The following is a 115349-nucleotide window of genomic DNA, read 5'->3' as shown; positions in this document are numbered from 1 at the left end:
AGTGTTGGAGAGCACTCCTTCCGGGGACTCCCTCGTTCTGCTGGGGGACTTCAATGCCCACATGGGCAATGACAGCGAGACCTGGAGACATGTGATTGGGAGGAATGGCCCCCCTGATCTGAATCCGAGGGGTGTTTTGTTGTTGGACTTCTGTGCTCGTCATGGACTGTCCATAACGAACACCATGTTCAGGCATAAAAGTGTCCACATGTGCACTTGGCACCAGGACACTCTAGGCCACAGTTTGATGATCGTTTTTGTAGTCATATCATCGGATTTGCGGCCGCATGTTTTGGACACACGGGTGAAGAGAGGGGCGGGGCTGTCAACTGATCACCACCTGGTGGTGAGTTGGCTCAGATGGTGGGGGAGGATGCCGGTCAGGCCTGGCAGACCCAAGTGTGTTGTGAGGGTCTGCTGGGAACGTCAGGCAGAGTCCCCTGTCCGAAAGAGTTTCAACTCCCATCTCCGGCAGAGCTTCAACCATGTCCTGGGTGAGGCGGGGGACATTGAGTACGCGTGGGCTGTGTTCCATGCCTCTATTGTTGAGGCGGCCAGCCGCAGCTATGGCCGCAAGGTTATCGGTGCCTGTCGTGGCGGTAACCCCCGAACTCATTGGTGGACACCGGCAGTAAGGGATGCCGTCAAGCTGAAGGAGGAGCCCTCTCGGGCCTTTTTGGCCTGAGGGACTCCAGAGGCAGCTAATGGGTATCGGCAAGCGGAATACTGCTTCAGTGGTCGCTAAGGCAAAAACTTGTGCATGGGAGGAGTTTGGCGAGGCCATGGAGAATGACATCCGGACTGTTTAGAGGAGATTCTGATCTATCATCAGCGGCTCAGGAAAAAGCAGTGCTTCGTCAACACTGTGTACAGTGGGAATGGGGGGCTGCTGACCTTGACTCGGGACGTTGTAATGCGGTGGAGGGAGTACTTCGAAGACCTTCTCAATCCCACCAACCAACTTGAGTCTATGATGAAGCAGAGTTTGGGGACCCTGGTGTTGGATCTCCCATCTCCAGGGCTGAGGTCGCTGAGGTGGTTAAAAAGCTCCTCAGTGGCACGGCCCCAGGGGTGGCTGAGGTCCAAAGTTCCTTAAGGCTCTGGATGCTGTAGGGCTGTCTTGGCAGACACGCCTCTGCAGCATCGAGTGGACATCGGGGACAGTTCCCCTGGACTGGCAGACTGGGGTGGTAGTTCCCCTCTTCGAAAAAGGGGGACCGGACGGTGTTTTCCAACTACAGGGGGATCACACTCCTCAGCCTCCCTGGTGAGGTCTATTCAGGGGTGCTGGAGAGGAGGGTCCATCGGATAGTCGAACCTTGGATTGAGGAGGAGCAGGGTGGTTTTCATCCCGGTCACGGAACAGTGGACCAGCTCTACACTCTCTTCGGGGTCTTTGAGGGGGCGTGGGAGTTCGCTGAACCCGTCTACATGTGCTTTGTGGACTTGGAGAAGGCACTCGACCGTGTCCCCTTGGGACTCCTCTGGGGGGTACTCCGGGAGTATGGCGTGCCGGACCCGCTTGTACGAGCTGTCCAGTCCCTGTACGACCGGTGTCAGAGCTTGGTCCACATTGCCGGCAGTAAATCAGAATCATTTCCAGTGCGGGTTGGACTCCGCCAAGGCTGCCCTTTGTCACCAATTCTTTTCTTAACTTTTATGGACAGAATTTCTAGGCGCAGTCGAGGTGTTGAGGGGATCCGGTTTGGTGGCCTCAGGATTGGGTCTCTGCTCTTTGAGGATGATGTGGTTCTGTTGGCTTCATCGGGCTGTGATCTTCAGCTCTCACTGGAGCGATTTGCAGCAGTGTGAACTAGCTGGGATGAGAATCAGCACCTCCAAATCCGAAACCATGGTCCTTAGTCAGAAAAGGGTGGAGTGCTCCCGCCGGGTGTCAATAGGGTCCTGCCCCAAGTGGAGGAGTTCTCGTATCTGAGGTGTTCCGGGCACGTCCCAAAAGGAAGAGGCCCCGGGGAAGACCCAGGACAGGCTGGATGGACTACATCTCGCGGCTGGCCTGGGAACGCCTCGGAATCCCCCCAGATGAGCTGGTGAATATGGCCGGGGAGAGGGAAGTCTGGGTTTCACCTGCTTAGGCGGCTACCCCCCAACCCGACTCCAGATAAGCAGCAGAAGATGAATGGATGGCTGAACATCACCGTGGAACTACTTTTTACACCGTGCTGAACATCACCCTGGAACTACTTTTTCCAGACGTGTTGCTGCATCAGATTCACTATCAGCTTATATTTTCCATCACATGGTGAAATGTCTCAGTTTCTTCATCTAAGATGTTGCTGAAATTCTACTGGGAAGAAAATATGAGTTGATGAGATTCTCCTTTTATTTACATTTTACACTGATATCTGACTTTATTTTTACTGGGTTTGTACGGTACATGTATTACAACACAGACCTCTGAGTAAAAACAACTTCACAACACTTTAATCACACACAGAAAAACACTGCAGGTTTTAAAGTTCTATTAACATGGTGACATTCAGGAAAATTCATTTTTCACCATTTTTACTGCAGACACGTTGTAGATGTAGAAACATTCAGGAAAGGATGGTAGGTATAGAAAAAGTTCAGTCGTAAAACTTAAATATTAAAAACAACACAGTCAGTTCACTGTGGAAAATGTAAGTAAAGACAAGGCAGGAATAATAAACCATCTAACATCTTTCTCATTTCACTGAAAACTTCTAATTAACCATGTTTTAATACAGAAATGTGATTTAGAAATTCAAAACTTTAACAGAATTATTTAAAGATTGTTTGGAGTCTAAGCACTTCTTGGATGACTTGAAATGACTTTTTTTTGGCAGCGTCGTATAATCGTGTAAAACAGGATTCAGCTGATTTACCTTCTGACATCACAGCTGTTAACCCAGTAAAACCTAAACTCCTTTTTCACATCTGAATATTTAGTCACCTGTAAGTTAAAAATGGAGTTTGTAGTTTTTCTGACTTTCCAATTGGTGGGGTACTTCAGAAGGAAAATCCCATTATAGTTGGAGACTGGTCTGTGTATCGTTCATTTAATATTCAATTAAAAATAAAAGTATAAACATAAATAATCAGCTTGTTTTTACTGTGAACATCCAGGGAACGGACACAGAGTGGACTCCTATAAGTACCTGGGTGTTCACCTGAACAATAAACTGGACTGGACTCAACATGGACTTGTTACGATCCGACTCTGCGATGTGAGGCGTAACAAGGAATCGTGGTCAAGTGTTAAAATGGAAGCTATTGGAATTTATTATTACAATGGTGGTACGGTACAAGTGTTGGGGTTAGCGAAGCTGCTTAAAGCATTGAAAGCAATAAAACAGCTGTATATACACTAAAAACCAGTCTGTACAAAAAGGAAAACCAAGAATAAGTAAAGAGAAACTAAAGACTGGCCTACTAAGCTATACTACAAACAAAGTGTTGCAGCTCCAATAGTCATACTTATACAACACAAAACACTACGTACAATTACAAACACAAAACTCTCCTAGTCCAACACATTTGAACTCGAACTCTAAGCTAACTATAAATACAACAGAAAGAGAAGCCAAAAGGGCTTTACATGTTACCAAACCAAAATAAGAAACGAAGACTATTTACCAGATAGCAAAAAAGAATAGTACACAAAGCCAGTTTTAACACTTTGGAAAAACACTAATCTTACTAATCAAATTACGACCAGCCAAGCACACGGTCACAGTCACCAAAGCTCAGCAAGCCAGGGGGCAGACTGTGCAAACAGTTGAGTCCACAGCTGCAGCTAGTTTCTATCTCCCATGGTGTGGCTGGAACATCAACAATAGGCCAGGCAATTTTCCTATCAGCTGACAGGAGGCGAAGGTGTGGTGAGCAGAGCCAAATACCCGTGGGTGATGGAACACAGGGATTTGCATACAAAATAAGGCAGCAGGGCAGGCAGCGGTAACAGACTGTCTTCTAAGCAGGTCTATCTTCTGAAACGACAGCGGTGTTTTGGAGTGAAGGGGACTCCTGAAGACCTTCTCTGACTCTGTGGTGGATCAGCCATCCTGTATGGTGTGGTCTGCTGGAGCAGCAGCATCACAGAGAGGGAGAAGCTGGACTAAGTCATCAGGAAGTCCAGCTCTGTCCTGGGCAGGTCTCTAGTGCTCTAGACTCAGTGCAGGAAGTAGGTGACAACAGGGTCCTGGTAAACCTGCCATCCATGCTGGACCATGAGTCCCACCCCTGCAGGACTGGACCATGTAGAGAAGAGAATTTCCGGGACCCGGATGTTGCTGCAGATTCTGATCCGACACCTCTGTTGAGATTTTGTTTTGGCACCACCAAAGAATCAACTTTAATCACCGCAGATTCCGCCGTCCAGAACGTGATTTTGAAGTAAAAAATGCATTTAATGCCTGTGCAACATGACTAGCCTAATAAATCATTCCTCTGTTACGACGGCGGGACGTGGAATTAGAACAAGATCAGCTGGCCGGGTCTGTGGATGGATTTGAGTATAAAAAGAACATCGAAGGAACAACCCATGGGTGTCAGATTTTTAAAAGAAGAATGAAAAACAAGCCATTTACTTTAGATTTTAGATTGAATTTTAAATAAATGATACAGGACTGAGAATTCCTTTTTGTGGAATCCCTCTGAGATCAGGCATGTTAGATCTGACTCCCTAAAGAAGAAGAATCAGCTGAAATATGTTTTAGAATAATTAAAATATTATATATAAAGTATTTGTCATTTAAGTTAACATAGTTAACACCTTGAAAAAAAGGTTCTTTTTTTTTTTTTTTTTCCATTTATATTTTTTATTGTTTTTTGTATAAAGATTACAAACATTACGAGAGTTAACGTGAACTTGCAACAGTAGGGGGAGGGGGCAAATACAGAAAAAAAAAAAAAAAAAAAAAAAACCCCATTCACAATTATACAAAATCAGGCCTCACTTTTTGTACATATCTTATCCATTTCGACCAGAATTTCTCAAAAACATCCTCCTGTGACTTCAGCCTAAACGTTAATCTTTCCATCACGAAGATATTATATATCTGGTCGATCCATTCATCCACGTTAGGAGTTTCTGTCTTAAGCCACTTACGAGTTATGGCCTTTTTGGAGGCCACCAGTAATACTCCAAAGAGGTATTTGTCAGGCTTTTGTAGGTTAAGACCTTCCAGGTTTCCTAAATATAATAATACAAAGTGGAATTGTATTTTCCTTTTGAATACAGCCTCCAGGACCTTATGTATTTCCTTCCAAAATGGAACTACAAAGGGGCAACCCCAAAATATGTGAAAATGGTTCGCTAAATTATGTCCACATAACCTCCAACAGCTGGTCCGGTGAGAGTATTTAGTCTTTTGTGCTGGAGTACAAAAATAGCGAATCACATTCTTCCAACTGAATTCCTTCCAGGAAGGGGCACTTGTTGTGGACCACTGTTGGATACTAATTCTAACCCATTCTTCTGTTGTTAGAGTTAGATTGCCCTCTGCTTCCCATCTTGCCTTTATATGCAGTGTATTATCACCCTGTAAATTGGATAATGTCTGATAGATTATAGAAATAATTTTTTGGTGGGGTGCATCTTTATATGCATTTTTAATTATGTCTATAATTTCTTCATTCTTATTAAATAGTTCTAGTTGTTTCAGTTTCTTGTGTTACGACCACTTCTTCTTTTGTGGCTTTGTTAATTATGTTTGTGTGCAGGTGCAGCTGGAGTATTCGGCGGGGCGTATATAAGACCCGCCTACAATCGGCCTGGAGTCTTCTTTCTTGGCTCCGCTCCCAGGCCGGACCTGCGCCGCTGCACCGCGTTGTTGTTTTTGGTTTAGTTCTACATCATACAACAATGCATTCATTATATTTATACACACAACCAAGCACGCCCTGACATTACTGATATTGCAGATAATCACACTTCATGATTATGTTATTTTGTCTTAATTATTTTTGGTTTAATAAATAATTATAATTGGTTTTCTTGGTTGTTCGGCGTTGTTTTGTTATAACCTTAAGGCTGGTTGTAACACTTGTTTAAAAAATCCCTGATTTGTAAATATCTAAAGAGGTCTTGATTATTCAGTTCAAATTTATCCTTAAGGTCCTGGAAGCTCATCACTTTCCCATCTGTTAACAGAGTATAGTATGTTGTAAGACCTTTATTAGACCATGTTTTAAATACTGAATCAGTTTTACTGGGTAGGAACTCTGGGTCATAAACAAACCATTTTAAGTTTTCGGCCCTTTCTTTTAATTGATACTTTTTAAGTATGTTGCCCCATATCTTCATTGAGCTTTTTATCCAAGGGTTGTCTGAATCTGTTAAAAATTTTGTCATTGTGGGATCTCCTAACAGAGTTGTGACCGGGAAGTTTCCACCCAAGGAGCTCTCAATCTCCTTCCATCTCGAGTTATAACTAGGTTTACACCATCCTATCAGTGGTCCTATTTGAGTTGCTCTGTAATAATCATACAGACATGGAAGGCCCAGTCCTCCTTTCCCCTTGGGTAGCTGAAGTGTTTTATACTTAACTCTTGGCCTTTTACCCACCCATACAAATCTAGAAATAACTTTATCCCATTCTGCGAAGAACCGATCTGGCTTCTCAATAGGAACTGAATGAAATAAATATAGCATTCTTGGGAGAATATTCATTTTTATTGAATCTACCCTAGAAGACATGCTTAAGTATGGGATTAAGTTCCATCTATTAATGTCTGACAGAATGTCTTTTTTGAGTGGGGAGTAATTAATTTCCTCTAATCTAGTTAGATCCATGGGTAGGTAGATGCCTAAGTACTTTATAGATTCTTTATCCCAGTCCATTTTATATTGACTACGCAGGCATGTAGGGGGGTTATAGTTACTTCTGAGAACTTGTGTTTTTTGTTCATTCAATTTATATCCTGAGTACGATTCGTATTCCCTTAGTACTGACATGAGCTCTGGGAAGGATTCAGTTGGGTCTGATAGATAAACTAGAACATCATCCGCGAACAAAGCCAATTTCTGTTCATCTGCTGCCATGTTAATTCCTTTTTTTTTTTTATTTTCCCTAATCCACTGGGCCAGCGGTTCTATAAAAATAGCGAATAGAAGTGGACTTAATGGACAACCCTGTCGTGTGGATCTTTCAAGGCCGAAGCAGTCCGAAAGTTCACCATTAATCTTCAATCTAGCTGTTGGTCTATTATATAGAGCTTTCAGTGTAGTAATAATTGATTCACTAAACCCAAATTTTAGCATTACTTTAAATAGAAATTCCCATCTCACAGAGTCGAAGGCTTTTTCAGCGTCCAGGCTCAGTAACACAGCTTGTATTTTATTCAAATTTAAATGCCTAATAATTTGCAATGATCTTCTAACATTGTCATGTGTTTGACGTGATTTAACAAATCCAGTTTGGTCTAAATGTATTATTTTTGGCATAATTCTCTCAAGTCTCTTCACTATAATTGATGCGAATAGTTTATAATCTAAGTTTAATATGCTTATAGGTCTATAATTTGAACATTTCCTTCTTTAGGAATGACAGAGATTATAGCCTGTTTCCATGAAGGGGGAGCTTCTCCCTTTGTCAGGACCCAATTAAATGTTTTTAATAACACTGGTGTCAGCGCCTCCCTCAGTTTCTTGTACCACTCGGCAGTAAAACCATCTGTACCTGGTGTTTTATTAATTTTAAGCCTACCAATTGCAGATTGAATTTCTTCTTTTGTAATTTGTGCCGTTAGTATTTTATTTTCATTGTCCGAGAGAGTTGGTAAACTTAACCTCTTAAGTAAGCTCTCCATTTTTTGATCGTTATCTGTGTGTGGTTGTGAGTACAATTTTTCATAGTATCTCTTAAAGCAATCCTTAATTTTATCTATCTCATGCACTTCTACTTTAGTTTCAGGATCCTTTATCTTGTACACTGTGTTGTCTGCTTGTTGCCTTTTCAGTCTGTATGCCAATTGTTTCAAATGTTTAGTCCCCCCTTCATAATAACTTTGTTTGGTGAACATTAGTTTCTTTTGGATTTCTTGGTTATATATTTCCTCAATCTGATTTCTCTTTTTTGTCATTTCTAATTTTGTATTGGAGTCAATAGTATTCTTGTGCTTGGTCTCTAAGGTTAGTAATTCTGTCTGTAGTATTTTAAGTCTTGCATCTTTAGTTTTTTTTAAATTAGAAGTTATGGCAATAATTCTTCCTCTCATCACTGCCTTGCAGGCGTCCCAGAGAATAGGTGGAGATGTCTCGTCCTTATCATTAAATTCCAAGTATTCAGCAATATCTTTAGATAGCTGTTCACATGTCTGTTCATTTAATATACTAGAGTTTAGTTTCCAGTGAGTCTGCGGTCTCCTCTGATTCAATAATAAAGACAAATACAGGGGGCAGTGGTCCGAAATATCTCCAGTCCCAATATGACACTCCTGTACTCTGTTAATATCATTACAGAGTGAGAAAAAATAGTCAATTCTTGAATAAGAAGCATGTGGAGCGCAGTAAAAGGTGTAGTTCCTTGTAGTTGGATTCAAATGCCTCCAAATATCCACTAACCCTATCTCCGCTATCATAAGATTTATTTTCTTTGTTAATTTTTGTGATTGGGATGTCCTTTTTCCTGATGAGTCTAAGTGTGGTTTTAAAGTAATGTTGAAATCACCCCCACTTATGAGTATACCTTCAGTCTCTGTCACCACCCTATCTAATATTTGTGTGTAAAATTCAACTGTGGCTCCAGGAGGGATATATACATTATAAAAGGTAACCATCTCACCATTTACTTTACCCTGTACCAGTACAAAAAAGGTTCTTTAAAAAGACTTTTACGACAGTACAAAATGTTTTATAAGATTTAATGTATTATCATCATTATTATTATTATTACTAGTAATAATAATCATTTTTTTCACCAGTGGGTAAAACAGGATTTTCAAAAGTATGTGAGATTGTCAGGTGGTGATAATTAATAGAAATGATCCTGATCAAAAATGTGAAGTTTATTTTTGGTTTGTTTTCTTTGCTAAATTTAGGATCAAAATTTAAAAGTTGAAATAAAGTAAAATTTCTATTTTGTTTAATATTTATTATTTTGAGTGTCTTTTTCAGTTTGAATAACTTTTAAGAATAATACAGAAAACAGAAAGAGTTAAGCTTTCTGCTGATAAGACCTGAAACTCTGAATGTTTCAGAAACTGGATCAAACAGGTTTTATGGCAAAAAGAAAGCACTTTTCAGACGAAAGTTAAAGAATTGAGGATTCTGGTTCCAGTAAAGGCAGGTTGGTGAAAACCAGAGTTCGGGGACCAGAAGCTGATCCAGTCCAGCAGCTACCTGTGGAGACAGGTATTGGAAAGATCAATAGAAGCTCAATTCATGAATAAATAAAAGAATGAAAGAAGGAATGAAGGAACGAACAAAACATGGATAAATGAATTAAGAAATTAAAGAATGTAATGAACATATGAAGGAAATAATTAACATATGAATAAAGAATTTAAGGAATGAACAAATGAAATTACAAATAAACGAAAAACAAATTCATGATTTGTACCATCAAACCAAGCAAAAAAAAGATTAAGAAAGAAAAGAAATATTTAAATCCTCGAAAAGGAGGAAGAAGAAAACATTTTCCCGTTTCTAAAGTTTATTGTTAGATTAAATGTAAATCAAATGAGGATTCACCTGGAGCTACTTCACCACCGAGGATCGTCTTAACGAATGTTCTGATCTCTATAGATAAGAAACTTAGTGGTTTAGATGCATGTTTGAGTCTGGTGGAGATTCTTCACAAGGACTTACAGGCGTTATGTGAATCATTCATTCATTTATTCTCTGAACCGCTTAAGGGTTGCGGGTAAACTGGAGCCTATCCCAGCATTAACAGGTGAGAGGCAGGTTCGCGTCTGCTTCCTGGTCTAATTCCCACAGCCATTTCCACAGTGTATCGTATCCCAAAACCTAACAGAGTTTTTAAATGACTTTGCTACACTTCTAACATATCTCTCCACACCTTCTCCAGGCATTATAGTCCTGGGGGACTTTAATATCCACATGGGCAGCAACACCCTCACCACAGATATTTCATCCTGTCGTGACAGTTTTGGACTCCAGCAATACACTGGTTTTCCACCTCATTCAAAGAGCCTTATTTTTAACTTAATTTGTTGTTCTGGTTATGTTCCTGTTGACTGTAAGGCAGATATCATCCCTTTTCTGATCACAAGCAACTATCCTTCAGTGTCAACCTAGCTATCTCTATTACCAGTCTCCCATCCGTGTTTTTTCCTAATTTTAAGGACATTCATTTGGACAGCCTTTCTGCAGGTATTAACTGTTTCTCCAGTATGGACAGCTTTTCCACCCCAGATGACCTGGTCTTCAACTACAACAGCAGCCTTCATACAGCCCAGTCAAGTAGATCTGTCACATTTACCTGTTCACCTTGGTTCACCCCTGCTCTCAGACTGCTGAATAATAAAGGATGGCAATTCAAATGACTCTAAAAAAAAAAACGACTAGAGACAGGGTACCTGGTAGGATTGGACCTGGACAGGTGAGGTTGGATGGCCTTCTGATGCCCAGTTGTTGGGACTCACCTGGAGCCTACGTGCTGTGACTCTGTTGTTGTCGGGAGTGATGGCGTGGACTCGATGCCACCCCCCCACCTCTGATGGTGGTTCTGATGGCTGCAGAGGAAGGTGGACAGTGATGGTGCTGATGTCCAGCTCTGATAGGTTTGGCTGGAAAGAAACATGTTACAGGTGATTCAGTCTGAAACGCCAAAGATCATGATTGGTCAAGTTCAAGTTCAAGTTTATTTATATAGCACATTTTCTGCAACAGCAGTTGCCCAAAGTGCTGAACAACAGAACAAAAAACATTGCTCTCACCGATCTGAGCAAAGTGTCCTCTCCTGGAGATGTTCTTGGATCGAACTGCCTCTTTGATCCGGTCTACTTCCTGTTGGTAGTGTTTACGATCCCTCACAGCCGACTCCTTGGCGTTCCTCAGGGCAGTTTCCAGAGCTTTCACCCGTTCTGCTGTGGCCCGCAGACGTCGATCCAGTTTGGGCAACTCACACCGGAGGTCAGCATTGTCTCGAACCAGCTGAAGAGCATGGATGGTTAAACTTCCTGAAGGTTTTCTGTTGGCTTGTTGGCCCTGACTTGTTTAACAGATGTGTCTTTATCATCAGGTGGAGACATTTTTAGTGGTGGCTCCTAAGAAATTTTCAGGTGGGGATTGTTACGACAAAGGTTACCTGTTCAACTTGCACTAGGATTTTCCCTTTACCTCCGTAAACTAAACACCACATGCTAGAGCCAGGCTATGGAGTCTTAGTAATTAAAATAATTTTGGCTCTTCAGTGAATGTTAAATCAGTGGGTTATCAACAGGAGAAACATGATCAATTTCCTTCAAACCATGAGAGATAAATGCTTTACCATAAATAAAGAAGGGAACGCTATATAATTCTAAAACACTTAATTTACAGTATTTACAGTTTGTGATTTAAGACATTTATAAAGTGCAAGATCAGCTGTGTACATGAATGCAGTAATGGAGGATATATATTAAATTCCTCAAGACTGTACAAAAAATATGTATTTGAAGGTTATTTGTACAGATTGGCTAATCAGTAGTTGAAAGTGCAAATTAAAAATGAAAGGGCACTCATTTAACAATAAGCTATAAAGAACCAAGAGACTAACAACAAAAAGACAGATAGCAGATAAATAAGTTCAACTTTCGCATTTTCCAAAAAGGTATTGGTCAAGAGGAAACTTTTACTGTAACAGAAGCAGAATTATGGCATCCCAGAAGTGGTTTGTCACATAGAGACGAAACAGAAAGACGATGTCCGGTTAAACCTGATTTAAAGGCAGCTGAAACGCAAAATACATGAAAAGCCAGATTTACAACAGATGGGTTTTAGAAGTTGTTTTCTTTCATGTTAAACTTTTTTGGAGACTAATGTAGGAAGTGAACATAATTTCTTTGAATTACTACATATAAAGTCTATTAAATGCTCCTGAACAAACATGAACGCTAATAAATTCACATAAAACATATCAATGACAAGATTATCATGAAAAAAATAACATCCACAGTGAATGGATTGTTTGCGTCATCTCAGACAGAAACAACTCCGTATGTGGCCTTCGTCCTGTAACCCAAGGATCTCCAACTCTAGTCCTCCTGAACTACATTTAAACGTTTAAAACCTGCCGGACAAGAGCTCATTTGGAGTTGGAGATCTCTGCTGTAATCCATTAGACCTCTAACCTTCCTAACCCTAAACAATTTCCTAAACAACTCAGAATCAGCCAGTAAAAAGTAATAAACACTAAGAGCTGAGGGGTATTGCACGAAACCAAGATAAGGGATTAAGCCGGGATATGTTGGTTATCCTGGCTGAATTTAGCCCTAAGTCGGTTGCATGAAAGCAGCTCAAACTAAACCCGGCCAAGTTACTGTGGTGATTTATCCGCTGCAGTTAGCCTGCTCCAGACCAGGCTAACTGCCGGAAGATTAATCCTAGCGAGTCACCTGCATGTCCAACGTCAATTCTTTGAGGAATTAATGTGTGTGGCACGTCATTTTAATCATCCAGTATTAAAACATTACATATACAGTCACTGTACATTTAATCCAAATCTGTTCGTAATCGCAACAGCCTTTTTATATGGATTCGAGTTGCAGTATTATTACTCAGGCCAAGTGTTATATTGCTATGCTAATGAAGACTGCTCGTCGAATTGCTGTCAGAGGTTTTATAAATATGTGTTTTATTGCATTAATTGAGATTACAAAACACAGCGGATGAGGTTACAAAGGTGTATTCAAAGAAATCCGTGACGAGGGCAATGTAGAATATTCAGGTCCAACTCCCCTTCACCTGTTCCCTCTTCATAATGGCTTGCCCTTTTTCGGAGGATGTGCTGGACGAGGAAGCCCGCATCCTCAGAAGAGCATTCAGACATGAACAAGTCTTCAGGGACAGGTCACATCCCCTGGCCTTTGGAGATGACTATGTCATTGAGAGATACAGATTTTCGGTTACTGGATTTCCAGGTCCAGTTTTCTGGAGTGTCTGGCGTTTAATCTCAAGATCCAGCTCCATTCCTTGGAGCTTGCTCTTTTTGAGTCAGCTTTTAACATCTGCCAGCTCTCTCTCTCTCTCCAGGTGCCCTGAATAAAGCGTTCTGACAGTTTGTGAAGTCTGTAAAGGAAATGTCAGTTAGCACAGCAGGATTTGTGCATAACGTAGATGTACTTTAGCCAATACTCACAATGTTACCAGGCCGCTTAGGAGACTGTGCAGCATCCGGGTCCTGCTACACATTTTCTATTAGCATCACATCACTGACTTCATATCCTTCATGGAATAAATAAGCAGGCCAATCCCATAAAACTGACATGCCTCAAGCCTTCTGGACTCCACTGACACAGTCTCCTCATCTGCAGACGTGCATTCTGCAGCTGCAGATGTGCCTTCCCCCTGCCGTATACATGCAGCGAGAGGACTCGGATTAAGATTTCACAGAACATACCGAGCCTGTGATTTCGAGACACTGTACTAACTGGATCATCTTCTGGTGGCTCCAAAAGTGTAATTGTGTTCCCAGACACTGCAAGGTTATCCAAAGTCAGACACTATATTATATTTGATTGTGTTCCATGTGCAGTAGAATTGCAGTACGTGATGTACCTTGTATGAAGCGGACAGTTTCTGTGGCTGGGACAGAGTCAGTTATTGTCCCTCCCTGGATCCCCTCCATCACTGGCCTCCCTTTATTTAAATGGAGGCCAGTTCCTCTGCTGGAGTCACATCCTGGCTTGGTGGACCGCCCCCTGTGCCAGTTCTATAGGCCTTTTTTTAACTGCTACAATCATACAGACATTGAACATGTCAGCAGACACCTCATCTATTCACCTCATTTGTTCACCGTTATCTACGTTGGAGTCACTTACCAGCCTGCAAAATGTTCTTATATTTAATTTTTTTCTTGCTGCCAGGTCCTTTTATGGCCAGACAGGTTTGTCCTTTATGAAGGACAGAAAGATAAAATAGATAAAAACGTAACATGAGGAAAACAGATTAAATGACACATTGTGGATTATTGTTTGCACCTAATCATACTCTACATTTCCTGAGTAACATGCACCTGCTTGTCACTCTTAAAGTTAGTTAGTGGATTTGAAAAGTAACTCCTTTAATTGTAGCCTAATTATGACAGTTCCAGTGGAGCACTGTTTATTAATTGTACAGTTTTTGACTACTTACGCATTGAGCCGGTCGGCTATTGTCTGCCAGGCTCTCTCGCGTTCTTTACTTATGGCATTGGTATTGCCTTTTTTCCTTATAATATCCTTAACTTCGTCAGAGAACTCCGTCAGGAGCTGTTGTTCAGTGGCCGTGACGTAGGACGCGCGACTTTTATCCATTTCCCTATCGGTGATTCTGTGAGCGATCGCGAGGTCTGCTTCAGTATGCCGTGCACACGCACTTATCCCAACTATCTTCACCTGGCTTAACCTAGCCGCACCTTCTCATCCTGGCTCAGCAAATGTGCAATCAATTAAGCCAGGATAGGCCGAGCAAGCTAGGTCAAGCTGGGCTTGCTTAATTATCCTGGATTTCTTTATTCTGGTTTCGTGCAATACCCCTCTGGCCTTTAGAGTCTATATACAAATATACAAAGCAAACAGAAGCAGCACCAATAAATAAGAATCTTAACACTGTACAAGTTAATACCCAAAAACACTATATACACAATAATATTTAACCTTAGCTATCCCAGCTCCACACAAACTCTAACTAGACTAATAAACTAACTAAAGGAGGAGCCAAAAGGGCTTTACAAAAACTACACAAATCAAGACTTCTAACAGTCTGAAATAAACACAAAACGAAGCAGTTTTTTACACTCCTCAAACATAAACCTCCAATGTAAACAAAAGAACAAAGCTTTCAACCTATGCAAGCTAACAAATATTACCAAACAATCGCAAGTCTAAGCAAGCTCTGGGGGAGACTGCTACTGAGCCAACAGTTGCACCTTGACTGAGCAATTGCAGAAGGTTCTTATTTCCTGGTGGTTTCCAGCAGCCGTTATTGGTCCACCAATTATCCAATGAGGAAGGTAAATGCGAAGGTGCGACAGCTCCAGCCAAGCAGGCATTTGCATACAGAATGGGGCACAGGTGGCAACAATGAGTAGACAATTATAACCGACATGCTCCTGAATGTTTCCCTTTCCATGGAAAACATGGCCGGTGCATTTAGATGCTACTGGAAAGTTGGAGAAACACCTCTCTGCTTCAGCCGCTGTCATGGGAACGGTTATCAGGATGTTCAACAGAACCACAGTCTCAGAAAATGTGTCCTGGAGGAAAATGTGCAGCAATGCTGCTCAAACATCTGTGCTTCCAGCGGCGCTCACATGGTGGTCGGTGAAGGAGAAGCTCTCTCTCTGGGACAGGATTGTGTCCCAGACTTCTTTATAGAGTCTCTGCTTCTCCTCGATCTCCTTGATAACTTTCTTGCAACAATCTGGTCAAGAGTGCTCGTGAGAAGTGGCTTGCAGCATAATCAAACTCAGCTGATGTGCATAACAGCTGCACACCAACCTGCTCTCCTCTCATCACACTGGCTCCATCATATGCTTGAGCTGTGAGTTTGTCCTTGTCACCACAGAAAAACAATCCATTCAGTCTGTCAAACAGTCCACTGGTAATTGTATTGCATCTGCAACAGGAAGAAACTCAAAAAACGTTCTTGCACCATCTGCTGCACATCACCGTTCCTCACTACAAACACCAGCTTCTTCTGTGTCAAAACACTGGTGCTCTCATCAGCTTGGATAGCTACAAACGAAGCAGACTTCACAACTGGTGCCAGCTAGCATGCTCTCCAGAAGCTCCTTCTGCATTCTTTGATGTTGCCTTGAAAACCGTAACAGTTTTCAAGGCAACCCTAACCCTAACCCTTCTGAATTAATGAGAATTCAAACCTCATTCTGCGACGCCACTAAGTCGACTAATCCACGAAAGATGCCAGGGTTGTTTGAGCCCTCACTTTCATCTTTACCCCACATGGCCTAATCAAACACTCCCCAAAACTTCAGTCGATGAGCCAGGATGCGTCAGTTTCTGTTCACCTCATCGTTGTGATGCAAATTTCTACCCAGTAGCGCTCATCCAATTCAGCAGCGATGTTCACATGACCAAAGCTTAAAAAATGTAAACAACTGTCCACATGAAACTTGTACTACTCATGTTTCTCCACCTTTTCAGACAGATGGTGCATGTCTGAAAAACTGACTGCTGTAGTTGTCTACAAGATGGAGGCCGTCGTACCACCTTCAGGGTGGAACAGAATACACGGGTAGCTGAACAACACACCAATTACCTCACAGCCTGCTAGCCAATTTTTCTGTTCATACCACTGCCACAAAAATCCTCACTTATAAGATTTCCCACCTTTATGGAAACTTGTTGATTTTCAGATTTGGTCTTGGTGCCAATTTATCTTCTTTAGTCCGACGACTAAATGGAAATTCTTTCAAAGACACAATGGAATTGCTCCGATAATTAGCCATCTTTGATCTTGGATGCAGCTAGCTCCGCCCACACAACTGGCCAGGATGCAAGTCATCCTGCAATCCATGGAGACTGCATTATAGTGCCTATTATTGAAAAAAAAAGAACTTTTACATGACAGAACGCAGCTGGGCCAGTTAGGTCCTGAGGTGTAAAGACTCACCTGTTTGTGGACCTTGCTGAGCTGATCCAAGTTATTTTCTAAGAAGATGATCCTCTGCCTCTGTGCCAGACTTCCACCAGCCTCGTCACAGTCATTCTCTGAACTCTGTGAAAAAAAAAAAATAAAAAAAAATGCTGATTCGTTTGATGCATTCGTTTATCACAGTGATGATGGGAACCCTCCACTTCCTTTAAGCCTCCAACAACCTGCAGGAAACATTCAGGAACACCAAATGAGAGCCAGAACCTTCAGTTATCAGACCTCTTTTTCTGACACATCTTGGTCTGGCTTGGTGACCCTGATCCATCCTTTAGTCCTGCTGCTAGAGGCCGAGGCTGCTGGGGGACGTCCCATGATGCACTGGGCTCCTCTCTGCTCTCTTTACTCTCAATGTGTTTCTCTTCTTCTTTCTCAGCTGGAATCCATGGATTCGAGTTCTGCTGCTGTTTCTTGTCCTCTCCACCCCCCAACAGGTCCAGGAAGATGGCCGTCCTTCCTGGTTCTGGTTCTGATGGGGGGGTTGGCTGGTCCTCCTGGGTGTGGTGCGAACCCTCTGCCTTGAGGGAGACCACTTCTAGGCTCTTTCTTCCCTGGGCTCTTCACTCTGGCGGCTGCCGATCTTGGCCCGCTGGGGTCTGTACCCCGTAACCATGGAGGCTCAGGCTGGGGCCTTCCTCTGCCACCCTCTGGGTGGGTCCTGGGTGGTCTACATGGTGGGGTGGCTTGGGTTAATGCTCCAGGATTGCTACTGATCGCCCGGGTCTCTGGGCCGCCCTAGTCTGCCTCTAGCCTCCGTGGAGGCGTGGCCTCATCTCTGATCCTCCTCATTCCTCATCCTCTGCATGCTGACTCAGCACTGAGGTGTCCAGTGGGTTTATACACTAAGAGATGCTTTGGTTCAGGTGTGTGTGTTTCTGGTTCTTTGGTTGTTGTTGTGATACATGTTGTTGTTGTCTTGGTTAATTTTTAGGAACTCCTGATGATTGTCTGCTTAGTTTACCTGTAAAAGCTGTAGGAAATTCTCTGCTGTGTTTCTGTACAGGTGTAGCAGCTGCTTGTCTGCTGTTAGGTTGGACTGAAGCTCATTGCTTCTATCTGCTGGATCTTTGTCTCTACTTACTTTTTTCTACTTTCCCTTTTGCTTCTCTCCATTACTGTCCTTTTTTTCTGACCTCTCTGGTCAGGTCCAGCAAGATCACATAATTTAAAATAAATAAGATTTACATAAATAAATAAATAATCAGACCATCAAGAGCAGCCTTATACCCATAAAGCTCCTCTTGGCAAAGCAAACTTGTTCGACACAACACAGCAGCCAGACCATCATTCTGCCGCCACCATGACAAACAGGACAAGGTAGAAAAAAATAACTAAATAAAAAAACTGGTTCTTGAATTTCTATCTTTTATCCAACTGGGGATAACCATGACCGGGTTGACTAAGAATCACAAAAACACATTGTGTAAATTCAATTCTACTGTTGAATTAAATGACATTCAATTGAATTTTAAGAACTTCACCTTCACATCACAATCACAAGATTCTTAGGCGTAATTGTTGATGAGAACCTGAGTTGGAGGGAACATATTGATTGGGTTACTAGTAAACTCAATAAATCAATAGGAATCATATGGAAAGTTAGTCGTTTGGTTGATACAAAATGCTTACTTACTCTATATTACAGTTTGATTTATCCTTATTTATCATATTGCAATATTGTTTGGGCAAGCACCGATCCATCTCCTTTCAATAAAATCTTGATCCTTCAAAAGCGTTTTGTCAGAATTGCAACTCATTCTAAGCCTTTGACTCCATCCCATGGTTTATTTTACAAACTTAATATTGTTAATATTTATGATCTCAATATTATGCAAATTTGTATCTTCATGTATAAAATGCATTTCCATCCAAGTACTATTCCTGAACATTTTATACTTTATTTTAAAACTAATGCAGAGGTTCACAGGTACAATACTCGTCAATTACAACACTTTCATGTACCTAAATATGTCACAACCAGAGCTCAGTTTTCTTTAAGATACAGAGGCTGCATATTATGGAAACAATTTTCACATCTGGAGGAAAGTAATAGATTATTTAAATCTTATAAGAAATGTTTGAAAAAAGTTCTAATTAAATCCCATTGATCTGTGGAACTGTAACTTATATTGTATAAATTGTAAATTAACAAAAATGTAATACTTCTGTAACGTAACTTTGAGGTGGAGGCTTCAATATAAGCCCGTATGGGTTTTCTGCCTCTACCTGCACTTGTACTGTTTTTTATATAAATAATCTTTGCATTATGTCTTTTAACATGTGCTAAATAAATAAGTAAAAAAAATAAAACTTGAATTTGAACTTGAACTTGCATGTTAACTTTTGAACCTCTAAAATGTGATCTGCATGTCTGTGTTTCAGATCATGTGTGGAAGAGTTTGTAAATCACTCATCTCATAACTTCTTTCCTGAACAGCCTGACTGATTTCTTTCTTACATTCTTGACTCGAGACGTGATGTCCTGGATGAACAGTTCACGAAGGTGGGTCAGTGTCTGCAGTTCTTTGGTCTGTGGGATAAAACGGCATAACTGAGCTGATTTCAGATTTGAGAGCTGCTTGTTCAAATGTGATGAATTTAAAATGATAAAATCCTAAAATGAAAGAAATATACCACTGTCTCTTCCAAACCCTTCAAGTCCTCTTTGGCTTGTTCTCTCTTCTCGTACAGGAACCTGAAAACAGAGCAGAAAATATTCTGCTAATAAAGCAAAAATATATACATTTCTACCATCAAACGTTGTGTTTCTGACTTGTTTTGATGCCACCCTGACTTTTATTCTCTACATTCCTGGTAATGTTGCCCTGCAGCATCCTGAGGCTGTCAAACTACACTTCACAACTTTATTTCCAGCCTGGAGAGTTGCACAATGCACATGCGCAAAGAAAAAGAAAAAAACTACAGAGTGCGACATCGTCTTCTATCTCTGCTGAGAATTGCACATGCTCAATAAAGTCCGCCAGGGGAAAAATATGGCGACCAACCACGGAACAAAACGGCGGCAGAGGACATCAAAATTCTGAAATAACTTCATGTTAAACTTATAAAATAAATGAAATACATTTGAGATTTGTAAAGCGGACCTTGTGTACCACAGAAGTATGTCTGCAATGCTCGAACATTTAAAGAGGAGGAACGTTGGACTTAATTACAACCTCATGCAAGATTTCAAAGCTGAAAAGTGAAATAAGATCCATAATAATGAATTAATAATTATGAGATACATAATCCCATTGGTCGACTAGTCATTTTAACAGTCAGTGACTAGATGGGACTGTTACCAACATTCTGAAATATAAACGGCATGGTCTGGAGTTGCAGCATTTTCTTGTTTTGGTAACAAAGGATAGCGGTTTTACAGGAATCCTTTAAACAGACCTCAGTTTTCTGAACATCACAGCAACAACTTAACATCTGAACTTGACAACTCACTTCCTGTCGCCGCCGGGTGGGGCTACGGGCATGATAAAATATGAATGTTTTCAGGATGTTTTGCTCATCAAAAATTTTAAACTTCTTCCAGTTTCTCAGTTTTTTGGGTGATTTTTTTTTTGCATAATTGTTTATTATTAACACAAACTCATGATCAATCCACAGATATCTGAGTTATGTTAAAGAAAACCATGACAGAACCATCAGAACAGTTTTTCATGCATGTAAAAGTGGTGAGGAGAAGCTGGAGGATCTGCAGCCACTTTTCATCCCAAACTCCAGATTTCAGAAGATTTAAAGGGAAATGAAGAAAAAGCAAATGTGAAGGAACATTTGTTTCCAGTAAATCTTAGTTTAATGGTCAGATGGCCCGTGACCAATGAAGAAGAAGCTTACTGCAGTTTCTGGAGTTTCTGGGCTTTGTCCTGGTCCTCAGATCTCAGTTTGTCAAAGTCTGACTGAAGCTTCTTTGTTTCCAGCTGCAGAGCCTGATTCACACTGAGAGGAAAAGAAGTCAGAACCACTTATCACTAATCAGCATTAAGAACTATTAATTATTAATAATCACATATAATAATCAGTTATTATCAATAACAATCATTATTCAGTAAAAATAAATAATGAGTAATAATCAGTAGGAACATCCTACAGAACATTGTGTATATAACATTTGTTACAGAACATACTGTACTAAACATACACTATGCAGCAAACGCCATGAAACATTCAGTACGGAACCTTCGCTATGAAACATTAGGTACAGAACCTACGCTATGAAACATTAGGTACAGAACCTACGCTATGAAACATTAGGTACAGAACCTACGCTATGAAACATTAGGTACAGAACCTACGCTATGAAACATTAGGTACAGAACCTATGTTATGAAACATTAGGTACAGAACCTTCGCTATGAAACATTAGGTACAGAACCTTCTCTATGAAACATTAGGTACAGAACCTTCTCTATGAAACATTAGGTACAGAACCTATGCCATGAAACATTAGATACAGAACATTCGCCATGAAACATTAGGTACAGAACCTTCGCTATGAAACATTAGGTACAGAACCTTCGCTATGAAACATTAGGTACAGAACCTACGCTATGAAACATTAGGTACAGAACCTACGCTATGAAACATTAGGTACAGAACCTTCGCTATGAAACATTAGGTACAGAACCTACGCTATGAAACATTAGGTACAGAACCTACGCTATGAAACATTAGGTACAGAACTTTCGCTATGAAACATTAGGTACAGAACCTTCGATATGAAACATTAGGTACAGAACCTACGCTATGAAACATTAGGTACAGAACCTACGCTATGAAACATTAGGTACAGAACCTACGCTATGAAACATTAGGTACAGAACCTACGCTATGAAACATTAGGTACAGAACCTACGCTACAGAACCGAGGCGTACTGAGTTCCCACATAGAAGAGTAGCTGCCTCGAAATAAACCAGACATGCTTATTCCGTAAAACACTGAGTACAGCCCCGCCTCTGGCCAGCAGACATTATGGCTAGTGTAGAAGAAATTTGACTTATTATGCTCTATATATTATATTATAATCACACCTATAATTACTTCCTTTATTATATACATTTATTCTTTCATTTATTAATTGTATTCACACTGATTGTTCCTATATTACACTTGTTCACTGTGCATTATGTTCTGTTCTGACTGTTTAAAGTTCACTGAAGGGACAAAGTGACCTCCAATCTCCTCAGAACTTTGATATTGGGTGCTGGCTGGTGCTGGTACAGTCGAAGATCTGGGACATAGCTTAACTCTTTAAAGACAACATATGTTGGTTACGATACCAATCTACAGATTTACGCACCCAACTCCAGATTCTGAGGATGGAAGGTTCCACTCTGTCCTGGTCTTATCTGTTCAGGATGAGCTTCAAAGATAAACAGAAAGGTATAAAACTTTTGACTGACTTTGGTCCAGCAGAGTCTCTCCTGACTTCACACGAGTCAGGACGACTGCTCTTATTACTTGCAAGTATTTGTCTGTGTTCATTTTCCTTACTTTTACTCATTCCAGACTCTTGGTAACCTTTCTACGACACTAGCGGAGTCAGAGATTGACTTCTCCTTTTCATTGTTTTCCATTGTTATAATCTCCTGTTTAGAAGCACTTCAGCTTCTCAGTGAAGGATGTAAATGGACAAAGACAAGTGGATAAGACAAACAGCGCCATCGTATGGGGGGAAAGGTGATGATAATTCTAAGGACCCATACCCCATTAGGGCCCACACACACCCCAGGCCAAGGTAACTGACTCTGACTCAGAACCTGCAGCTCAGTCAGTGGCAGTTACGTTACGTTATACAAGGAATCATTTCAGAGGGCGGGTGCAGCTCTTACAGCTGGTGTGTGTCCAGAGGATGATGCCACATTTTGTTTCAAACAGTCAAAGTCCACAGATCGTTTCCTACATCGTTCAATAAGCCTGCAGGCTGCTTTCACAGTGACGCGCTGTCACAGACATGATCTGATGTGTCTCCAGCCCTGCGTCTGAGTTTCTGTTGCCACAGTTACCAACTAGCGTTTAGCCAGTGTAATAATTTACAACAATAAAGCTATTTGACCAGAACTTTTTTTACAGGTGTCTTATAAATAAGGTACTGAACTAACCTGCCTAACAGCACGAAGTCAGAGCTCCAGCAGCATAAGCTCAGTTACGTGACTACACTGAATTTTATTATGATGCATTCAAGTTCTGCTCAGTAATTATGAGCATTAGGTGAAGGTCAATTCTGTTATTATGATGTGTTCAATGGCATGGCAAAGTGAAAGTGTCTGCCTACAGCCTTGGTACTGGGAAGCCCATTTAGATTTTCTGTATTCCAAGACTGGGTTAGTTCTTCATAAGTTTCCACGAAACACAACATTTAATGTTTACAAAAGCAATATTTAATGGAACAATAAGCCTTTATGCTCTGCTGCTTCAGAATTGTCTGAGTCCGACCCAGCAGTGGACCTTCATCTCCAGCAGTCCAATGATGCCTTTGAGGGTGGGTGAGACAGACAGACACTGGTCGGCTGTTTGGTTTATTAGTGAACTGCTGTACCATTGGCAATTACTAAGATATTAATCAACCCATTAGCGAAATCAATTATAGAATCAGTAGCAAATTTAAGGCTAAATTTATTTATAATGCAGCTTAAGTCGCTGTCCTTGTTGTTGACGGAGCCAGGCCCATGTCCCCAAAGCAAGACTCCTTCAGATAGCGAAGGGAATTGTTTAAGGGACAAAAACTGGGACACTTTAAGCTATTGTTTTTTGCACATCAGTGCTTGATTGTTCACAATAAAATACGCACTACCTATTTGTTGAGTGGTTTACTGAAAATGTATTTGCAGTCAGATGTGTAATAACAATTTTTTTAAGTAGTTATGGGTACTATAGCATAAAAACCAGAGAAATGAGAGAACTAATAATACATCATTTACGCAATACTATTACTACTACATTGTAAAGAAGAAAACAAATTGGGTGCATTGCATCAGGCACCGTTAAGAACACTGAAAAACATCATAATTCACAGAAATACAAAAAATGTGGCAACATTCCTGGCAGCTGCAACACAGAGTCCGGTACCGATCCACACAGCCATGTCTCCGTGAAACACAAAACAGAAGAAGAAGAGATGTCTCTGCTTTTTCCCACCAGTAGCTGCAGTTCATCCAGTTTATTGCACAGTGAAAGCACATTGGAGAGAAATATTGCCGGAAGCGGTGTTCGAAGTTCACGCCAGTGAAGACGCACTAGTGCACCGGCACGTTTTCCTCTCCTCCGGCGTTTCACTGCATAGTCAAAGGTGAGGGCACCTTTGATCAGAATATCCAGTAATTCTGCTGTCGGGGAGAGGAAAGCTGGAACCAAGTGTGCAGAAGTAGTTTCCCTAATGTTCATGAGCTCTTCACTGGTGAAAGGGTTCTGGGTACTGTAGCTGAAACACTTGTTTAAAGCACAGAATAACAAAAACAATGCGCACCAACACACCGAAGCAGCCATCTGCGGAGCAATCTTGAACAAAAAGAAGAAAAAAAAGGCTTCTCCTACCACTGCTATGCAGATGACACTCAGCTTTTCTTTTCTTTCCCACCTGACGACACAACGTCTCAATGTGAATATCAGCATGTTGCTGATATCTCCACATGGATGAAGGATCGCCACCTTCAGCTAATTCTGTCCAAGACTGAGCTTATTGTCTTTCCAGCCAATCCTTCCTTACCGCCACAGATAAGTGTGCAGCTTGACTCCATCACGCTTGTGTCTACGTCTTCTACCAGGAATCTTGGTGTCATGGTAGACAACCAGCTGACCTTTAAGGACCACGTTGCCTCGGTTGCTGGATCTTGCGGATTTGCTCTCTACAACATCAGGAGGATCAGACCCTACCTGATTGAACACACGGCCCAGCTCCTGGTCCAGGCTCTGGTCATTTCACGCATTGACTACTGCAACTCCTTACTGACTGGCCTGCCTGCATGCTCAGTTAAACCTCTGCAGATGATCCAGAATGCAGCAGCATGTCTGGTCTTCAACCAGCCCAAAAGAGCTCATGTCACTCCGCTGCTAATCGCTCTCCACTGGCTTCCAGTTGCAGCACATCAGATTCAAAGCTCTGCTTCTGGCTTACAAAACAATAACCCAAACGGCTCCGGTCTACCTCCACTCCTTAATCCAGAGCTACACTCCCTCTCCACAGTTACACTCTGCCAGTGAAAGACGCCTAGTGCTCCCACCACAAGGTGGCACCACATCAGTAGCTAGACTCTTCTCCTCTGTTGTTCCCCGGTGGTGGAACGATCTACCAAACTCCGTCCGATCCGCAGAGTCCTTATCCACTTTTAAAAGCAAGCTAAAGACTCAGTTGTTTAAGGAGCATTTCAAGACAACAGATCTAGCCACCTGTTGGATGGCCACATACTGTACAAAGCTATTCAGGCAGGAGGAGAGAGATGGAATTGAAACCCCCCGTGATCACGATGAAAGCATACAGTTGTTGGCTCTGTATCCTAGCAACATGCATCATGCATGACATCACATGCATGATCAGGTGTCGCTCTAGGTGGAATGTAAACAATAAAAACTAGGTATGGAATCTCCCGTGGCATGTAGAATGCTCAGAAACCAACTGAAAACAGTTCAATGTCTAGACAGCATACTCTGTCCTTAACGTTCCGGGGGTTAACCCATCTCTGATTAAAAGAATAGGATAACCCCCCCACCTTTCCACCTCCCGCTCCTCTTCATATCTCTATTTGCCTGTACAGCTGTGAAGCGAGTATATCGCATGAGTCTGGTGTGTTGTCGTTCAGCCTGGACTCCAATGGACAAATCAAACTGCCCTTCCTGTTCAGATGTTTGCTCCTCACAAGCACCTCCAGTTCATCACATTTGTTTGGCAGAGAGTTGACATTTCCCATGAGAACACAGGGCAGAAAAGGCTTGTACCTCCACTTCATATTGTTCATCTTAGCCTTTATTTTAGCCTCAGCTCTGCAGCCACAGTACGGCGCCTTCAGTTCAGTTGGAATCAGATGTTTTAGACTGTATCCTGTCCTTAACTGTTTCTACAGTTTCTCCCTAGTGTGCACTGCTCTATCAGAGGCAGTATGCATTGCTCAGATGGGAAAAACACAAAAAAGAGCACAGAAAAATGCACAAAAACCTACAAACAAAAAAAAAACTTTTTTTTTGGTTTTGTAAACTACATAAAAACAATAAAACAGGACAGGCGCTACTCGGACTTGCTGCCACTAGACCAATGCATAGCAACTAATAGATAAACTGCTTGTCAAGACTACCTCCACATATGTACAGTCCTTCACTCCAGATTTAAGGCCCTTCCTCATGTGAATGATGCCTGCCTTATCACAGAGATTAGGACTGTGGAAGAAGAGATATTTACATTTTTTTTGTACCTAAAATATCTTTCATTGATTAATTTGAAATAAGTAGTTGCTTGCTGCTGCTATTTTAATCATTTTCTTGTGTATAAAATATCTTTTTTATTCTATAGAGTGAGGAGGCCAGAGGGACAACAGCAGAAACAGAAGAAGGCCCAGAGGCATCCGAATCATCACTTCCTGTCAAAAACTCTGCAAACACAGCTGGTGTGAGGGCGCCTGTCTTCAGTTAAATTCATCTAAGACTAAAGAGGTGATTATGACATCCCCAAGTAAGCAGCGACCACTAGCAGGTGGCTACAGATGGCACTGGTGTACGTGGCTGCTCGTCTGCTCCCTTTCCCTGTGGTCCATATTTTTGTTGATTATATGCCTTGGCTTCCTGCTTTTGGAGTCTCTGCTGATTCCATCAGCATTTTACTATAGCCAACATACAACTCTCTCCCTGTTGGTATCGAGCATTCCGGCTTACCTGTTCAGGGCTTCAGCCCTCCTCCAGAAATGCCACCGCAAACACGGCAAACGTGGTGGTTATCTGGTGAGGCTGAAGGCATCCCTGTCTTGCTTCTTGTCGTTTTCCCAATTGGGATCTGGATCCTACGCGGTGTCCTGGCATTCCCTGGATCACCCTGAGGTCTGCCTTGTTCCTGTTGCTGGCTTTGTCGGCCAACCCCGCCGCTCCTGTTCTCCTTGACTCTGTTGGCATGGGGTGAATCCCGGGAATCTGTCCATTTGCCATGCCACTGATCATGCTGTGTTAGCTTGCCTAGCTAGGTCGGCTAACCCCGTCACCACACTCAACTTCGGTCTGTTAAAGATCCGTTTTCTTACGAACAAGGGGGATCTCATCCAGGATCTCATTGGATTTTCTCTGTTTAACTGAAACATGGCAACAGCCCAATGACTTTATTCATCTCAACTCATCCACTCCACCTGAGTTTGTTTACATGTATAAACCTCGCGGCTCCATTAGGGGGAGTGGTCTCGCGAATGGAAGTGGAAATTAAAGCCACTTGATGCTCTGGCACTGAATTCATTTGAATATATGGCCTCACAACTCTCTGGTTCAACTCCCATTGATCTATGTATTGTGTACCGACCACCTAAACCCAATAAGGACTTTTTGAATGACTTTGCGGCTCTTCTGGCCCATCTATCCTCACTCTCTCCAAACCTGATAATACTTGGTGACTTCAACATTCATATGAACAAGGACAACAATCCTCTTTCCAGAGACTTTGGATCCTATCTAAACAGTTTTGGACTACAAAAATACATAAATTTCTCTACTCACTCCAAAAATCACATTCTGGACTTGGTTTGCTGCTCTGGTGTAATTCCTACTGATTCTATAGCCCATCACATTCCCTTCTCTGATCATAAATTAATCTCCTTCAAATTAAATGTGTCTCTTTATAAAACCCACCCTCCCCGTTTCATTTCCTTCAGGAAAATCAAGGATATCAATCGCGACAATTTTCATCTGCCATAAATAACCTCCCCACTCCTTGCAATTTTTCCAGTCCTGATAATTTAGTTTCTAACTACAATGAAAACCTCAACAACCTTCTTAACATCTTTGCTCCTGTAAAGAAATTTATAGAGATACTCATCAAGGGATGGCTTGGGTGTGTTACTTATTTTCATTTATATTCTTACTCTGTTAATCATATCTTATCTTTAAGCTCATATACTGACTAACAGGGTGTTGCTAGTAAAACAACATGTGGAATGTTACCCTTAAGGGACATTTCTGGGTCAACCGGAGTTCAGAGGAGATACCTTGTTTGTTTGTGTGTGGTTTCTTTGTCCCTGTTTTCCAGAGCACACGAAGCCACCAAATGGATGGATGTCACACGGAGGGGGGTCGACATCTGCATGAGATCAATCTGTGACTACACCCAACCAGACTTCTGCAACTCCAGCATGAGTCAGCAAAACTGTGTATATTCAGACCCCTATACAAGGATTCCAGGATCAGTTAGAGGGAGTTCTGACTGTAACAGCAGCAGACTCCGTATTGTATTAGTCCAGGGGACAGACAATACGAATCCAGAATTCTGTATTTGCACATTTCTCATATCAATTGTAATTAATAAATTAGTTAACTGAGAGAAGTAGTCTGTCATATTTTGATCCATCAAAGAACACGCAGGAGAAGACCCTAAAGAGAAAGGTAGAAAGAAAATGTGTGGAACAGTACCGTATTAATTAGGAAAGTGGGAAATTAGTACCTGTCTACTTTAATACTATGGGAAGAAGTACCTGTTCTTTATTACTTGTGCATTTTTAAGGTTTTCTCCAACACTCCACTGAAACACAGTGTGTGTGTTATGTGTTTCCTTCTCCCGCTCTGCTCCATGGTTCACTCCCGCCCTGCACCAACTTAAAGCCAAAGGACGCCGGCTTGAACACCTTGCCAAGAAAACTGGACTCACCGTTCATAAGCATTCAATAGCCACATTCTTCTATATAAGGACTGTATTGCTTCAGCAAAATCCACAAACTATTCAGGTTTAATCTGTTCTAATGAAGGAAATGCTAAATCTCTCTTTTCACTGTTCAATAAATCACAAAACCTCCGGACACGTTCCCTCCTCAACTTTATTCAGCTGACTTCTGCAATTCCCTTTTGTCCTTCTTTGCATCAAAAATCTCTAACATCCATCAACAGCTTGCCACTGGAGGAGCTGCTGTCTCCATCGCAGACCCTCTACCTCCATTTCTTTCTATCCCACACCCGTTCTCAGATTTCACTCTTTCATCCCCATCTGATATTTCTGAACTGATTCAGAAATCCAAACCTTCCACCTGCCTGCTCAACCCTCTCCCTACAGTCCTAGTCAAAGCGTGTCTCCCTTCACTGGTTCCTCACATCACTGCCGTCATTCATTCCTCCCTCAACACCAGATATGTTCCACTAGCCTTCAAAAAACCTGGTGCTGATCCGTCTGACTTCAATAACCTTTGTCCCATTTCTAATCTTCCCTTCATCTCCACAATTCTGGAAAAGGTTGTCGCCTCTCAGCTCCACAAACACCTCACTAATAATAACCTTTACGAACAATTCCAGTCTGGCTTCCATCCTTTCCACAGTACAGAATCTGCTCTGTTAAAAACCACCAACGACCTGCTGATGGCAGCTGACTCCAGTCTTCTCACAATCCACATCCTCTTAGATCTCAGAGCAGCATTCGACACCATCTCACACAGCATCCTCCTAAACAGACTGGCAACCATTGGTGTTTCTCATACTCCTACTCCATACACAGTTCATTCAACCCAAGGTCCTCACTTCAGAGTCACTCCCCGTCTTGGCCGGTGTACCCCAGGGATCAGTCTTGGGCCCCTTCTGTTCATCACTTATCTTCTCCCCCTTGGCTACATTTTCCATAAATATAATATCAACTTCCATTCCTATGCAGACGACACCCAGCTCTACATCTCCTCCAAATCGTACTCCTCCCTTCCACCTTCCTCTCTCTCTGTCTCTAGGAAATCTAAGTATGGTTCTCCTCCAATTTTCTCAAACTCAACAGCAGTAAAACTGAGGTTCTACTTGTCTGTACGCCCTCCACTCTAACCAAGTCTAACAGTTTCTCCATCAACATTGACAGTTCTACCATTTTCCCCTCCCTTCAGGTCAAGAGTCTCGGCGTCATTCTCGACGCCCACATCAATAGCATTACTTGGCTCTCCTTGATTTTATTCTGGACCTGTGGTGTCGCAGTTTCCCATTTTCCCAGATTCTGTGTGTATGCCTGGGTCAGAGTTTCAGTGGAGGTAGGAACATTCTCCCACCAAGTTTGGTTTTTATAAATCACAAACGTTGACTATATTTGGCATATGCCGGTTTTGTTCCTATGTCAGCTTTAAAAATGAGTCCCCAGATCTGGCATTGTGCTTGGTGTTTGATGCTTTGTAGTGCCAGCCTAAGGGGCTGATCCTTCAGCCTGGCTAGCAGGCCCGCTCTGCAGCCTCACTTCTGCCGCCGGTCCCTACGCCTTCTGTGCCGCCTCCCAGACACGATAACAATCCAGGGGGAGCCTGAGGGTCTTGCTATGTCTAGCAGTATGTTGCTAGACCAGAAATCCTTCGTAATGTCGGTTCAACACGCAAATCCAATGTTCTGCTACTCCGCGCTTTTTGTACCTACACCAGCTTTATAAATAATGCCCCAGGTCTCTGCTCCTGCTGACTCACCTGCTGCAGGTGTCAGAGTTTTTCCAGCTTTGTGCTGCAGCTACTTCAAGACTTCATAGAGCAAAACCAGACGGTTTAGAAGTTGTTGGAGTTTTTACTGAAACTTTTATTTGACTTTATAGATCAGTGGAATGTAATTGATGTCTGTCAGCTGATCACCGGGACCGATCAGCTGCTGTGCGAAGTTATTTTGCTGTCAGAGATCTGAAAAAGCTGATGATGTACAAGATTATTTCATAACAAATATCATTTCCCTCAGTGCACTCAGTAAAGTTAACTAAGTCTAAAACTCAGCATTGTTTTGAAGCTGATGTAGCAGGATTTCCACCAGCCCTCTGCTGGTGGGGAAGGAGTACTGCATCTCCAATAACACAGAGCTCTCTGTGGAGCCGTCTGGAAATCACATCAATACACACCCATGTATCAGCCGACATCAGTACCAGTAAATCACAAAAATACTGACTCGATACATCAGCTGACCAATGTATCGGTTGAACCTTAGTTTGCTCTACAGTCATTAGACACCCTAACATTGCTCTGGTTGCCTTCTGTAGCCGACGAACATCGCCCACAGCCCTCAGGATGGTAGAGGACCCATCACACATTCCACACTCTTCCTTCCTTCAGGCCACAGGCTATGATGTCCATGCTGCAGAACATAGAGAAGAAGGTCCACCTTTGTCCGCACTGCAGATGCTGGAATGGTTGTATTCTGATTTTAGAACTCCATATGTTGTCTGATGTCCTGGCTGTCCTTTCAACGCTGCTCCTTATGCATTTTAATTGCCCCTCGACAATAAATGAAACTGTAGAATTGAACTGAATTGAATTGAACTCAATTAAACTGAATAGAATTTAATAGAATTAAACTGAATTGAAGTTAACTGAACTGAATTCAACTGAACTGAATTTAAGTGAACTGGATTGAACTGAATTGAATTGAACTGAACTGAATTGAATTGACCTGAATTGGATTGAGCTGAACTGGACTGAACTGAATTGAATTGAATTGAATTTAACTGAATTGAACTGTATTGAATTGAACAGAACTGAACTGGAATGAATTGAAATGAACTGAACTGTATTGAACAGAACTGGAATGAACTGAACTGGATTGAATTGAATTGTATTGAACTGAATCGAATTAAACTGAATTAAACTGAATCGAGTTGAATTGAGCTGAACTGAACTGAACTGAATTGGATTGAACTGAACTGAACTGAATTGGACTGAACTGAACTGGACTAGATTGGACTGGACTGAACTGAATCGAACTGAAATTATTTTAACTGAAATGAACTGAAATGAATTCAAGTGAATGTGGTTGAAGTTAAAAGAACTGAACTGAACTGAATTGAAGTTAACTGAATTGAACTAAATTGAATTAAACTGAAATTAATTGAACTGAACTGAATTTAACTGAAGTGAATTTAACTGAACTGAATTGAACTGAACTGAATTAAACTGAACTGAACTGAAATTAATTGAACTGAACTCAACTGAATTTAAGTGAACTGAACTGAACTGAATTGAATTGAATTGAATTGAACTGAATTGAATTGGATTAATTGGATTAATTCAATTGAATTGGATTGAATTGAAATGAATTGAATTGAACTCAATTAAACTGAATAGAATTTAAAAGAATTAAATAGAATTGGAGTTAACTGAACTGAATTCAATTGAACTGAATTTAAGTGAACTGGATGGAACTGAATTGAATTGAACTGAACAGAACTGAATTGGAATGAATTGAATTGAACTGAACTGAACTGAATTGGATTGAACTGAACTGGACTAGATTGGACTGGACTGAACTGAATTGAACTGAAATTAATTTAACTGAAATGAACTGATATGAATTCAAGTGAATGCGGTTGAAGTTAAAAGAACTGAACTGAACTGAATTGAAGTTAACTGAATTGAACTAAATTGAATTAAACTGAAATTAATTGAACTGAAGTGAATTTAACTGAAGTGAATTTAACTGAACTGAATTGAACTGAACTGAATTAAACTGAACTGAACTGAACTGAACTGAAATTAATTGAACTGAACTCAACTGAATTTAAGTGAACTGAACTGAACTGAATTGAATTGAGCTGAACTGAACTGAATTGAGCTGAAATGAATTTAACTTAACTGAAATGAATTCAAGTGAATGCGGTTGAAGTTAACTGAATTGAACTAAATTGAATTAAACTGAAATTAATTGAACTGAACTGAATTAAATTGGACTGAATTGGATGGAACTGAATTGAACTGAACTGAATAGAACTGAACTGAATTTAACTGAACTGAACTGAACTGAATTAAACTGAACTGAACTGAATTAAACTGAAATTAATTGAACTGAACTCAATTGAATTTAAGTGAAATGAACTGAATTGAACTGAATTTAATTGAATTGAGCTGAACTGAACTGAACTGAATTGAACTGAAATTAATTTAACTGAACTGAAATGAATTCAAGTGAATGCGGTTGAAGTTAACTGAATTGAACTGAACTGGACTGAATTTAACTGAATTGAACTGAACTGAAGTTAACTGAATTGAACTAAATTGAATTGAACTGAATTAGATTAAGCTGAATTGAACTGAATCGGATTGATCCATCCATCCATTTTCTGCCGCTTATCCGGAGTGGGGTCGCGGGGCAGCAGCCTAAGCAGGGAAACCCAGACTTCCCTCTCCCTGGCCACATTCACCAGCTCATCCAGAGGGATCCCAAGGTGTTCCCAGGCCAGCTGAGAGATGTAGTCCGTCCAGCGTGTCCTGGGTCTTCCCCGGGGCCTCTTTCTGGTGGGACGTGCCCGGGACACCTTACCAGGGAGGCGTCCAGGAGGCATCCTGACCAGATGCCCGACCCACCTCATCTGGCTTCTCTCGATGTGGAGGAGCAGCTGCTCTACTCTGAGCCCCTCCTGGATCACCGAGCTTCTCACCCTATCTCTAAGGGAGAGCCCGGCCACCCTGCGGAGGAAACTCATTTCGGCCGGTGTATTTGCGATCTTGTTCTTTCCGTAACTACCCACAGTTCGTGGCCATTGGTGAGGGTAGGAACGTAGATCGACCTGTAACTCGAGAGCTTTGCCTTTTGGCTCAGCTCCTTCTTCACCACGACAGACCGATGCAGAGTCCGCATCATTGCGGACGTCTCACCGATCCGCCTGTCCATCTCCCGCTCCATCCTTCCCTCACTCCTGAACATGACCCTCATGATTCTCATCCCAGCCGCTTCACACTCGGCTGCGAATCGCTCCAGTGAGAGCTGACGATCACGGCCCGATGAAGCCATCAGAACCACGTCATCCGCAAAGAGCATAGACCCAATCCTGAGGCCACCGAACCGGATCCCCTCGACACCTCGGCTGTGCCTAGAAATTCTGTCCATAAAAGTTATGAACAGAATCGGTGACAAAGGGCAGCCTTGGCGGCGTCCAACCCGTACTGGAAACGATTCTGATTTACTGCCGGCAATGTGGACCAAGCTCTGACACCGGTCGTACAGGGACTGGACAGCTCGTACAAGGGAGTCCGGCACTCCATACTCCCGGAGTGCCCCCCACAGGAGTCCCCGGGGAACACGGTCGAATGCCTTCTCCAAGTCCACAAAGCACATGTAGATTGGTTGGGCAAACTCCCATGTCCCCTCAAAGACCCCAAAGAGGGTGTAGAGCTGGTCCACTGTTCCACAACCGGGACGAAAACCACACTGCTGCTCCTCAAAGGAGGAATTTCAATTGGATTGAACTGAATTGAATTGAACTGAACTGAAATTAATTGAATTGAACTGGATTTAATTTAACTGAACTGGATTGATTGGCTGAAATCCTTGATGAGCTCTCTAAGCTTGGTGAGAAGCTTGTTTTGGTGGGATAGTAGCTGCTGTAAGAGATGCTGCCTGACGAAATTTGGTTGTATTCTTGTACAACAACGATAAAGCTTCTATTCTATTTCATGCTGCACTAAAGGAAATAAAGAACATTCATTTCTTAAAAATTTAAAATAATTAAGACTTTGGACTTTTTGATTACATCATTGATTTCCTAAAAGATATTGATGATCTGAATGTAGCATTTTCCTACAAGGACAATATTGAAACTGTTGCATAATATTTTTTTATTTATTTACTATACATACATATATACATTTTTGTTTTATTTGACAATCTTTTATTGTAGAATTTACTGAGAGCAGTTTTTATTATTATTTTAAATGTTGTTAAACATGTTCCTGTTTAAACCAAAGTTAAGCAGCATTTTATTTTTCATTTTGTTCCCTTATTGTACCGAAAAAGAACCAAACTGTGACCATAACACCGAGGTACATACCGAACCAGGATTTTGGCGTACCATCACCCCCTAATAATCACTAATCACTAATAATCAGGACTTACTCTTTCAGGTGATCAGTGTCTCTTTGTTTCTGCTGGATTTCATCTCTGAGTCGACTCAGTTGCTTCTGGTGAACATCTCGGTGGTTCTCCATCTGTTCCTCCAACGTTCTCTGCAGAACATGAGGCATAAACTTCAGGAACATTGAACATTAAATTTAATCAGAAGGAGATCCTTGTCCATTTGAAAACCACCACTTGCTGTCTTGACATCCTGCCAACCGAGTTTTTAAGAATGTTTCAGGATGCATGGCCTTAGAAATCTTCCAGGTTGTAAACACGTCTCTGCTTTCAGGCGTCTTCCCTCAGACCCTAAAAACAGCCGTCATCAAGCCGTTACTGAAAAAGAAAAACCTGGACTCGTCCCTCATGAGGACTGATGACCCAGCAGGATTTAGAAAAACTGGTCCACATTTATCTTTAGTAGACTGGACTACTGTAATGCTGTCCTCACAGGTCTCCCTAAAAAGTCAGACACCTGCAGTTAGTCCAGAACGCTGCTGCTCCAGTCCTCATTAAGACCAGGAAAGTAGATCCTAGACCTCCAGTACTCACTAAGACCAGGAAAGTAGATCCTAGAACTCCATTCTTCACTATGACCAGGAAAGTAGGTCCTAGAGCTTCATTCCTCACTAAGACCAGGAAAGTAGATCCTAGAACTCCAGTCCTCACTAAGACCAGGAAAGTAGATCCTAGAACTCCAGTCCTCACTAAGACCAGGAAAGTAGATCCTAGAACTCCAGTCCTCACTAAGACCAGGAAAGTAGATCCTAGAACTCCAGTCCTCACTAAGACCAGGAAAGTAGATCCTAGAGCTCCAGTCCTCACTAAGACCAGGAAAGTAGATCCTAGAGCTCCAGTCCTCACTAAGTCCAGGAAAGTATATCCTAGAACTCCAGTCCTCACTAAGACCAGAGAAGTAGATCCTAGAACTCCAGTCCTCACTAAGACCAGGAAAGTAGATTCTAGAACTCCAGTCCTCACTAAGACCAGGAAAGTAGATCCTAGAACTCCAGTCCTCACTAAGACCAGGAAAGTAGATTCTAGAACTCCAGTCCTCACTAAGACCAGGAAAGTAGATCCCAGAACTCCAGTCCTCACTAAGACCAGGGAAGTAGATCCTAGAACTCCAGTCCTCACTAAGACCAGGAAAGTAGATTCTAGAACTCCAGTCCTCACTAAGACCAGGAAAGTAGATCCTAGAACTCCAGTCCTCACTAAGACCAGGAAAGTAGATCCTAGACTTTTAGTCCTCTGCTTTTAAGCTAAAACTCTCAGCAGTTTTGCATCAGGGTTAAAGCTTTTCTATTTGCTGCCTTTTATAAGAATAGCTGTTGATCCCCACACTGGAACTTCATTTCTATTTGATCTATTTTTTTTAGCCTTATTCTTTCTTCCTTTTTTTTATTAATTTCTTTTAAAGTTTGTTTTTAATGCTCTTGTTATTGCTTCTTGCACCACTGTGACGCTTTTAATGTTTTATGTAAAGAACTTTGAATTGTCTTCTACATGAAATGTGTTATACAAATAAACTTGCCTTTGAAGTCGCTGCTGGACCAGTCCAAGTGGATCTGGTCCAAAGATTGCAGGTTCCTTTGATTGGTACAGTGTTCATTATGAAACATTAATGAGGTCAAGTGAATATTCAGAGTGACCAAGTTTGTCCATAAACAACCTGAACGCCGGGACACCCGGGACAACCTGAAATCCCTGAATGCCAGAACAACCGACCAAGGGTCTGGTTCTCCTTCCTAGACAAGTATGGATCTGGTTGACCCAGAAAACAGTCTAATATGATTCACTCTGAAACATGAATAAACCGAGGACCTAATCAATAGATTTCTTAGTTTGGTCTCCAATGTGGACCAACCGAACAGAACCAGAACTTTAATGGAGATTAAGGACCGATGGGACAATTCCCAGAACTGTGTTGGATCGCTAAAGTACATCTGAAAGTCCAGTTCTGTTACATAAATGTGCATATTGATCTCCTTTAAAGTCCTCATGAGATCAATAAACTTATCTGCAGTTAAAATTCAGATCATGCTCCAACTCTGAGGAACTTACCTTCATCTCCACAGCATCCTTCAGTCGGCTCATGTGCTCTTTCTCCTTATCCATCACCGTCAGCTCGTGCATCTGACCTGAACACACACATTTGTAGATGAGTTAACCCTTTAGGTGCCGGAGTTTTTGAAGTTTTAAAGTCATACTGTGAATGATAAAAAAAAAATGTTGAAGGGTTTCTGGACCACATCCAGAAACTCTCAGAAATATTGGCCCGACCTCAGGTAAAGCCTCAGAATTGTTGCTGCTTCAGGCATGTTTTTATGAACAGATGCACCATGATTTTTAACAGAAGCATGACTTTCACTGTCACTAGACAACCAATCATCATCCTCAGGAGGAAAATATTCCCTCCAGAATCAGAGATGCTAATAGCTGAGAAAGTTCTTCACCAACATGTTGCGGCTTTCTCTGTGATCCACTCTGTATCACCGACTATGAGCTCTCTCTCATCGGCTTCACATGGTGTCTTTCTACAAATTGTGTTAAACTGAAGATTCAAATGTGTGCCATCTAGTGGTGGAAACTGGTAACAGGTTTAGGCTTTCTTTCTGGCCTGGTCCTTGTGGCAATTTTGTGACTTTAGCGCTTAGAGTGTTAACATGCCTGTAAACTGATAGGTCTGTGATTGTCTGATCAGCTAATCAGGGAGCAGTATTTCCTGTAAACATGCTGAGGTCTCAGACCTTGAGCCTGGAGTTTGGCGACCTCCTCCATCAGAGCATCCTGACTCTCCTCCAGCTGCCTCTTCTTCTGCTCCATCTTCTGCAGGTCATCAGTCACAGAAGACAACTTTGCCTGGAGCTGCAAAAACAACCACACAAACAACATGAACAAAACAAATTCTTGTATAGGCAAGACAGGTTTATTTCTTTTTTTTTTTTTTTTACATGTCCTGTCCAGCATCATAGCAGCAAAATGATAATCTGGTTGCTGTATCGTGCTGAACAAATTTGCTCTGCCAAGGGGTGGGTAAGGCTCCTCTTGAAAATCTGATTCATTTATTTATTCAAGAGTTCAAGAGTCTTTATTTGTCATTATACACAGTGCAGGACACAGCTACAACAAAATAACTTCCAGTACAACCCGTCCAAGAGTAGACAGCAACAACATGTAAGCACAAAAAGGATCAGGCAGACTGAGGCAGCAGCCACTGTGCGGAGCGCCTGTATTAGTATTAGATATAGATGGAAAAGATAACATGAGGGGAATAAGATGAGGCTAGAGGGAAAAAAGGCATCTCCACCCTGGGCCTCAGGGCCCAGAGTTGAGATACAAAAAAAGCACACCTCAGTACATAAAAGCACAAATTCAGACATTCACAACATAAGAAACACATGGTGGTGGTGGGGGTCTCCCATCGCGGCCAAGTGTGGACGCAGCTGAACATGAGCGCATCCAGTCGACCCCCCGCCCGGGACTGGAGGGAGGGGGGAAGGATCGACCAAGGCAGTGAATCATCGGGGGAGGTGTGTCGGTAGTGTGTATGTGTGTGTGTGCAGTAAGTGAGCCTGTTGAACTTTCTCCCAGTTTCTTTCTCCAGTCTCTGCCACCTGATGATAGTGGGGCGTCCTTGGGAGCTGATCCAGGAAAAGTCCACCGCCCAAGAGGAGGGCGGGGGGACTGAGCATCCATCAACATAACCTTCCAGGAGAACTTCATAGCCAGCCATCCAAGGCCAGTACAGGGAGCAGAATCAGATAACAGCATTTGTTTTAGTTTTAGGCCAGAGCTGTTTTGTCTGCCTTGAGTCTCTCAGTGGTTTCCATCCAGCCGAGCCGACAACTTCTCAAAGTTGGTGTCGAGCTCCGGAATCGCAACCAGCTTGCCATTCTGAGCTAGAATAGCCTCCAGTTTACGATTAAGCTCCTGCAACGCCAAAGTCTGATTGTTCATAGCTCGACACACACCGGCACAGAAATCCGGCAGCTTGCTAGTGGCCACCGACAGTGTCCGAATTTTGCGATATGCCAGGAAACTGCCCGCTCCAAACAGCAGAAACCCAGTTATCATGAATCCGAATGTATAGATGTCTTCAGCATCCTCGACAGACAAAATCGACAGGCACATGACTTTCCACACTCCCCAGGAATCCATCACATATCCAGCCAAAAACGTTCCGCCAGGACAAGCAGGCTCCCCCACGCCTGTTTTCAGTTTAAATAAATTTGGTCGATTTCATTTAGGGACCAGCTGATCAAATCCATGGTTCTAGATTCTAGATTCAGGACAGAAATGCAGAGAGAGTCTCAGAGATGACAGGACAAGCAGCAGGGCAGAGTGGAGAGGAGGGAGAGAGAAGAAAAGCGTCTGCCTTCGTCGATTCTTTACTTTATTTACTTTGAATCACGGAATCTATGTAATCTTGCTGGACCTCACCGGAGGGGACAGAAAAAGATGGAAAATAGCAAAAAGAAGCAAAAGGGAAAGAAGAAAGGAGACAAAAAGATCACAGACAGAAGGAAAAGACCCTTCAATCCACACCATCACCAGACAATAAACAGCAAACTGTTACACCTGTACATGAACACACCAGAAAACCTCCTAAAACTTTTACAAAAAAAACAAAAAAAAAAGAGCTGCTAGTCATTAAGAGTTTTAAATAATAACCAAATCAAAAAGATATATGAAAGTAGCATAACAGCGACCAGATACTAACTCAGGAAAAATAAAAAGAAGAATTATCTCTTAGTAAATAAACCCACTGGACAACTCAGTGACTGTGTCAGCATGCAGAGGATGAGGAAGAGGAGTGATCAGTGATGAAGAGTGGTGAGAGAGATCGAGCAAATGCGACCATGCCTCTACGGAGGTCAGAGGTAGACCAGGGCCAGAAACCCGGGCCCTCAGCAGCAGTGCCGGAGCACCAACCCAAGCTACCCCACCATGAAGACGACTCCAGCCCCACCTGAAGGGCGGCAGAGGAGAGCCCCAGCAAGATCCCCCCACGGTCTTGGGGCACAGGTCCCAGTGGGCCAAGATCGGCAGCGGCCGGCCCTTCCAGGGACCGGCCACCCAGGGCAGCCCAAGTGAAGGGCCCAGGGCCCCAGGAGCCCAGAGGCGGCCGCCCCACCCCCCAAAGGCAGAGGGCCCGCAACATGCCTAACCCCCGGATAGCCACCCGGCGTAGGCCAGCACACACCCCAATGTTCCAGCCGCACACCCCGGGAACCAGGGCGCCATCGACCCCCTCCCCCCACCCCCCCACCTACTTCAATCTGATGGTTTATTTCTACATTAACAGCATTACAGGGGTACAAAGAAAGCATTCAGAAGCAGTAAAGGCAGCAACAAAGAGCATGAAGACTGTTAAAGACCAGTACAGTAATCCAGCCTACTGGAGATGGATCATGGAGGACTTTCTCCTGGTCTTACTGGGAGACTAAACTTTTAATCCTGTTGCTGGTAAAAAGCTTCTTAGTGAAGCTTTGATGTGGCTGCTGAAAGTCAGGTCTGAGTCTATCAACAGTCCAAGGTTACCAACTTGGTCGGTGGTTTTAAGAGTCCGAGTCTCCAGGTGTTTACCAATGCTGACCCTCTTCTCTTTCTACCAAACAGAATAATCTCAGTTTTGTCTTCATGTAATTGTAGAAAATTCTCCCTCATCCAGGTGTTTATTTGCTCTATAATTGTGATAACTAAAGCTAAAGTTCTGTAATATTTGACCCAAAGGGAGCAGATACAAGTTGAACAGAAGAGGTCCAAAGACTGACCCCTGGGGGACTCCACAAGTCATGGCTACTCGCTCAGATTCATAGCTGCTGATCGTAACTAAATAACTCCGGCCTTCTAAATAGGACCTGAACCAGTTAAGGACCGCTCCAGAAAGGCCAACCCAGTTTTCCAACCTGTGTAACAGGATTCTGTGATCTACAGTATCCAACGCAGCACTGAGATCCAACAGACCAAGCAATAACACTAGACCAGAACCAGGACTGATACTAGACCAGAACCAGGATTGGTGCTAGACCAGAACCAGGACTGATACTTGACCAGAACCAGGATGGATAATTGACCAGAACCAGGACTGATACTAGACCAGAACCAGGACTGATAATTGACCAGAACCAGGACTGATACTAGACTAGAACCAGGATTGGTACTAGACCAGAACTGGGACTGATAACTGACCAGAACCAGGACTGATATTAGACCAGAACCAGGACTGATACTTGACTAGAACCAGGACTGGTAGTAGACCAGTATCAGGACTTGTACTTGACCAGAACCAGGATTGATACTAGACCAGAACCAGGACTGATACTTGACAAGAATCAGTATTCAACCTAATGCCATTTACCACTGTGACCAGAGCTGTTTCAGGACTGTGATGAGGTCGGAAGCCGGACTAAAATTTATCCAGATTTCCACTTTAATTTAAAAAGTCATGAAGCTGGTGAAATACAACTTTCTTAATAATCTGGATATAAAAGGTTAGAGACGGTCTATAGTTGTTCAATATAGAGGCGTCTAGGGGAGGGGCTGAATGGCAGCCATCTTTAGAGCCTGATGCCAGTGAGCTGTTAACTATCAATAGGAGACCATTTTCTACTGAGGTAAAAACTGTGAAAAAAAGTGGGATGGTATCATGTCCAGAGTGCATGTTGTTGATTTCAAATGCCAAACTGTTTCTTTTAGGATTTTTAAATTGACCATTTTAAATTGTGACATAACATCAGAATTATTTCTAGGGTTTAGACACAGACGAGTTTTCTTGTGTGACTATGTGGCATTAGTATTTTGCCTAATTGCTTTCATTATTTGGCTAAAAAAAGTTGGTAAACTGGTTTTATTTGTCAGTGGAGAGGAGCTCTGGGCTGAACTGGAAGTTTTTTCCATCACAGCAAACAAAGAGAATTGTTGACATTCTTGTGGATCATTCCAGATAAATGCAGCTCTCTGGCCTTGCACAGCTCAGTGTTATAGTTATGCAGGCTTTGTTTCTACAGCTCAGAGTCTTTTATAGAACAGACCTGTGGCGTGGTGAGTAAACCCAGATATCCAGATTTAGGGATGGGAATTAAAAGTTCCTTGCGTGGAGGAGTATGCAGCCTAATCACTACTTGCTCCATGTTTCTTATGTGGGTGGAGTATCTCTGGATGAGCAGCTTCTTTAAATTCAGTCCAGTCGTCACAATAATGGAACAACTTCCTGATTCCTGTGGATGTCGGCATGTATATGTGTCTATGTGCTCCATGGCTGTAGGCGGGCACGTTGTTAATTAGATCCATTCTGAGTCAAGTGGTAAACAGTTTTGGGGGGGTGAATTGACATGCTTTCTGTGTGCACATCGGACCATGTGCAACACAGAGGGGGGAAATTGAGTTTTATTCTATGAAGTCTAAAAGGGGCTACTGCACAAAGAAGAAAAAACTGTGTCTAGATTGGCATTACAGTATAAATATTAATGCCTTCTTTCTACGTGCACGTCTTGCTTCATGCACTATGGCAGCGTGCACGTAGTTGACAGGTGTGGAGAGACAATTTCCTTCATGAACTCTTTTGGACGTTCCTACAGAAACCCTCTGAGCTGTGTGGGTTTTAATGCACTTCTTGATGATGTGGACATTTATTCCTTCAAGGTCCAGTATGATGTAAAATCCAGCATGGAGCTGTCTCTTTTCTGTAACAGCTAGGATAGCTGTTACAGAAACCTTTCACATGATCTGGTCCAGAACCCCAGGAATCTAAAAGCAGGACAGCGCGGCCAGAAGGACCACCTGTAGCCGCAATAGGTAAAAATGATTTTTCCTCTGTTCACACTAAATATTAAAACTTGTTTTATTATTTATTCACATATTCAGGAAAAGTCAAGTACCACTGACCTTCATAATTTTATTTGACAGTTAGTGAATATGCAAATTTCAGAATGAGTGTCTTGGCCTTTCTGGTAATAAATGCATCTAATGTTTACACAGTAAAGTAAAGTATACAACAATATATTCATCAACTGCAGGTAAAGTTAAATGTGAGCATTTCTGAGAGGTGCAGTCTAAAGCCTTGGCTGAGAGTCTGATCTGCTACCAACAGGTTGTTTAATGATTAATGAATAAATGTAGAGGAGGGGCTGAAAATCCTAGAAATTCTAATAAAAAAAAAATCCATTGGTGTTCATTTTACTGCATTCTTGGTAGACTTTATGTAAACATCTACGGAGTGATGCATTATTTACCCTTTTCAGACCAGATCTGTAGTTTTGTTGAAGATGGTCTGTCCCCTGCTGACGCTTGCTGCATCGCTCTCCCCTCTGCCTACATTTTTTTGCCAATAGTCCTTTTTTTCTACTCAAGAAACATATGAGCAAAGACTCCTGGATACTCATTAATCACTGGGACTGTATTTTGTGGTAGATTTGGTTGGATACTACCATTTTTTAAGACTCTTACAATCTTTTCAGTGTCATGTCAGCGTGGCCTACAAATAGACGCCTTATTTACAGCTACTCAGGAGCTAAAGCTAACTAGCCACTAGATGCCTCCCTTCTCTACAGATGACTATTACAAGCTTCTACAGAAGATCACCATGCTGGAAACACAGATCCAACGGCTCCAGGTGAATGTGGAAGTGAATGGATTGGGTGGAAACGATACAACTTTGGACGGTGTAGAGGGTAATAACTCTTTCACTGATAGTCCTCCTTGGAATGCTCTTGGTGAATAGCCAAAGAGTAAATCATCTCACAGGGAAATAGAAGACGAGTAACAGACAGAGCCCAGTTTGCTGAGATTAGTGATGTGACCGGCTGGCCTGCTCTGCCATCCAGACCAAGCACCTCCTCAACCCCTCTCCCTAGCAAGACACAGTCATGGCCAGCTATCAGAAGGAAAACTAACAACCAGTCTCCTCCTCAACAAGCAGACATGCAGCTACAGAACATGTTTGCAGAATTCTGGATCTACATCTGATGGCTGAGATGAAATCTCCCTACACACCAGGGTCAGACCAAAGAAAAACTCAGAAAGTAAAAGCAGACGGCTGGGCCTCAGACTTTGGTTGTTGGTGACTTTGGTGTGAAAGACGTGAGATACATGTGGGAAAACCTACTAAAGTCATGAGCTTTCCCAAGGAGATGGGATCAGATGTGGCTGCGCCCCCGACGGTGGAAAAGCTCATCCTGCATGTGGAAAGGAACGATGCTGTGAAGCAACAATCTGAGGAGCTGAAATGGGATTTTATTGAACTACTGGATACAATCAGCTGTCTGGATGCCCAGATATTCATCAGTGGCCTCTCCCTCCGATCAGAGGAGGAGTGGAGTGATCCAGAAGGCTGGTTAGTCTGAATACGTGGCTGTTGGCTTCATGTACCACACATCCAGTTCATTCACAGACAATTTCAGCTTCTTCTGGGACCGCAGGAACATTTTTTAAGCCAGATGGATTCTGGCTGAACAGGTCAGGAGTGAAGCTGTTCGCCTCCAGCCTGGTTTGTTTTCTGAACAGACTCTGTTCCCTCAGACAACAACAACAGACAGGAGAGACCAGAACAACGTGATGAGACAGAGTCTAGAGGAAACCTTAAGAAAACCACCTCAGCAGCTCCTGAAGAAACCCCCAAAGCTGCCAGCGAGGACCCACCCCCTTCATCTCATCATCCTCCATCCAGGTCACCCTCCCTCTCCTCATCCCTCCTGGACTTCACCTCCTAGATGAAGGAGCTGGTCACTATGGCAACCAAACTGACCATATGCCCTAGTCCCGTCTTTTCACCCTGAAACATCCCACTTCATCCTCCCCCACCAGAGTGGCTGAAGGGAGGGCACCCAGCCCCTCCTGTACCACCATGTTTGGGATAAATGAAGTGTGGAGGGTCCAGGCTGTGTAGATAATGGCAACCATGGTTTCCAGGACCAGCTGGATCCTTGTTTATTCACACATGTCAGCTGACGTCACAGACGTGTTCTACTGCATTCGAACGCTAGTCGCTGCCATACTGAGTACCTGCACTTTGAACCTGAACCACATAGGTCATCAGAGATGCCGTCAAAATGCAGTTGGGCGTGATAAACAGAAAGGAGACCGTGGTATATTTATTTATCGATTACCAAAGGAAGAAAAACGCAGTCAGAGATAGCTTTCAGCAATCAGGAGGGCTAACTGGATGCCGACTGCAAGTAGCCGTGTACATTTTGTATCAGGTGAGTTTCACTGCTCGTTCACCCACCGTTTGTAATTATAAAATAGTTTATTTAGGACCTTAACATCACTCTTACATCGCTCATCAGTCTTGCTCTATAATTCGGTAGATTTATATTGTGGCTACATAGCATTAGCCATTGTTTACATAAAGTCGATCACTAGAACACGACTTAGCTTTCCTTTCAGCAAAAAGATATTCTTGCCTTTGAGATGCCATATTTACGGGTCGCAGCCTTCCATGAAATATCGATAAGCATCCATGCTTTTGAAAGCTTTCAGACTTTCACCTGTGTACGAAGATAGGTTGTGTATGAGGTAGATATAAATGTTGTGAAAGGAAAAACCTGGTAACTTGTCAGTTGATGGTAACAGTTGGAAAACTTCCCTCCTTTCATCCCTATGGACATATCATAATTCCAAGGGTACCTGCCCGGCATCGGATCAGCCCGACCCCGATAGAATGCCCAGCGGCACCAAGCCCCCCCCGAGGCCCAGGCAGGGTCTCCCAGGCCAGAAGGAGGCAGCCCCCAGACCCCAGGGTAGACCCATATGACCACTTCAACAGGAAATGCTTTTTTTCAGATGCCGAGGTCCTTCTCCTCAGGCATGAACTCCAGACACTTGAAAGTGCTTCACAACAGGTTAAACCCTTTCATGACACCACAATAAAAATCTCAAGTTCCTTCGCCAAACATAACCATGGCTGGTCCGACACCATCAAACAGGAAGTACTTGTTACTCACCTACTGTCCCATTGATCTCCACCAAACTCAGCAGGAAGGATCATAGTCAGATGTGGAACTGAGCCAAATTGACATATGCTGGAAAAGTTGTAATATGGCCACTACATGAACCAATATGCATGAAATTCACCATATTGATTTACCATGCCAGGATGTACAAAATTGCCTATTGGACCTATAGGCTAATTTCAACAGGAAGTTGGCCATTTTGGAAAAACATGTCATTTTTGCCCGTTTCTTTGCATTGCATTCGAACAAAATCCTCCGAAAGCTTTTATCGTATTTACCTCAGAATTACTCTGAAGCTTCCAGAAACATATGTGATCAAAAGTTATCAAAAAATTTCTCAAAGGAGAAAGGCCAAGGCGGGGGCGTGGCCCCAAAGTTTGATATCTTACTGAGAGACAAAATTGAGATAACTTACACATTAAACAACATATCTGAACCAAAATGATCATGTATGATGCAATTTCCAAGGAATGAGTATGAGTATATGAGGTTTATTACAGGAGAAGTATAACAAAAATACAGACCATACTTGGAAATTTGCAAGAGCTGTCTTGTTAACTCCAGGGGCAGACAAGAGGACTCTGATTTGTTACATTTTAGGAATCAGTTTTATTCAACCTGATCAAAGCTGAAGGACAGTCTCTGAACTGATAAAAGGAAGGAAAGACTGTGAGGCGCCGTTCCCTTATTGTCTCGCCCAAACAGGCTGATATTTTCTAAACAACTGTTCATATCTAGCCGCTGCCCCGTCAGTCTCAACCTTTCCCCATATCACGAGTCTGGAAGGAAAGTGGTCAGCCTGATCTCACACAAGAACACAACAGGAAAATAATAACTTCAATGTTCTTTAAAAAGGAAAATACACATAAAATGTAATTGAGGATAATAAAGGAATAAATGTATCATATGAATACAAGAATGATTCCACTTATGATTGTTATATGAGTAAATATGATTGATTATCATATGCATTAAAATTACTTCCACATGGTCATGAAACCTTCTGATATCATTATTGGGCCCCTTGATGTACCAGGTGATCCTCAGAGGGAGACAATGACGACCCAAGGCAGAAAACCTGAGGAGGAGTAAGCATACGGCTGAGAGCAAGAGCGAGCATGCTGGGGGAGGGAGGTTGCTGGCTGATGGGGCGGTGCAATAGGCCGGAGCGGTGCCAGAGGTGCGAGGGCCTTCATCCCTGCTTGCAGCTTTAATTAATATTTAGATTGTTTTTAGACTTCCAGTTCACTAAAATAGTTTTCTTTGCGATACATAAGGCCACGAGGACCATATGTGCTTTGTTAGTGTCTATATTGATGTCACTTAGGTCACCCAGTAAACAAAGTTTAGGACATGCAGGAATGTTACATCTAACCCATGTTGATAAATCCTCACAAACCTTGTTCCACAACTTTTGGACAGGTGCACAGAGCCATAAAGCATGTAGGTAATCATCTGCTGTGTTACCTGTGCACCATGTACAGATATCTGGGTGATTAAGACCCATCTTGAACATCTTTTGTCCTGTGTAATGTGTTCTATGAAGAACTTGTATTCTATGAGCTGTAAATTTGGGCTGTCTGTCATATTAAAGGCATTAAGACATATTTGTAGCCAAAATGGTTGAATAGGATTGATGGATAAATCTTTCTCCCATTTTGAAGTAGGTAGGGAATTTGAATGATCTTTTTTTTTAACATCAATCTGTATATTTTTTTAAGTAACTTTGGGGTACAGAGGTCCATAAAATCTGCTACCATTGGAGGAAGTTCTAGATCTGCTTGGTGAAGGGGGAAATTTGTGTGTATTATGGTTTTGATAGAACAATTTGTTGCTGTTAATCCCATATTGTGATGAGAGTGTATTAAAAGATCAAATGCTTCTGTTATGGATAGTATGTTCGAAGTATTTAATTCCTTTGCTAATCCATTCTTTAAAATTTAACATATTTTTGTTTAGAAGAATATCAGGATTTTTCCAGATGGGATGTGAGTTTACATGGTATTATTGAGGAGTTCTTTTTTTTAAGTAATTCCCACCAGGCTGTCAGAAAAGTGCTGATGTTGACACTTTTCAAGCAATTTGTATACTTAAGCTGAAAAAAGGAAATGTAGAAATTTCCAAATTGTTAATAATCTCTATAGTCTTAAGAAGGTGAATGTGATTAAATTTGGTTAGTTCTGAGAGCCTGGAGGGAATATTTACATCCAGGTATCTACTGTTACCTGATTTTAAGGTGATGCTGGGTAGATTGTGAAAGCTACAGTTGATGGGTAGAACTGTGCTCTTAGACCAGTTAATGGAGTAATCTGAGAGTGATGAGAATTTATTTATTAGTGAGATTGTTTCAGATAAAGAGGTTTGTGAGTTCTGGAGGAATAGTAAAACATCATCAGCATAAAGACTTATTTTATGAAATATATTTTTGGACTGAATGCCTTTAATAGCTTGATTTTCTCTAATTGCAGTGGCTAGTGGTTCAATAAATATAGCAAAAAGTGAGGGAGATAGTGGACAACTTTGTCTGGTACCCCTTTGTGAATGAAAACTTGGAGAGGTTTGATCATTTGTTCTGACACTCGCATTAGGAGAACTGTATAAGATCTTAATCCAGTTAATGAAAGATGGTCCAAAGCCGAATCTGTTTAAGGTAGCTAGTAAATATTTCCAGTTACCACGATCAAAAGCTTTCTCTGCATCTAAAGAAACTATTATTGTTTCCAGGTTATTGATGATAGAATAATCTATTATATTAATTAGTCTCCGCATGTTAACAGAGGAATATCTAACCTTTATAAAGCCTGTTTGATCAGGGTGTATAATGAGAGGAGTTACTTTCTCTAACCTTCCAGCTAATGCTTTGCAGATTATTTTAAGGTCCGCGTTTATCAGTGATATGGGTCTGTAGCTAGATGGTATTGTGGGGTCTTTACCTGGTTTTAATAGTACAGTAATGGTGGCAGAGTTTATGTTTGGGGGTAAGTAACCATTTTCCTTTATTTGTGTCACCATTTTGAAGAATGTCGGGGCCAGTGTTGACCAGAATTCTTTATAGAACTCTGCTGGGAAGCCATCAGGACCTGGGGCTTTTTTTTTTTTTTACAGGGCATATGTTTAAAGGCTTCATGTAGCTCCTCCACTGTGAGGGGGGAGTCTAAGACTGTGACTTGTTCCTGCTGTAAACCTGGAAGATCTATATTGTTAAGAAAATGATGGATATCATTGTCTGATGGATCTAAGTGTAATGTATACAGAGTTTTATAGAAATCTCTAAAGATGTTGTTTACTGTGTCTGGCTCATGCGTAATATTACCTATTGAATCTTTAACAGCTGATATGGTAGATTTTTCTTTATTTATTTTTAACTGATTAGCTAGAAATCTTCCAGATTTATTACTATGTTCAAATGTCTCCAAGCGTAATCTTTGCACCAGAAATTCTGTTCTCTTGTTAATTATTTAATTCAAATCTAGCCTTCCTTATCTGGTTAATTGTTGGTTCAATTGATATAGACCAGAGTCCACTAATGATTTATTTCTTAGTTCTAATTCTAATATTTTTGAGTTTTCTTTCTTTCTTGTGAGGTGGCAGCTAGAAAAAAGTAAAACAAAAAAGAGTGGAAAGAGAGAGAAAAAGAAGAATAAAGTGGGAGGAAAATGACAAAAAAGGGGGGGAGGGGGTTGAAAAAAAGACAATGAACCCATAAAAAATAAGTCCATTTTTGTGAACATAAGAGACTGGCAGTATTGTTGTCTAATGTGAACAAACAAACTCTGTGACTAAAGTCCAGTGAGTCTGATCAGCATTTCTATCACCTGTAAAAGTGCAGAGTGTGAATACATATGTGAGGTCAGTAGAGCAGGGAGTGGTGTTATGGTCATGATGTAGCTGTCCATTGACGTAAAGTTTGAGCACCGAGATGACAGCGCGGGCTCCTCCGTCCAGGAATTTCCTCCTGATGGGGAACAAGATGTTGCGACGCTCCAGGATTTCTCTGGGAAACTGATCGCTTCTGCTAAGGTCAGTCCCACGAAGATGTCTGCCGCAACGCTTCACCTCCTCTTTTTCTGTGTGGAGAACTAATTTAGCAACTATCGGCCTGGGTCTATCCGGTTTTTTTCCTATGCGATGAACTCGATGAAAGGAGATGGCTTTCACCTTTTCCTCTGGAAGTTTCAGGCTGGTTCTGATAAATGTTTTAACAGCTGCCTCTGTACCTTCCTCCACCTGCTCAGCAATCCCTGAAATAATTAAGTTATCTCTCATGCGACGAACCTGTAGATCTAAGAATAACTAATTTTTTTTATTTTCCTCTGATAGTCGGCTTACTCCTTCGGTAAGGCTTTCCACCAAATCTCTGAGGGCTTTGTTCTCCATAGCAAGAGCTTCCACCTGCTTTTGGCTATATCCCAAACTTTCCTTTGAAGATTGAAACTCACAGTGAAGAACTTCCAGCAGGGAGAGTCAGGCATCGAGACCGGATAGTTTCCCATTGATGCAGATAAAGATATCCGTCGTGTCGCTGCCGGTTGGAGAAACTGGATTGGTCACTTCAGGGAATTCAGTCGAGCGAACTCTTTTGGAACTGGAACCGGTTTTGGAGGCCATTGCCGCAGTGTTGTTGGACTCGCCCATTACGATCTGCTGGAAGCTTTCTTCGATGAAATCCATCAGGCTGGTGAGATCTTCAATGTGATACAGAGTGACCAGGATGGTGTGGTTTGGAATATCAATTTTTTTCCCTCTCTGTTAGCTTAGTGCATTTGTTTGTTTTCAGTAGCGTACCATGTTGATCATGCCAAGTCTTGAGTTACAGCATTCTGGCTGGTGGCTTTTAGGTGTATAGACTAAAGCCCTGTCATGACCTTTAATTGTTTCTCTTTGGCCCCAAAGACAATCATCTTAGTTTAGTTTTTGTTCAACTGGAGAAAGTTCAGGTACATCCAGTCATTAATCTCCTCAATGCATGTACCAAGAGCCTGTACCGGCCCTCGGTCTCCTGGTGAGACTGTAATTAGTGCTGGACATGTTAATACGTTAATCACTTGTTGACGCAACACTTAATTAACAACGTTAAATTCTTTATCCATCCATCCATCCATTTTCTGCCGCTTATCCAGAGTCGGGTTGCGGGTGTAGCTGCCTAAGCAGGTAAACCTAGATTTCGCTCTCCACCAGCTCATCCGGCGGGATCCCGAGGCGTTCGCAGGCCAGCTGAGTGATGTGGTCCATCCAGCGTGTCCTGGGTGTTCCTCGGGGCCTCTTTCCTGTGGGACGTGCCTGGAACACTTCACCAGGGAGGCATCCAGGAGGCATCCTAACCAGATGCCGGAGACTCCTCATCTGGCTCCTCTCGATGTGGAGGAGCAGCGACTCTACTCTGTGCCCCTCCCAGATCACTGAGCTTCTCACCCTATCTCTAAGGCAGAACCCGGCCACCCTGTGGAGAAAACTCATTTCGGCCGCTTGTATTTGTGATCTTGTTCTTTTGGTAACTACCCACAGCTCGTGACCATAGGTGAGGGTGGGAACGTAGATCGACCAGTAACTCAAGAGCTTTGTATTTTGGCTCAGTTCCTTCTTTGCCACGACAGACCGATGCAGAGTCCGCATCACTGCAGATGCCTCACCGATCCGCCTGTCAATCACCCGCTCCATCCTTCCCTCACTCATGAACAAGACCCCGAGATACGTGAACGCCTCCACTTGGGGCAGGACCCCATTCCCAACCTGGAGAAGCACTCCACCCTTTTCCGGTTGAGGACCATGGTCTCGGACTTGGAGGTGAAGATATTCATCTCAGCCGCTTCACACTCAGCTGGTAATCGCTCCAGTGAGAGCTGAAGATCACGGCCCGATGAAGCCAACAGAACCAGTTGGGCAAACTCCCATGCCCCCTCAAAGACCCTGAAGAGGGTGTCGAGCTGGTCCACTGTTCCAAGACCGGGACGAAAACCACACTGCTCCTCCTCAATCCAAGGTTGGACTATTCAACGGACCCTCCTCTCAAGCACCCCTGAATAGATCTTGCTGGGGAGGCTGAGGTGTGTGATCCCCCTGTAGTAGGAGCACACCCTCCGGTCCCCCTCCTGAGCCGCCAGATGGTGGATCAGAATCTCCTCAAAGCCGTCCGGAAGTCATTCTCCATGGCCTCCCCAAACTCCTCCCATGCCAGAGTTTTTGCCTTAGCAACTGCCGAAGCTGCGCTCTGCTTAGCCCACCGATACACATCAGCTTCCTCTGGAGTATCACAGGCCAAAAAGGCCCGATAGGACTCCTTCAGCTTGACGGCATCCCTTACTGCTGGTGTCCACCAACGAGTTCGGGGGTTACCGCCACGACAGGCACCGACAACCTTACAGCCACAGCTGCGGCTGGCCGCCTCGACAATAGAGGCACGGAACACAGCCCATTCGGACTCAATGTCCTCCGGTTCACCCAGGACATGGTTGAAGCTCTGCCAGAAGTTGAAACTCTTTCTGACAGAGGACTCTGCCAGACGTTCCCAGCACACCCTCACAACACACTTGGGTCTGCAAGGCCTGACCGGCGTCCTCCCCCACCATCTAAGCCAACTCACCACCAGGTGGTGATCAGTTAACAGCTCCGCCCCTCTCTTCACCCTAGTGTCCAGAACATGCGAACGTAAGTCCGACAACACGATTACAAAGTCGATCAATCTAACTGCGGCCTAGAGCGTCCTGGTGCCAAGTGCACATGTGGGCACTCTTATGTCTGAACAAGGTGTTCATTATGGACAGTCCATGAAGAGAACAGAAGTACAGCAACAACACACCACTCGGATTTAGATTAGGGGGGCGTTCCTCCCAATCACGCCCCTGCAGGTCTCACTGTCATTGCCCACGTGAGCATTGAAGTCCCCTAGCAGAAAGAGGGAGTCCCCGTAAGGAGTGCTCTCCAACACTCCCTCCAAGGACTCCAAAAAGGGTGGGTACCCAGAACTGCTGCTTGGTGCATAAGCACAAACAACAGTCAGGACCCGTCTGCCCACACGACGGCAGAAGGAGGCTACACTTTCGTCCACCGGGTAAAACCCCAACCTACAGGCACCAAGTCGAGGGGCAATGAGCATGCCCACACCTGCTCGGCGCCTCTCACCGGGAGCAACTCCAGAATGGAAGAGGGTCCAGCTCCTCTCAAGAACAGTGGTTACAGAGCCCACACCATGCGTTGAGGTGAGTCCAACTATATCTAGCCCGAACCGTTCAACCACGCGCACCAGCTCAGGCTCCTTCCCCGCCAGAGGGGTGACATTCCACGTCCCTAGAGCTAGCTTCTGCAGCCAAGGATCAGACCGCCAGGGTCCCCGCCTCTGGCAGCTGCCCAACTCACACTGCACCCGACCCCTGTGGCCCCTCATGCAGGTGGTGAGCCTATGGGAGGGGAGGCCCATGTCACCTTTTCGGGCTGAGCCTGACCGGGCCCCATGGGCAAAGGCCCGGCCACCAAGCGCTAGTCTCCGTGCCCCACCTCCAGGCCTGGCTCCAGAGGGGGCCCCAGTGACCCACGTCCAGACAAGGGAAACCTTGGTCCTTGCTTTCTCCTCATCATAAGAGTGATTTGAGCCGCACTTCATTCTTTAATCGCGCATTAGTTTTTTTTTATTTTTTTCTCTTTGGCTGCTGGCTTTGATGACAGAAACATGGCATCCCTGTCTCATTTCCCTGCTGCAGCGGTGCATCTGATGTAATCAGGGGAGAGCGGGTTTATTAAAATAAAGAGACTTTTTCTGTCTGGAACTTAAGAAAGAAGAAGAACCGACGTTTCTCTTTGTCTGTTAAAACTCATACAGATGGACAGAACATCGTGATTTTTGGACGGGAAACTGCTCCCAAAAGACAATGAGAAACTTTTTATTATTTTTTTAATAAATTATGTTTTAATTTAGGCAAGATAGCAAAGGTAAGACATTTGTTCTGACTTTTACAAACATAAAGCATAAATCGGGTCTTCTTCTGCCTCTGGTTCGGGGAATCTTGGTCATAGCGAGATGAAACTTCCAGCTGTGGAATCTGTGAGATGTGAGCTTTCAGTAGAGGAGCCGTATGTTCGTGTTCATGGGGAGACGTCATCTGTGTTTACATATTTTTCGGACTTTGTATACCAGAGGGGTATTGCACGAAACCAGAATAAAGAAATCCAGGATAATTAAGCAAGCCCAGCTTGACCTAGCTTGCGCGGCCTATCCTGGCTTAATTGGTTGCACGTTTGCTGAGCCAGGATGAGAAGGTGCGGCTAGGTTAAGCCAGGTGAAGATAGTTGGGATAAGTGCGTGTGCACGGCATACTGAAGCAGACCTCGCGATCGCTCACAGAATCACCGATGGGGAAATGGATAAAAGTCGCGCGTCCTACGTCACGGCCGCTGAACAACAGCTCCTGACGGAGTTCTCTGACGAAGTTAAGGATATTATAAGGAAAAAAGGCAAAACCAATGCCATAAGTAAAGAACGCGAGAGAGCCTGGCAGACAATAGCCGACCGGCTCAATGCGTAAGTGGTCAAAAACTGTACAATTAATAAACAGTGCTCCACTGGAACTGTCATAATTAGGCTACAATTAAAGGAGTTACTTTTCAAATCCACTAACTGTTGTATACTTTAAGAGTGACAAGCAGGTGCATGTTACTCAGGAAATGTAGAGTATGATTAGGTGCAAACAATTATCCACAATGTGTCATTTAATCTATTTTCCTCATGTAACGTTTTTATCTATTTTATCTTTCTGTCCTTCATAAAGGACAAACCTGTCTGGCCATAAAAGGACCTGGCAGCAAGAAAAAATTAAATATAAGAACATTTTACAGGCTGGTAAGTGACTCCAAAGTAGATAACCGTGAACAAATGAGGTGAATAGATGAGGTGTCTGCTGACATGTTCAATGTCTGTATGATTGTAGCAGTTAAAAAAAGGCCTATAGAACTGGCACAGGGGGCGGCCCACCAAGCCAGGATGTGACTCCAGCAGAGGAACTGGCCTCCATTTAAATAAAGGGAGGCCAGTGATGGAGGGGATCCAGGGAGGGACAATAACTGACTCTGTCCCAGCCACAGAAACTGTCCACTTCATACAAGGTACACAAAGTACTGCAATTCTACTGCACATGGAACACAATCAAATATAATATAGTGTCTGACTTTGGATAACCTTGCAGTGTCTGGGAACACAATTACACTTTTGGAGCCACCAGAAGATGATCCAGTTAGTACAGTGTCTCGAAATCACAGGCTTGGTATGTTCTGTGAAATCTTAATCCGAGTCCTCTCGCTGCATGTATACGGCAGGGGGAAGGCACATCTGCAGCTGCAGAATGCACGTCTGCAGATGAGGAGACTGTGTCAGTGGAGTCCAGAAGGCTTGAGGCATGTCAGTTTTATGGGATTGGCCTGCTTATTTATTCCATGAAGGATATGAAGTCAGTGATGTGGTGCTAATAGAAAATGTGTAGCAGGACCCGGATGCTGCACAGTCTCCTAAGTGGCCTGGTAACATTGTGAGTATTGGCTAAAGTAAATCTACGTTATGCACAAATCCTGCTGTGCTAATTGACATTTCCTTTACAGACTTCACAAACTGTCAGAACGCTTTATTCAGGGCACCTGGAGAGAGAGATAGAGCTGGCAGATGTTAAAAGCTGACTCAAAATGAGCAAGCTCCAAGGACTGGAGCTGGATCTTGAGATTAAACACCGGACACTCAGAAAACTGGACCTGGAAATCCAGTAACCGAAAATCTGTATCTCTCAATGACATAGTCATCTCCAAAGGCCAGGGGATGTGAGCTGTCCCTGAAGACTCGTTCACGTCTGAATGCTCTTCTGAGGATGTGGGCTTCCTCGTCCAGCACATCCTCCGAAAAAGGGCAAGCCATTATGAAGAGGGACCAGGTGGAGGGGAGTTGGACCTATATATTCTACATTGTCCTCGTCACAGATTAAATTGAAAACACCTTTGAAACCTCATCAGCTGTGTTTTGTAATCTCAATTACTGCAATAAAACACATATTTATAAAACCTCTGACAGCAATTTGACGAGCAGTCTTCATTAGCATAGCAATATAACACTTGGCCTGATGAAATCATGCACTTATGACCAAGTTGATATTGTGTGATGAAATCATGATCCTGTATTTAAATAAAATGACAAAAAAAAAAAACTAAAAAAAAAAAAAAAAAAAATTATATGCACTGCACTAGCACTACACATCAGCACCTGGGTCCAACTGGACTCAAAAGCGGTCTGACTAACACTTAATTATGACGTCCCATCTTGTTTGAATTCATGCTTGTGTTGTTCTTACTCTCAAATGTAAGTCGCTTTGGATAAAAGCGTCTGCTAAATGACTGTAGAATAGAATAGAATAATAATACTACAACTCGAATCCATATAAAAAGGCTGTTGCGATTACGAACAGATTTCGATTAAATGTACAGTGACTGTATATGTAATATTTTAATACTGGATGATTAAAATGACGCGCCATACTTAGGAAGACCATGGACATGCTGTAAAACACATTAATTCCTCACAGAATTGACGTTGGACATGCAGGTGACTCGCTAGGATTAATCTTAGCCTGAGCAGTTAGCCTGGTCTGGAGCAGGCTAACTGCAGCGGATAAATCACCACAGTAACTTGGCCGGGATTAGTTTGAGCTGCTTTCATGCAACCGACTTAGGGCTAAATTCAGCCAGGATAACCAACATATCCCGGCTTAATCCCTTATCTTGGTTTCGTGCAATACCCCTCTGGTCTTTGAATTGTTTGTTGTCTTAACTGTGTTTGGTGGTCATAGAATCAATCCACCAACTTTTTGGTTGGTAGATGACTGCTGTTCCTCCTGAGCTATGGGCACCAGGTGAATCTTACCTGTGAGACAAGCAGCTGACAGGTGCTGAGCTCCTTCTCGTTGGCCTCCACCCTACTGCTGTTCTCTATCAGGTTGGCTTCCAGCTGTTTGCTGCGGTTCACCAGAGATTTGACTTCAGGCTTCATCTTACTGATGTAGAGGCGAGCTGTTGTGAACTCCTCCTCCATCACTCCGCTCAGCTCTGCCATCTGTGGACAGATAGGGAGGAAACATGGAGGACAGAATTCTGACAGCAAACAGCAACAATAAACCCAAGGACAGTTGCAGCCTCACAGCTTTGAGCTCACTGGTCCCAAGAACGCCGCCGATTTCACCAAGGTCTTTGAGCAACAGACTGAGGATCTCTGCAGACCTCTTCTTATGATGGGAGCTGAGCTCCTGCAGAGTGGACATCTCCCTCTGAAATGCTTCCAGAACCACCTAGAACCAGAACCAAAATCTACCAACATACAAACATAATTTTATTGTATTTCTGGATGTAAACTCACTGTTTTGTGCGCAAGCTCCTCATTCAGCTGTTCATTGCAGCGATTTTGGTTTTCCACCTCCTGACTCTTGTGGTCGTAGTTGACGGCAAGTTCCTCCAACGCCTGCAGCACCTCCTTAACCTCCTCTTTGGCAGAATCATTGTCCCTCTGCAACCTGGACAGCTCCTCCTGCAGCCGTTCATTGTCCTGTTGACCAGATGCCAGTAGCTGCAGAGCCAAAGGTCGGCAAGTGTTAGGATGACAGGTGGCAGACAAGTTGGAGGACATGTGGTGAACAGGTGGCAGAATTGGCAGAGAGGTGGTGGACAAATTGGCAGACAGGTAGTGTACAGGTGGCAGACATGTGGCAGACATGTGGTGGAGAAGTAACAGACGTGGCAGACAGGTAACAGACAGGTGGCGTACAGGTGGCAGACATGGCGAACAAGTTGGCGGACACGTGGCAGACAGATAGTGGAAACATGGCAGACGGGTGGCAGAGAGGCAGTGGACAGGTAGCGGACAAGTTCGAGGAGATGGGCGGACAGGTGAGACTCACCTCATCCTGGTCCATCAACTGCTGTTTGAGCGTCTCTGATGTCTGACTATGGTGGTTGATCTCATCGTCCTGAACAAAGTTTCACATTTAAACATGTCGTCATGCAAGTTGGACTCTTATTATCTTGTGTTGTACACACAGATGCAGCAGCCTCGGCGGCTCCAATTGACAGTGCTTTTGTGTATGTTGGAAACTACCACAGCCTATCAGACTACCTGTCCAGCAAACTTCAGCTACAGCTGGTAAGTGCTTTTAACCCTGGTCTCAAAGAACAAATACAAACCCATAACCCCACAACACTATCAGAAAAGTGCAGGTCTACTTGTGGTTCCCAGAGTCTCTAAGAGTCTAATGGGAGACAGGGTCTTTGGCTATCAGGTCCCTCTCTTATGGTTCCAGCTCCCAGTTTGGGTTTGGGAGGCAGACACCCTCTGTACCTTTAAGATCAGGCTGAAAACCTTCTTTCTGATAAATCTAGTTATTTAGGGTCTAGCCATCCCTTAGTTATGCTGCCATAGGCTTATACTGCTGAGGCACGTCCCATGATGCATTGGGCTCTTCCTTTTCATCTCCCTGCTTCCCATCTTCCATGTACAAACATATGACAGTATCGGCATGATTAATGTATTTCTCCTCTCAGCATAAAAGTTGAAGTGTCTGTTGGTCTCTCTTTCCTGGCCTCTCCACCCCAACCGGTGCAGGAAGATGGCCGCCCTCCCTGAGCTGGGTTCTGGTTCTAGCTCTGCCAGGAGTTTTTTCTTCAAAGAAGATTTTCCTTTCCACTGTTGCCCCCTGCATGCTCAGGATAGGGGATTGGATCAAAGTCAAGATTGGATGCAATCTGTTGGTTTTGCTTAACAAGACTATTATTGATTATGAATTCAAGCTCAAGTTCGTATGTATTTGCATAGCCCATGTCCTGCAACCAGTTGTCCAACATGCTGAACAATAAAATAACTACAACATAAAACACTACAGATTAAAATAATAAACATTAAAAATCAGTAAAAAAAACAAATAAAATTAAAGCTTCGTCACCCCTGGATTTGAGCCTTGAAGACAGGACCTGCAGAAGGGCCAACAGCAGTAACACTCACCTTATGGACAGGCTGAATGACTTTTATGCATGCTTTGAGGCCTGTGAACCCCAAGAAAACCACATATCTGTGCCAAAGAAGTCATCATTGACGTTTCAACTATCACCCAGTAGTGCTGACTCCCATCATGATAAAGTGCTTTGAGCTATTTGTCAAGACCCACATCCAGTCCTTACTGGACCCCTTGTAGTTTGCATACCATCCAAACCACTCTACAGCTGACGCCATCTCCCACACATTGCATGCTACCCTGACACACCTGAACAATAAGGACACCTGCTGTTCATCTACTTCAATGACAAGGTGAGTCCAACCTGCACTTGGACTCACCTTGCCGTCAACCTGCTGGTGCAGGTTGGACTCACCTTCTCGTCCAGCTGCTGATACAGGTCCGTGATGAGCGTCTCATACTGCATCTTCTCCTCTTCGGACAGAGGGACGGTGGGTGGGGCCAAGCTGTCAATTACTGTGGGCAAGTCACTGCTGCTCTTCTTGTTTCTGCTGCTCAACTGCTCCTCCACAGGTACAGACTCACCTGGACAGGTTCATCCAGAGACACAGGGTTAGCTGACTTATCTTCTCTGACCCAATCCTCCACATTTAAGATATTCAGAGTGACATCTTGCTATTAAGCAAGGCCATCCCACCAACGTGCAGGCCATTGAGAGAAACTCATTTTAAAGAGCCACATTCTGAAGGTCCAACAAAGAGGACAGAAACAGTGTGACATCATCAAGTGGCATGATTCACTGACCAATCAGAATGCTGTTCGCTACATTCTCAGTGTTCCTCACCTTTCCTCCAGCGCTTCAGCTCATTCTCCAGTTTCTGGATGATGATGCTCAGACTTCTGCTCTTCTCTTTCTCCTTCTCATACTTCTTCTTCCACTCCTCAGCCGTCAGCTCAAGGTTGACTGACACTGTGTTCTTTATGGTTTTAGCCCTGAGACCACATCACAGTTAATTCTGATTTCTATTAATATTGGGGGTTACTTTATTGCCCATCATCATGGATCTACTGGATGACATAATAATTATTTGCTTATCATCAACTATAATTCACTAAAACTTAACTTTTTATATATATTTTCTGAAATTCATTTATTTTTAACATTTCTGTTAAGATGGGTTCTACAGGTTCTACTGAGCAAACAAAGATCTTTTATCTTGAAGAGCTCAGGTGTGTTCCTGTACCTCTGTCCAAACATGAGAGTGGACTTAGTTTCAGACTCGTTGTAAACAGATGGTGAACAACAGATAATGATGGTGGTCCGACAGTTTCCTCCCAGAGAGTCCTGCAGGATCCGGGTCATCTTACTGTCTCGGTATGGAACGTGGGTTTTCTTAAAACAGAACAGAGGTAAGTGAAGCTGATGCTGTGACATATTTCCGGTGAAACAGCATATTCAAACTCAAACAATTATTCATTCCTTCAATTATATTCTCTACAGTCTAATAAATTAATCTTGAAACTAGGAAATAGTGTCTTTAAGGTACACTCTGGAGCACCGCATGGGGGATTTGGCCAGCCTGACAGATTTTATAGCTCAGTGCTACGACAGAATCGTCATGATAAAACATCAACCCCCTCCACCTCATCCAAGGCCAAGACACAGCGAAACGAGGATTCACCTGAAGCTCATTCTAAAACCGGTTAGACTACTAAAACCCATGAAACGTCTACAACCAGTGAAATACAACAGCTAATGATAACATTACAACCGATGAGATGGCTACAATCAGTGAGATGACTACAACTACTGATAGGACTACAACTGAGATGACTACAACCAGTAAAACAACTACACACAGTGAGATGGCTACAAGCAGTTAGACGACTAGTAGTAGTAATAGGAGTACAACCAGAGAGACGACTAAAACCAGTGAAAGGACTACAGCCAGTGAGGCGGTTAAAACCAGTGAGATAACTACAACCGCTGAGATGACTACAACTGAGAAAATCATGACTACAATCGATTAAATGTCTACAACTGTGGAGATGTCTATTGTAGCGGGGTTCTTCGCCAACCAATAAACAGGCTAAGTTGCTCTTCAATTTGTGGTGGTTTTATAGTGCCCATGGCTCCCAATTTGTACTCAACAGTGCAAAAAATGTCCAAAACTCCAGTGCAAGAATTATATTTACATATTTACAAAATTAAAAGAAGTAAAAAAAAACAAACTTTAGTATCTCGGCACAGACAGGTGGAGGACAGTAAGTAAGCAACAAACAACACATACCCAGTAAACCTAGCAGAATTATAAGTGTGCACCCTTAATAAATTGCTAGATGAGGCAGATTGAATTCCTCTTGTGTTTTACTGCGGTAATGGACCTTGATGTGAGTGACTTTGTCCCCATGAGACTAGCCAGACGAGTGTGTGTGTGTACATAAAGACTCAGTGTTAGTAGGGACAACCGTCAGAGATGAGACGGCTTTGTCACATCATCCCTCTCCTCCCCAAGGTTGGCAGTGTTTGGCAACCATTGCAGATGGTCTGCTACAACATTGGACTTTCCAGATCGATGGTGGATGTGGAACTAGAAAGGTTGTAGTGAGAAGTACCAACGTGTAAGCCAGCTGTTATTGTCCTTCATTGAACTAATCCAGGCGAGAGCATGATGATCAGTCTCTAGATCAAATTCTCTTCCCAAGAGATAATAGCGCAGAATTTCTAGAGCCCATTTTATAACCAGTCCTTCTTTTTAATGACAAAGTACCTGGTATCATGAGGAAGTAGCTTCCTGCTCAGGTACAGGATGGGTCACTCAGCTCCTTCGTCATCCTGGGCCAGAACTGCTCCAGTTCCCACGGCTGATGTGTCCACTTCCACCAGGGACTTCTTGTTAAAGTCTGGACTGCGCAGGACCAGAGATGAACACAGCTGTTTTTTAAGGGTTCTGAAGGCTTTCTCACAATCCTCATTCCAGGCCACAGGGTTTTTCTGGTCTTTGGTGGTAAGTGCTGTAAGTTCTGGCAGCAACAGAACTTAACCAATTTAGAGTCTTAACTCATTAGGGAAACAAATCCTGCTAATTCTGCATAAAGAACAAATAAAGTAATACAAAAAACAATAGAAAACCTAAACCCCTCTCCCATTCTGTTGTGCAATGATGAGTCCAGTTAGGCTGCAGCCTCATCAAGGGAGATCCACTTCAGCTGGGACTCTTGTCCTTAACAGGCCTGGGCCTCCCACACACAGCAACTTTCCCATGAACTGGCAACTCAAAGAAAATAAACTTACCAAATTAATAAGGTGACAAGAATGAGTCAACTAAAAGTATGCACCCAATTAGTTAACCACCCCAGCCAAACCGGCTAATAAAAAGGTGAAATATCAAAGAAATGGTAAGTATTACAAATAAAGTGTAAATGAAATAAGGAAAAGGTTACAGACCAAGCTCACTGTGTGTGGCTGTCTAGGCGACCATCACACTTCGGTACAAAATTGTGATACCAGCCAGCCAAACCCAGGAAGGAACAAACTCCTTTTTGGTCCATAGTTGCAGGCAGTTAAGAATGGCCTCCACTTTGTCAACCTGTGGCCGTACCTCTCCTTGTCCCAGCTGTTATCCCAAGTTTCGAACCTCTTGTTTTGCCCACTTACACTTGGCAATATTTAAAGTCAGACCGGCCTGTTGAATGGCTCCCAGGACTCTCCTCAGATGGTTGATGTGCTCTTCCCAGGTGCTAAAGATGACCACTTTATCAAAATAGGCAACACCGAGGTCTTCATATCCCTGGAGGACCCTGTCCATCACTCTTTGAAAGGTTGCTGGGGCTCCATGGAGGCCAAACGGCATGACAGTGAACTGAAATAGTCCAGCAGGTGCAAAAAGCTGTTTAGGGTGGGCAGGAGGGCTCCAAAGGTACTTGCCAGTATCCTTTGCAAAGATCTAGTGTGGTGATGTACGTGGCAGATCCAACTCTCTCCAGCAAGTTGTCAGTTCTTGGCATGGGATAGGCATCAAACTCTGAAATGGTGTTCAGCTTTGCAGGGCCGTACTGAGTCATCCTTTTTGGTTAGGAGGACCATTGGGCTGCACCACCCTGATTGTGATGGCTTCCATCTCCAGCATGGTTGTGATCTCCTTCAGTTTCCCAACCAGCTGCTGAGGAACACGGTATGGTCGTTTTCTGATGGGTCGGTTGTCTGCTAACTGGATGACATGTTGAGTGACTGAGGCTCTGCCTGACTTCACTCCAAACAGGGATGGCGTGTCCTGAAACACCTGTAAAAGGTCTGATGTCAGGTGTGAGATGGGAAAGCACTGGCGTTGCAGTCTGGATTAAGGTGTCCCAACTTGGGTTTTCCTTTTCAAAAACTTCTCCTCTTACCACCGGGCCCACTGTCACCACCTGACTCTGTGGTTCCTTCCATCTTTTTAGTAGGTTGACATGGTAAGTATGTTTGGGCTTCTTTTATCAGGATGAAGGACTTCATACATCACCGGGCCCATTTTCCAGGTAACGGTGTAGGGTCAATGCCACTTTGATAACAGTTTCCTGTCGGAGGAAGGAAGGAGTAGGAGCACCTTCTGACCTTGTTCAAAGTCCCGCTGTCGTGCCTGCTGGTCGTACCATTGCTTTTGTTTGCATTGTGCCTCTTGTAAGTTCATTTCTGCCTCTTCTTTGTATTTTGCCAAACGTTCTCTCAGCTCCAGGATACACTGCACCACACCTCTCTCTTCTGTGTTGCTAGCAGGACCTTTCCAGCTTTTGTGGAGTAGATCCAGGGGTCCCTGGACGTCCCAGCGATACAGCAGTTCAAATGGTGAGTAACCAGTGGATGCTTGAGGAACCTCAAGATAGGCAAAGAGGAGAAAAGGTAGCCAGCGATGCCAGTCCTTACCCGTATCAGACACAAATTTCTGCAGCATCCGTTTCAGAGTCTGGCTGAACCTCTCGACCAGTCCATCAGTCTGTGGATGGTATGGTGTGGTTTTAATAGCGTGGATGCCTAGCTGTTTGTGGAATTGCTGCATGAGTCTAGAGCAGAAGTTAGCACCCTGGTCTGTCAGTATGTCATCAGGGATGGCCATTCTGGAAAATACTGCACTCAAAGCATGGACAATTGCTGAAGAAGTGATGGTGCTCAGGGAAAATGCTTCAGGATACCGGGTGGCGTAGTCACAGATTACCAAGATATACTGATTTCCCTGGCTGCTTTTTACCAGCAGTCCAAAAATGTCCATGGCAATCCTTCAGAACGGTGTGGAGATAACTGGAAGTGGTTGAAGGCAAGCACAAGCTGACCTGCGAAGAACACATGTTTACTGACAGGTTGGGCATGTCATGCAGTATGATTGAATGTCTTTGTACATACCAAGCCAATAAAAACGTGAGCTATGCAAGTTTTATGCCTTCCAAGGTGCCCAGCCCATGGAACAGTATGAGCTTAATGGATTATCAGGGGTCTGCAGCAAACTGGGATTACAAGACATTTGTGGTTGTCACTGCTTATATACAATATACCATTTTCAACAATAAAGAAAACATTCCCCACAGGATTAACATTCCCAACATCCATCATCTTGGCAAACAGGGTCTTCAGTGTGTTATTTTGTTTTTGTAACTCAACAATATTTTCAGGTATCTCCCACACTTTGTCTGTGTTTAAACCTTGTACATTGTATTCAGTTATACCAAGCTGTTTTTCACGACGTTGCCGTCTGGACTTTTTTGGCCCTTTGGTGCCACCCTCACAAAGACCACCATTCAATTTTGGGAGAGGCATGACACCAGCCTTCAATTGCGCTTGAGTGATCACTGGACAAGAAACACCCTCCTGGTCATTAGCATTAGCAGTGTTATTGGTGTTAGCATCAACATTAGCAGTCCCAGAAATGTCATCAGGCTCCCCTTCTTGTAGCAAACACATCACCAAAGGAGCATCAGTCCCTAAAGGGGCGGCAGTGGCTCAGGCGGTAGAGCAGGTCGTCCAATGATCGGAAGGTCGGCGGTTCGATTCCCGCTCCCGCAGTCATCTGTCGTTGTGTCCTTGGGCAAGACACTTAACCCTCCTTGCCTCCAGTGTTGGCATCGCTGGTGTATGAATGTGTGGATGAATGTTCGGTGATGGTCGGAGAGGCCGTAGGCGCAGAATGGCAGCCACGTTTCCGTCAGCTTGCCCCAGGGCAGCTGTGGCTACACACGTAGCTTACCATCACCAGGTATGAGTGAGGAGTGGATGAATAATGGATTCACACAATGTAAAGCGCTTTGGGTGCCTTGAAAAGCGCTATATAAATCTAATCCATTATTATTATTATTAAAGCTGTTTATTGCCAGGAACTACATGGACCAGTTATACCATGCCCTATGGGGGATGATTTATATGGTCTCTTCCTTATTTTGTCATTTTCAGTTGGTTCCAGCTCATTTCTAGGTACGTAAGGAGCACCAGTGACTTTTTTTTTCCAGTGGACAAACTGAAGCTTTGTGTCCAGGTTGCTGACAATAATAGCAAATCAGTGTCTTACCCGTTGCTGGTGGTACCTGGAGGATGCCCGTTGTGTCCAGACCTGCCCGCTGTGTCCAGACCTGCAATGTCAGAAGAGCTGAAGGCCGTACGTCTGTGGTGGGTTGAACCAAGGTGGTGGTACATGTCGCTGGCCCTCCTCTGCGTGTGTTGAGGTACTGTAAAGCCAGTTTTGCTGCTGTTAATCCATCTGATGGTTCATGCTCCTTAACCCAGGTTCTCACATCTGGCGACAAGACGTGAAGAAGTTGCTCCAGGATGATGGCCTCTCCAATCTGCTCTTTGGTCCATTGCTCCAGCTGAATCCAACGGCAGTAGAGTCCTTTTAAGCGGTGATATGTCTCTGTGGGTGTTTCTCCAGGTGGCACAAATGCACAGCAAAACATCTGTCTGTATGTCTCAGGTGATATGCCAAACTTGCTTAATAATGCTGCTTTCAGGTCTCAGTATGAGTGAGCTCTGTCCTCATCCATGGAGGTATAAGCATCCAGAGCTTTTCTTGAGAGAAGCGGAACCAGTCTCTAGCCATTTCCAGGTCTTAGCAATTCTTTCAAAACATAAGTAGCTGTCAATGTCCTCTCCCACCTGGTATGGAGGAATCTTTGGCTGTGTGTGACATATGGAGTCTGGTCTCTGCTGGTCTGATCCAGTTACTGCGTCATCTGTATTACTTGGTGGCGTGAAAGAGACAACATCATACCAGCTTCCTGGTCCAAGTCATCCTTTGCCTGTGAGCGCAATCGAGTTCATCTTGGAGGGTGAGCTGTCTATTTTCCACGACTTGCCATTCCACTTCTGACACCACTTGTAGCAGGGTTCTTTGCCAATCAATAAACAGGCTAAGTAACTTTTTTAGTTTGTGGTGGTTTTATTGTGCTCGTGGCTCCCAAACTGTGCTCAACAGTGCAAAAAAAATCTCCAAAACTCCAGTACTAAGAATAATATTTACATATTTACAAAAGTGGAAAAAGTAAATAAAAAAAAAACTGTTTGTCTTTCTTTAGACCAGCCAAAAAATATTCCAGTACTCAAACCTCTGAACCTCCTTCCAGCTCTCAGCAATGCAACTCAATGACCCTCTGCACTTCTCACTCTTCTCTTTACATACTCTAAATATACTCTAAGCCCCACCCCGTATACTCAATAATGCTTAAATTCTATAAATAAATCATTTTTGTTAAGTTTCCTCAGGAATAAAATAAAGACAAAAATAACAAATTCTACACATTCATTTAGGAAAATTAAATTCATTACAGTAGCATAAATACAAAAGTAATAAATGTTTTTTTTTTTTAAATGAAAATGTTTGGAGTGAACCAGTGATCACATGATTGTCATGTGCATGTCGGCTTCTTAACAGCTGATTGGACATTGTCTCAGTTTTGACCCAAGCCACGGCACAGACAGGTGGAGGACGGTACGTAAGCAACAAACGACACATACCAGTAACCCTAGGTGTGCACCCTTAATAAACTGCTAGATGAGGCAGATTGAATTCCTGTGTGTTTCACTGCGGTAATGTGACTGTTGGACCTTGGCGTGAGTGAACTGGTCCCCACAAGACTAGCCAGGCAAGTGTGTGTGTGTGTGTGTGTGTGCGTGTGTGTGTGTGTGTGTACGGACTCAGTGTTAGTAGGGACGGCTGTCAGAAACGAGACAGCTTTGTCACATCTATAACTAGTGAGACAACTACAACCAGTGATAAGACTACAACCATTGAGACGTCTATAACCAGTGAGATGATTACAATCGGTGAGAAACTACAACTCGTGAAACAGTTTCAATGCAGATGGTTACAACTGGTAAGACAACTAGTGATAAGACTACAACCAGTGAAAAGACTACAACAAGTGATAGGACTTCACACACACTCAAACACAGACATGTGTTCGTGTGTGTGAAAGAGACACAAGGAGGCATATAGCTCATCATCCACCCCCGGGAAGAGCTGATCACAACGTGGTGCATCTCTGGCCCATATACAACCCTCTGGTACACATGCGGCCAGCTGTCTCTCGCACAGTGAGAGGATGGTCCGACAAGGCTGAGGAGGCCCTGAAGGACTGTTTTGAGTCAACTGTGTGGGTAGTTTTCTGTGATGCTCAGACATGTGCAGACCAGCTGTGTGGGATAGTACGTCACATGTTCAACCAGAGTCTGAAACTGGGGAGAGTTCCACAGCTGTGGAAAACATCCTGCGTAGCACCAGTTCCAAAGACCCCAAACCCAAAGTACCCCAACAGCTACAGGCCGGTGGCACTGACATCCTATCTGATGAAGACCTTGGAGAGGCTGGATCTTGCCCATCTCCGGCCTCTAGTGACCCCATCAATGGACCCACTACAGTTGGCCTATCAGCCTGGTATTGGGGTGGATGACGCGGTCATCTACCTCCTACAGAGATCCCTCCTCACCTGGAAAAGGCTGGGAGCACTGTAAGAATCATGTTTTTTTATTTCCCCAGTGCTTCAGCACCATACAGCCCACGCTTCTGAGAGACAAGTTGGAAGTCACAGGGGGAGACCTAAATCTCACAACATGGATCTGGACTACTTCACCAACTGACCACAGTATGTGAGGACACGAGACTGTGAGTCCAACAGGGTGATCTGCAGTACGGGGGCCCACAGGGAACAGTTCTGGCTCCCTTCCTCTTCACCATCTACACTGCAGACTTCACATACAGCAAACTGACATCTACAGAAGTTCTCAGATGACTCTGCAGTCGTCGGCCTCATCACAGATGGAGACAACAGAGAACTGATCCAGGTTTCATGTGCTGGTGCCAGCAGAACCGCCTCCAGATCAATGCAGGGAAAACCAAAGTGCTGGTGGTGGATTTCCACAGGTCTGAACACTCCTCCGGCACCAGAGAACATCCAGCAAATGGACATGGAGAGGGTGACATCTTACGTAAGTAAATGGGTGTTCACCTGAACAACAAGCCGGACTGGACAGACAACACTAAGGACACTCAGGTCTTTTGGAGAGCAGGAGGCTCTATTGAGGTCTATACCCTCTCTTGACTCTGTGGTGGCATCAGCCATCTATGATGGTGTGGTCTTCTGGGGCAGCAGCATCTCGACTGCTGACAGGAAGAACTGAACAAGTTGGTTAAGAAGGCCAACTGTCCTGGGACGCCCCCTCCATCCGGTGGAGGTGGTGGCGGAGAGAAGAATGATGGCTAAGCTTTCGTCCCTGATGGAGGAAACGTCCCACCCCAAGCAGCTCCTTCAGAGACAGGCTGCTTCACCGCAGTGTGAAGGAGAGAAACCGCAGGTCCTTCCTTCCTGTCAGACTCTACAATCTGCACAGCTGCCAGTTGCCACAACAGGAACTAATAACACACACAGATGTGTGATATCATTACTGTAACATTGTAAACTCAATGTCTTATATAGACTTCTATATAGATTATCCTTCTTATACAGACTCTTTTATATAGTTTTTGTTCTGTACAGTTTGTCATTCATATCTCTATCTGCTCTTTTTTTGCACCTATCACCTTTGCTGTGGTAGCACCAAAATTTTCTCACTGAGGGACAAATAAAAGATTATGTTATCGTATCTTATTCTTAATTTTTATTTATTTATATATTTGACCAGGAAAAACCTCACTGAGATTAAAAATCTCATTTACAAGACTGTCCTGGCCAAGACAGCAGCAAGTTACAAATCAATTAAAACCACCAATAAAATTACATATAAAATCACAAACATACATCAACATTTCAAGTTACAAAATAATATTAGTAAAAAGATTTACAACCTAAAGACTCGTCATTTAAAAAGGTGTAAGGAGACTGGTTCCCCAGACATAGCTTATCCTGCAACAAACAGCATATCTAAAACTTCATTTTCCCATTTCAAGTCTGACTTTGGGTATAGAGCAAAAATACATCCTGAGTCACAGAACGAAGATTGAAGCTACTGTTTCTTTTAGATTGGATAGCATTACATAAGTATGAGGGAAGCAGATTTAATATTGCCTTATAAATAAAGATGTGACAATGGTTTTGTCTCTGAATACACAGCGAGGGCCAGCCAACTCTTTCATACAGAATACAATGATGAGTTAAAGCTTTGAGATTATTCATAAACCTCAACGCTCCATGATAAACAACATCCAGTGACTTAAGACATTGTGGGGATGCATGCATATTTAAAACATCACCGTAGTCAATCAGAGGCATAAACGTGTTTATACAAACAAAGTGCATGTCCTCTAACCCCCACACACCCAGACCCCGTTCTGTAGCAGCATGACCTCCATCCCTGGCTACCGTCCCTGAACTGGATGACGTATAAAACACCAGCAGAATGAAAACATCGGAAACCAGCCCACCATGACCACAGAGGGCGCCACTACAGGACCCACCCAGGCCAGGGCAGGCCGGGGTCCACACCACAGCCCCCAGACAAGGGCAGTTACTATGGCAACAATCCTGCAGACACAGCAGGCAGACCTACCGGTGTGAAGGATCTCCAGGAGGAAACACTGGAGTTAAACAGTAGAAACAAGATTAAATAAACTTAGAAACAGTAAGAACCGATAAGAGCCACAAGAATAAATATAGATATAAAGGACTTCAGGATAAAATAAAATAAAATAAATAGAATAAAATGAAATAAATAAAATAAAATAAAGGAGTTGATAAAAACAAGTATGGAGCCACATAAACAAGTGGAAATTTAATAGAAATAAATGATTAAATAAGTAAAAATCTAAACAAAATCAGATTAAATTCAGTTATAAGCCAAAAGGTTTTCAGCCTGTTTTTAAACCAGCAACAGTCTCTGCAGCCTGAGGTTCTCTGGCAGGCTGGTCCAGTCCAGGCCCGTAGTGGTGGATTGAGGCCTCACCAGTCCTGGTTCTGACTTTAGGGAACAACCAAGAGGCCGGTACCAGAGGACCTCAGGGTCCGCGAGGGCTCATAATTTAAAAGGTCAGATAAATGAGAAGGTCCAAGACCATGAAGACATTTATAAACCAGTAAAAGAAGCTTAAAATCATCCTGAAACGCACAGGGAGCCGATGCAGTGATTTTAGACCTGGTGGTCCTTGTCAGGACTCTGCTGCTGAGTTGTGGAGTAGCTGCAGGTTAGAGACCAGAGAGTAGGCGTTACAGTCATCTGTTCTACTAGAAGTAAAAGCATCAGCACCTCACTGCTGGCAGAGAGAGGAATGGACGACTGTTTTTAAGATGATAAAATCCAGTTTTTGTTATATTTCTGTGTGAATAAAATCCAGCTCAGAGTAGAAAAGAAACCAGGTTTCTCCCACACCGGGAAGGGTTAAAATGTTGGAATTCTGATGTAAAGCTGCGTATCATCAGCATAGCTGTGGAATCAATGCCGTGTCTCCTGATGACATCCCCAAGAGGCAACATGATTAAAGAGGAGTGGGCCTAGAGCTGGTCCTTGGGGAACCCCGTATTTTATTTCATGGATTCCTGAGGAGCAGGTATCCATACTTACATAAAACTGTAGGTCTGTGAGATAGGAGGAACACCATTTAAGAACAGTACCTGAGAGGCCCACCAGACTTCTGACTGTCTAGTAAAATCTGGAGATCGACTGCATCAAAGGCAGCGCTAAGATCCAGTAGAACCAGTGCAAAGTTTCTAAGAGTCGGAGTTAAATCTGAGGTCATTAACTATCTTTATCTCAGTACTGGGGTTTCTCCTAAAACCAGACTGATATTTTTCCAAGATATTGTTTTTATCCAAAAACTCATTTAACTGAATAAAAACAACCTTTTCTATGATTTTACTTAAAAATGGTAGGTTGGATACAGGTCGGTAGTTAATAAAAACAGTGGGATCTAAATTCCTCTTCTTCAGAAGGGGCCTCACCACCGCTGTTTTACAGACAGATGGGAAGACGCCCGTCTGGAGAGAGTAATTTACAATATCTAAAAGTTCCTACTTAAGGAAACCATAAAATGTTTAAAAGTGATGTGGGAATGGGGTCTATAAGGCAGGTTGTTGGTGTGGTTGGGAGAAAACTGGACCAGCATCTTTGTATCAACCAGGACAAACTCTCCAGTGTTTCCTCGGGTAAAAACAAAGCTTCAGGTCTGTTAAGATCAACATTAAGTCTGTCTGGGGGGGCCCCAATACCTCAAAATTGGTCAACAGGGCCTCCTCTATGTAACCGAGGCCCCGACGGGGTCCGGGGGCGGGGCCATTGTATCTAAAAGTGCTCCGATCTGACTGCAGTTCGCAGGGGACCATCTGTGGGCCTCAGAGAGGGGCCGCTAGCGACGACAGCTCGATCCGAACAACTTTTCCCCAAAAGTGGTCCGGGGCCCTGTTTGACGTTTGATCCTTGTTCAGGACCTTGTTCAGTGAAGGATTTCCTGGAGTGGCAGACCACCGTGGACCAAGATGGCGGATGTTTAGGCAAGGAGCTGGAAGAAGGCCGTGGCGAGGTAGCAGGATCCCAAGGCACGGTGTCCTGGAGAACTGCTTTCATTGATGCTATGTAGATCGACTCTGGTGCACCACGTCCATCAGGGAATTCAGCTGCTTATTCCTGGACCTCAGTTTCTTGGAAAACTTCCAGATGTCTTCTTTAAGGTTGGTGATCTGTTTGTTAGTTCTAGGCTTTCAACCAAAATGCAGAAGCAGTCATTTCAAGCCTTCTCTGGTTTTTAGACCAAAACATTTCTTTATTAAAACCAAAGCATTTAAAACCAGGGTAAAAATAGTGTGGATGTACAGTTCAGCTTTGAAGAAAGGCTTATAACAGGTAAACCAATAAAAACCAGTAAAACTGGTCAAAATTTTGGCAGAGCGTCTGGTATAGCATCTGTCGCACTTGAATTATTGATCAGTGCGAAAAAAAAAAAAAAACATCTCTGTATTACAGTTTACAGTCACAATTAAAATAACAAGGGTTTTTAAGAAAAGCCTAAAAACTAGTAAAAAGCTAGTAAGAACCAGTAAAAAACCATAAGAACTGTTAAACTCAGTGTTTCACCAGCATAAAGGAACACCAGTTTGAATTATTCTCTTACTATTCTCTGACAGACTCTGATAGAGTGAACCTTAGCAGAGGAAAGGAACAGGAGAGGAAGAGCTAGAAAAAAAAGAGAAATCCGGGCCTCGAGATAGGACAGGCATCTAAAATGATCTCATCCCAAGCATATCATCTTTATAATCATCTTTATATAGCTCAGACTCACCTGAGAAACATTAAGTTCTTAGCACCATCACCTGGTGGAGACTCACCGTTCCTTCGCTCAAAGCAGCGATGACGTTCCCGAGAGCTGACAGAGACTTGTTTATGTTCTTGGCTTCATCCAAAACAGAACCTTCTGCTCCGGTTTTACTCACCTGGCCAATGGAAAAAACATCACTGACTCACAGGTATGAAGGTACAGGTATGAGACAGATGAGAAACAGGTGAGGGACAAGTAAGAGAACGGTGAAAGACAGGTAAGAAACAAGAGATAGACAAGCAATACACAGGTAAGAGAAAGGTCATATACGGGAGATGGACAAGCAAGAGGCAGTTCTGAAACAGGAAAGACACCTGCGATACAATTGAGGGCCAAAAAAGATAGAGGTGAGTAACGTGTAGGAGAAACAACAGAAAGGTAAAACACAGATGAGGGACAGGTGAGAGGCAAGTAAATGACAGGTGAATGATAGGTGGGAGACAGTAAAGGGACAAGAAAGAAACAAATGAGGAACAGGTGGAGTCAAGTACAGGATGGGTGAGGGACAGGTGAGAGACAGGTGAGGGAAAGTTAAGGGACAGGTGATAGATGGTGTGGGACAGTAGTGAGAGACAAGTGAGCAAGAGTAGAGGGACATGTGAGAGACAGGTGAGGGACAGAAGAAAGACAGGTGAGAGCTGATTATGTTTCCTGTTAAAGTCCAAGGACATCAGATCTCTGTGGTAAAAACTTGTGACTTCTCAATCAGTGATGAATCTCTAGTTTATTGTGAAGTCAAACAGCTGTGATGAAGACGCAAAGACAAGAAGAAGCGAGAAAGATGAAGGACACCTTCTCGCTGCCAGCAAGGTCCACCAGGTAAAGTTTCCCCGACAGTTTCATCTCCGTTTCCACATTTTCCTGCTTGATATTGATGAGAAAAATACTATGACTGCGAGAACTGTGCTCGTTCATGTCTGGAACCAGAGAGACAGGCAGGACAGGAGAGACAAGAAAGACAAGAGGCAGGTCATACTGGTGTGACATAGTAATACACCACAATGCAGAGTGCCCCGTAGGAGTTATTTATATCATTACAGTCATTTACATGTACATATATATATATATATATATATATACACACACGTGGACAAAATTGATATTGAGCATCTTTGGAAGGAGCTGAAACATGCCGTCTGGAAAAGGCTCCCTTCAAACCTGAGACAACTGGAGCAGTTTGCTTATGAGGAGTGGATCAAAATACCTGCTGAGAGGTGCAGAAGTCTCACTGACAGTTACAGGAATGGTTGGATTGCAGTGGTTGCCTCAAAAGGTTGTTCAACTAAATATTAAGTTAAGGGTACCATCATTTTTGTCCAGGCCTGTTTCATGAGTTTATTTTTTTAATAATTCTGTTGAAGCATGGTTGAAAAGCAACGTCAGACTTTCATCAGTTAAATTTAATAGAATTTTTATTTATTATTACTTTAGTCAGATTCAAGTTATTTCTGTGAACATTGTGAGTTTTTCTTTCATTAACCAAAGGGTACCAACAACTTTGTCCGTGTGTGTGTGTATATATGTATATATAAGGGTTGAAAAAATCAATTCATCAATTTATAATCGGTTCAAATGAAATAAACCCAATATCTATTCATAAAACTGGAGATTTATTTTTTTATACATCTTCATTTCCGGTAATGTGACCATACTCTCACGTGACTTACCGAGGTTCAGCGAGATCTTAGCATATACAAACGCACTACTGATTTCCTGTGTCGCCTCCGTCTAAAATGAGCTTCTCATACCGAGACAACGTCAAGTTTAGATGTTTTCATTCACTAGTGTGGATTACATTCACCCGTAAAGTCTTTTGCAGCATATTACCGCTCACGTTAGCAGCTAACGCTAAGATCGTAGCACTCATATTAGCTGCTAACGCTAGTGGTCACTATCAAGTTCAACAGGAAGTGATGTCACCACACACGTAGTTTATAATAAATCATATATGCTCATTTAAAGTCACATTTAATCTACAGCAGGTTTACACTTCGTCCTTTTATCAAACAGTAAGTCTGATGCTGTTTATCTGGTTTCCATGACGACATGTTATAGCTGCTCTCTGTGCCCATGGCAGTCAGCACACACAAACACACACACACACACACACACACACACCCACACACACACACACACACACACACACACCCACACACACACACACAAGTTTCCATCAGAGGACAGAGTGCACGGAAAACACGTCAACCAGCTGGAAATCAGACAGAAAGATGAGTTTTTCTCTAGATTCTCTCAGCAGGTGGAGATGGTAGCATCTTGCTCCAGTGAGGAGCAGATGGAGGATTTCTCCTTCTTTCTGATAGTGTCATGGTCGTCCCGGCAACGCACACAGCTGATCAAGCTGAATCTACCATCATTGCAGGAATTTCTAAGTCGTATTACCAGTTTAAATGGATCCAATATTCTTTGTAAGTTGTGTTAACATCAACACAATATCTGAAGTTAAAGAATATTTAGAGTGGCTCAAACCAGTTTAATCAGGATATTTAAAAAGTTTAACAACTTTTTCTGTCCTCTAGGTTTTTTTTCTTTCCCAATAACATCATTTCTGGCTCTGAATCTGGGAAACACTGTATTGTCATGGTACGTCAGAAATTAAGAATGTAGATGTGTCAGAATAGATCGTTACATATTTTGATTGTCAAGTAAATGTACTCAGTGTTTTATATATTTAAAAAAAATATCTGAAAACGTTTTTGCTATTCAACAAAAATATGTGGTGTTACATAATTAGCTGTAAATGAATCGATATTGAATCAATTCGGGAAATTAGTGATGATACCCAGCCCTATGTTGAAATAAAATTGCATTTGTATTCAACAGCAACAGCTTTAGGGTGTATTCTTAATATCATATTTTTAATAATGCACCTGGTTAGTGTCCCAGTAGCAGTCTACTGCTGCAGGTAGAGACATCTCTGGCGCCCTCTGGTGGCAGCTCTGGAACTGTTCAGTAATTCTGCCCCACAGCATGTTTGTGAAAGCAATTGCTTCAACAGTCTAGGAGGGGGGTTGGTCCTTATAGCCATCTTTAACTACAAATACTTCATTAAATTGTGGCTGAATATCAAAATAATACTAGTATTAATATGTTGCATATACACAAAGTAATTAATTCAGGTTTTAGCTAAAAAAAAAACTTTTGTGGTAACACTGACCCAAATCGATATTGGATCAGAACAGAAAAGAAGGCCTACGGCTATATAAAGAAAATGTAGTAAATTTTGGTTTACAAACACGACATCAGGGGTCTCCAAGCTGCAACTCTCTCTGGACCCTCCACAATGCCTCTAAATACGTGGCTAAAATATTTTTTTAAATCTATCTTTCTTGTCATTAGGTTGGAAATCAGGGACTTTTTTTTTTATTTTACATCATTTTCCACAAATGTCTACATCCCATAGAAGAAAGTCTGTTTATTCTTATGTTTTTCTTTATTTTAAAACCTAAAAATGGAAATAAAAATGTGGTTCTTCAAAAATAACAAATATCCTTTGGTGGCTCTGCATTAAACGAATCTTCGTTAAGATGATCTCATCAGTAAAAACAAGCATCAGTCAGGGGTTGAAGTTCAGGAAACTAAAGTTGAAATTAATTCAAGCACTAGGGCTGTCAAAAAATAAGGCGTTAATGGCGGTAACTAATTTATGTCATTAACTGCGTTACTCCTCCCTGAGCCACCACCTTATCGTGGTGGAGAAGTTTGTCCGTCCTGACGATCCTAGCGGCTATGTTGTCCGGGGCTTTATGCCCCTGGTAGGGTCACCCATGGCAAACAGGTGTCTAGGGGAGGGAGCAGACGAAGTGCGGCTCAAGTCACCGCAATGATGATGAAAAAGCAAAGACCAAGGTTTCCCTTGCCCGGACGTGAATCACCGGGGTCCCCCTCTGGAGCCAGGCCTGGAGGTGGGGCACGGAGGCGAGCACCTGCAGGAGGGGCCATAAGGGTGCAGTGTGAGCTGCAGAGACGGGAACCCTGGCGGTCTGATCCTCGGCTGCAAAATCTAGCTCTAGGTACGTGGAATGTCACCTCTCTGGCGGGGAAGGAGCCTGAGCTGGTGCGTGAGGTTGAATGGTTCCGGCTAGATATAGTTGGACTCACCTAAAACAAGGCTTGGGTTCTGGAACCACTGTCCTTGAGAGGGGCTGGACCCTCTTCGATTCTGGAGTTGCTCCTGGTGAGAGGCGCCGAGCAGGTGTGGGCATGCTCATTGCCCCCCGACTTGGCGCCTGTACGTTGGGGTTTACCCCGGTGAAGGGTAGCCTCCCTCCTCATGTGGGGAATGACAGCGAGACCTGGAGGGGCGTGATTGGGAGGAATGGCCCCCCTGATCTAAATCCCAATGGTGTTTTGTTGTTGGACTTCTGTGCTCGTCATGGACTGTCCATAACGAACACCTTGTTCAGACATAAGAGTGTCCACATGTGCAATTGGCACCAGGACACTCTAGGCTGCAGTTCGATGATCGACTTTGTAGTCGTATCGTCTGACTTATGGCAGCATGTTCTGGACACTCGGGTGAAGAGAAGGGCACGCAACAGCTTCCGGTTGAGTGAACGCTGGCGTGTCTGCCGCAGCTGCTCTTTGGTAAAATTTTAAATTTTATTTTTCGACAGATTCCTACCGGGGCCCGCTTCTCTCCTCACAAGAAGCGATGTTCATTCTACAGACCATTCGCTGGTTTGCTGTTGGCTGGCTCCTCGTGTTTCTTGTCCACCTGCAAGCAGGTGAACTCCTCCAGTATTCTGCTGCTGAACTTTTAAAACTTCGGCGCCACACCTGCACTCCACAGCCACCACCTGGTCTTGACATCCACCCGGACATCACCTTTCAGCCCCGTCGGAGATACATTCACCGCGGATCGGGCGGTAAGCTCCAGTACCATGACTCTTACTCCATAAAATCAACTTGGTCCACTACTCGCAGTCATCCCGATACTGCAGGCCGCGGTGTTAATCACAGTGTCCTGGCCAGCCTGCCGAGGTCTGATAACCCTGTGGCCTGACTCATTACTTTCAATGTCAACCTCCTTCTGTCCAGAATCATTCTCCCCTGGACCATCTCATTCCGTAGAGTTAAGAACATCAACATTGAGACTTTTTCTTCTGATATTATCAGTTTTCCCAGTCCACCCGCCAACTGATGACCTGGTTTCCCACTATAACAACAATCTCTATACTCTTCTGAATACTCATGCTCCACTGAAAACCAGATCTGTCTCCTCCACCCGCTCTGCACCCTGGTTCACTCCTGCCCTCCGTCGGCTCAAATCCCAAAGACGACAACTGGAATGACTCTATAACAAAACTGGACTCACTATACACAAAGAAATGTACAATAAACATATAATGCTATACACGGACAGTCTTTCCTTAGCAAAATCTGCTTACTACTCTGGTGTCATTCAGTCCAATCAACACAACTCCAGAACTCTCTTCTCTCTCCTCAGCAATATTACAAATATTTTATTCTCCCCTCCGTCCAAGCCATCTCTGAATCTATCCTCAACTCCAAACCCTCTACCTGTCAGCTCGATCCAATCCCTACAGCTCTTGTTAAAACCTGCCTCTCCCCACTTGCTCCCCTCATCACCAACATTATTCACTCCTCCCTAATCTCTGGAACCATCCCTCTTGCACTTAAAGCCGCTACAGTTACACCTATCTTGAAAAAATCTGGCTTGGACCCCACAAATTTCAATAACCTTCGTCCAATTTCCAATTTACCCTTCATTTCCACAATCCTCGAAAAGTCTGTTGCTTCTCAACTTCATAACCATCTTATCACCAACAATATTTATGAGCAGTTTCAATCCGGTTTCCGTCCCCTTCACAGTACTGAAACAGCACTCCTCAAAATCTCCAACGACCTTCTCATAGCTTCAGATTCAGGTTTACTATCCATTCTCATCCTTCTTGACCTCACCGCAGCATTCGGCACCATCTCTCACAGCAATCTCCTTGACAGACTATCATCCATCGGCATCACTCACACCCCCCTCGCCTGGTTCACTTCTTACCTTTCTGGCTGCACACAATTCATTCGACTAAAATCCCATGAACCAAACTCTTTCCCTGTCTCTGCTGGTGTGCCCCAGGGCTCAGTCCTGGGGCCCCTCCTTTTCATTATCTACATTCTTCCACTTGGTTACATCTTTCGCAGACACAATATTAATTTTCATGGCTACGAGGACGACACCCAGCTCTACCTCTCTACCAAACCATCCTCTTCACTTCCACCAACCTCCCTCACCACCTGTCTACAAGAAATTCATTCTTGGTTTTCATCCAACTTCCTCAAACTCAACAGTTCTAAAACAGAAGTCCTCCTGGTAGCACGCCCCCCCACTCTCTCCAAATCTAACAGTTATCCAATTTCCATAAACAACTCACCTGTCCTTCCCTCCCTCAGGTAAAGAGTCTGGGTGTCGTCCTCGACAGCACTCTTTCTTTTCACTCCCACATTAACAGTTTCACCCGGTCTGCATATTTTCATTTGAGAAACATTTCTCGTCTCCGTCCCTCTCTCACCCCCTACACCACTGCCATCCTCGTACACAGTCTTGTTACCTCCAGGATTGACTACTGCAACTCACTTTTCTTTGGTCTCCCCAATAAATCCCTCCAGAAACTGCAGCTCCTCCAAAACTCTGCAGCACGCATCATTACACGGACCCCTACCACTCACCACATCACCCCCATCTTACAACAACTTCACTGGCTCCCCGTAAAACAAAGAATTAACTTTAAAATTCTCCTCATTACATTCAAAGCACTCCACGCTCTGGCCCCTCCATATATATCTGATCTCCTGCATATTGCCACTCCGGTCCGTTCACTTCGCTCCTCCTCTTCTCTCCAGCTTCTTGTCCCCCCGTCTTGTCACTATGGGGAGCCGAGCATTCAGCCGCTCTGCTCCCCATCTCTGGAACTCTCTTCCCCCTGACATTCGTACCATAGACTCTCTTCTTCTCTTCAAATCACAACTCAAAACACATTTGTTCATGCCATCTAGTCATTCTCCATCTTTCTGTTGTCCTCCATTCCGTTTAGTTTTGTACTTATTGTTTTAATGTTTGTTTTGTACATAGTGATTTTTAAACTATTTTAATGTTCCTTTGTACAGTGTCCTTGGGTGTTTTGAAAGGCGCTTGTAAATAAAATGTATTATTATTATTATTATTATTATTATTATTATTAACTGATCACCACCTGGTGGTGAGTTGGCCCAGATGGTGGGGGAGGATGCTGGTCAGGCCTGGCAGACCCATGAGGGTCTGCTGGGAACATCTGGTGGAGTCCCCTGTCAGAAAGAGTTTCGACTCCCATCTCCAGCAGAGCTTCAACCATGTCACGGGTGAGGTGGGGGACATTGAGTCCGAATGGGCTGTGTTCTGTGCCTCTATTGTCGAGGCGGCCAGCAGCAGCTGTGGCTGTAAGGTCGTGGCCTGGGAACGCCTCAGGATCCCTCCGGATGAACTGGTGAATGTGGCCGGGGAGAGGGAAGTCTGGGTTTCTCTGCTTAGGCAGCTGCCCCCGTGACCTGACTCCAGATAAGCGGCAGAAAATAGATGGATGAACTGTTTAATATTTTTAACACAATCAACACATGCGCAGCTGGACGAGCCCCACACATCTCTGTTTGTTCTCTGTTATGACGGTGGGACGTGGAGAGGTAGATGAGATCAACAGGTGGCTCTGTGGATGGACTTGAGAATAAACTCAGAATTAATGGAGCAACATGGATGTTGTCTCCGTGGAAAATAAGGGTTTTTGAAGACACAATCTTTCCCACACCTCCACTTTTCCTGTATTTTTTTTAACTCATCCTGCTTTCTGTACCAACATGGCTGCTCTAGAGGATCTCTGGTCTCTCTGTTTGTGCAGCAGCTGCTTCCTCCTCCTCTCATGTTGCTCCGTGAATCATGGCGGCTGTCTGTGATCAGCTGATCGGCTTTTCTCTCTTGCTGCGTGTGTTTATGGATCAGCTGAGAAGGAGGAAACTAGCGGTTCATGTTCACACCGTCACATATTTACCCCAAAGTGTTGTTGTTGGCAGGACCTTCTCTAACACAGTAGCTGCTGGTGATAGGCAGGGTTTATACTTCAGCTATGCAGGGGCGGGTCTAGAAAAGTTCTAATGGGGGGCCAGGAGCCCTGACCAGGAAAAGGGGGGCACAGATGAGACCTTTATTTAGGTCTAGATTTTATGAAATATTGAACTAAACTAAAATGATCGTCTGATGTAAAAAAGAAAATCTAGTAAAACAAGCAGCCAGTGATGTATTTTACCAGCAGGTGTTACTTTGGATGATGCTGCTGTAGGACTTTTATCACTGCTGCACAAACACTCACACTTCAATGATAAAAGAAAAAAGCTGTTTTTATCCAGATCATTAATTTTATCAGAGTTTCTTCATCAATGTTGGTTGTTTAACTTCAGTCGTCACATCTGCTGCTTTTAGGACAGAAATTGTCACCATGGAGACGCTTGGTGAGATGATGATGTATGAATTCTGAATTATGATCAAGAACACGGTAGAGATTATGTAGAACAACATATAGAAGTACATTACAAGCTGCATTCACTGACCCTTGGACATCTGATGTTTACCTAAGAGAAGGTCAGTTAACTGTAAATATTTGTAGCATCGGCTTGTTCTGGTGATACGATGCAGTAAAACGGGCAGATTTCAGGCTAGAATGGTGATTAATCATGATTCATTTGGAAGCTGTGATTAATCCACAAGGTACATTAAATTGGTAGATGCAGGGGCCCCCAGATGGCCAAGTTCGCCACTGACTATAACAAATAAATGCTGGAAATATCTGACTTTGCATGTAATGAGTTTATATCAGTTTCCCCTTTTTAAGTTGAATTACTGAAATAAAGTTTACTCAATGTTCTGTTTCCCTTGTATACTGGTGTTTCCTCCAGGATTTTTGGCTTTTGGGTTGGTGCAACAGTGTTCGGTGTTTTCAGGACTTACTGGTGACGGCAACATGTCTGTTTGCTTTTCCCTCGTCAATGACGTCCATCACCTCCTCAGGGCTGGACACAAAACGCTCCGTACAACCCTGAAAGTAAACAAGCAGCAGTAAAACACTCCTCCTGCTGACCAGGTTCAACACAACCTCCACCAAACACAGATGAATGTTTCTGTACCACCTTCACAAAGGGAACCCTGTTTTTGTCCTCATGAACAGCCAGGTTGGTCTTTGACACTGAAACACAAGAACATTGATCAGCAGATGAATCAGAGATGAAACTTTTACTTAGAAACATGAAACACGAGAAACGTCTTACCGTCCAACAAGTCCCGGATTTTATCCAGATAGATCTCAAAATATGAAACCTGCAGTCAGAAAGATTCACAGAGATGTGACAGTGTCCTGGTGTCCTACAGTAAATGAAGTATTCTGTCTTCTACAGACATTCTAACAGAAAATTGGACCAACACTCAGATCAATGTGTAAAAGAACTAAATCAATTTGTGAACTTCCACATTCACAGATAATCAATAAATACCAAATATTTTCTCTACGTTAACATATTTTTCATTGTCGCCTTCATCTGAGTTTTTGTCTGAAAACATTTAGAAAGCTGCAGAAATACAGTTATGGAAACAGCAGGTGAACAGGGAACATATGGAGAACAGGTGGGTCAGTGAACGCATCATTGGATTCGAATATTTGCAGCTCAGCAGAGTCCCTGATGGACTGATCCATGTCAAGATGATGTCACAAACACCAAGGTTATCCTATTCTTGATGAGGCTTATTTAGGTTGCCTTGTGTCTGAAATGTCCAAAAATAAATTAAGTACATCTTGACAGCTAGAAGGGCTATATGTATAATCGTGGTCTGTACAGAAAGCTGACATATGTGGGATTACTACAGATGTGTTAGAAAAGATATGTGTTACTGTGTCAGAGTAATTCACCTGAAACACAGCAGAAAATTTACATGGTTATTTCCACCTAAAAGAAAACCATGCTACTTTGAGTGGAAACCAGAGGATAGCAGCCCAATTAATCTAGAAATTAGTAAAATAATCCTATGAACGAGTAAAGTATTCCTAGGAATGAGAACAGTAATCCTAGAAATGGCTAAAGCGGGGTACACATAAAGGTTACTGTTTCCCTTCCCAACCAGGACAGCAAACGCCCGATTATCCAGAGTCTTACGATTTTCCTATAAATCATCCTGTGGTCTGAGGTGCGTTACGAACGAATTCGTCCCGGCAATCGGCTCAGAAACGGGTCGTCAAGCGGAAGTATTGAACATGTTGAATATTTACAACCAAAAATCTTCACGTGAGGAAGACACTGCGTGAGTGGTGACGTAGAAAAAAACGTAGACGAGTCAGAGAAAACGTCAGAGAGTGAGCTGGCTGGGAAACAGGAAGGATATAAAGTCCAGTCGGTTATTTCTTTCAGTTCTGGATTTATCTGTTAACAATAATCCAAAGACCACCATCATTCCCTCTGCCATGCTGGGTGTTTTTCCCGTTGCTGCCATGGCTCTTCTTCATTTTTGTTCAGTCACCTTCGAACATGCAAGATTTCCAGCTTGGAGGACTAGATTGTGGATCGGCTGCAGAACAGAATTATGTGTGAGTTGTTCTGTGCTGAGATTAGTGGAGGTCACAAGACACAAAACTGTTAAATTCGTGATGTTTGTCTTCATGTGTGGGTCTAACAGATGAAAAATCCTCATGTGTGTATGAGCCTAAAAGTAACGAGTAAGAACAGGTAAACTAGTCCTTGGAATGAGTCAAGGAGTTCTAGGAATGAGTACAGTCATGCTGGGAATGAGCAAAGTACTAAAAATGAGTGAAGTAATCTTTAAAATGCGTTAAGTAATCCAAGGAATGAGTAATTTAATCATAAGAAAAGGGACACTAATCCTAGAAATGAGTAAATAAATCAAAAGAATGAGAAAAGCAGTCCAAAGAATGAGCAAATTATTCCTAAAAATAAAGTGAAATAGTTCTAAATAGGAATGAGCAAAGAATCATAAAATCATAAAAATGACTGAATTAATGATACGAATCGGTGCAGTTGGTGGAGAATGAGTAAATTAATCCTAGCAATGAGTAGTTTTCCTAGAAATGACTAAAGAAATCATAAGAAAAGGTAAAGTAGGCCTACAAAGGAGAAAAGTAATCCTAAGAATGAATACCATCTTTATTTATAAAGCACCTTAATGAAAAATGTGGCTGACCAAATAAAGTACAATAAAGTAAAGTAAATTAAAATAAAGTAAAATAAAATAAAAACATAAAAACCCTATACCGAATTTAAAAACAAATTTATAAAAAGGAAACAGACACAGGGACACAATAAAAACAGCTAAAACCAACCAAAGAGAACACCATGTGCAGGAAGCCGGTGAAGGGTTGAAAGAACTGGAGTCATGTGCTCTCGTTTCTTTGTACCTGGTAAAAACCAGGCCTGGCTAACTCCTGCCAAAAGGGAGTTGCAGTAATCCAAACGGGATGTGATAAAAACATGAATTACAGTTTCCAGATTACACTTAGATAAAACAGGTTTTATTTTAGACAGATACCCAAGACGGAAAAAGCAGGATTTAATCACTGCATTTACATGTTTGACCAGTTTTAGATCAGCATCTATTTTCACACCTAAATCTGTAATAACAGGCTTTTCATAAGCAGCAAAGAAACATCAGCACTGGGTGTCCTGCAAGTTCTGCTGGGCCTAAAGAAAATGACTTCAGTCTTCTTTACAATGAAATTCAAAATGTTCACAGCCCTCCAGATCCTAACCTCTGAGAGGCAGCCGAGTAAAGGCTGAACAGAGCGAGCACTTGTACGCCTGAGGGGAAAATAAACCTGACAATCGTCAGCATACAAATGAAAACAGATGTTTTGCTTCCTGAAAACTGTACCCAGGAGGAACTAAACTCCCCAAATCTTACAGAAACTTCGCTCCGAGAGGTGTGACCTAAACCACTAGAGGGCGGATCCTGTGATGCCCACCCATTGTTCCAACCTCGAGATGAGGATCTGGTGGTCCACAGTGTCCAAAGCAGCGGTCAGGTCTAAGAGTACGGGCAGAACACTTTCACCAGCATCCGTTGGAAAGAACACATCATTAAATCTCTTAAGAAGGCAGATTCAGTGCTGTGACTGGTTTTAAAGCCAGACTGGGTTAGCAAGACTAAAACTAAAAAGCAGTGGCATATGCTCAGAGAATACAACATCAACAATTTGGGGCGGCATGGCTCAGTGGGTAGAGCGGTCGTCCTGCAGCCCAAGGGTTGCCGGTTTGATCCCAGCCGGGAGAACTCATGTCGAGGTGTCCCTGAGCAAGACACCGAACCCTTAATTGCTCCTGATGGGTCGTGGTTGAGTGCCTTGCATGGCAGCTTCCGCCATCAGTGTGTGAATGTGTGTGTGAATGGGTGAATGTGACGTGCATGTAAAGCGCTTTGGATAAAGCGCTATATAAATACAGGCCATTTACTATTTACAATTTCCACTTTGAAAACAGATAAATCACATGATAAAACCAGGTCTAATGCATGATGTATTCCTGCGTAGCTGCATTGACTGAAAAAGGTTAAAAGAGTCCGCCAAGTCAAAAAATACTTTACCAGAGGCTTCCCTGGACAGCAAATGTGTGTACTAAAATCCCCAACAGTTCAATTTTTTTTACATAAAAGCACATAATTCAGACATTCACAACATAAGAAAATACATGACAGGGGGGGAGAGGGGTCTCCCAACTTACCTAAGTGTGGACAATGTTGAACTCGAACACATCCAATCAACCTGCTGCCCCGGAGTGGAATGCTAGCATTGCTACTTCCTCTGAGTCATGTTGCTGTGCTACATGTTAGCATTGCTGCTTCCTGCTAGTCATGTTGCTATGCTACATGCTAGCATTGCTACTTCCTCCTAGTCATGTTGCTATGCTACATGCTAGCATTGCTACTTTCTCCGAGTCATGTTGCTGTGCTACATGCTAGCATTGCTACTTCCTCCTAGTCATGTTGCTATGCTGCATGTTAGCATTGCTACTTCCTCCTAATCATGTTGCTATGCTACATGCTAGAATTGCTACTTCCTCCTAGTCATGTTGCTATGCTACATGCTAGAATTGCTACTTCCTCCGAGTCATGTTGCTATGCTACATGTTAGCATTGCTACTTCCTCCTAGTCATGGTGCTATGCTACATGTTAGCATTACTAGTTCCTCCGAGTCATGTTGCTATGGTGCATGTTAGCATTGCTGCTTCCTCCGAGTCATGTTGCTATGCTACATGTTAGCATTGCTACTTCCTCCTAGTCATGGTGCTATGCTACATGTTAGCATTGCTACTTCCTCCGAGTCATGTTGCTATGGTGCATGTTAGCATTGCTGCTTCCTGCTGGTCATGGTGCTATGCTACATGTTAGCATTGCTACTTCCTCCGAGTCATGTTGCTATGGTGCATGTTAGCATTGCTGCTTCCTGCTAGTCATGTTGCTATGCTACATGTTAGCAGTGCTACTTCTTCTGAGTCATGTTGCTATGCTATATGTTAGCATTGCTGCTTCCTGCTAGTCATGTTGCTATCTGCCAGACTGAAGGATGTCATGCCGCCTCCTGTACAGTTAAACTTTTTATGTCGTCAAAACAGTCAAACAAATCTGAGATCTGAAAATCAGTCATCAAATATTCATGAAAATATTCCATATATATCTAAACAATCATAAAAAAGATGTGGCATCATCCGTGACATGACCACCTCATCACCTTGATGTGAAATTCCAGGTTCTCGTCCATGGAGTAGATGTGGTCGAAAATGTCTCGGGAAATTCGTGGGATGATTCCCATCAGATGAGGGTCATGGAGGTTTCCCTGGAAACAACAAACAAAACATTAAAAAACACACAAACATGATCACACACACAACAACAAACACATACCTCCATGGTGTGAGTCTTTCCTGATGACGTCTGACCATAGGCGAAGATGGTGCCGTTGTATCCTCCCAACACATCTGAAACACAACAAACAACTGATGTTAACAGTTAAACCTTCTGAATTTACTTTTAAAGAAAACTGGATGATAGATGAAATCATCCATGATGACATCATTAGACAATCAGTCTGCCCTGACCTTTAACAATCTGTTTGGCGCAGGTGTCGTAGACCTGAACTTGTTCGGTGTTTGGAGGAAGAACTCGGTCAAAGACATATGGCTTCCCCTGAAACATAGATCAAAGGCTGAGTTTCCACCCACTCCTGCTGTGAGAGATCTCAAAACAAGCACACCCTAAAGACCAGGGGCCTCATGTCTGCATACACGTAAAAACGTCCTATATGCCATGACCCATGCACGTGTTGGGATGTACAAAAACAACAATGTTGTGTGGATCTGTGCACATTCCACACTAACTTTTCTGGTTTGAGAGTGACAGATCATAAAGGCAAGGCAGTTTATTTGTACAACACATTTCATGTACAGCACAGTTCAAATTGCTTTTCATAAAACAAAAGCATTAAAGATAATAAGAAATACTAAAAGGCAGCAACAAATAGCAAGAATCACAATAAAATATTAAATTACATTAAAATGATTAAAAGCAAGGTGAGTTAAAAAGTTAACGTGTAGATTTCATGTATAGACATGAGAAAAGAAAAGTTTTAACCTGGATTTAAAAATGTCTACATTTGGTTAAAGTTTAATCTGCACTGGCAGTTTGTTACACTTGTTAAATGCTGCTTCTTCATGTTTAGTCTGGACTCTGGTCCTGGTCTCTGGTCTGGACTCTGGTCTGGACTCTGGTATGGACCCTGGTCTGGACTCTGGTCTGGACCCTGGTATGGACTCTGTTCTGGTCTCTGGTCTGGACTCTGGTATGGACCCTGGTATGGACTCTGGTATAGACCCTGGTCTGGAACTGGGTTGGACCCTGGTCTGGTCTCTGTTCTGGTCTCTGGTATGGACCCTGGTCTGGACTCTGGTCTGGACCCTGGTCTGGTCTCTGGTCTAGACTCTGGCTGGACTCTGGTATGTACTCTGGTCTAGACCCTTGTCTGGACCCTGGTCTGGTCTCTGGTCTGGAGTCTGGTCTGGACTCTGGTCTGAACCCTGGTCTGGTCTCTGGACTGGACTCTGGAATGGACCCTGGTCTGGACTCTGGTCTGGACCCTGGTCTGGTCTCTGGTCTAGACCCTGGTCTGGAACTGGGTTGGACTCTGGTCAAGACCCTTGTCTGGACTCTGGTATGCACCCTGGGCTGGACTCTGGTCTGGACCCTGGTCTGGTCTCTGGTCTAGACTCTGGTCTGGACTCTGGTATGGACTCTGGTCATCAGAAAGGTTTTAAAATATTTCCTGTGACTGACTGGAAACCAGTATAAACTAGAAACCAGTATAAACTGGAAACCAGTATAAACTAGAAACCAGTCTAAACTGGAAAACAGTATAAACTAGAAACCAGTATAAACTGGAACCCAGTATAAACTAGAAACCAGTATAAACTAGAAACCGGTATAAACTAGAAACCGGTGTAAACTGGAAACCGGTATGAACTAGAAACCAGTGTAAACTGAAAACCAGGATAAACTGGAAACCAGTATAAATTAAAAGCCAGTGTAAACTGAAAACCAGTATAAACTAGAAACCAGTGTAAACTGGAAACCAGTATAAACTGGAAACCAGTGTAAACTAGAAACCAGTATAAACTGGAAACCAGTATAAACTAGAAACCAGTGTAAACTGGAAACCTGGATAAACTAGAAACCAGTATTGACTGGAAACCAGTATAAACTAGAAACCAGTGTAAACTAGAAACCAGTGTAAACTGGAAACCAGTATAAACTAGAAACCAGTATAAACTGGAAACAAGTATAAACTAGAAACCAGTATAAATTAGAAACCAGTATAAAGTGAAAACCAGTATAAACTAGAAACCAGTATACACTAGAAACCAATGTAAACTGGAAACCAGTATAAACTAGAAACCAGTGTAAACTAGAAACCAGTTTAAACTAGAAACCAGTATAAACTAGAAACCAGTGTAAACTAGAAACCAGTATAAACTGGAAACCAGTATAAACTAGAAACCAGTATAAACTAGAAACCACTAAAAATTGGAAACCAGTATAAACTGGAAACCAGTATAAATTAGAAACCAGTGTAAACTGGAAACCAGTATGAACTAGAAACCACTAAAAATTGGAAACCAGTATAAACTAGAAACCAGTGTAAACTGGAAACCAGTAAAAATTGGAAACCAGTGTAAACTGGAAAACAGTATAAACTAGAAACCAGTGAAAATTGGAAACCAGTGTAAACTGGAAACCAGTATAAACTAGACACCAGTATAAACTGGTAACCAGTATATACTGGAAACCAGTGTAAACTGGAAACCAGTATAAACTAGAAACCAGTATAAACTGGAAACAAGTATAAACTAGAAACCAGTATAAATTAGAAACCAGTATAAAGTGGAAACCAGTATAAACTAGAAACCAGTATACACTAGAAACCAATGTAAACTGGAAACCAGTATAAACTAGAAACCAGTATAAACTAGAAACCAATGTAAACTGGAAACCAGTATAAACTAGAAACCAGTGTAAACTAGAAACCAGTATAAACTGGAAACCAGTTTAAACTAGAAACCAGTCTAAACTAGAAACCAGTATAAACTGGAAACCAGTATAAACTAGAAACCAGTATAAACTAGAAACCACTAAAAATTGGAAACCAGTATAAACTGGAAACCAATATAAATTAGAAACCAGTGTTAACTGGAAACCAGTATGAACTAGAAACCACTAAAAATTGGAAACCAGTATAAACTAGAAACCAGTGTAAACTGGAAACCAGTATAAAATAGAAACCAGTGTAAACTGGAAAACAGTATGAACTAGAAACCAGTAAAAATTGGAAACCAGTATAAACTGGAAACCAGTATAGACTAGACACCAGTATAAACTGGTAACCAGTATATACTGGAAACCAGTATAAACTGGAAGCCAGTATAAACTAGAAACCAGTGTAAACAAGAAACCACTAAAAACTGGAAACCAGTATAAATTAAAAGCCAGTGTAAACTGAAAACCAGTATAAACTAGAAACCAGTATAAACTGGACACCAGTATAAACTAGAAACCAGTATAAACTAGAAACCAGTATTAACTGGAAACCAGTATAAACTAGAAACCAGTGTAAACTAGAAACCGGTATAAACTGGAAACCAGTATAAACTGAAAACCAGTATGAACTGGAAACCAGTATAAACTAGAAACCAGTGTAAACTGGAAACCAGTATAAACTAGAAACCAGTGTAAACTAGAAACCGGTGTAAACTAGAAACCGGTATAAACTGGAAACCAGTATAAACTAGAAACCAGTATAAATTAGAAACCAGTATAAACTGGAAACCAGTGTAAACTAGAAACCAGTATAGACTAGAAACCAGTATGAACTAGAAACCACTAAAAACTGGAAACTAGTATAAATTAAAAGCCAGTGTAAACTGAAAACCGGTAGAAACCAGTATAAACTGGACACCAGTATGAACTAGAAACCAGTATAAACTAGAAACCAGTATTGACTAGAAACCAGTGTAAGCTAGAAACCAGTATAAACTGGAAACCAGTGTAAACTAGAAACCAGTGTAAACTGGAAACCAGTATAAACTACAAACCAGTGTAAACTAGAAAGCGGTATAAACTGGAAACCAGTATAAACTGAAAACCAGTGTGAACTGAAAACCAGTATAAACTAGAAACCAGTAAAAATTTTAAACCAGTATAAACTAGAAACAAGTGAAAACTGGAAACCAGTAAAAACTAGACACCAGTATAAACTGGTAACCAGTATATACTGGAAACCAGCGTGAACTGGAAACCAGTATAAACTAGAAACCAGTCTACACAAGAAACCAGTATAAATTAGAAACCAGTATAAACTGGAAACCGGTATAAACTGGAAACCGGTGTAAACTAGAAACCGGTATAAACTGGAAACCAGTATAAACTGGAAACCAGTATAAACTAGAAACCAGTATTGACTGGAAACCAGTATAAACTAGAAACCAGTATAAACTAGAAACCAGTGTAAATTAGAAACCAGTGTAAACTCGAAACCAGTATAAACTAGAAACCAGTAAAAACTGGAAACAAGCATAAACTAGAAACCAGTATAAACTACAAACCAGTATAAAGTGGAAACCAGTATAAACTAGAAACCAGTATAAACTAGAAGCCAATGTAAACTGGAAACCAGTATAAACTAGAAACCAGTAAAAACTGGAAACAAGTATAAACTAGAAACCAGTATAAAGTGGAAACCAGTATAAACTAGAAACCAGTATAAACTAGAAGCCAATGTAAACTGGACACCAGTATAAACTAGAAACCAGTGTAAACTAGAAACCAGTATAAACTGGAAAGCAGTATAAACTAGAAACCAGTATAAACTAGAAACCACTAAAAATTGGAAACCAGTATAAACTGGAAACCAGTATAAATTAGAAACCAGTGTAAACTGGAAACCAGTATGAACTAGAAACCACTAAAAATTGGAAACCAGTATAAACTAGAAACCAGTGTAAACTGGAAGCAGTATAAACTAGAAACCAGTATAAACTAGAAACCAGTATAAACTAGAAACCAATGTAAACTGGAGACCAGTATAAACTAGAAACCAGTGTAAACTAGAAACCAGTATAAACTGGAAACTAGTTTAAACTAGAAACCAGTATAAACTAGAAACCAGTCTAAACTAGAAACCAGTATAAACTGGAAACCAGTATGAACTAGAAACCACTAAAAATTGGAAACCAGTATAAACTAGAAACCAGTGTAAACTGGAAACCAGTATAAACTAGAAACCAGTGTAAACTGGAAAACAGTATAAACTAGAAACCAGTATAAATTGGAAAACAGTATAAACTAGAAACCGGTATAAACTAGAAACCGGTGTAAACTGGAAAACAGTATAAACTAGAAACCAGTATAAACTGGAACCCAGTATAAACTAGAAACCAGTATAAATTGGAAACCAGTATAAACTAGAAACCGGTATAAACTAGAAACCGGTGTAAACTGGAAACCGGTATGAACTAGAAACCAGTGTAAACTGAAAACCAGGATAAACTGGAAACCAGTATAAATTAAAAGCCAGTGTAAACTGAAAACCAGTATAAACTAGAAACCAGTGTAAACTGGAAACCAGTATAAACTGGAAACCAGTGTAAACTAGAAACCACTAAAAACTGGAAACCAGTATAAATTAAAAGCCAGTGTAAACTGAAAACCAGTATAAACTAGAAACCAGTATAAACTGGACACCAGTATAAACTAGAAACCAGTATAAACTAGAAACCAGTATTAACTGGAAACCAGTATAAACTAGAAACCAGTGTAAACTAGAAACCGGTATAAACTGGAAACCAGTATAAACTGAAAACCAGTATGAACTGGAAACCAGTATAAACTAGAAACCAGTGTAAACTGGAAACCAGTATAAACTAGAAACCAGTGTAAACTAGAAACCGGTGTAAACTAGAAACCGGTATAAACTGGAAACCAGTATAAACTAGAAACCAGTATAAATTAGAAACCAGTATAAACTGGAAACCAGTGTAAACTAGAAACCAGTATAGACTAGAAACCAGTATGAACTAGAAACCACTAAAAACTGGAAACTAGTATAAATTAAAAGCCAGTGTAAACTGAAAACCGGTAGAAACCAGTATAAACTGGACACCAGTATGAACTAGAAACCAGTATAAACTAGAAACCAGTATTGACTGGAAACCAGTATAAACTAGAAACCAGTATAAACTAGAAACCAGTGTAAACTAGAAACCAGTGTAAACTGGAAACCAGTATAAACTACAAACCAGTGTAAACTAGAAAGCGGTATAAACTGGAAACCAGTATAAACTGAAAACCAGTGTGAACTGAAAACCAGTATAAACTAGAAACCAGTAAAAATTTTAAACCAGTATAAACTAGAAACAAGTGAAAACTGGAAACCAGTAAAAACTAGACACCAGTATAAACTGGTAACCAGTATATACTGGAAACCAGCGTGAACTGGAAACCAGTATAAACTAGAAACCAGTCTACACAAGAAACCAGTATAAATTAGAAACCAGTATAAACTGGAAACCGGTATAAACTGGAAACCGGTGTAAACTAGAAACCGGTATAAACTGGAAACCAGTATAAACTGGAAACCAGTATAAACTAGAAACCAGTATTGACTGGAAACCAGTATAAACTAGAAACCAGTATAAACTAGAAACCAGTGTAAATTAGAAACCAGTGTAAACTCGAAACCAGTATAAACTAGAAACCAGTAAAAACTGGAAACAAGCATAAACTAGAAACCAGTATAAACTACAAACCAGTATAAAGTGGAAACCAGTATAAACTAGAAACCAGTATAAACTAGAAGCCAATGTAAACTGGAAACCAGTATAAACTAGAAACCAGTAAAAACTGGAAACAAGTATAAACTAGAAACCAGTATAAAGTGGAAACCAGTATAAACTAGAAACCAGTATAAACTAGAAGCCAATGTAAACTGGACACCAGTATAAACTAGAAACCAGTGTAAACTAGAAACCAGTATAAACTGGAAAGCAGTATAAACTAGAAACCAGTATAAACTAGAAACCACTAAAAATTGGAAACCAGTATAAACTGGAAACCAGTATAAATTAGAAACCAGTGTAAACTGGAAACCAGTATGAACTAGAAACCACTAAAAATTGGAAACCAGTATAAACTAGAAACCAGTGTAAACTGGAAGCAGTATAAACTAGAAACCAGTATAAACTAGAAACCAGTATAAACTAGAAACCAATGTAAACTGGAGACCAGTATAAACTAGAAACCAGTGTAAACTAGAAACCAGTATAAACTGGAAACTAGTTTAAACTAGAAACCAGTATAAACTAGAAACCAGTCTAAACTAGAAACCAGTATAAACTGGAAACCAGTATGAACTAGAAACCACTAAAAATTGGAAACCAGTATAAACTAGAAACCAGTGTAAACTGGAAACCAGTATAAACTAGAAACCAGTGTAAACTGGAAAACAGTATAAACTAGAAACCAGTATAAATTGGAAAACAGTATAAACTAGAAACCGGTATAAACTAGAAACCGGTGTAAACTGGAAAACAGTATAAACTAGAAACCAGTATAAACTGGAACCCAGTATAAACTAGAAACCAGTATAAATTGGAAACCAGTATAAACTAGAAACCGGTATAAACTAGAAACCGGTGTAAACTGGAAACCGGTATGAACTAGAAACCAGTGTAAACTGAAAACCAGGATAAACTGGAAACCAGTATAAATTAAAAGCCAGTGTAAACTGAAAACCAGTATAAACTAGAAACCAGTGTAAACTGGAAACCAGTATAAACTGGAAACCAGTGTAAACTAGAAACCAGTATAAACTGGAAACCAGTATAAACTAGAAACCAGTATAAACTAGAAACCAGTGTAAACTGGAAACCTGGATAAACTAGAAACCAATTGACTGCAAATCAGTATAAACTAGAAACCAGTATAAACTAGAAACCAGTGTAAACTAGAAACCAGTGTAAACTGGAAACCAGTATAAACTAGAAACCAGTATAAACTGGAAACAAGTATAAACTAGAAACCAGTATAAAACAGAAACCAGTATAAAGTGGAAACCACTATAAACTAGAAACCAGTATAAACTGGAAACCAGTTTAAACTAGAAACCAGTGTAAACTAGAAACCAGTGTAAACTAGAAACCAGTATAAACTGGAAACCAGTTTAAACTAGAAACCAGTATAAACTAGAAATCAGTGTAAACTGGAAACCAGTATAAACTGGAAACCAGTATAAACTAGAAACCAGTATAAACTAGAAACCACTAAAAATTGGAAACCAGTATAACCTAGAAACCAGTGTAAACTGGAAAACAGTATAAACTAGAAACCAGTAAAAATTGGAAACCAGTGTAAACTGGAAACCAGTATAAACTGGAAACCAGTGTAAACTGGAAACCAGTATAAACTAGAAACCATTGTAAACAAGAAACCAGAATAAACTGGAAATCAGTGTTCACTGGAAACCAGTATAAACTGAAAACCAGTATAAAATAGAAACCAGTGTAAACTGGAAACCAGTATGAACTAGAAACCACCAAAAAGTGGAAACCAGTACAAAATGAAAACCAGTGTGAACTGAAAACCAGTATAAACTAGAAACCAGTAAAAATTGTAAACCAGTATAAACTAGAAACCAGTGTAAACTGGAAACCAGTATAAACTAGAAACCAGTAAAAATTGGAAACCAGTATAAACTAGAAACCAGTGAAAACTGGAAACCAGTGAAAACTAGACACCAGTATAAACTGGTAACCAGTATATACTGGAAACCAGTGTAAACTGGAAACCAGTATAAACTAGAAACCAGTGTAAACAAGAAACCAGTATAAACTAGAAACCAGTATAAACTGGAAACCGGTATAAACTAGAAACCGGTATAAACTGGACACCAGTATAAACTAGAAACCAGTATAAACTAGAAACCAGTATGAACTAGAAACCACTAAAAACTGGAAACCAGTATAAATTAAAAGCCAGTGTAAACTGAAAACCAGTGTAAACTGGAAACCAGTATAAACTAGAAACCAGTATAAACTGGACACCAGTATAAACTAGAAACCAGTATAAACTAGAAACCAGTGTAAACTGGAAACCTGGATAAACTAGAAACCAGTATTGACTGGAAACCAGTATAAACTAGAAACCAGTATAAACTAGAAACCAGTGTAAACTAGAAACCAGTGTAAACTGGAAACCAGTATAAACTAGAAACCAGTATAAACTGGAAACAAGTATAAACTAGAAAACAGTATAAACAAGAAACCAGTAAAAATTGGAAACCAGTATAAACTAGAAACCACTATACACTAGAAACCAATGTAAACTGGAAACCAGTATAAACTAGAAACCAGTGTAAACTAGAAACCAGTATAAACTGGAAAGCAGTATAAACTAGAAACCAGTATAAACTAGAAACCACTAAAAATTGGAAACCAGTATAAACTGGAAACCAGTATAAATTAGAAACCAGTGTAAACTGGAAACCAGTATGAACTAGAAACCACTAAAAATTGGAAACCAGTATAAACTAGAAACCAGTGTAAAGTGGAAACCAGTATAAACTAGAAACCACTATAAAGTGGAAACCAGTATAAACTGGAAACCAGTATAAACTAGAAACCAATGTAAACTGGAAACCAGTATAAACTAGAAACCAGTGTAAACTAGAAACCAGTATAAACTGGAAACCAGTTTAAACTAGAAACCAGTATAAACTAGAAACCAGTCTAAACTAGAAACCAGTATAAACTGGAAACCAGTATAAATTAGAAACCAGTATAAACTAGAAACCACTAAAAATTGGAAACCAGTATGAACTGGAAACCAATATAAATTAGAAACCAGTGTTAACTGGAAACCAGTATGAACTAGAAACCATTAAAAATTGGAAACCAGTATAAACTAGAAACCAGTGTAAACTGGAAACCAGTATAAAATAGAAACCAGTGTAAACTGGAAAACAGTATAAACTAGAAACCAGTAAAAATTGGAAACCAGTGTAAACTGGAAACCAGTATAAACTAGACACCAGTATAAACTGGTAACCAGTATATACTGGAAACCAGTGTAAACTGGAAACCAGTATAAACTAGAAACTAGTGTAAACAAGAAACCACTAAAAACTGGAAACCAGTATGAATTAAAAGCCAGTGTAAACTGAAAACCAGTATGAACTAGAAAACAGTATAAACTGGACACCAGTATAAACTAGAAACCAGTATAAACTAGAAACCAGTATTGACTGGAAACCAGTATAAACTACAAACCAGTGTAAACTAGAAACCGGTATAAACTGGAAACCAGTATAAACTGAAAACCAGTGTGAACTGAAAACCAGTATAAACTAGAAACCAGTAAAATTTGTAAACCAGTATAAACTAGAAACCAGTGAAAACTGGAAACCAGTAAAAACTAGAAACCAGTATAAACTGGTAACCAGTATATACTGGAAACCAGTGTAAACTGGAAACCAGTATAAACTAGAAACCAGTGTAAACAAGAAGCCAGTATAAACTAGAAACCAGTATAAACTGGAAACCGGTATAAACTGGAAACCGGTGTAAACTAGAAACCGGTATAAACTGGAAACCAGTATAAACTAGAAACCAGTATAAACTAGAAACCAGTATTGACTGGAAACCAGTATAAACTAGAAACCAGTGTAAAGTAGAAACCAGTGTAAACTGGAAACCAGTATAAACTAGAAACCAGTAAAAACTGGAAACAAGTATAAACTAGAAACCAGTATAAACTAGAAACCAGTATAAAGTGGAAACCAGTATAAACTAGAAACCAGTATAAACTAGAAGCCAATGTAAACTGGAAACCAGTATAAACTAGAAACCAGTAAAAAGTGGAAACAAGTATAAACTAGAAACCAGTATAAACTAGAAACCAGTATAAACTAGAAACCAGTGTAAACTAGAAACCAGTATAAACTAGAAGCCAATGTAAACTGGAAACCAGTATAAACTAGAAACCAGTGTAAACTAGAAACCAGTATAAACTGGAAAGCAGTATAAACTAGAAACCAGTATAAAATAGAAACCACTAAAAATTGGAAACCAGTATAAACTGGAAACCAGTATAAATTAGAAACCAGTGTAAACTGGAAACCAGTATGAACTAGAAACCACTAAAAATTGGAAACCAATATAAACTAGAAACCAGTGTAAACTGGAAACCAGTATAAACTAGAAACCAGTATAAAGTGGAAACCAGTATAAACTAGAAACCAGTATAAACTAGAAACCAATGTAAACTGGAAACCAGTATAAACTAGAAACCAGTGTAAACAAGAAACCACTAAAAACTGGAAACCAGTATAAATTAAAAGCCAGTGTAAACTGAAAACCAGTATAAACTAGAAAACAGTATAAACTGGACACCAGTATAAACTAGAAACCAGTATAAACTAGAAACCAGTATTGACTGGAAACCAGTATAAACTACAAACCAGTGTAAACTAGAAACCGGTATAAACTGGAAACCAGTATAAACTGAAAACCAGTGTGAACTGAAAACCAGTATAAACTAGAAACCAGTAAAAATTGTAAACCAGTATAAACTAGAAACCAGTGAAAACTAGAAACCAGTAAAAACTAGACACCAGTATAAACTGGTAACCAGTATATACTGGAAACCAGTGTAAACTGGAAACCAGTATAAACTAGAAACCAGTGTAAACAAGAAACCAGTATAAACTAGAAACCAGTATAAACTGGAAACCGGTATAAACTGGAAACCGGTGTAAACTAGAAACCGGTATAAACTGGAAACCAGTATAAACTGGAAACCAGTATAAACTAGAAACCAGTATAAACTAGAAACCAGTGTAAACTGGAAACCAGTATAAACTAGAAACCAGTGTAAACTAGAAACCGGTGTAAACTAGAAACCGGTGTAAACTGGAAACCAGTATAAACTAGAAACCAGTATAAACTAGAAACCAGTATAAACTGGAAACCAGTGTAAACTAGAAACCAGTATAAACTAGAAACCAGTATGAACTAGAAACCACTAAAAACTGGAAACCAGTATAAATTAAAAGCCAGTGTAAACTGAAAACCAGTATAAACTGGACACCAGTATAAACTAGAAACCAGTATAAACTAGAAACCAGTGTAAACTGGAAACCTGGATGAACTAGAAACCAGTATTGGCTGGAAACCAGTATAAACTAGAAACCAGTATAAACTAGAAACCAGTGTAAACTAGAAACCAGTGTAAACTGGAAACCAGTATAAACTAGAAACCAGTATAAACTGGAAACAAGTATAAACTAGAAACCAGTATAAATTGGAAACCAGTATAAACTAGAAACCAGTATACACTAGAAACCAATGTAAACTGGAAACCAGTATAAACTAGAAACCAGTGTAAACTAGAAACCAGTATAAACTGGAAAGCAGTATAAACTAGAAACCAGTATAAACTAGAAACCACTAAAAATTGGAAACCAGTATAAACTGGAAACCAGTATAAATTAGAAACCAGTGTAAACTGGAAACCAGTATGAACTAGAAACCACTAAAAATTGGAAACCAGTATAAACTAGAAACCAGTGTAAACTGGAAACCAGTATAAACTAGAAACCAGTATAAAGTGGAAACCAGTATAAACTAGAAACCAGTATAAACTAGAAACTAATGTAAACTGGAAACCAGTATAAACTAGAAACCAGTGTAAACTAGAAAACAGTATAAACTGGAAACCAGTTTAAACTAGAAACCAGTATAAACTAGAAACCAGTCTAAACTAGAAACCAGTATAAACTGGAAACCAGTATAAACTAGAAACCAGTATAAACTAGAAACTAATGTAAACTTGAAACCAGTATAAACTAGAAACCAGTGTAAACTAGAAACCAGTATAAACTGGAAACCAGTTTAAACTAGAAACCAGTATAAACTAGAAACCAGTCTAAACTAGAAACCAGTATAAACTGGAAACCAGTGTTAACTGGATACCAGTATGAACTAGAAACCACTAAAAATTGGAAACCAGTATAAACTAGAAACCAGTGTAAACTGGAAACCAGTATAAAATAGAAACCAGTGTAAACTGGAAAACAGTATAAACTAGAAACCAGTAAAAATTGGAAACCAGTGTAAACTGGAAACCAGTATAAACTAGACACCAGTATAAACTGGTAACCAGTATATACTGGAAACCAGTGTAAACTGGAAACCAGTATAAACTAGAAACCAGTGTAAACAAGAAACCAGTATAAACTGGAAATCAGTGTTCACTGGAAACCAGTATAAACTGGAAACCAGTATAAATTAGAAACCAGTGTAAACTGGAAACCAGTATGAACTAGAAACCACTAAAAATTGGAAACCAGTACAAAATGGAAACCAGTGTAAACTGGAAACCAGTATAAACTAGAAACCAGTAAAAATTGGAAACCAGTATAAACTAGAAATCAGCAAAAATTGGAAACCAGTATAAACTAGAAACCAGTATAAACTGGTAACCAGTAAAAACTAGACACCAGTATAAACTGGTAACCAGTATATACTGGAAACCAGGGTAAACTGGAAACCAGTATAAACTAGAAACCAGTGTAAACAAGAAACCAGTATAAACTAGAAACCAGTATAAACTGGAAACCAGTATAAACTGGAAACCGGTGTAAACTAGAAAGAGGTATAAACTGGAAACCAGTGTCAACTGGAAACCAGTATGAACTGGAAACCAGTATAAACTAGAAACCAGTATAAATTAGAAACCAGTGTAAACTGGAAACCAGTATAAACTAGAAACCAGTGTAAACTACAAACCGGTATAAACTAGAAACCGGTATAAACTGGAAACCAGTATAAACTAGAAACCAGTATAAACTAGAAACCAGTATAAACTAGAATCCGGTATAAACTGGAAACCAGTGTAAAGATATTAAACTGGTGTGATGTGTTCAGATCTCTTAGTCCAGGTTAAAACTCCAGCAGCAGCGTTTTAGATGAGCTGCAGATGTTCACTGGTCTTACTGGGAAGTTCTGTTAAAGACCATTACAGTAATCCAGTCCAGTGGAGATGGATCATGGATGAGTTTCTACTGGTCTTAGTGGGAGACTAAACTTTTAATCCTGTTGCTGGTAAAAAGCTTCGTAGTGAAGCTTTGATGTGGCTGCTGAAAGTCAGGTCTGAGTCTATCAACACTCCCAGGTTACGAACTTGGTTGGTGATTTTAAGAGCCCGAGTCTCCAGGTGTTTACCAATGCTGACCCTCTTCTCTTTCTACCAAACAGAATAATCTCAGTTGTGTCTTCATTTAATTGTAGTGCCGAAACTCAACGTCGTCCCCTACAATATGTTCCTGTGAACTGTCTGAAGTCAGGACAAACGTAAAAAAAAGATCTCACACATGACCTCTGAAGATTTAGATGTCAACACAAGTACATGGGTACTGGCTGCAAGCCGCACACACACCCTTCACACGTGTGACATGAAATCAGGGGCGTAGCCATCATTTTAGAAGTGAGGGGGACAAATTATTTAGAGGTCAATTGAGTAATTTTGAATAATTTATCATTCTCTCGCATAGCAGCTAAAGAACCACATAACCACGAACAGCACAGCACCAGGGAACATACTTTAGTTCTTTAGATTTTGATAGTATATCACTTTAAAGTCAAAATCTAAAATCTAAAGCTGCCAAACTCTGGTTGAGCTAACATAGAATGACCCTGGAGCATCTACAGGGTAAGTAGCCAGGTTATTAAGTGCCAAATGACAACACTGAAAACAAAAAGTTCTGTAAAACACTGTTCCTATTTAAAAAAAAAATCTGCACCAAAATTAAATGGAAGTGACAAGGTAACAAGGTAATAAGCCACTTAATTTAATAGCAACAAGCAACAAGTGACACAAAAATAAATATATCAGCATTAAGATGTAGTTATTTTATCATTTATTTTATCATCAACAATGACAGCACAGATGTGCAAAATTTAAGTTAAGAATAATGGTATGACCAGTGCCTGCTGCCTAATACAGTAGCCAAACAATGTCTGTAAATAAATGAATAATAAACAAATAGTCTCTTTGAAATTACATATAAACTACATCTTTAAACTTCAGTGTCAATATTTTCCTTTTGAACTAAGGGAATCAAAGGCTGCAGGCTCTGCTAATTAACACCACTGTTAGTTCTGGAATAGCAGTGGAAATGCTAATCTTAGAGTCACTCTTATCCTAAATGCATTTCCTTAGCTAGTTATAATTTCTCCTACAATTTCTCCTACAATAATATAAACATTCCTTCATTCTCTGTACTTTCCACTAAGCTGGAGCCTATCCCAGCATTTAACAGGCATTTAAGAGGCAGGTACACTCTGGACAGGTCACCAGTCCAATATAAACATGCAAAGCAAATTTATAAATAGACTTAAGAATAGTTGTAGGAGCCATATGTCGGGTTATTTATTTTCCTGTATAATGTATGTGAGCACAGTGTGGTGACATCACCGTGATTGTGGGTGGCACTGTGGTAGATTAGGTAGATTAGCCAAAAATTCAAGTAAGGGTATTGTTTCTTTAGAGCAACATTATTTGAGTAGAAGTAAAGAGTACTCATCCAATTAATTACTTGAGTAAGAGTAAAAATATATTTAGTGAAAAAAACTGAAGTATTAGCCTAACATCTGATTTATTCATCAAATAACACTAATCAATCAATCAATCAAAATAATAATCAGTAATCAGCAAATTCATGTACTTTAAACTTTAACTACCACAAAATAAATTAAATCTTTACAAATATAATAATAAAAGGAACACAAATACATTTTCTACCCAAAAGTGAGTAATCTTAGAGTAGCCTAAACAGTAACCTAATGATACTTGAGTAAGAGCAGCCTGTTGTTACTTTAGAAAAATATTACTCAAGTAAAAGTAAAAATTATTTTGCAACAAAACAACTCTCAAGAGTACAATTTATCCAAAAAGTTAATAAAGTAAAAGTCAGGGAGTAGATACTACCACCTCTACCTTAACTAGCTAGCTTAGCTAACTAAACTGACATCTATCCATCATCCTTTAAAGTGCTCATAGGTAATATAATATATAATATACAATATAGAACATCTCTGTGTTAGCTAAACAGTATCTACATTCAACAGCATTACTCATCTTTCACGATTTGTTTGGAAGAAACTTTCTAAAGTTTTATGCCTCTTGACTGGTTTGCTTAACATGTATGAAGATGTGAATCACACCAAAGATAGCCTGTCTCTGTTCACACACGGTGTTTGTTTGCCACCTTAGCTTCGCTTGCTCATGATGTGGCTCGGAAAAATGTGTTTGTACATGTTAAAATTTAATTAAGATGTTGTAATGGCTGTAAAAAGTGCGGGGGACAGAGGGCAGAGATGCGGGAAGTGCGGGGGACCAATCACAGGTCGGATTAGTGGACCGATCACGGGTCGGATCGGTGGACCAATCACGGGTCGGATCGGTGGACCAATCAATAAAACTAAAATGACAACATGAAAAAACCTAAAAACAAACCCCATTCAGGTAAAACAAAAAAAACTAAATAATTATTAGAACATCTCGTCTGTCTCAGCAGCTCAGTCTGTTTCTACAAGATGCCTGTTGCTATGGTGACTGCATCCCACTGGAAGATGACTGAACCAATGAGACAGAAGGAAGATGATTGCTGCTGAACTGCACACATGCACACACACACCGTTGTCTCTGAACCGTTTCTGACATTTTAAATGTTTATCATGTCTGAACGTCTAGTGGCCTCCGCTGGGCCAGGAGCCGCATATTGACTCACTGCTGCCAATCACATGACCTCTGTTGGCCTTTGATGCAGCTGTCATGGAAACAACCTTTTTCCCAAGAGAGGCTCCATCCCCCATCCTGTCAGTGATGAAGGACAGAAAGTCGTCGCCTTCATTTCAGTTCCTTTTGTTTACGTTTAGATAAAAAAAATTTTTACAAACAAGCGTGAGTTAACGAACTCTCGTTAGAGTAACGAGGGCTGTCGAACCCTAACCCTTCCTTTTTTATTTTAGTTCTCATTATTTTCAGGTTTTCATCTGAAACCTGAAAAAACAAAAGAAAACATGAAAGAGGAAAACAAAGAAACCGACTTTTATTTCTTTAAACTTCCTGTTCAATCAGAAATAAACATTGTTTGTTTATTCTTGTTTAAATTTAAACATTGTTGAACACATGACCGTTTAGATTATTTTATTAAATTTATCAATCTATGACGTCAGTTAACTCAAAATCCCGAGACAATCAGATAATCAATAATGTGATTGTAAACCATGACGTCAGAGTTTGAAAACAACTTGATATGATGACCAATATTAATGATCAATAAACCCGCTGCAGTTACACCCTGACGTCACGTTAAGATGAGTGTTTTCTGATCGATCTATTAATTCAACTGCTGACATCATTGTTTCTATTGTTACCACACACGCGCGCACACGCGTGCACCAGAGGGCGCGTCCACCGCCTGTAACGACCAGTTCCGGCCTGGTTCCGGTTCTGCACTCACCGCCAGGACCACCGTGTCCTCTCCGCTGAACTTCGGGATGAATTTGTCCCCGCGGCTCCGCTCCGCGTCGTTCAGCGGCCGAAAGCGACACATCACCTTCACCCCGCACACCCCGCACTCCGCCGCGTCCATTGCGCACCGGTCCGCTGCACGGTAATAAAACGGGACCGGTTCGGGTCCAACAATGCTTCACTCAGTCCAGATCCGAACAGAAGCTCGCGCTGCGGGCAGCAGAGGATCCGGTGCTGCCAGTTGGTCTTCTCTGGATGCTGAGTCTGAACACTCCCACCTCACACAGGTCTAACCCTGGAGGACCGAGCCGCGAGGAACTCTGGGAGTCCTGTTTGACATGGGCACTGACTGCAGGGGCGGGGCTAGAGGGTGGGCTAGGGTGGCACGGCCACATGTGAAAATTGGGCACAACAGATCCATTAAAGTTGATTGAGAAGTCACATGAGGGGGACAGAAACGACTTTCCAGATCCGCACACAATGTACATAATACATAATGTACCCCAGTATGTGTCTACACCAGTAAGTATGTGTATCCAGTAGGTGAATACACCAATATATATATATATATATATATATATATATATTAAGTTTCCTTTTTTGAAAAGTCTGGTAACATCTGCGTCTCTAAAGGAGTTTTATTTAGCTGGCTGAGGGAAAAATGGCTCTTTGGATTGGAAAGGCTGCAGACCCCTGCACTAAACACATTAACAGGTTTAGCAGCAGTTTTCTCTTTAAACAGCAACAGTTAAAATATTTCTTTATATATATTTATAAAATCAAATATTTATGAGAAAGAAGGATGAAATGTTCAGGATTTACTAACTAAAAGGTAAAAAGTCAGCAGGATGGATTTAAAGCTGTGAAGCTGCTTCCTTCTAAACACAGAAGGAACAATATGTGATGAATATCAGCATCAGGTGAACAGACAGAAAGCAGGATGAGAATCTCACAGCTTCTAGATGGTGAGGAGAGAGAAATATTCACAATATGCACAATAACTTCCATCCATGCACTTTCACTGCTTTATTATCCAGATTTCTGGCCTATAATTTCTCTAAACTTTCATTCTTAGCTTGACTGTTTAGCTTCACCTCTGCACCTGCAGCCTCCGCTACCGGGAGTTAAGGGTTAACATCTCGTTTCCGGGTGTAGCGTCAGGTCTGTAGATGTAACTATAAACATGTGTGGTATCCACAGAAAGTCCAGAATCTCAGCTACCAGCTCAGTAAAACCATTTCTATCACCACCAAACACAGTTAAGACAGCAATTATTAAAAGACCAGGTACACAAAGTCTGAAAATAACATGTAAACACAAATGATGTTTCCCCATGAACACGAACAAACGGCTCCTCTACTGATAGCTCACATTTCACAGATTCCACAACTGGAAGTTTCATCTCGCTACGACCAAGATTCACCGAACCAGAGGCAGAAGAAGACCCGATTTATGCTTCACGTTTGTAAAAGTCAGAAAGCATGTCTTACCTTTGCTGTCTTGCATAAATTAAAGCTGCATGTATTAAAAATAAATCAATAAATAAAAGTTTCCATCCAAAACTCACAATGTTCTACCATCTGCAGGTTTAGACAAAGAGAAAAGTTGGTTCTTCTTCTTCTTTCTTAAGTTCCAGACAGAAAACGTCTCTTCATGTTAATAAAGCCGCTCTCTCCTGATTACATCATCTCTGCTGCAGCAGGGAAGAGCGACATGGACGCCATGTTTGTGTCATCAAAGCCAGGGGCCAAAAAAAAAAAAAGAAATTTAACACGCGATTTAAAAAATGAACGACGTTAAATAAGCGTTGCATTAACGCCAGATAAACACGTTAATGTGCCCAGCACTAATATATATATATATATATATATATATATATGTATATATCCCAATATATGACTACACCAGTGTGTACATATGTATCCCAGTATGCGACTATTCTATTCTTTTCTATTCTACAGTCATTTAGCAGACGCTTTTATCCAAAGCGACTTACATTTGAGAAGAAAAATAACACAAGCATGAATTTAAACAAGATGGACGTCATCATTAACTTGTAGTCAGACTGCTGGAGTCCAGGTGGATCCAGGTGGACCAGGTGCTGTCATGTAGGGCTAGAGGCAGTGCATATATTTTATTTTATTTTATTTATTTTATTTCATCAAACAACATCATCTTGGGTATAAGTGCAGCAGCTTCTTCAGTACCTGGTTGAGCCAAAGAGCTGGACAAATCTTTCTAACTCATTCTGAGTAGAAGAGTTAAGCTAAGTGTGGAAATGCTCCTTAAGGAGGTCACAGCCCTATCCACATTGAGGGGACAGCAGTGGAGAGTCACTTGCTTCAGGTTCCTGGGGATCAACATCAGCGAGGATCTGAACTGGTCACAACATGCGAGTGTGATCACAAAAGGAGCAAAACAACAGCTCTTCTTTCTTCTGCGGCTAAGGAGGTTTGGCATGGACTCCAGAATACTCACCAACTTCTATTGATGCACCATCGAGAGCGTTCTGTCTGGCTCCATCGCTACCTGGTACGGCAGCTGTAATGTTCTGGACCGCAAAGCTCTACATCGGGTGGTCAGATCAGCACGATGCATCACCAGGACTGAACTGCCAGCCATCCAGGACCTCTGCATCCAGTGCTGGAGGAGGAAGTCCCAGCTGATCCGCTCTGATCCCAGCCACCCCAGTCAGACACCCTTCACGCTCCTGCTATCGGGCAGACGGTACAGAAGCATCAGGACTCGCACCAGCAGATTCAGTTTCTACCCACAAGCCATCAGGCTACTGAACTGCTGACATACCAGACAATCTGCACACTTCCACACTCATTGTACACACTGTACATGCGCACACACACACTACCTCTGCACTACTGTGTTCCTCTCCACTAGTATTTTCTTTTATACAGTTTTATTCTTACTATATGCCTACTCCAATCTGCACCCCATATAACCCCACACTCACACACTCCCCTGTGCTGTTAACACAAGCACTCGATATCACAAAGTCACGTAACACATACCCCACCCACCATGCCCCGTGGGGGACGTCCCAGGTAGACCAGAAGACAGCTGACCTTACAACTCTGGATGCTGTAGGGCTGTCTTGGCTGACACGCCTCCTCAGCATCGCGTGGACATCGGGGACAGTTCCCCAGGACTGGCAGACTGGGGTGGTGGTCCCCCTCTTCAAAAAGGGGGACTGGAGGGTGTGCTCCAACTACAGGGGGATCACACTCCTCAGCTTCCCTGGTAAGGTCTATTCAGGGGTGCTGGAGTGGAGGGTCCATCTGATAGTTGAACCTCGTATTGAGGAGTAGCAGTGTGGTTTTCGTCCCGGTCGTGGAACAGTGGACCAGCTCTACACTCTCTTCGGGGTTTTGGAGGGGGCATGGGAGTTCACTGAACCAGTCCACATGTGCTTTGTGGACTTGGAGAAGGCATTCGACCCTGTCCCCCAGAGACTCCTGTGGGGGGTACTCCTGGAGTATGGCGTGCCGGACCCGCTTGTACGAGCTGTCCAGTCCCTGCACGACCGGTGTCAGAGCTTGGTCCACATTGCCGGCAGTAAATCAGAGTCGTGAGGGTTGGACTCTGCCAAGGCTGCCCTTTGTCACCGATTCTGTTCATAACTTTTATGGACAGAATTTCTAGGCGCAGCCGAGGTGTTGAGGGGATCTGGTTTGGTGGCCTCAGGATTGCGTCTCTGCTCTTTACGGATGATGTGGTTCTGTTGGCTTCATCGGGCCGTGAACTTCAGTTCTCACTGGAGCAATTCGCAGCAGTGTGAAGCGGCTGGGATGAGAATCAGCACCTTCAAACCCAAGACCATGGTCCTCAGCCGGAAAAGGGTGGAGTGTTTTCTTCGGGTCTGCAATAGGGTCCTGCCCCAAGTGGAGATGTTCACATATCTCGGGGTCTTGTTCATGAGTGAGGGGAGGATGGAGCGGGAGATGGACAGGTGGGTCGGTGCAGCGTCTGCAGTGATGCGGACTCTGCATTGGTCTGTCGTGGTGAAGAAGGAGCTGAGCCAAAAGGCAAAGCTCTCGATTTACCGGTCGACCTACGTTCCTACCCTCACCTATGGCCACGAGCTGTAGGTAGAGACCGAAAGAACGAGATCGCGAATACAAGCGTCCGAAATAAGTTTTCTCTGCAGGGTGGTCGGGCTCTCCCTTAGAGATAGGGTGAGAAGCTCGGTGATCCAGGAGGGGCTCAGAGTAGAGTCGCTGCTCCTCCACATCGAGAGGAGCCAGATGAGGTGGCTCGGGCATCTGGTTAGGATGCCTCCTGGATGCCTCCCTATCAGATACATGTGTGCAGTTCTTGTGAAAGCTGATCTTTTAAACCAGGTGCAGGTCCTTTCAGAACCCTGCAGTTTGCTTATGAGTGGCCATTCCGTTAAGACATTTGTGAACCTAAGAAGATTTTTCCAACTTAGAAAACTATATTTTGATAAAATGGCACAGTGATGAAAATGCTTTTAACTCCATCCAACCCACTGTTTTAACTCTGGCTGTTTAGTGATTCCAACATTTATATAATCCAACACAGTGGATTTAAGATTCTTTAACAGCCAGAGGGTGAGAGTGAATGGAACAGTGGTGGTTCTCCTCCTCAGGGAGGAGTTCAGCTTCTTCTGCTGAGCATCCTGTGCACCAGCACTTGCAGGAAGCAGCAGAAGAATCTGCTCATCCAGAACCTTACAGATGGCCCAGTCGTGAGTCGTGAGTCTGCTGCAGGGTGACGAGGACAGCCTGGGCCCACTGTGGAGGACTGAAGCCTACCTACAGCTAAATGCTGACTAAACCACATATATGGTTACTGTTAGGAAGTCCTCTCACAACCCATAATAAAGGAAAGGCTTTTGTTGAAGTTTGATGTGAATGTGGAAGAAGAGCCGTCCACACCTGGACTTCCTCATGAAGTTACAGGCTTTTATGTAACTTCATGAGGTATATGAGCAGCAGGCAGAGGAAAGCCAGATGCATTGTGTGAAACCTTAACCACCCTCTACACAAGGACTTTGAACTGCTTTCCTCAGGTCTGAGATTCAGAACCCAGGACTAAAATCTAAATTTTCCAATGATACCAAGCATCACCTTAGCTTAGCCGACCACCTCACGTCAGTCTCAAAACAAACACAAAGCCAACATTTGGATTTCACAGTCAGCAATATATTTTTTATCTCCTTTCCAGTTCATGGTCACTTTCAGTCTATCCACACTGTTCTTCCACCAAAATTCACAGTGCAGTTGTCCAAAGTACTAAAACTGCATCATACACCAGCGTTTCGTATGCTACCATTCACAGCCATCTTGTGGATTTTACCGTGGGTCTTGGCAGTGTACATAAAGTTTGGTCAAATTCTACATCTCAGGAGCTTTAAAATGATATTTTATACTTGAAAGAAACTTCATCGGTCAGGTATATATCTTTGAGCGTAAAGGCAGGAGCATCTCTACTATATAAGATCTGTGACGCACAGTGGCGAAGCAGAGCGAAGACGGACCGGAGACCATTTCTTTCATAGATTTAGAGACTAACCCTAACCCACTCATTTACAATGAAGTTAAAAGTGATCAGCATGGAGATCTCAAAAAACAAAAATTTACACCCTCTTAAGAGCTGTCAAGTAAACACAGAGATTTAGTTCCATCCAGTTCTGAAGCTAGCAGTGGTGCTAATGCTAACTATGACACTGTTTTCATTATACACTGTGCACAGTAGTAGAAAATGATGATATAGAGGCTAAATGCCAGGGCCAGCTTGTGAATTGTATGCACACAGTATTTTGTAGCTAGATTTCCTACCAAGAATAAAACACCTGTGTGGGACACTGGCACAGTTTGGGTACAAAAGTGGCCAAATACAGAGCCGGCCCGTATTTTATCCAGACTAAAACCTTTATACATCAATGATCTTTGTGCTTTTCTTACCTAACTTGGTCCAGTTGTAGTCAAGGTGTTGCTGAATGCATGCATAGACATCTTTATGCATAGAACCATTTCTATCATGATGTTGTCCACTGTGTAAATTTAAAAAACAATAAATTGTTTCCTTTGGTTTATCACAATTGTCTCAGACATATAAACATTCACAATGTTTCTGACACTGGTATTATAGTCAGTGGGGGCTCAGCTCTACAATGAGACCAAGATTCTGCATATTGACCTGATAATTAGAGTTATTATTGATTTAATTTGGGTAGTTCTTCAGGTGAACCATACCTCCAAAACCCCCTAGGGCAGGGGTGCCCAACCTTTTTTGACTCAAGGTCTACTTTTCAAGTAGCCACCCTCCTGAGAGCTACCAGTGTCAACATTGCATCCCACACACACAGTTTACAGACCGTAGTAACCAACCTCACAACACTTTTTCTTGTCACATAACCACTACATATTATATTACTAACCTTCCCTCTCTCAATCACACAAATTCCTCAGACACAGTTACCAGTTTGTGGAGCACAGAGCTGCTTCTCTGCTCCTCTCTCCCTCTCTCTCTCTCTCTCTCTCTCTCTCTCTTATACACACACACCAACAACAATCTGCAAGAGCAGCCATAACTGACCATAACAAACGGAAAAATAACCCAGATACAGAGCATAGATATCTGAGTTTGCAAAAAGGAAACCCATTCCTACCTTAGTGGGAGACCTGGCACTGGGAGGAGGAGGCTAGCTTCTCATAGTCAGGAGTGTAGGAGCTGGTTGCAAGGCGTAGGCAGGCTGCTAGGTGGTCATCAGTCATTGTTGATCTGTACTTAGATTTGATGATTTTCATGTGCGAGAAAGCAGACTCACACAAATAGGTTGATCCAAAAAGAGCTGTCAGGTTCAAGGCACATCTTCTCAGATTGGGATACTTTTCCTCCACTATTAGTTTCCAGAACACAGCATGCTCTCCAGAGTGAGTGGATGTTGATCTTGCTTTGATCTCAATGTCATTTTGTAGTGTCAGGATCTCATCCTCAAGAGTGGAACTTTCCAAGTCAAAAAGTGATTTGAGTTTGGCAGCAATGTCACCAACATCAATACTTGCACCGAATGGATAAAACATGTAGCTGGCTACAGGCTCGATGGATGCAAAGTCAGTAAACCGCTTCTCAAATTCTGACAAGATACTCTGAACATGCACCTCATAACGTGCACTGTAAAGCTGTGTCACGTCTTTACCTTGCCGTTGTAGTTCTGCTTGCATGTGAGGGAAGTTGCTCAGGTTACCATGCTGCAGCCTGCTTGACATTAGCTGTAGCTTGCTTTTGAATGTCTTCACTGTACTTATCATGTTGATTACATCTTTATCCTTACCCTGCAGCTCTAAATTCAACTCATTGAGCTCGCCAGTGAGATCAGTGAGGAAAGATAAATCTAAAAGCCACTGGTGGTCGTCTAGCTTTGCATGGTAATCCACATGTTTTGAAAGCTTCAGGAAGTCCTTGATTTCTGGCAACAGTTCCATAAATCTGGCCAAAAATTTACCTCTGCTTAACCACCTAACATCCGTGTGAAGCAGCAAGTCTGTGTGCTCAGCATCATTCTCCTCCAAGTGAGAACGGAAAAGCCTTCTCTGCAGACTCCTGGCCCGAACCGAACAGACTATCTTCATTGCAATGTCCATCACTTCTTTCATGTTTAAAATTTTTCCACACAAGGCTTGCTGGTGAATTATACAATGATAATTCAGGATATCTGGGAAAGATTCACTTTCTTTGCACAGTGCAATGAACCCATTGGTGCGCCCTATCATTGCAGGCGCCCCATCAGTTGTGATGGAGATCAGCTTGAACAGCGGCAGTTTTGTCTCGCTAACAAATCCCATGAAAGCGTTAAAAATATCCTCCCCTCTGGTGTGTCCTTTTAATGGCAAAATGGTTAGTAGCTCTTCCTTGGCACTCATGTCTTCAAAGACCATTCTGATGAAAATGCACAATTGTGCCACGTCCACAATATCTGTTGATTCGTCAAATTGGAGGGAAAAACACTCACATGCGTCAATATCCCTGCTCAGCTGCTCCTTCACATCCACAGCCATTCCCTCACACCGTCTTGTAGTGGTGTTGCAGGAGAGTTGCACTTCTTTAATGGCCTTCACGATCTCTATTTTATTTTTAAAGTTGTCAAAAAGACTATCCGCTGCTTCGAGAAAGGCTTCTTTCACAACTTCGCCGTCTTTAAATGGCATTTTATGTTTAGCAAGGACGTGATAGACACGATAGGAAGCAATAGTTGCAGCCTTACCCTGAGTCTTCGGTTTTGTGAAAATTGACTGCCGTGCTGCAAGCTGTGCTTTCAAATCCCGCACTTTTGTGGTGCGTAAAGGCGTTTTTGCAGGGAAATCCCTGGCGTAGCTCCCGTGTACAGTTTTAAAATGTCGCTCCAGATTTCCTTTCTTTGCCAGCGCCACTGTTGCATTACAAATCAAACAAACTGGCTTTGAATGAGAATAAACAAAGAAATAATCCTCCTCCCATTCAGGGTGAAAATGGTAGGTTTTGGTTCGCTTCGCCTCAGCCATATTAACGTTATGGAGTGGTAAGCGGTTTGATTGCAAGCAGCTAGCTAACTTCCTGTCACGCATTACAAACTAAACGTGACCTATTTTTTTCTCTAAAAAAAAAAATTGTGGACATGACTTATAACAGGTTGTAGACGACATTTTATATTTATATAAACTCCACACACATACAAACACACACACACACAAAAAATATATATAAATATATATTTTTTTATTTTTTCCCCCACACTCCTTGCGGTCGACTTGGGATCAGTTTGCGGTCTACCAGTAGATCGCGATCGACTGGTTGGGCACTCCTGCCCTAGGGTTTATTTAATGATCATTGGTATATTGTTTCCCTTTTTTAATTTTCATTTTAGTGTTCTTTTTTTGTGACCATCATGTTTCATGTGTGTAAGGGGATTTTATAATTTGATGTTTATGATGTGAGGACCTGACTGTACATAAAGTTTCCCATTAGGGACAATAAAATGACTCGACTTGATCTCCACGTTAGTAAAAGATGGGAGATGACATTGTTTTTGACATGACATGTTGAAACAAAGGATGTCTTGAAGCATCCTCAGGCTCATTTCTTGCTTTCTACAGCGGAGGATGATTCAGGCCGCCATCCCCTCCTTCTCTGTAAGTGGACATTAAAGACGGACGTTGCAGATTGGAGTTTGCTCCAATAGTCAGCTGGAGGGTTAGGGGTGCTGGGGGGGCATAGTACTGACTAAATTAATCAGACGCCAGACATTCGTTTTTATAATATAGACATGGCCCCAAATACAAATAGGAAGATGAGTCCAGTGGTTTGTGTCTCTCAGGAACTTATTCAGGAGAAGGAGAGTAATTATATTTAACTATTTGATTCAGAGAAGAAAAATCTCAGTTCTCAACCCTGTAAACTATAAGGCTAAGTATAATTTTGTATTAAGAGGTCTGAAAACTGAAGCTTCTGGTTTTGGTTTCTGGATGAAGATATCATTGAGTTAAATGTTTTTAGATTCCTGAAGTTCTGGTTTTAGTCGTATTCAAACTGACCCCCAGTTGGAGCTGGATTAGGTAATTCAAGGGATGATGATGATGATGGTCACTGGAACAGGTGCCGTGGGCAGATGGGTGATGAGGAGCATGCAGTGAGGTCACATGTCCAGCAGAGGGCAATGTTACATCACAGATCTGATGAAGCATGATAAGCTGCTCAGTGTTACCTTCTCCGACTTCAGCCTCCTAACGGTGGTATGTAGACGTCCGACTTGGCTTGCTTAGCTGGTAGCAGGACCCCCTCCCCCCAATCACTGCATCAGCCTGGTGAGACAACTAGCTGGCAGGACCCCCAACCCCTTCCAATGCCAAATTCACGTCACCCAACAACGTCTCCCTCACTTCCTGTGTTGCAGGACCGGTGTCATGCACACAGGAAAATCCTTCAGGATCACGTCAAACATCCTGGTTTCAGTTAAAACCAGGAACCCATTACACCAGGAATCCTGGTTGTCTCTGCAGGCCCCCTCCCCACCCTGAATGTTGAGGGGGTTGGGGGAGAACTTTCTACCAGTTAAAAGGTAATGTTGCTAAGTGCTGCTAAGCTTTACTAAGTGTTGCTAAGTGACGTTGCTTCAGTTCTTGAAGCGTCTCCTCCCTGCCGGCTGGTCAGTTCTGCAGCCATCTTTAAACCAAACACACCAGAGGACTCTCCAAACATGCCCATTCTTCACTTTCAGTGGCGTTTCCTGCTCCTGGTCACGGGCCCCAGGGGCCCTTAAGTGGTCTTTTAGCTGCAGACACTGTCCTCCTCATGTAGACCTACTCTGACAGAGCGGCGGCTTTGTTTTCTTCATTAGGAGGAAAAAAGTGACCCGGTGTCCGAGTTAATGAGCTGGCAGCCAGTGGACATCATGTAGGGTTTTTATGCATAGAGAAAGAGCATCTACTGACACTGTGGGTCCATGCTGGGAAAGACAAACAACTTTAAATGTCCTTTTTGTCGCTGTTCTCTCTCTGTCTTTATGTCACCGTCACACTGCTTCCTGTCTGCTGGTTTAAAATGTCTTACAGAAGAAAAATGAAGTATGGCCACCTGCAGAGGACGGCCATCAGAATGGATACCAAGAGGAAGACCATCATCAAGAGGACACTGGTGTCTCAATCTGAAAAGTATTTTCACTGCAGGTTTCTTCACGAGTCAAATCTGAAACTTGTTAAAATCAGTGTATGATTGACAGGTCCCTGGATGGCTGGCAGGTCATTGAATGATTGACAGGTCATTGGATGGCAGACAGGTCACAAGATTATTGACAGGTCAGTGGATGGCTGACATGTCACTGGATGATTGACAAATCACTGTATGATTGACAGGTCATTGGAAGACTGACAGGTAATTGGATGGCTGACAGGTCATTGAAAGATTGCCAGGTCACTGGATGACAGACAGGTCAGTGGATGACAGACAGGTTACTGGATGATTGATGAATCACTGTATGATTGACAGGTCATTGGATGGCTGACAGGTCATTGGATGGCTTACAGGTCATTGGATTATTGAGAGGTCATTGCATGATTGACAGGTCACTGAACAGCTGAAAGGTCGCATGATGATTGACAGGAAATGGATTGCTGACAGGTCACATGATGATTGACAGGTCATTGGATGGCAGACAGGACAGAAGTTGATTGACTGTTCAGTGGATGACTGACAAGTCACTGGATTATTGACAGGTCATTGGATGAATGACAGGTTATTGGATTGCTGACAGATCAATGGATGACTGATAGGTCACTTGATGGCAGACAAGTCACTGGATCATTGACAGGTCATTAAGAGGCTGACAGGTCACTGGATGCCTGAGAGGTTACTGGAAGATTGACAGGTCACCGGAAGGCTAACAGGTCATTTGATGGCTGATCGGTCACTGGAAGATAGACAGGTCACCGGATGATTGATAGGTCATTGGATGACTGACAGATCACTAGATTATTGAAAGGTCATTGGATGATTGACAGGTCAGTGGATGGCTAAAAGGTCACTGGAAGGCTGACAGATCAGTGAATGATTGAGAGGTCATTAAGAGGCTGACAGGTTATTGGATGGCTGACAGGTTACTGGATGACTGACAAGTCATTGGATGGCTGACAGGTCATTGGATGATTGACAGGACACTGAACGACAGACAGGT

At 42.1% G+C, this 115349-nt stretch overlaps 1 protein-coding gene across 1 annotated transcript; it reads right to left on the bottom strand.

Annotated features, from left to right (window-relative positions):
- Positions 1-8868: 8868 nt before the first annotated feature.
- Positions 8869-103965, bottom strand: LOC121650714 (kinesin heavy chain-like). The gene is made up of 26 exons (XM_042002398.1): positions 103653-103965; positions 86626-86713; positions 86432-86505; positions 86259-86363; positions 81801-81849; positions 81663-81718; positions 81484-81571; positions 73269-73393; positions 72487-72591; positions 59964-60112; positions 59564-59712; positions 59135-59304; positions 57673-57741; positions 57135-57341; positions 56920-57066; positions 56646-56834; positions 37553-37670; positions 36867-36943; positions 34803-34912; positions 20651-20752; positions 19436-19496; positions 19260-19331; positions 16763-16867; positions 10885-11101; positions 10591-10734; positions 8869-9325 (listed from the first exon to the last, which is right to left on the bottom strand). Exons 1-25 carry the CDS (start codon positions 103782-103784, stop codon positions 10598-10600), a joined length of 2901 nt encoding a protein of 966 aa, XP_041858332.1. The 5' UTR covers positions 103785-103965; the 3' UTR covers positions 8869-9325; positions 10591-10597.
- Between the last annotated feature and the right edge of the window lie 11384 nt (positions 103966-115349).

The sequence above is a fragment of the Melanotaenia boesemani genome, chromosome 12 (genome assembly GCF_017639745.1).
Source record: "Melanotaenia boesemani isolate fMelBoe1 chromosome 12, fMelBoe1.pri, whole genome shotgun sequence".
NCBI classification, from domain to species: domain Eukaryota; kingdom Metazoa; phylum Chordata; class Actinopteri; order Atheriniformes; family Melanotaeniidae; genus Melanotaenia; species Melanotaenia boesemani.
Note: the sequence above shows the minus strand (reverse complement) of the source record. Positions and strands in the feature narration are given on the sequence as shown.

Bases quoted from the DNA above. Each gene is read 5' to 3' on its own strand.
- LOC121650714 (XM_042002398.1), bottom strand. From the start codon at position 103,784: ATGGACGCGGCGGAGTGCGGGGTGTGCGGGGTGAAGGTGATGTGTCGC. The intron at 86,506-86,625 runs GTCAGGGCAGAC...GTTGTGTTTCAG, and splicing joins CGCCAAACAGATTGTTAAAG to ATGTGTTGGGAGGATACAAC. The intron at 81,572-81,662 runs GTGGTACAGAAA...GTTTACTTTCAG, and splicing joins ACAGGGTTCCCTTTGTGAAG to GGTTGTACGGAGCGTTTTGT.